At 46.2% G+C, this 106,827-nt stretch overlaps 2 protein-coding genes across 2 annotated transcripts; both read right to left on the bottom strand.

The window, feature by feature from the left end:
• Positions 1–3,489: 3,489 nt before the first annotated feature.
• On the bottom strand, positions 3,490–31,834 carry MX2 (MX dynamin like GTPase 2). Its single transcript, XM_052649849.1, has 13 exons — positions 31,586–31,834; positions 30,579–30,771; positions 28,668–28,799; positions 25,084–25,238; positions 23,596–23,734; positions 21,175–21,373; positions 14,187–14,265; positions 10,013–10,135; positions 9,653–9,794; positions 8,350–8,508; positions 6,677–6,753; positions 5,361–5,615; positions 3,490–3,729 (listed from the first exon to the last, which is right to left on the bottom strand). Exons 1-13 carry the CDS (start codon positions 31,832–31,834, stop codon positions 3,490–3,492), a joined length of 2,142 nt encoding a protein of 713 aa, XP_052505809.1.
• Positions 31,835–43,007: 11,173 nt separating this feature from the next.
• On the bottom strand, positions 43,008–101,612 carry FAM3B (FAM3 metabolism regulating signaling molecule B). Its single transcript, XM_052649851.1, has 8 exons — positions 101,594–101,612; positions 93,676–93,819; positions 71,630–71,753; positions 49,068–49,126; positions 47,502–47,552; positions 46,347–46,434; positions 44,491–44,623; positions 43,008–43,097 (listed from the first exon to the last, which is right to left on the bottom strand). The coding sequence occupies exons 1-8, from the start codon at positions 101,610–101,612 to the stop codon at positions 43,008–43,010; spliced, it is 708 nt and encodes a 235-aa protein (XP_052505811.1).
• Between the last annotated feature and the right edge of the window lie 5,215 nt (positions 101,613–106,827).

The raw sequence follows: 106,827 nt of genomic DNA, 5'->3' as shown, positions 1-106,827 counted from the left end.
TATATATATATATATATATATATATATATTAGTGGGTGCAGAGGATGGTATCCTAGGAATCATTAACTTACTGAGCTCACCGGGGAGGATGTGAGTCTCGTATTTTTGTTAGGGGCATGTTTCATGTTTTTGTTGCTAAGCGAGCCTGCTTGGTTTTGAGGTTTAGAAAACCACTTGAGTGCTATCTTGAGTGATCATTCACTTACAAGGGTCTCCCATACTTTTTCTTTACTTACAATCCCTTAGTGGGATTAACTATTTAATCACCTACTTCTTCCCTTTACCCTGTCCCTACCAAATAAAGTCTCCCTTTTTGTCCCCACTTTTAACTTAAGACTGTAAAGAAAAAGAATTGTTGCCTGACATTCCAGTTCTACAAGGATCAAACCATTGAGCACCACCATTGCCCACCCACAGTGTACCTGAGGGGAATGCAGGAGGGGGAAAACGAGGAGGACTCTGTGCTTGGATACACCAGCCCTTAGACACCAGTCGTGAAGATGGACACTAAGGAAAAGTTTCAACAGCCCCAGATTCTTGCATCTTCTCCTATTTAGAAAAGCACTGAAATCATTAACTTGAGATATCTGTTCTTTGTGACCAGCAGTAATCGTTTTATGCTTGACCACAAGTTTTTCTTGGGCTTCTCTGGTGTCTCAGACACTAAAGAATCTGTCTGCCAATGCAGGAGAGCCAGGTTTGATCCCTGGGTCAGGAAGATCCCCTGGAGGAGGAAATGGCTACCCACTCCAGTACTCTTGCCTGGGAAATCCCGTGGACAGAGAAGCCTGATGGGCTCCAGTCCAGGGAGTTGCGAAGAGTTGGACATGATGGAGCATGCACGCACACACATGATTTTCCTAGCAAAAAATATTCACAAATATCCTGGCTTCTCTGTTTTCTCTTTGGAGCAGCTTCTCAGTGCAAGCTGAGCCTTCTTTTTCTTTTTTTCATCCCACTATGAAGCTTCCCCACTCCTCTGCCTATCCTTGAGTTTCTGCCAAAATGTAAGCAATGGTGGCGACCCACTTGCTACAGGCAGCTGTAAATGAGTAACTATGCTTGTCCTTGTGGACTAAGAATGCCTCCAGAAGGACCCAACCTTGCCCACACCTGGATTTCAGACTTCTGGCATCCAGAACTGTGAGGGAACAAACTTCTGTTGTTTTAAGCCACCCAGTGTTTGGTGCCTTGTGTTGCAGTCCCCAGAAACTCATACACTTGATACTAAGCATCTTCCCTAGATGTCTCACACCTAAGTTTTGGGGTCAGTTCTGAGGTGGTAAGTGAGAAAGCTTGGTTGAGGCTGTGTGCATGTGCACACAGGTGTGAATGCATGTGTACACATGTGTGAAATGTACAAAGTATTTAGGGGCAGATTTGACTATACAAGGTATGACACAAATGATAACATCAGATTTCATTTTTCTCAGATTCCATTGTTCACAACTGCATTCATACTGTGAAGGGATTTGATTCTTCTATTTTCTTTAGTTCTGCTACTATTTGTACCTGTGACCCAATTCATAAAATGAGGGGGAAAAGCCAAAAATAAGAAAAGTATGATACCTAAAGTGAGACCAATGTTTGTCTCGTAAAGTTTCTCATAATCTTCAATTTTGATATTACTCTTCTTTAAAATCAGAGTAAATTTGTAAGACATGGATTCCCACTTGTGCTACTTTTATTTAACATAGTATTGGAAGTTCTAGACAGAGTAGTTAGGCCAGATTTGGAAATAAAAGGCATCCAAGTCAGAAATGGAGAATCAAAATAATTTTGCTTCACAGATGATATGACCTTGTGTGTATTAGAAAAACCATAAATATACCACAACACTATTATAACTAAGAATGAATTCAACAAAGTAGCAAGATATAAAACCAACACATAAAAATGATATATGTAAATTTACATATATGTAAATTTTCAGTGAATGATTTGAAAAAGAAATTAACAATTCCATTTACAAAAAGAACAAAATACTTGGTAACTAAGGAACTGAAAAACTTGTACACAGAAAACTATAAAATATTGCTTAAAGAAATTAAAGAAGACACAAATAAATTTCAATCCTATGTTCATGGATTGAAAGACTTAATATTGTTAAGATGCAAGTACTACCCAAAGCAACCTATGGATTCATTACACTTTCTATCAAAATCCCAATGATCTTTTTTTTTTTTTTTGCAAAGATAGGACAACTTATCCTAAAATTCATAGGGAATTTCAAGGAAACCTGAACAGCCAAAACTCATGGGAAAAAGGAACAAAGCTGGAGGACTCAGAGTTCCTGATTTCAAAACTTACAAGGAGTCTGCAATTATCAAAACAGTATGATAATGTCATAAAGACAGTCATCTAGACCAATGGAATAGAACAGAAAGCCCAGAAACAAGTCCTTGCATATATGGTCAAATGGTTTCTGACAAGGGAACCAAGATCAGTAGGGAAAGAACAGTCATTTCAAAAATGGTGCTAGGAAAACTGAATATCCATATGCAAAAGGATGCTTATCTAACATCATATACAAAATTGTCAAAAAAATAGCAAAGAACTAAATGTATGAATTGACTGGAAGAGTCTTAGAGCTGAGGGCTTCTCTACAGACCTAGAGGCAAAGAAAAATTAGAGGGGAAAATTGCTGGCAGTTTTGAACACCTGCTTTGGGACACATAGTTTGTAAAAATGGTTTCACTTAACCCTCCTAAAATTGCTGTGAAGTCATTAGCTTAGTTTGAGGAAGAAAATAAAATTATCCATAATCCCCCAATCTAGAGATGACCACTGTCGTGAAGCTCTATATTAAAAAAAAAAAAGTTTTTCATTATTAAATTTCTCTTTAAGACTTAATACAGCAATGGAGCTCACTGCATTCAGAAAAACTAAATTAAAAATGGTATCACTCAGCCAGTTTCCTCTAGGGGGGCTGGGAAACACCATCACAGCAAATGATGGGAAGCAGGTGGTACGACTGAATTTATAAGAAAAGGACCAGCTAAGGGACACCATTCCGAACAACCAAACTGGATTTAAGCCACAGCCTCAAGTGTTCCCCATTATTCATTTGTTCAATGAGATATTTATTAAGTGAACTACTATGCTCCAGAGGCCACGCGAGATTCTGGAAATACAAAAGAATAAGAAGTGACCTTTCGTCTCTGAGGTCTCCTAATCTAATGGGGAGGGGTGACAAGTGAACAAATAATGACAGTAGTATTTAAGAATATTGTAACTGGGGGCTACGGGGCCCAAGGACTGGAAAGACCCCTCTTCACAGAGGACAGGGAAGACCTCCCGGAGGAAGTGACAGCTCTGAGCAGCTCAGGACTTCAGGTATAAACTCTTGTTCTGAGTGCAGTACAGCAGAGATGGATGCAGACAGCAGCAGAAAGGTCTGGCCCCAAACAAGAGGCCAATTTCTGGACCACCTCCCTTAATGATCACGCACGTAAGCAAAACCCAGAAGTATTGCTGTTCCTTTGGCATTTACCCTTTGAAATGGGGGAATTCGTAGAGAGCTTGCTGTGCCTGAGTCAGCCGAAAAATCTTCTCCTTCAGGAATTTCCTCTTGGTAGCTGTATCGCTCTGCTCCTGAAGCAGCCAGGAATAGTGCTGTGTCTCCTGTAGAAGCTGCATCATGGCTTTCTGCACCTTATCACCATTCTCTTGGAGCATAAAATACTGAATGATGAATGGGATCTGATTGGCGAGCCGTTTGCTGGTTTCCTGGAAGAGGGGGTAAGAGGGGTCAGCTGGAGGGGTCTATGGTTGCAGAGGCAAGTTCCTTGGATCCATGCTAAGTCCTGGGGTCCTGTCCACTTCCACTCAGTGGTCACTACCAACCAAGGGAAGGATCTATTTGGGTCGCCCCATTTTCACTACCCAGGTATTCCCTCTGACACTAAGATCCACCCGAAGGCTAGCAGAACCAGCCACCTTCAGGACATACCAGCCTTCCTGGAAGGGATCTCTTCCTCATTTCCTCTCTCCTCCCTGGAGGGACCTCCTGGCAGTGAACCCCGAGTCCCTTCTGGCAGATGATCGGGACATATTTCAATGCTTATTTCATTTACTCCTTTCATCAGCATCTCCAGTTTGCCTGACAGCTGGACCCCACATCTGGGTCACTCTACTTTCTATCCTAATCAAGAAAGGGCTTCAGGAGTTGGGTAGTTTAAAAGCTACCTTCTGGGACTTCCTTAGTAGTCCAGCGGCTAAGACTCTGCATTCCCAATGCAGGGAACCTGGGTTCAATCCCTGGTCAGGGAACTAGATCCCATATGTCACAACTAAGATTCCATGCAACCAAATAAATAAATAAAAACTCAACTAAATAAAAAGCTACCTTCTTTTCCATGTACCCTAATACTTTAATCCATGGATGAAGCCTTAGAAACCATGAAGTCAGCTGGGCCACAAAATTTAGGGACAGGCTTTTCCACTTCCACTTTGTGGGACTTAGTTTGAGTTTGAGGCACTCTGGGTGCCCTCTTAGAACATGCAGGAAAGCTAAAACATAGCCAGTAAAGTTAGTGCTTATGTTTTGCTGTATTCTGATCATAGTAATTTTGGAATTTATGCAAAGAATAAAATATAATGAACTTTGGAGTTGGAATTAATTTTGAGTACTGCTGCTGCTGCTGCTGCTAAGTCGCTTCAGTCATGTCCGACTCTGTGCGACCCCATAGACGGCAGCCCACCAGGCTCCCCCGTCCCTGGGATTCTCCAGGCAAGAACACTGGAGCGGGCTGCCATTTCCTTCTCCAACGCATGAAAGTGAAAAGTGAAAGTGAAGTCGCTCAGTCATGTCTGACTCTTAGCAACCCCATGGACTGTAGCCTACCAGGCTCCTCCATCCATGGGACTTTCCAGGGAAGAGTACTGGAGTGGGGTGCCATTGCCTTCTCCAATTTTGAGTACATATTCTGCTAAGATGAAAAATCTGATTTGGGGCAAATTAATTAAAAGTGTCTTGATAGGGTTACTATCCCTGGTGGCTCAGATGGTAAAGAATCTGCCTGTGATGCGGAATCCCTGGGTGGGGAAGATCCCCTGGAGATGGGAATGGCTACACACTCTAGTGTTCTTGCCTGGAGAATTCCATGGACAGAGGAGCTTGGCAGGCTATAGTCCATGGGGTCTAAAAGAGTCGGACCTGACTGAGCAACTAACTCTTTCCCTTTCAGTGTTACTGTAAAACTATGATGAGATGATAAATGAGTAGGTTTTCACAGCCTAAAGGGCTTTGTACACAGCAGTGCCCTGTTCTTTGCTCAGCTAAGCAGCTGTCAACCAGGACACCGGCTTTCTGCTCAGTAGGGACCAGAGCATACTGACTTGTATCCCTACATGCTCACCGTGAAATATGCATTCAGGTGGACCCCAATCTCAACGATGGAGGAAACTGAAGACTGATTATTTAAAAAGGGATGCTTCGACTGAGGATTCTCTGAAGCCTTTCCCACGGAATTAAAAATCTCTTCTCGGACTTTGTTCAGAACCACGCCGTAAATCTGGTCTTGACAAAAAACCAGCTTCTCCATCCTGAACTGAAGTTGGATCAGATTTGCTGCTTCTGCCATTTGTTTTGTTTTTATGTCTTCGATCTTGTTCTGGTTGAATAAGGAAGAGAAATACATTACTTTTCCTTTTCTTCCCCTGCTGTTTAAACAGCTTAGGAAGTATTATTACTATTACTATAGTACTGTATTACGATGTTGAACACTGAATTAAAAATAATCCGAGGTCAACGAAGGTCTGAGACTTTTCGAGTAATTTTCAGAAGCTCCCACTTTGCCCTCCGCTATGTCCTCACCTGTTGCATCTTGTGGCTCCCCGCCTTGCACATGCCATGCTCACCCTCTCTCCTGCCTGTTGTGTGTTTGTTAGTATATACGCTGCCAAAGCAAGCACCTGTCTTTCTCTTGGCCCCAACCTGCTTCCTCACACATTACTGCCTTTCTGCTTCCTCAGTTATGGTTTAATCTACATGTTCAAGCCCATTACTCTTGTCTCTGTTGCTGGCTTGAATCCAAGCATTCAAGAATGCATCCGGTGCTAATGAGCACCATGGGATAACAGCTCCATCTCTGTGCTTCCCAGAAATCCTGTGACTCCCGAGTCGTGCACATGGTCAAAGGCATCCCAGGAAAGGGAGAGGTGACTCAGTGAAACTGGGTTACAGGTTGACTTTTGAGTTTCACAGGGATTTTTGTGCACTGAAGGCAGAGAAGAGAGAAAGTAAGAGCTTCACAATGGCAGGTTCTTCATTGGAGTGTATGTGGCCACAAACACGTATGTGACAACCCACTCCCCTTGCAGACTGGGGCCCTGAGAGCAGAAATGGGCTGTGCATCACTTCCTAAGAGGAGGTTTATGGGAGGACACAGATCCTGGCTTCTGATGCGGCTAGGAGAAGAGGGTACAGATGGTGGAGGGAAGTGGCTGGCTGGGAGCCAGGTAGCTGCACCCAGACCTCTGTTCATACCAGGATGCTACAGGGGACAGAGGCCCTTGAACTTTCCTGGCCCCAGAATAGCCAATGCTTGCAGCAGGTAAGAATACTGGAGTGGGTTGCCATCTCCTTCTCCAGAGGATCTTCCCAGACAGGGATCAAACCCACGTCTTCTGCACTGGCAGGCAGACTATACGCAAGCAAACTGCGGGCGCTTACCTGGACTGTTTGATGCAGATTGCAAAATTCAGCAAAATGCTTTTTGGCTGTGTCCTTGAAAGTTTGCCAGATAATTTCTGATCAAGGAAAGAAGGAAACATCAGCAAAATGCAAGCAGGAATGAAATGGGTTAAAGACACAGGAGGCTAAATCATGATACACTGGCCCCATTCTGGTGCTGACTCTTCAGATCACAGACCAAGAGAGAAGGAGGGACGGCACATAATACGTGGAGACACCAAATCCACCCCCATCCTAAGCAGACCCTGTCAACTTCTGGTTCTTTCCTGGGTGTGCATTCTCGGCAGGATTGCTGTTGCTGTTTAGTCACTCGGTCGTGTCCAATTCTTTTGCGACCCCATGGATGGTAGCCTTCCAGGCTCTTCTGTCCATGGGATTCTCCAGGGAAGAATACTGGAGTGCATTGTCATTTCCTCCTCCAGGGGATCTTCCTGACCCAGGGGGGGTCAAACCCATGATATCTGTGGCTCCTGCATTGGCAAGCTTATTCTTTACCACTAGTGCCACCTGCGAGGCCCTCTCTGCAGGGTTAGCAGCTAATTATTCCACACACCGCGTCATCCAGGCTTAGGTAAGAGGTACATAAAGCTGATACACACTCTCAGTTCAGTTCAGTTCAGTCACTCAGTCATGTCCGACTCTTTATGACCTCATGGACTGCAGCACACCAGGCCTCCCTGTCCATCACCAACTCCCAGAGTCTGCTCAAACTCATGTCCATCAAGTCAGTGATGCCATCCAACCATCTCATCCTCTGTCATCCCCTTCTCTTCTTGCCTTCAATCTTTCCCAGCATCAGGGTCTTTTCCAAAGAGTCCATTCTTTGGATCAGGTGGCCAAAGGATTGGAGTTTCAGCTATAGTATCAGTCCTTCCAATGGATATGCAGGACTGATTTCCTTTAGGATTGACTGGTTGAATCTCCTTGCAGTCCAAGGGACTCTCAAGAGTCTTCTCCAACACCACAGTTCAAAAGCTTCAATTGTTCAGCACTCAGCTTTCTTTATAGTCCAACTCTCACATCCATACATGACCACAGGAAAAACCATAGCTTTGACTAGATGGACCTTTGTTAGTAAAGTAATGTCTCTGCTTTTTATACTCTGTCTAGGTTGGTTATAACTTATCTTCCAAGGAGCAAGCATCTTTTAATTTCATGGCTGAAGTCACCATCTGCAGTGATTTTGGAGCCCCTCAAAATAAAGTCTGTCACTGTTTCCGTCGTTTCCTCATCTATTTGCCATAAAATGATGGGACCAGATGTCATGATATTAGTTTTCTGAATATTGAGTTTTAGGCCAAGTTTTTCACTCTCCTCTTTCACTTTCATCAAGAGGCTCTTTAGTTCTTTTTTGCCTTCTACCATAAGGGTGGTGTCATCTGTGTATGTGAGGTTATTGATATTTCTCCCAGCAATCTTGACTCCAGCTTATGCTTCATCCAGCCTGGCATTTCACATGATATACTCTGCATATAAGTTAAATAAGCAGGGTGACAATATACAGCCTTGACAACACTCTTCCCCTCCCCCTAAGTGGACAAACATCTGCAGGCTGTGTTTGATACTTCCATTCCAATCTCTCCCTCCAAGCACTGAGACCTATGGGAGGTACAAGGGTAACAATCTGAAAGTTTTTTTTGAGAGTTCCTCACCCATGGCCTTCTGGAGCATCTTGAGTGCTGGGTCTATCAGTTGTCCCAGGTAGTGCTTCACAACAGTCTCAAACGTCTTGTAATTAACAAATCCGAGAAGTTCTTTGCCTCGATACTTCTTTTCATATTTTGAGACTTCTTCGTTAAGGATACTTTTAACTGCAACAAAAACAAACCACCAGGATAAATTCTAATAATTTCACAGACAGTTTAAAGATAGGGATTTTTTTTTAAAGTCTTGCTTACCTAACGAATCCTACGACAATGTTTCTAAATAGAATTTCTTTTAACCATGAAAATAATTATTTGTGGCCTGATAATGCACAGAAATATTGACTGTTAAGACACAGAAATCTTTTTCTACTTCAGTGTGTTTCAGTTGAGAGTCATCATGCCAGGAGAGAAGCTGAGTGTTTATAATTGGTAGGAAAAAAAAAATCTGATTAATTAAATGAAAATAGAAACAAAAAATTCTTGTGGCCCTTACAGCTCTTCTTCTAAGACTACATATAGTTGGAAGGCTCTTAACATGGAAGGAATAGTGCTGCTTTTATTCAGTGTTAAAACAGAGCTTCCTTGGTGGGTCGGTGGTTAAGAATCCACCTTGCAATGCAGGGGACACTAGTTCGATCCCTGGTCCAGGTAGATCCCACATGCTGCAAGGCAACTAAGCCCAGGCACCACAACCACTGAGCCCATGCCCTAGGGCCCACGAGTCACAACTGCTGAGCCCACATGCAGCAATTACTGAAGCCCGAGTGTCCTAGCGTCTGTACTCCACAACAAAAGAAGCCCCAGCTCTGCAACTAGAGAAAGCTTGTGTGCAGCAATGAAGGCCCAGTGCTGCCAAAAATAAGTAAATAAATACATATTTTAAAGTGTCAAAGCAAAGATACACACACATACACACGCTGCAACACCACACAGGCACACACCCTATTGGCCTTTGGGCTGGAGCAGATAGAAGTTGGAACTCTGCCAGAAGAAGGAAGGAGTTTGTTGTCAAAGCATAGACCTTTCTGATTTGGATTGGGGGTAAGGAGGAGGAAAGAGACAGGATAAGTGGAACTGCCGAGCCTCAAAACACATAAGCAAGGAGGTAGTTGGAAGTAGGTGGTGGAATGGTCTAATTGAATTGGCAAAGGCCGTGCTCCACAAGAATGGCCGGGAAGCTGTTATAGATACTAAGAGGTCCCTAGTGTGGGCACAGTTGGCTCTTCGCACAATTTTTATGTGCCAGAAGTAGCTTCTGGTCTTGGTAAACGTGATGCTGCTTTGGGAGAAGCCCTGTCCCAGGACTTACCTTTTTCGATATTGGTGGTAAGTATGAGTACCCATCTTGTAAACTCCTCTCTGATTCTGTTACATAAGCGAGACTCTGTCTCTATTACAATTTCTTCTCCTTGTATTAACTTTTCAATGTCCTCATTAAATACCTTAATTTTCTGAAAAGATGAGATAAAATCATCAATCTGTGCTGTAATTATATTAAAGAGCAGGGATCTGGATCAGCTGTGCATGGTGGTGTGGGGGCTGGGGCTCCAAGGGGGTGAGATGACCCACCAGCCACCTCATACACCCCCCACCCCCAACCCTCCCCACACCGGCCACCGCATGAGAAACGAAGAGGGCAGGGCAACGGGGAGTCCTGGGTAATCCTCACCTCGATGAGGAAGAACATTTTATCCCCTTCATTGCTGGGAATGTCGTCCCCGTACTGCTGCAGCTCCTCTGTCGCCCTCTGGTGTTTCTCCTTTATTTGGTTTTCTAACAAGGGGAGCGATTTCTGAACAAAATAAGAGCAAGCAATGAAAGGCTACAGCTTGATGAACTTTTTTTGTTTTTAAGTCGCTAAGTCCTATCTGACTCTTTTGTGACCCCAGGGACTATAGCCCGCCAGGTGTCTCTGGGATTTCCCAGGCAAGAATACTGGACAATATTGCCATTTCCTTCTCCAGGGGATCTTCCCTGAACTAAATAAGAGCAAACAATGAAATGCTGCCGCCTGCTGAAATTAGCTGACAGGTATCTTAGGTGTATGGGCAGAGTCCCACTTGAAAGCATTCAGTTTCGATTATCCTGTGACTCTTGTTGAGCGCAATTCCTGCTAAGAACTCAAGGAGGACTTGGGATGCAATGTTTGAATGATCTGGTGTTGAGAATTCTGCAGTTCCGTCATGTGACCAGAGTTGGGATGGAATCTGGTGGTGACCAGTTTGGGTTTTTTTGTTTGTTTGACTCAGAGCTTTCATTGAGATAACAAGTACCTTTGAATATAATGGAAGGTTTCTTTAATGAAATGTTCCCTATAACATTTGAGTGTTATAAACTGATAAATGGTGCTTTGGAAGAGGTTATGCCTATGTGTCGGTGTCGGCTGGCAAAGGTCCAAAGCAGTCAATGTTGCTGATGATAATTTAACAAAATGGAGGAGCAGGAACGATGGAGACAGGCACCGAGGAGGGTTTTCTTTGGGTTGAACATCATTCCAAGTCTTAGTGAAGCCCGGCGCTGTGGTACAAAGCACGTGACTTCGTTGCCTGTTTTTCACAAGAGAGGAAAAGGCTCAGAGAGACAAACTGTTTGATATCATCACTGAAGTGGTAAGCAGCAGACTTCACTTCACAGTTGCTCACACCTTTACAGCCCGAGCAGGTAAAAACTGCAGGTAAAGATATCTGAGTGAAGGATGTTAGCATAGTCAGCCAGGCAGAATGAACTACTGGGATTTAGAGGAAGTTTGTGGAGTAGCGTACCAAGAAGTTGATAAGGTCTCATCCTCTCTCTCTTTGGACAGTTTGTATCTGTAGGCAGAAATGTACTAATCTTTTTCCTGATATTTCAAATGATCATGATTGTGTCTTGATATAAATTTTAAAGATTAATTGAAAATAGTACAAAACTGAAATTCAAAATTTAAACTGCAATATTTAAATGTTAAGAACTGTTATGAAAAAAATTATCAAAATATAACATCTTTTTTTTAACAAAGATGCTTTTCTCAATTAGATAGGAGATATAGCTTTTAAACGGGCTTCCCCAGTGGTGCTAGTGGTAAAGAAACTGCTTGCCAATGCAGGAGACAGACGTAAGAAATGTGAGTTAGATCCCTGGGTTGGGAAGATCCCCTGGAGGAGGGCACAGCAACCCACTCCAGTATTCTTACCTGGAGAATCCCATGGAGAAAAGAACCTGCTGGGCTACAAGGTCATAGGGTCGCCAAGAGTCGGACATGACTGATGATTTAGTACTAGCAGCATAGTTTTTAGACAGGGTTATATCTTTTAGAATTCTCTGCTGCAAACTGAAGGGATTTCACCAGAATCAGTACTTCTCCAAGTATGTTTCCAAAGATCACCTGAGAAAAACAAATTCATGGGCCCCACCCCAGACCTACTGACTCAGAAGCTCAGCCAGGGCCCAGGAATATGAATTTTAAAAAATTTTCCAGGTAACATTTTTCCCTAACTGTGTGTTAGGCAAAAATTCTCCAGGCAAGAATACTGGAGTGGGTTGCTGTGCCCTCCTCCAGGCAATCTTCCCAACCTGGGGATCTAACCCACATTTCTTACATCTGTCTCCTGCATTGGCAAGCACGTTCTTTACCACAAGCACCAAACACAGTTTGAGAAATGCTGCCCCTCTACAAACAAATATTTTGAGTATGCATTTTTTGGTTCAAAAGAATGCATTGTTTCCATGCAACATGCAATTTAGCACGGACTGGGATCCAGCCCCTAGGTTCCACCTCTGTTCTCAAGGTTCCTCTTCTCATGTACAATGGTTCAGGCAAGCATGACAAATATTCCATTTATGATTTGGCTTTCTCTCTATTGTTCTGACTGAGTGATTTCCATTATCGTATCTTCCAGATCACTTGTTTATTCTTCTTCATTTTTCATTCTGCTATTTATTGTCTTGGCAAATGAATTTTATTTTTTGCTCCTCTTTATGGTTTTTAGTTCCTTTTTTACAGTAACCTGCATTTCTACCCATAGCCTTTCTTAATTCCTCCAGTATTTTCATTATCTCCCTTTTGAACTCAGCATTTATCAGACTAAACAAGTCTGTTTGATTGTTCTTTCAGGGGCATTCTCTTGGCCTTTTAATTGAGAGTTGCTCTTCTGCATCTTCATTTTACTTGTATTTCTCTTACTCAGAGAGTTTAGGAGAAATGATTATCTACTGTGGTCTCAGAGGGCTATTTTGATGTGAAAGGTCCTTGAGTAGCTTGCGTGGGTTTAATATTTGTAATAGGAGGACTATTTTCAGTATGGACACCTGCCACTTCTTTCCATTATTTCTGGCCATTATCCTCTTGATTTGTTGTTCTTCACTCTATAAGTTGTGTCCGACTCTTTGCAACTGTCCAGACTGCAGCATGCCAGGCCTCCCTGTTCTCCACGATCTCCCGGAGTTTGCTCAGACTCATGTCCATTGAGTCAGTGATGCTATCCAACCATCTCATCCTCTGTCTCCCCCTTCTCTTCTTGCCTTCAATCTTTTCCAGCATCAGGGTCTTTTCCAATGAGTCGGGCCGTCACATCAGATGGCCAAAGTATTGGAGCTTCAGCTTCAGCCTCAGTCCTTCCAATGAATATTCAGGTTTGATTTCCTTTAGGATTGACTGATTTGCTCTCCTTGCTGTCCAATGGACTCTCAAGAGTCTTCTCCAGCACCACAATTTGAAAGCATCAATTCTTTGGTGCTCAGCCTTCTTTATGGTCCAATTCTCAAGTCATCCTCTTGATGGGGGTGTGCAGATGCAGTGGCTGGTGCCCAGTCCTGGAGCCCACAGTGGTGATGGCGATGGCTATAAATATTCTATTTCTCAATAAGCACTAAGCCAGAGTCCCCCTTCAATGACATCACGAGAACTTTGTCTGCGGTTTTCTTATTTTGAGAATCACTGAAAACTGAACATTTATTTCCTAAAAGTTTGAAGCTAGGAAAATGTTTTATATTTATATCTTTAATTTATTGTTTAAAGACTTGTTGAGGTGAACCACTTTTAAAGTCTTTATTGAATTTGTTACAAGATTGCTTCTGTATTATGCTTTGGATTTTTGGCCTCGAAGCACTTGGGACCTCAGTTCCCTGACCAGGGATCCAATCTGCACCCCTGCATTGGAAGGTGAAGTCTTAACCAGTGTTCCATCAGGAAGTCTCAAAGGAAAGTGATTTTTATACTGTGAATTGTTAGATGTGAAGTCTCTCAGTCGTATCCGACTCTTTGCGACCCCATGGACTGTAGCCTACTGGGCTCCTCCGTCCATGGGATTTTCCAGGCAAGAATACTGGAGTGGGTTGCCATTTCAAACTATTAAAAATTTGCTAACTCGATATTCACTCTTTTTTACATTGCTAACCTGGTGTTAGCATTTTCCTTCTCTTTTTGCTTGCCCCAAATTGACAGATTCAACTCTTTATTTCAACACTATGCAGTTATTGCTTTTCTGTTTCAGAAGCTCTTTTGTGAGCCTCTGACCAGGAGTGATTTGGTTTTCAAAACGTTCTTATTTATCTACTGGTTTGGACATTTCACTGGAGTGTCCTAGTCAACCCATGACTAAGAAAGTGACCTGGACAGGCTGTCATGTCTTTTTTAAGATTTGTTTTTTGATGTGGATAATTTTTAAAGTCTTTATTGAATTTGTTACAATACTGCTTCTCTTTTATGTTTTGGATTATTGGCCATAAGGCATGTGGGATCTTAGCTAGAGATTGAACCTGTATCGCCTGCATTGGAAAGTTAACTCTTAACCACTGGACCACCAGGGAAGTACCCAAGGCTGTCATTTTTTTTTTATAGCTTGCAACTTAAACTACTGACTCACATTGATGTGCCAGATGAGCTCGGTGGTAAGTCTTTCTGCCAGAAGAGGCACCGTGGCCTTTCCTTCATCCAGAAGAACTCTGAAACAAGACGGAGCACACATGAATTTAAGAAGGGCCCATAGGCTTACTTTCCAGTACTGCACCTTATAATTGGGTAGATGAGCTCAGTTCCTTGGAGTGACACACACCATCAGAAAAGCCAGGTGGTACATGAGGACAGTTGATAATTAAGGAGCAAGATCACACCTGGGCAAGTATAGTACTAGAGAGGTTACTTTTTTTTTCTTTTTGTTTCCCAATAAACTCAGGTGGTAAGTCATTTTTTCAGGAAAAGCAAAACAATACAATTTCATAGAGGTTAAGTGACTTGCCCAAAGTAGTATTTTATTTCTTATAGCAAATATTTATCCCTGATTAGATGTATCAGTCTTGATAAAGAAGAAGAAAGCTAGAGACATCATATTTCTGATTTAAACTATATTGCAAAGCTACTATAATTAAAGGAGTATGGTGCTAGAATAAAGACAGATATAGTCCAGCATTCTTGTCTGGAAAATTCCATGGACAGAGGAGCCTGGCAGACTATAGTCCATGAGGTTGCAAAAGTTGGACATGACTTAGTGACTAAACAGCAACAGCATAGACCTAAGGGACAGAATCACAAGCCCAGAAATAAATCCATGCATATACAGTTAACTGATTTTTGCAAAAGTGCCAAGAATACACAATAGGAAAAGGATAACCTCTTCAACAAATGGTGTTGGGAAAATTAGATATCCATAGCAAAATGGAGCCTCTTCTTACGCTAGACACAAAAGTCAACTGAAAATTGATTAAAGGCTTTAATGTAAAACCCCAAACTGTAAAACTCCTAGAAGAAAACATGGGGGAACATCTTCATCATATTGATCTTGGAAATGATTTCATGAATATGACACTAAAAGCACGGGCAACAAAAGCAAAAATAGACTAGCAGGACGATGCCAAACCAAAACCTTCAGCACTGCAAGCAATCCATCAACGAAGGAAAAGGCGACCTGCAAAATGGGAGAGAACATTTGAAAACCATGCACCTGCAAAGGGGTTAATTTTCAAAATATGCATGGAACTCCACAATTCAATAGCAAATAAACCCTAATAACCCAATGTAAACATGGGCTAAAAGACTCGAATAGAGATTTCCTCAAAGAAAACATAAAAATGGCCAAAAGGCGCATGGAAAGATGATCAGCATCACTAATTATCTGGGACATGCAAATCAAAACCACAATTAAATATCACATCATATCAGTTAGGATGATATTTAAAAAAAAAAGAAAGACAAGTGTTGGCAAGGATGTGGAGAAACTGAAACACTAGTATACTATTGATGGGAACTCAAAATGATGCAGCCTCTATGGAAAGCAGTAATGAAGTACTGTAAAAAATCAAAAATGGCTCTAGCAATCCCACTTCTGGGCATTTACTCCAAAGAATTGAAATCAAGATCTCACAGATTTATTAGGGCCCCTCTGTTCACTGTAGCACAGTTCACAAGAGCCAAGATGTGGAAACAACCTCAATGTTCATGGAAAGATACATGGATTAAAAATTGTAGATACATGCAAAAGGATATAATTCAGCATTTCACAAGAAGGAAATTTTGCAGTATGTGACAACATGAATTAACCTTGAAAATGTTATGCTAAGAGAAATTTGTCACAGAAAGACAAATACTACATGATTCCATTTATGTGCTCTATCTAAAACAGTCAGACTCAGGCAATCAGAGAGTGGAATGGTGGTTGCCAGGTGTTGTGGGGAGGAAATGAAGAGTGCTAATCAAAGGGCAAAAAGTTTCTGTTACGAAAGATAAACACATTCTAGAGAGCTGCCGAACAATATCGTGCCTGTAGTTAACAATACCACATTGTGCACTTAAATATTTGTTACGAGGGTGAACCTCATGTTAAATGTTCTTTCCATAATGAAATTAAATTAAAAAAAATGTTTACATGGTCCATACTAAGTGCCTACTCCATTCTAAGGGCTTTACAAATATTTAATCATCGAACAACCAGTTTTAGAGAGCAAAAGGCAAAGGCACAGGAATGTTAAACAGCTTGCCCAGAGTCACAGACCAGGTGGTCTGGCTGCAAGGTGTTCACCTTTAACATAAATTCACGAAGCACCCAGTAGGATCATTTTTTCCAGTGCTACTGCGAGCATCTTTGCTGCAAAAGAGCTGAGTCCCAGCACTTGGGCACACACGGATTGAAGCACAGATGTTCAGTGACAAAGCACTTCAGCACACTTTTTCATCCAAGCCTTAACTTTCCCAAAGACCTTGAACAGTGGCTTTCAAAGTGTGGTCCCAGGACCAGCAACATTGACCTCAACTGGGAAATTGTTGTGCTTGCGCTTAGTCGCTGCCATGTGACTCTTTGAGACACTTTGGATTGTAGCTTGCCAGGCTCCCGGGTCCATGGGATTACTGGAGTAGGTTGCCATTTTTTCTCCTCCAGGGGACCTCCCTGACCCAGCGATCAAACTCAAGTCTCTCAAGTCTTCGGCATTGCAGGTGGATCCTGTACCTGCTGAGCCACCAGGAAAGTCTGGGAACTTGTTAGAAAGTCTGGGGGCCTACCTTAGAACTCAGAAACTCTGGGATGGCACAGCTAGCTGAATTTTAACAAACTCTCCCACAAACTGGTCCTTGAAAGAAAAACTATGACAAATCTAGACAGCATATTAAAAAGCAGAGACATCACTTTGCCAACAAAATCTGTAAAGTCAAAGCTGTGGTTTTTCCAGTTGTCATGTAAGGATGTGAGAGTTGGACCATAAGGAAGACTGAGCACTGAAGAATTGGTGCTTTCAAATGGTGATGCTGGAGAAGACTCTTGAGAGTCCCTTGGGCAGCAAGGAGATCAAACTAGTCAATCCTAAAGGAAACCAAACTTGAATACTAATTGGAAGGACTGATGTTGATGCTGAAGCTCCAAGACTTTGGCCACCTGATATGAACAGCTGACTCACTGGAAAAGACTCCGATGGTGGGAAAGATTGAAGGCAGAAGGAGAAGGGGATGACAGAGGATGAGATTGTTGGATGGCATCACCGACTCAATGGACATGAGTTTAAGCAAACTCTGGGAGATAGTGAAGGACAGGGAAGACTGGCATGCTATAATCCACAGGCCTACATTGAGTTGGACCCAACTGAGTGACTGAACAACAATAACCCACAAATTCTGTTGCTCGCTCAAGGTTGAAAACGACATGTGTGATTGTTACGGAATCTTCTCTTTGCTTGGAGGCAGTCTTCTCTGCTGTAACCCTCAATACTTCTGAAACCCTTCTGTTTCTTTCATTCAGGGCCGGAGCAGAGAAAAAGAAGGAACCAAGGTGATGTTTATGGTGTGCTGGCCAGAACATCTGCATGTTATTTAATCCTAAACCTAATCCCATGAAGCAGTAGCAGGACTCTCTGAGCAGATGAAAAAGCAGAAGCTCAGAGGGGTTGAGCCATCTCCTAAAGGCACAGAATAACTAGTAAACCAGGTCTGCAAAAATTCACCATTTTCCCACAGTCTCTCCTTAAAGTAGGAGTGACCACTATATCTTATTACCCTCTCCCCCATGGTTCAGGAACAGCAAGTTCCTAAATAAAAGGAAAGGAAAAAAGTATCCAGTTCAATGGAAAAAAATCCCAATGTCTTTCAAGATACTGTGGGACTCAAAAGAGAGAGCAAGGGAAAACATTTTGGGAAACCAAAGTGTGCTATGCCCTAGGACAGTGGTCCCCAACCATTTTGGCACAAGGGACTGGTTTCCTGAAAGGCAATTTTTCCACAGAGGGGAATGGTTTTGGGATGATTCTCATAAGGATCTTGAAACTGAGATCCTTCACATCTGCAGTTGACAGTAGAGTTTGTGCATCTATGAAAACCTAATGCTGCTGTTGATCTGACAGGAGATGGAGTTTAGGTGGTAATGTAAGCAATGGGGAGCAGTTGTAAATACAGATAAAGCTTCACTCGCTTGCCCATCAGTCACCTTCTGCTGTGTGGCCCAGTTCCTAAGAGGCCACAGACCTGCAATGGTCCATGGCCTGGGGGTTGGGGACCCTTGCCCTATGAAATACTCGACTTCAATTTTTAATCAATGTCATCATCAGAATTCAAGAAAAAATGATTTAAGTAAGCCAATGCATTTAATACCAAACTAATGAAAACAGTTGGTTATGCTAATTGTGAATGTCGACATTTTAGGAATCAGTGAATTGAAATGGACTGGAATGGGTGAATTTAACTCAGATGACCATTATATCTATTATCGTGGGAAAGAATCCCTTAGAAGAAATGGAGTAAACAAAAGTAAACAAAAGAGTCCCAAGTGCAGTACTTGGATGTGATCTCAAGAACGACAGAATGATCTCTGTTCATTTCCAAGGCCAACCATTCAGTATCACAGTAATCCAACCAGTAATGTTGAAGAAGCTGAAATTGAATGGTTCTATGAAGATCAACAAGACCCTCTAGAACTAACACCCAAAAGAGATGTCCTTTTCATTATAAGGGACTGGAATGCAAAAGTAGGAAGTCAAGAAACATCTGGAGTAACAGGCAAATTTGGTCTTGGAGTACAGAATGAAGCAGGACAAACGGTAATAGAGTTTTGCCAAGAGAATACACACAAGGGCAAACACCTCTTTCAACAACACAAGAGAAGACTCTACACATGGACCTCACCAGATGGTAAACACTGAAGTCAGATTGATTATATTCTTTGGAACCAAAGGTGGAGAAGCTCTATACAATCAGCAAAAACAAGACCAGGAGATGACTGTGGCTCAGATCATGAACCCCTTATTGCCAAATTCAGACTTAAATTGAAGAAAGTAGGGAAAACCACTAGACCATTCAGGTATGACCTAAATCAAATCCCTTACAATTATACAGTGGAAGTGAGAAATAGACTCAAGGGACTAGATCTGACAGAGTGCCTGAAGAACTATGGATGGAGGTTCGTGACAGCAAACAGGGATCAAGGCCATCCCCAAGAAAAAGAAATGCAAAAAAGCAAAATGGCTGTCTGAGGAGGCCTTACAAATAGCTGTGAAAAAGAAGAGAAGCCAAAAGCAAAGGAGAAAAGGAAAGTTATACCCATTTGAATGCTGAGTTCCAGAGAATAGCAAGGAGAGAAAAGAAAGCCTTCCTCAGTGATCTGTGCAAAGAAATAGAGGAAAACAATAGAATGGGAAAGACTAGAGATCTCTTCAAGAAAATTAGAGATACCAAGGGAACATTTCATGCAAAGATGGGCTCGATAAAGGACAGAAACGGTATCGACCTAACAGAAGCAGAAGATATTAAGAGGAGGTGGCAAGAATACACAGAATAACTGTACAAAAAAGATCTTCATGACCCAGATAATCATGATGGTGTGATCACTAACCTAGAGCCAGACATCTTAGAATGTAAAGTCAAGTGGGCCTTAGGAAACATCAGTACAAACAAAGTTAGTGGAGGTGATGGAATTCCAGTTGAGCTATTTCAAATTCTAAAAGATGATGCTGTGAAAGTGCTGCACTCAATATGCCAGCAAATTTGGAAGACTCAGCAGTGGCCACAGGACTGGAAATATCAGTTTTCATTCCAACTGCAAAGAAAGGCAATGCCAAAGAAAGTCTCAAACTACCGCACAATTGCACTCATCTCACATGCTAGTAAAGTAATGCTCAAAATTCACCAAGCCAGGCTTCAACAGTATGTGAACCGTGAACTTGCAGATGTTCAAGCTGGTTTTAGAAAAGGCAGAGGAACAGGAGATCAAATTGCCAAGAACAAGAGATCATTGAAAAAGCAAGAGAGTTCCAGAAAAACATCTATTTCTGCTTTTTTGGCTATGCCAAAGCCTTTGACTGTGTGGATCACAATAAACTGTGGAAAATTCTGAAGGAGATGGGAATACCAGACCACCTGACCTGCCTCTTGAGAAATCTGTATGCAGGTCAGGAAGCAACAGTTAGAACTGAACATGGAACAACAGACTGGTTCCAAATAGGAAAAGGAGTATGTCAAGGCTGTATATTGTCACCCTACTTATTTAACTTATATGCAGAGTACATCATGAGAAATGCTGGGCTGTATGAAGCACAGGCTGGAATCAAGATTGCAGGGAGAAATATCAATAACCTTAGATATGCAGATGACACCACCCTTATGGCAGAAAGCAAAGAAGAACTAAAGAGTCTCTTGATGAAAGTGAAAGAGGAGAGTGAAAAAGTTGGCTTAATGTTCAACATTCAGAAAACTAAAATCATGGCATCCAGTCTCATCACTCCATGGCAAATAGATGGGGAAACAGTGGAAACAGTGACAGACTTTAATTTTTTGGGCTCCAAAAGCATAATAAAAAGCAGAGACAATACTGTGCTGACAAAGATCCATCTAGTCAAAGCTATGGTTTTTCCAGTAGGTCATGTATGGTTGTGAGAGTTGGACCATAAAGAAAGCTGAGTGCCAAAGAACTGATACTTTTGAACTATGGTGTTGGAGAAGACTCTTGAGAGTCCCTTGGACATCAAGGAGATCCAACCAGTCCATCCTAAAGGAGATCAGTCCTGAATGTTCATTGGAGGGACTGATGTTGAAGCTGAAACTCCAATACTTTGGCCACCTGATGTGAAGAGCTAACTCATTTGAAAAGACCCTGATGCTGGGAAAGATTGAAGGCAGAAGGAGAAGGGGTTGACAGAAGATGAGATGGTTGGATGGCATCACTGACTCAATGGACATGAGTTTGAGTAAACTCCAGGAGTTATTGATGGACAGGGAGGCCTGGCGTGCTGCAGTCCATGGGATCACAAAGAGTCAGCCATGACTGAGAGACTGAACTGAACTGATGTTAATTGTATAATTTTTAAACATGGTGATCATCTTGGCCAATTCTGGTAGGCAGGGCTGGTTTCCATGGAGTCCAAGGCTGTCATAAAGAATCTTACCTGAAATACGGATGTGTCTGAAAGAACATTACTTCTTTCCTGGTTGCCTCTGCCAAGCTCAGCTTGTTGGTGATATCCTGCTGGCCCCGGCACTTCACGATCATATACCCCTTCTTGAGATGATAGGTGAGGTTCTGCATGACCTTCAGGACACCTTTCTCGGTGCCCTTGTCCACCAGGTCTGGTTTGGTCAGGATCCCTGTGAGATAATTAGAGGAGGGCAATGGAAAGGTCAATTTTATCTTCAAATATATTGAACACTGCTAGGCTACGGTGTCTTTTTTGGCCAAGACCAGCAGAGTATCATTTTCTCATTGTATATTCTTACCACTTCGGTCCCAAATCAGCTAACTCTACAGACACGAATTTATTTCTGGGCTTGCTATTCTGTCACACAGATCTATATGTCTGTCTTTTTGCTAGCACCATACTGTTTTAATCACAGTCGCTTTGTAATATACTTGACACCAGGAATTATGATGTCTCCAACTTTCTTCTTCTTTATCAAGACTGTTATGACCAAGAGCCTTTTCTGCCCAGTGCCTCTCAGCTCATTCTTTCATTCCATTGTCATTCCTCTTATTTGTATTTTTATTTGCTCATCCAGTCACTCAACTCATTGAATGCCTTGTGTAATTTATTTAACAAATGTCTCTCGGGTACCCGCTGAGTCCCCGACACTAAGGCAGCGTGCATCATCAGAACCAACTCACTCCGTCACCATGTATCCAAAAGCACATCATTCCCTACTGTACGGAGGGTCTGTGACTCTCTAGGGTCTCCTGTCACAGACTCACTCTGCCCCTCTAGTGGTACCTGCTTTGAGACCCTCCCTGCCTTCCTCTCCCACTCTCCTGCCCTTACTCCTGTCGCTCACACTGGACTGAAGGCTTTGAATTCCAAGTGACTGTGTTCTTGATGGATGCTTGTTTGGCTTCCACCTTTTGGCTGCTGTGTACTTGAGTGTATATTCCATTTCTTTTTTAAGCTTAGCATACTTTTCTCTATTTCTATACTTAACCTTGAATGCATGGGAAATTTGCACAATGTTATAAGGCTGTTTGGAATATACTAAGACCTTTTTGTGTATACTCTATGTGTAGAGTACTTAACTGAATTTACCACAATAATACTTAATATTTAGTGAAAGCTTACAGATTATCAGAGTTTGTGGCTAATGAATGCTGGAGTGGGTAGCCATTCCTTTCTTCAGGGAATCTTCCCCACCCAGGGATCAAACCCATGTCTCTTGTGTCTTCTGCATTGGCAGGCAGATTTTTTTTTTTTTTTACCACTGAGCCACCTGGGAAGCCCCATGAGAAGAACAGAAAACTACTAGTAAGAAGTATTACTCAATTTCTATAAAGATATTGATATCCAAATAGATCTATCTACTTAAAAGATGAAACTATCTTCTGTGGTCATTAATGAGACATCCCTAATGACTTATGATTGCATAATAGTGGATGACCCCAAACTTGAGTTTTCTCTCTGGTTCAATGTGTTCTAGACACCTGTAGAAGTCAGCAGGTAACAGGGTACAAGTCTAGTCTGGAATATAATAATACATTAAACTCGAGTTGTATTCCCCTACTGTTATTTTTATCCTTACTGGAAACCTGGGTATTTGTTGGGAAAAAAAAAGTGGAAAAGGCAGTAATATACTGGGTGTCCATTTAGTCAAAGAAAATGACTGGCACACTTTCAGGAAGGTAAATTCGATGGGTAAGTGAAGTGATTGGAGAGAAGTGATATTAAGTAATAAAATTAGAATTTTTAAAATAGCAGCTCTCATTTGCCCCAGGATATGTGGCCAGTAAGTTGTAAAGCAAGGATTGAAACCCAGGCAATCTGTGCTCTTAAACCAAATCCCCTATAATGCCTTCTGTGGGGGACATTTTTAATAAAGGAATTTAAGAGAACCCATCTCCCCAAGGAAGAGTTCTACTTGAATATAAACTCTGTAGACACCTGTGCTCCAGTGTAAACCTGGAAGTGTATTCCCTGAGTATGTTCATACATGCCCTGGTGAGATCTTTTCCATGAACCAAAGGCTCACAAGAATTTTTCCTCTGGACTTGCACAGTTGATGGGCCAGTCTTTTCCTTCTTTCTGGACCACTGTGGGAGACAAAATAAGGCATCTCTCTCCCCCTATCCAGAATGGGTTGAGAATGCAAATAAGGGACAATAGGAAGGAGGGCAAAGAACCTCCAGATATTGGCCATACATCTAGCCCTGACCATGAGTGAGGGTGGCCCGTCTGCTGTGTGCAACTGCACCCTGAGCCCCCGGAGTTTCCCTGGGAACAGAGTTCGTATTTGATGCAGGATGTGGGCGCCTCTAACAGGGCTATTACATCCAGGACCTTCTAAATATCTGAGGGGTCTCCCCCGGCTTCCTGTTGGTGCTTCCTTCTTACCTATGGTCCTGTCTCCATCGGGGTCCACCTCCTGGGCCATGCTCAGCGCCTCCGTGGTGGCGATGTCCACGTTGCAGGGGACTACCACCAAGTTGATGGTCTCCTGCCTCTGGATGTACGTTTTGATGAGTGCCTTGATCTGATGCCAGGGAGTCACAAAGGAAGAGCACATCTCTGGTCACCCAAGAGCACAGCTGGTCATCCCAGAGCACCACCCAGTTTTCACACTTCTGAGCTTTGGATTAGCCTACCCCCTTCCTCTAGAATGTCTGACCAGCTGCCCTCACTGAGCTCTCTGTTGACGTCCTGCTTATCCTCCAGAGCTCATCACTGGTATTTCTTCTTTCCCAAAGGCTCCCTGATTCCCATGGTCAGATAAGACCCCTCTTTCCTAGACAGATCTTCCCTGGGATGCTTCTGAGCTGACGGCAGGAGGACGAGGCATACTCTAACCCCAGGCAAGCATTTTTGTCATGCCCTGGGAAATCCCACACTTTCGTTGAGTGAAGCAGGGTAAGAAGTGTGGAACGAGTCCTTTAACTCAGGAAGGGGAAAGACCTAATTACAAGGCTCCCAGAGACAGAGAATGGTGATCTGGATGTTGAGGGAAAAAGAGTAATCAAGTGCCTAAGACAGTGGGGCCAGCAGAGACCCATCCAAGAGGGACTGCCATGGTCTTAGTTGGGCTGTAATTGGGTTCCCAACACTGGCAGTGCCCCGCCCCCTCCTCGGAAAAGGCAAGAGGGCAGCTGTGACCTCAGTCTCAGAGGAAGAGGGTTTCATCTTCTCCCTCTCCTCTGCCCTGTCCCTTTACACTTTGGACAACAACCCTGATTCTGAGACCATCCTTGCCTCCTTGGCCTCCATGTGAGCTGTCTCAGCAAGGCTTGACAAGGCTGGTCTCAGGGTGGACCCAGCCAGAGATCAGGTGTGATTCCGGCATCCCTGTGATAACTGTTCTTAGGCAACCTTAAGCGGGAAGGTCGTTGGTAAAGAAGCCCCAGGCTCAGCAGCTGTTGGTTTGTATCAGTCAGAGCCGCTCTGCGGTTCTCATGCCTCCACTGTACCAGCCTTCTTGTCCCCAGCCAGAGATCACAATCTGTGTCCTGATTGACTTACGTGGTATTATTTTAAAAACTTGTGGCTAAAATCGGCAGATCCCATGTAAAACTCCAATGTCTGGCTTCTTTTAAATATTAGGATAGTGGTAACACTGGGTCCATATTCCCACAGGACAGCATTGGGCAGGGTGTGCGTTATACACCTCCAGGCCTACGGAGTCAGCTTTGCCTGTTTCCATGACTGCCAGGCCCTTGTCAGAACCTGAGTGTGAGGCCCCAGCCCTAGAATTTCCTCTGCAGTCTCCTCCCCAACTACTCAGAGTACAGGCTGGGAAGGTGCACCAGAGTCCTGGGGGCTGCCGGCAGAGACCTCAGAAGTGCCCCCTGCTGAGCGTGGGGCCCACTCCCAAGTTGCAGAGAGGCTCACCTGCAGTCCGATGTCTTGTGGCTGGTTTTCCACAGCCACCCTGGTGATGCCGGGAAGGTCAATGAGGGTCAGATCTGGGACCTCAGGGGAGGTGACCTCTAGATTAATGAGCTCATGGCTGATGCCAACTCCATTCCCAGCTATGATGTTCTGGGCTGTGGAGACCAAGAGAGGAGAAAACCTGAGTCCAGATGAAGAACCCAACCAGGCAAAAGCAGTGGAATCTGTGGGCAGATTTATGTCCCTCATCTATTTATGTGTCTCACCTGTATCAGCGGACAGTCCTAGGGTGAGAAACAGGGAGGCAATTTAAGCACAGCCCTGATGAAGCGCCTAGTTCTTTAGAAATTAGGAAGTGGGAGAATGATGGCAACCAGGCTACTTTGTAAACGTTTCCTGCTTCAGCTATCAGTCCCAGTCACTACTTGAGCTATGATTTTGTAACTGTGTATTGAAGTGAAACATACATACAGGAAAGCACCCCTTGTCTGAAGCCTGTGGCTTGGTGAGTTTCAAAGGTGGGACCCATTGGTGTCACAGAAACACATATCTAGAAACAGAACATGGTCAGCCCCACTACCCTGCTAAAGCCCCTCTCTCCCTGTGGATCACTAGCCCTCGCATAAAGTAGCGCTTATCTTAAGCTCTACCAGCATCTACTCTTTTGCCCATTTTTGTACTTATACTTGGCTGAGCTAAGTGAATTTGCTGATAGATAACCACTTTTGACCTACAAGAAGAGCATGTTCCTGTGGTCCCACCTAATTAAAAAAGGAATCATAAACTATGTCTTCTCTAGGTGTCACGCATGTGCGCCTGTGTGCTAAGTCACTCAGTCATGTCCGACTCTTTGCGACCCCATAGACTGTACGTTGCAAGGCTCCTCTATCTGTGAGATTCTCAAGGCAAGACTACTGGAGTGGGTTGCCATGCCCTCCTCCAGGGGATCTTACCGACCCAGGGATCAAACCAGAGTCTCCTGTGGCTCCTGCATTGCAGGTGGATTCTTCATCGCTGAGCCCCTTGGGGAAGCCCTCTCTTGGTTCCGCTTCCTCAGCTCAACGTTTCGTTTGTGTGATTACATTATACTGGTGCTTGTGGCTGAGGGCTGTTCCTTTTCATTGTCATTCTGTGTCTTGATCCAGTCTGTGGGGTGTTGGAGGTTGGGGCTGGGGGGTGGGGGATGGGTAATCATAGTTGCTTGCTTGCTAAGTCACTCAGTCATGTCTGACTCTTTGTGATTCTATGGACTGGAGCCTGCCAGGCTCCTCTGTCCATGGGATTTTCCAGGCAAGAGTGCTGGAGCGGGTTGCTGTGCTCTCCTCCGGAGGATCATCCCGACCCAGGAACTGAATCTATTATGTCTCCTGCATTGGCAGGCAGATTCTTTTACCACCAGCACCATCTGGGAATCACAATAGTGCTGCTATAGAGATTCTAGAAGCTGACTTTGGGTGCACATTTTGGCTGGGGTATACTTGGGATAAAGAAGGCTGAGTGCCGAAGAATTGATGCTTTTAAACTGTGGTGTTGGAGAAGACTCTCAAGAGTCACTTGGAGACTGCAAGGAGATCCAACCAGTCCATCCTAAAAGAGATCAGTTCTGGGTGGTCATTGGAAGGACTGATGTTGAAGCTGAAACTGAAATCCTTTGGCCACCTGATGCGAAGAGCCGACTCATTTGAAAAGACCCTGATGCTGGGAAAGATTGAGGGCAGGAGGAGAAGGGGACGACAGAGGATGAGATGGTTGGATGGCATCACCGACTCAATGGACATGAGTTTGGGTAAACTCTGGGAGTTGGTGATGGACAAGGAGGTCTGGCGTGCTGCAGTGCATGGGGTCACAAAGAGTCGGAAATGACTGAGGGACTGAACTGAAGTGATACTCAGGATTAGAGTTTTGAGGTGTCATGGGGTGTGCACACAGCCTTAGTGGATATAGTGTCAATTTTCCAAAGTAGTTGTACCAACTTATACTCCTACCTGCAGTGGACCAGAGTGCCAAGATGCCATAGATGCTTTAGAGATGCTGTTGTAAAGATGCTCATTACTCATCCTTACACAGAACATTCACCTAAGTTCACAGAACATGCCCTCCCAGACCTGCCCACAGAGCTCCCAGCTAGAGAGAGACTGGGCAGATCTCGGCCACAATGAAGGATGTGCTGGGCACATGTGGACAGGATGGGCGTAGCAGGCATGGCAGTGCAGAGCTTTTATCATTTGAAGCTAGGAAACTTGCCAGGTGAAGATCTCAGGAAGTTCCTGTTTTGGGGGTGGATCTAGAATTGAGGCAGCACCTTGCAATTTGGGGAGCGATCCCTCTGGTGAGCTAGCTGGAGACACGGGGTTCTCAGGGAGCTGAGCCCAAGAAGTCACGTGAAAACCCCAGCCTCAGATGCAAAGTTTGTTGCTCAGTGAGGCATAAGTCAATGACAATCCACTCCAGTACTCTTGCCTGGAATATCCCATGGGCAGAGGAGTCTGGTAAGCTGCAGTCCATGGGGTCGCTAAGAGTCGTACACGACTGAGCGACTTCACTTCCACTTTTCACTTTGATGCATTGGAGAAGGAAATGGCAACCCACTCCAGTGTCCTTGCCTGGAGAATCCCAGGGACGGGGGAGCCTGGTGGGCTGCCCTCTATGGGGTCGCACAGAGTTGGACACGACTGAAGCGACTTAGCAGCAGCAGCAGCAGAGACATAAGTCCATCTCCCTAGAATGGAAGCTATGGCCACAGAGTTTCCTGTTATGATCAGAGTGAATTTTTGCCTGTCTGGCTGAGCCCAGCTTGAGTGCAGGAAGGGGAAGATGCCTTGGGGAGGCGTGGGCAGGCTCAGGGACCTTGGAGGCAGGGCTGCTAGGGGATGACCTCCAGGGTCCCCTCTGAGTGGGTATGGAAGTGGATTCCAGGAGCATGTGTGCGTGCTACTTCAGTCATGTCTGACTCTTTGTGACCTTATGGACTGTAGCCCACCAGGCTCCTCTGTTCGTGGGATTCTCCAGGCAAGAATACTAGAGTGGGTTACCATGCCCTCTTCCAGGGGATCTTCCCCCACCCAGGGATCAAACCCGTGTCTCTTATGTCTCCTGCATTGGCAGGCAGGTTCTTTACCACTAGCGCCACCTGGGAAGATATTCCAGGAGCAACTGAGCCTTCTTCTCATTCAGTGGTTACCTCAGGCTGATCTCAAGAGTTGGATGTGCTTCTAGGAGTGATGGGTGGGTGGGGTTGGCCTTGGGGGAAACCTCACGGCTTGGGGACAGGAATGCGGCCACAGGCAACCAGACACTTCAGGTTAGAGCAGCCCCTTGGGACACACGTCCCCAGCGCTGACCAGGGTAGCTGGAGCAGGGGTGCTGCCCGGGACACTTCCCAGAGGAGAGGCAGGTAAACTGACCGTCATGAAAGGGTAGGGTTATGTAGCAAGGAGGAGGGACATGTGCGAGGCAGAGGGCCGGCACGTGGGAAAGCCTGGAAAGAAGAGATGGTGCTTGCTGTGGAGCTGGAGAGGCCTGGGTGACTGCTGATGACCCCAGCAGGGGAAGGAGCCGACTTGCAGATGCCCGCAGGGCCCTACCTCTGCGAATCTCCCGCTCCACCTCGGAGGGGTTGTGCAGCTGCTGCGTCACGTTGCGGTAGGTGATTTTCCCCGTCCATTCACACTCCCGCTTTGTCAGTTTCAGCACCAGCGGACACCGGGTGATGATTCCTGAGAGAGAGTTTCCCAAACAGCCTCTAAGTTTCCCTTAAAAAGAAGCATTCACAGGTGCCCTTTTCTTTTCCCTTCTGACTGCACCACAAGGCATGTAGAATCTTGGTTCCCTAACCAGGGATCGAATCCTCATCTCTTCAATTGGGAGCATGGAGTTCTAACCACTGGACCACCAGGGAAGCCCCACCCTTTGCTCTTATCCTCCCCAGTGTCCCCAGAGGCCTTGTCTGAAATCTGTATCCCTCTCTAGGGAGGACTCAGCCCAGCCCCACTAATTACCCCTGGCCCTAGAAAGGCCTAGGGCACAGTCCAGGTGGCAGTCAAGAGTCAGGACGGGGGTAGGAGAGGGAGGGAAGCAGTGAGATCTACCCGACCCCATCCAGCCCTCCCAGCCCCTCACACTCAGGCATGGCAGGAGCCCGAAGCACTGTCCTGTAAGGGGCTCCTGCCTGTCCCTCAAGACTGCCACGGCCACACTGGCCTCCAGACGCTTTGCTCTGTTACTTTTCTCCTGGAAATGCTGAACCCATGGTGGAGAGGAGGAGCCACTGGTCCCTACTCTGACTCCATCACACACCAGAGTTGGGCTGATGGGGATCTCACAGGAGACCCTGGAGTAAAGGACCGGCTGCCCATGCCAGGGCGCCTGGTCTGGGTGGTTGTTGAGGGTTGTGCAGGGTCCATGAAGCCCCCATACCCTCCTCTGTGCCCAGGAGGCAGCCCTGGCTCCCCGGGTTCCTGTTGTTTTTGACGGATGGGCAGTGCTGGAAGAAGATGAGTATGAGAGAGAGAATCAGGACAGGGGAAACTACCCAATTTAGGGTGCCAGGTCCGTCCTTTTTTCCCCTTTATAATTATTTTCATTGTCAGAATGTATGACAGCTTTTTAATTCTGTGCTTGAATGCGTGCGTGCTAAGTCACTTCAGTTGTGTCTGGCTCTTTGTGACTCCATGGACTGTAGCTGGCCAGGCTCCTCTGTCCGTGGGATTCTCTAGGCAAGAGTACTGGGGTGGGTTGCCATGCCCTCCTCCTGGGGATCTTCCCAACTCAGCGAGTGGACCCAGGTCTTCTGCACTGCAGGCAGATTCTTTACCAGCTGAGCCACCAGGGAGGCCCAGACGATCATAGCAGTAGTAGTATTAGTTAGTTCTGTCCGACTCTGAGACCCCACGGACTGTAGCCTGCCAGTTTCCTCTGTCCATGGGATTCTCCAGGCAAGAATACTGGAGTGGGTTGCCATGCTTAATTCTACACACGCTTAAATTTTCTTCTTTTTTTTTTTTTTGAGAGGAAACAGGAACTTCCTTGGTGGTCCAGTGGTTAAGACTCTGCACTCCCAATGCAGGGGGTGCAGGTTCGACCCCTTGTTGAGAAGCTGAAAGCCCACGTGCCTTGAGACATGACCAAAAAACATTTCTCTTTTAAAATGAAACATTGTGTCTTATCACACCATGATCCTGGCTAGTAGCTTCTCAAATTTGAGAAAATTCTTCAAAAAGACTTTACATGTTACCAGAAACTGAAAAATTAACATAGAAATGTTTCTAGAGTCTTAGAAGACTAGAAAGAAACCAACTGATACAAAGCCCAGCAATGACTGTTGACACGTGAAAGAGGACTCAGAACCTAGGGGCAGCAGGAACATCCAGGCCCACACCCACTACCACCCCCTGCCCACATCACTGGTCCAGGGGGGCGCTTCTCATGACCTCTCCTGAGCCTACTGGTCCTGGGATGCTCTGTGGCTTGCAGGAGGCTGCTCCAGCCATACTTACCGCTGCCCCTGGGGAGGGCGACCCCCGACAGAGCCTCCAGCACGGAGCTCTTGCCTGAGCTCTGGTCCCCAATGACGGCAATGGCGGGCAAGGCCAGGTCCTGCTCCACGCCCAGGGCCCGCAGGGAGTCGATGAGGTCAATGCAGGGCCGCACCTTCTCCTCGTACTTTCTGTACAGGTTGTTTTCGGGCCCCTGGAGGAGACAGACAGACTCACAGTCTTGGTCTCTGATGGACTCCCACCGCTTTCTGGAATTTGCCGCTGAATTGATGGATCTGCTCATGCTGGGTTAGAGACAGGAGGGGCGAGAGGTGGACCCGGGTGTGCCAGAGGCAAGGCCCCCGCGCTTGTTCCTGCAGAGGCTTGGCTTCCACTGCTGTGGGCTGGAGGTGGAGGTGCCCGTGTGAGTTGGGAGATGGCCCTGCGAGGGCAGGCGCTTCCAGTTGGAGGGAGGGGAGAAGCCCACCCCGGGCCTGCAGGGCTGGGGTGGGGGGTGGCTGGCAGTGATGACTGTGGCAGTCATAGCTGGAGGGAAAGCTCCTAGGCAGGAGACTCCAGCAGGGAGAACGGAGGCCCCAGATCCATGTCCAGGAAGGTCATTGCTGCCCCAGAGACTGTCTGCCCCTGAGGCTTGTTGGAAGTGACCAGAAGGTTGGGGGCGGGGGAGGGCACCAGCTGTGCTATGGGGACTGGACTAGACTGGCAGGTTTTATTCCCCACTCCCCGCCACCCCTCCACCTTCTTTCAGATGGTAAGGAATCTACCTGCACTCACTGCAGGAGACCCAGGTTCCATCCCTGGGTCATAAAGATCCTCTAGGGGAAGAAACGGCAACCCACCCCAGTACTCTTGCCTGGAGAATCCCATGGGCAGAGGAGCCTTGCGGGCTGCGGTCCATGGGGTCACTAGGAGTCGGACAAAACTGAGTGACTAACACACACACTTCTCTCCACACACACACCAACCCACCCATGCACCCTTCCTGACCCACCCTCTTCTCACCTTACCTTTGACCTCTGTTGGCCCCCGTCTGCTTCTGGCTGCTGAGGGTCCAAATTCAGCTGATTGAAGTTGTTGGGGAGGAAGTCCGGGTTGCTCTCTCCCACCTGCCAGTGTGGGGGACTCATTGTCTGCCCCAGTGCTGCGCCCGGTAGCCCTGGTGGCTGCTGATGGAAGTTCATGTCTTCCTTTGGGTGGTGCTGAGTGGAGGTTGGAGCATGCCTCCTGAACTTCAAAGCCCTGTAGGACGTCGCCATGACTGTCTGCTCAGAGAGCTGGGGTGTGCGGTCTCTGGGGCTCAGCGCCTCCGCTCTTCTTGGCTAGCTCTGCGAAGACACAAGACGGGAATGTGCCCAGAGGTCCCCCAGCAGACCTTCCTGGGGGCTGTATTTCTTCCAGCTCTGCCTCGCCCAGTCCCTTACAACCCACCTGCCGCTCACCGATGCAGGGGAGACCAGCAGCCCAGCTCAGGCCTGTCTGCAGGAGGGGCTGATGGCAGCAAACAGGCACAGAAAACAAAAGGGGTGTTGGTAGGCCCCTGGGGCCTGGGGACAAGTGAACTCCACGCTTCCACGGGAGCGTCTCAAGGGTCTGCTGTCACTTCTGCTGGCGTCCGCGTCATCACCTACAGCTCAGGATGAAGAGGAAGCAGTAAGGCGTGGAGAGATGACAGGGAGCCCCTCCAGGGTTCCTTGGTTGCCAATCTCTGCCCCGCTGTCACTGTTTCTCACCCAGGCTGGGTCAGGCTGCTGGAGATTCTGGGAGAAAAGGTTGCTGGGGTCTCTTACATCTCCGTGGGACCTATAACCAGGTGGTCTTCCTCCTAGAGACAGCTGGCCTCACTCAGCACCGCTCTGAGATGCTCGTTTCACAGCAACCTGTGATGCTGTTTCCACAGCAACCCTGCATGTCAGTGCCTAGTATGCACTTTTTCAGGTCAAGAAGGTGAAGCACAGAGGTCTAGATACTGGCCTGAGTCAGGGCCCAGAGGCCGGCCAGGGACTCTGGGTCATGAACACTTTCCTGCTATGACCGCCCCCCACCCGCTAGGGGGGCCAGAGTGGAGACAGCGAGTTGAATGGCTTCGCTCTCCTCCCATGCAAGTCCATGTGGATATGTGACTGTGACCTTATTTGGAAAAGCCTACTTGCAGTGGAATTGAGGCAGATCTGGCGATGACGGTGGGCCCGAAATGCAAGAAGAGACAGGCGGAGAGGATTTGAGACTCAGAGCCCCTTGGCTGGAGGGCGACAGAGGCAGACTCTGGAGGGTCGCTGGCCCGCGTCAGGGACCTCCGAGGGGATCAGGGGCCCCAGAAGCTGGGACAGGAGCCTGAAAGGGGTCTCCCTCAGAGCCTCTGGGAAGAACTAGCTCTACCGACACCTCGCCCTGGAACTTCTGGCCTGAGAACCAGGAAAGAATAGATGTCCTATGTGTCTGAGTTGGGGGCATTTGTCAGGCCAGCTCCAGGGCACTAACCAGTGGGGAGGATTGGAGTCTCGAGGTGGTGCCTACCCCATAGCTGACCCTTGGGGCATCCGTGTGTGCCCCATTTCAAGCCCTCTGTCCATCCCCTCCTCACAACAGTGGTCCCATCCTTGCACACACTGTGGCCCTTTCCCTTCTAAGCCCTCGGTCTCATCCTGTCACTACCCTTTCTAAAAACTTCGGGAGTCTTTTTTCAGAACAAAGTTCCTAAAGAATTTGGTCCTCACCTACCTTTTCCTATTTGATACCACCTCTGAATGCTGGGCCAAGTTTTTTTACCTTCCCTCAAACTGGAGCTGCACATTCATAACTTTGTGTGTGCCATTGGCCTAGCTTTAAAAGTGGGGGTGGCTCATTCACTTATTCATTCATTCAACAGATGTGTTTTGAGGACTGATGCAGGCTGAATTGTGTCCCCAAGTTCATAGATCAGAGTCCTAACCCCTAGGACCTTGGTGTATGTCTATACTGGAGAGATGGCCTTTAAGAGGTGATTGAGGTAAACGAGGGCACTAATCCAATCTCACTGGTGTCTTAGGAAAAACAGATTAGGACAAATACACACAGAGGCAAGACCAGATGAGGACACAGGGAGAAGACCGCCGCGTCTCCATGCCCAGGAGGCCTTGGGAGAAAGTAACCCTGCTAACACCTTAGTCTTGGACATCTGGCCTCCAGATTGGGAGAAAGTAAATTTCTGTTGTCTAAGCCATCCACCCTGTGGCACTTTGTTACAAACTAACAAATACAAATTAATACAAGGACCTACTATGTGCGAGGTGGTTCCTGCCATGAGGGTTCAGTGGTGAGCAAGCCAGATGAAGTCCCTGTCTCCGGTACACACATTCTGTCAGGGGGACCCCCCAAACAAGAAAGCCGACCAATGAAGAAGGCTGCAGGAATGCAACCCCAGGTGACGACGGGGTGTCTGGAAGAAAGGGAGTGGGTGACAGATCCTGGGGTCAGTGTCAGAGGTGGAGGCAGGCGCTGTTTGAGGGCATGTCTGTGTGTACAGGAAACAGGAAATTAATGAAGAGAGGAACTATTATTTGAGGACCTGGGGAGAAACCTTCTTGGCAGAGCAAGTCCAAGTGCAAAGGTCCTGAGGTCAGAATGAGCTCAGGGAACTGGGAGAAGCACACTTATCTCCTGCGGGCTCAGAAAGCCCAGCCCAGGGGCGGCTCCCTTCTTTGGGACTGGGGGCTGGCCCCTCTGGTCCTCTCTGCCTTGCTCTTTCCGGGCTGTGTCCTGGCCTTTCCTGGCATGGCTGGAGCTAGACCTGACATTTGGGTTTGGGCTGGAAGGAGGTGGGGAAGTCTTCTACCTGCACTTTTCTGAGCAGCCAGCCTCACTGACCTGGAGACCCTAAGAAAAGGGAGGCACCCCCCAGGCTCGGTCCCACGCCTGGGGGAGCCCTGCAAAGGCTGTCCAGTGGAGGAAGCACCCTTATCTCTGTGCTGAAATCCTAAGACAGCACCTCTGTTCCCTCCTGTGGATGAGGGGCAGTAAGACTGCTCAGCTGAGCATTGGGTGGAAGGCCAGTCTTACAGGCAACCCCAATCTTATAGTCAGCCGATTCCCAGATGTGCGGGGCTGCGGGAAGATGAGGCAGACACTTCCTGGCCAGGAATTGCTGGCACACAGCCCTCAAATGCCCTGTGGCTAGCTTTAGAGGAAGAAGACTCTCAGCCAGCCCCTCCCACTGGTCGGGGACTAAAACTAAATCTGGGTTTTACAGCTGTTTTGCATCTTCCTGTTCTTCATTTCTCTGAGTCCCTGAGGTTTAGCCTTTTCTCTGTTTCACATCTGATTGTTTCCCATGGGGCCAGTCTGTCCCACGAAATTCCTCATCTTACAAAATACCTGACCCTTCAGCAAGTGTCTAGAGAAAGTATGATCCCATGAAAAGGCCTCTGCTTTTTCTTTTTCATCCTGCTGGCAGCATCCTCAGATATTTTCCTCCAGTAGTGCCAAGGAGTGCTGGCAATGAGCAGAAGCTGGAAGGGACGGGGATGGGCTCTATGCAGAATCTCAGGAGGAAACAGCGCTGCTAATGCCTCCATCGCAGACTCCCAGCCTCCAGGGCTGGGAGAGACTAAATTTTCATTTTTTAAGACCTCTAGTCTGGGATACTGTGCCATGACAACCCTAGGACACTCACACACCATTGCTGTTCAGTCACTCAGTCGTGTCTGACTCTCTGCAACCCCATGGACTGCAGCATGCCAGGCTACCTCTTTCACAGTCTCCTGGAGCTTGCTCAAATTCATGTCCATTGAGTTGGTGATGCCATCCAATCATCTCACCCTGTCTTCCCTTTCTCCTCCTGCCCTCAACCTTTCCCAGCATCAGGGTCTTTTCTAATGAGTCGGCTCTTCGCATCGGGTGGCCAAATTTTTGGAACTTCAGCTTCAGTATCAGTCCCTCCAGTGAATATTCAGGCTTGATTTCCTTTAGGATTGACTGGTTTAATCACCTTGCTGTTCATGGGACTCTCAAGAGTCTTCTCCAGCCCCACAGTTCAAAAGCACCATGGTTTATACCTAATCTGTTCCCCCCAAGTGCCTTTCTTTGCTGGGTGGACTTGGCATCATATCCGTCTCTAAGTAAAATTCTGAAGGCGTAATAATCCACCAGTTCATGCTATAATGGGAATCAGCAAATGCTAGAAAGCAGGTGTTGGAGAAGGCAATGGCACTCCACTCCAGTACTCTTGCCTGGAAAATCCCGTGGACAGAGGAGCCTGGTAGGCTGCAGTCCATGGGGTCGCTAGGAGTCAGACACAACTGAGCGACTTCACTTTCACTTTTCACTTGCATGCATTGGAGAAGGAAATGGCAACCCACTCCAGTGTTCTTGCCTGCAGAATCCCAGGGACGCGGGAGCCTGGTGGGCTGCTGTCTCTGGGATCGCACAGAGTCGGACATGACTGAAGCGACTTAGCAGCAGCAGCACCAGAAAGCAGATGTCCTTGCCCCTTGAGAAACAGTGTCAGGAGCCCTCTTGGCCACCGCTGCCTCAAGTAAGAGGGATCCTGAAGCTCTGAGATCAGGCTTTGGGGCTTTAATTCTGATACGAGTTCCAAAGTGTGTGTCATTCTATATCATCACAGTTGACTCAATTCAGATACTATCTACTGGGAGATGACAGCGGATGCCACAGGACTATTATCAGATGGGGCTCACCCTACTCACCTGCCCCCACCCCATCCTGCTGCCAATTGCAAATTGGCCCTTGTCATCTGTCTCTAGGCTTCCCAGGTGGCACAGTGGCAAAGAATATGCCTACCAATGCAGGAGAGGCAAGAGACTTGGGTTTGACCCCTGGGTCAGGAAGATCCCTGGAGAAGGAAATGGCATCCCACTCCAGTATCCTTGCCTGGGAAATCCCATGAACAGAGGCGCCTGTCGGGCTATAGTCCATGGGGTCACAATTGGACACAACTGAGTGACTGAGCACACACACAGACACACACAGACACACACACACACACACACACACACACATACACACATCTAACTCTACAAGGATTGAATTCTGAGCCACTGCAGTTGCTCCCCTGAAAGTAATTCAGGATGGAGATCAGGAACAAGGCCCTCTGTGCTCTGGGAAAAACTGGCAGAACAGGTCTTCAGATAGTTAGATATTTTCCGGAGAAGATTTTATGAACACAATTCTTGCATCTCCTCATGTCTAGAAAAGCACTAAAATCACTAATAGTGGCATCTGCTCCTCATGACTAGCAGTGAGCTTCTGCAGAAATGTGTGCTTGATTGCATGTACGCCCTTCACTAAAATCATATATTACTGACTTCCCCACTAGCTGTTTGTTGCAGCTCCTCGGAGCTATCCAAAATGCTATCTCCCAGGCTATCATCCTCATTTTGGCCCCAATAGAACTTAACTCACAACTCTCATGTGCATTTTTCGCCCAGTCAACACTGCCCACTTCAGATGCAAACTGCTAGCAAAGAGTCCCCCCCGCCCCCCCCCCCCCACGTCTTCCCCATCCCCGCCCGCCCCCCGCCCCGCCCCGCCCCGCCCCGCCCGCCTGCCTGCCTCATCTCACCGCCCCTCTTGGGTTCGAATAATCTGCTAGAGCAGAAACCTTTCACTGACTGGATCACAGGTTTATTATAAAAGGATTTCCCAGATGGCGCTAGTTCTTTACAGAACCTGCCTGCAATGCAGGAGACATAAGAGACACAGGTGCGAACCCTGGGTGGGGAAGATCCCCTGGAGGAGGGCATGGCAACCCACTCTAGTATTCTTGCCCAGAGAATCTCCATGGACAGAGGAGCCTGGTGAGCTACAGTCCGTGGGATCACAAAGATTCGGACATGACTGAGTGAAATCGCATGCACACACACACAACTCAGGAAAAATGAAAGTGGAAGCCGCTCAGTCTTGTCCGACTCTTTGAGACTCCATGGACTATACAGTCTATGGAATTCTCCAGGCCAGAATACTGGAGTGGGTGGCCTTTTCCTTCGTCAGGGGATCTTCTCAGCCCAGGGATGGAACCCAGGTCTCTCTCTACCAGCTGAGCTACCAGGGAAGCCCAACTCAGAACAAGCCAGATGGAAGAGACGCAGAGGGCAGGCGCGGGCCGAGGGTGGAGCTTCCGCTTCGTCTGCGAGCGCCGCTGCCCCGCATCTCCAGTGCGCTCCAGAGCCCTCCAAACACTCTCGGGTTTTCAGGCGGCTTCATTACAGAGACCTGAGTGATTCCATCACTGACTATCAGAGATTGAACTCAGCCTCCTGCCCTGCTTCTCTTCCGGGAGGTGGGGCGTGGCTGGAAGTGCCCGGCCTCTGTCAAGTGATCGCTCACCTAGGCAACCGGCTCCCACCTCATTAACATAACACGAGGACCTGACACCACCTGATTAGCATAACAGAAGCCGATGCTCTCCTCGCTTCTAAGGGTTTTAGGAACACCTGTTAGGCTGGAACTGACACAGACCAAATAATCTCTCCTTTTCCCCTACAATTGTGAATATTATGAAATAGTCACCTGGATGAGTTAATATCTATCCTCATACTTACTTTTTTTTCTTGCGATGAGGACTTTTAAGATCTACTCTTTTCGTTGTTATTGTTAAGTCTCTAAGTGGTGTCTGACTATTTTGCAGCCCCATAGACTGTAGCCTCCCAGGCTTCTCTGTCCATGGGATTCTCCGGGAAAGAACACTGGAGTGAGTTGCCAAGCCCTTCTCCAGGGGATCTTCCTAACCTGAGGATCGAACCTGCATCTCCTGAGTCTCCTGCATTGGCAGGCGGGTTCTTTACCACTATTGCCACCTGGGAAGCCTTCTACTCTCTTAGCAACTTTCTAAAATGTTACACAGTATTATCAGCTGTGGAGATGCATCCTACAGCAAGGCGACTATGGTTAATATATTTCTTATTATAAATCACAGCTTCACAGAGCATGAAACTCTTTCCCCTCCTCAGGATGTGCAACTTCCATGGAAGTTCCAGAAGCCACTTCTGAGTAGTCACAAGGTCTTTGGCCAGACTCGGGGAGATGGGCACCCCCTGTGCTTCCAGTCCCGCCGCTTCCTTTCTAGAGCGTGCCTGCAGGGATGGCTAGGGGCCAGCACTCCCGCACAACGCAGGCAGCTTCAGAAACATCATCTTTCTGCCTCCAGCCTTCTGGCACAAGCCACGTTTACCAGGAACCGCTCTTAATAGAAAAGCAGATCTGCTGCCGGAAGACGCATTTCGGCAGCCCTCCCCGCACTGACCCAGCTCTTACCTGTGCGCCTGTAGGAGGGAGGCCGGCAAGTCATCTCTGCACATTCCTCCCGTTCCTTTTATAGGATCCCTTCTCCCCTCGTGGCTTGCTTCCCCAGAAGCAAGGGAAATGAAACTAATGGCTTGCCATAGAAACGAAACCATCAGCCTGCCACAGAAACGAAACCTGAAGTATCCGTCCATTTCCCGGTGCTTCACACAGTGGTCCTGACTCTAGCTGCATCAGTCTCGTGGTGGGCATTTGAACTCACAGGGAGGGGCGGGGTGGGGGCGGGTAACGGGGCTAACAGGTTCTCCAGCAGGCTGGGGCCAACCACACTTGGAGAACGGGTCACTTATCATAGCACTGTCTAGAACGACTTTCTGAGATGCTGTGCGCTGCCACTCTCTGCCCTGTTTAAGCTCTGAACATGCTAGGAAGGGACATCCACAGCTCCTCCACAGCATCCCTCACGTAGGCACGCGCTGCGTACCCTCACACATGAGCTAGTTCCCAGGGGTGAGCCTGACTTCCTGGTCCTGTGTGGGTTACTTCGCCTGCAAAACTATGGGCATGCACCCCCCGGGGTCCCAAAGCCCTCCCTTCGCTGTGACTGAAGCGAGGGTGAGCTGGGCATTCCCACCACCAGAGTATGGGGGGCCCCAAGGAGCCCTGGGGGTTCGGGGCTGGCACAGGACGGGGGGATTCTGCCTCCATCTCAGCGTCACACCCATGAAGCTTTCCAAAACAAAACAAAAAATCTAAGAAAATTAACAAAATTAATCCGGAGCACTTTTTTGCTCATTCACCTGACTTGTGGGCAAAATTTCCTCTAAAGAAGACATTTTTAGGCTTAAAAGATGGTTATTAAAGCCTGGCATTAAGAGGTCCTGGGGGGGAGTTTCCAGGGTCTGCGTCCTGCAAGACCTGATGCCCAGGTCATCCATCCAGAGGTCCCTGGGCAGAGGGGTAAGATGGAGGGAAGAACTGGACAGCTGACTTTGCAGTGAGTTTTCTGATTCATCAACTGTGTTACAGGGTGGATGCCTTTGCAGCTCCAGGAAAGGCACAGGGAAGACACCGCAGAGGCCAGACAGAGTGGGACCACTTCCACGGAGGCAGCAAGGGAAGTTCGCGCTAAGGAGGTGACTGAGGACCCACCCTCCCCAGCAGCACAGCACTCCCCCTCGGCACGCCCCTCAGGAAGTCTCTCCAGGAAAGATCAGGGCCTCAGCAGCATCAAGGCTCTGGGCTAGTTCGCAAGCTGCTGTCCGGGGTTTCGGGCGGGAGCTTGGTGATGACCCCTAGCCGGGCTCCCTCAGCCCACCTGGCCCACTGACCCTCCAAGGAAGGGCTGGTCTGGGTGCTCATACACCCTCAGCAGGACCGCTCCTTCTGAGTTTGCTTTCTCGGTTGTGCAGAGACCATAAAGTGTCTGCCCCACTAATGGGTTAAGGAGGTGAGGAACTGGGAGCCTGTGCACAGGTGAGAGTTCTAAGTGTGTGTCTGTGCAGGGTGGTGGAGTGGCAGAGGCCACTGTGGGTGGAAATCCCCCAACTCTTCACTGTCTGGACCCCCCTTGCTCCAGCGGTGCAGGGGCAGGGCTGGGGGATGATGGTGACCCATCTCAGGGCAAGTGCTAGGAGGCTGTCAGCCCTCATGCACGCATGGTGCTCGTGGACGGAGGACAGGCCTGGGTGGGCAGTGTCTGTCTGGGCTAGAGGGTGACAAAGGGCCGCTGGGCAGTAGAGGGGCTCAGCTCCTTAGGAACAAGCTCCATTTCTGAATCTGCGATGTCTAATGTCCAGTGTGTGTGTGTGTGTGTGTGTGTGTGTGTGTTCAGTCACTCTTTTAAGACCCCTTGGACTGCAGACCACCAGGCTCCTCCATCCATGGGATTCTCCAGGCAAGAATACTGGAGTGGGTTGCCATTTCCTTCTCCAGGGGATCTTCCCGACTCAGGGATTGAACCCACATCTCCTGCATTGACAGGCGGGTTCTTTACCGCTGAGCCACCAGGGAAGTCTGTCAAAAATCCAGGCATATTGAGAGCTCAGAAGTGCCTGCCTTTCACAGGGTGGGGGTTAGAGGCCCTGCCCTCTCGTGGGAGGGGCATTCCTTTCAGGTCCACGGCTCTCCAGCAGCAGAGAGAGGCGGGGTGGCCCTGCAGGGAGAGTCCTCAGGGTGGGGCTGGGGGTAGGGGAGGCTCAGGCTCACTTCCACATGGGGGCAGGGTGGGGGCGTCTGGGGAGAGAGGACAGATGCTCAGGACAGGTGGCTGCCCATCTGAGTCTGTTTCCTTGACAGCTTTGTTTTGTAATAGACTTTATTTGTTTAAGGTTCACAGTAAAAAGAGGAAGATACAGAGATTTTGAAATTTCCCCTAGACTCCCTGCCTCACCCCCCATCACAGGCACAGCCTCCCCTCTGTCGACCGCCCCCTCCAGAGGGGTGACCCCTGGACTGACACATTGTCATCACGCATAGCCCACGGTTTACAGTAGGGTCACTCTTGGGGTTGGACGCCTGGTGGGTCTGGACAAGTGTGTAGTGACAGGCACCCACCGTGAGTCCCGAGAGGAGTCCGCTGCCCTTCAAGTCCTGATCACCCCTCCCTCCTCCAGCCCCCTTCCTCCCAGGGTCTCCATTCTGCTGCCTTTCAGTGACCCTCAAGTTCCCTTCCAGGCTCCTCTGAGGTGGTCCAGAGCCCAGAAGGGGGTTCTCTCTGATGGCCTGTTTGTGTCCAAATTTCTCCTTTTTGTTAGGACACCAGTCACACTGGATAGGGGCCACCCGACTTGAACTTATTACACCAACAGTGACCCTATTTCCACACAAGGTCACATTCTGTGGTACTGACAGTTATTTATGACTCAACTCATGAGTTAGGGAGGAACAGAGTCTAGCCTGTAACAGGGCCCCAGCCAAGATCCCACTGAGTGGTTTGCAGACTCCTCTGCAGAGAGAGACGCAGGCTCCCTGAGGGGCCGACAGTCACCCCCCTCACCACCAGGAGGCTGATGTTCTCCCTGGTTGGCAGCGGGATGCAATGATGAGGGCTCACACCTGTCCCGGCAGGAGCTCTGGCAAACATCTGCACTTGCATGTTCTCCGGCTTCCGTGCCCAATAGACCCTCCTTCAGCCTGGCCCCCATGCTCAGAGTTGAGCCCCCACTGCCCTGCAGCCCACCTACAACCACGGAGGACTCAGCGCTGCTGTCAGCCACTGAGACTTGGGGAGTTGGGTCCTGCAAGAATGCTGAAATTCAGGGTGACACGTACTGCCATGTTTTTAAAAGGAGGCCTGCTGATAAAAATACTTGAAAACCGTTCATCTGTTCCAATCCCTCTATGGATAGATGAGAAACTGGAGGCTAGATAACCACTCTCAAGCTGGTATCAAAGTCTCCTGTCGTTTCTGGGAGCCAGATTTGGGAGGGAGGTCAGAAAGAGCACTTGGCAATGACTTGGCTTTCTTAACCCCAAGGCGCTGGGCATCTTGGTATGTGGATCTACAGTGTGTCTCCTAGGAAGTCTGGGTTGCACAGTGGTCCTCCTGAGAGCAGCCTCTGCCTGCCTGGCCCATCAGAGATCCCTCCTCCTCATCCTGTTAAACAAGGTGCAACTGGAGCAACACCCCTGCAAGGAGGCAGACACTGAATCTCTTCACCATCGTGTTGCTTGTGCCCGAGTTAGGCGCACCCACATTTGTGGGATGAATGAATAAATTCAGGGACCCGCAGGGAGAGCTCAAGAAGGTTGACCCAAGAAGGTGGCTAAGCCCTATGGCTGCTGCTCATTGTCCCTATGAGATGACCGTCCATAACAAGGATGTGCTCCATGGTTGGAGAATAAAGGTTTTCTCTCTGCAGAGCTATCTGGACCACATGGGTCAAACTTGGATCTGATGATAAAATAGCTCCACACCTGGACAGGCAGGGGCTGCTTCCCCTAATCTTCTGCTTCCCAGGTGATGTCACTGAATCCTCTTGAACACTCCCGTGCGTTTCAGCTCAACATCTTCACTCTATAAATACTGGCATAAAAAGTCTGTGGGACAAGATTTTATACAACTGGCAAATATTTTGATTGGTTGGTTGACAAACCTGAAATATTCATCAAATATTGACCATTGGAGAAGGGCCGTAGTCCATTCAGGATGCATTTGTCTATAAAAAGCCCATTTATCGAGGCAGGGCAATGTTAGCTGGGCCCTTTTGGTATGCAGCCTTCTACCTGGATCTCGGCTGGCCAGCCAGAATACCTGTTCTTCGCATCATTTGAGTGGTTGATCTGTGCAAAGGAAAGAAAAGGATTTAATCTATCCATTCATCTAATCAACAATGTTTAATGTGCCAGCTGTGAGCAAAATCAGAAAAGAGGATCACCTCCTAGAATGAGATTTGCTCCAGCTTACTCAGTAGTCACGTACAGATGTGAGAGTTGGACCATAAAGAAGGCTGAGTGCTGAAGGATTGATGCTTTTGAACTGTGGTGTTGGAGAAGACTCTTGAGAGTCCCTTGGACTGCAAGGAGATTAAACCAGTCCATCCTAAAGGAAATCAAGCCTGAATATTCATTGGAAGGTCTGAGGCTGAAGCTGAAGCTCCAATACTTTGGCCACTTGATGTGACGAACGACTCATTGGAAAAGACATTGGTGCTGGGAAAGATTAAAGACATAAGGGGATGACAGAGGATGAGATGGTTGGATGGCATCACTGACTCAGTGGACATGAGTTTAAGCAGGCTCCAGGAGTTGGTGATGGACAGGGAAGCCTGGCGTGCTGCAGTCCATGGGTTGCACAGAGTCAGACCAACTGAGCTACTGAACTGATAACTGACTTATGTTTCAGGTACATTGCAAGGTGATTCAGTTATACATGTACACATATATTATTTTTCAGATTATTTTCTGTTATAGATTATTACAAAATATTGACTATAGTTCCCTGTACTGTATAGTAAACTTGTGTTGCTTGGTGCATATCTATAAAATTCTTCTATTAAAGTGGGTTTTAATGGTTTTAATGATAAAGTGGTTACTCAGTGGTTTTCAGTATATTCACAGAGTCATACAACCATCATCACATTCAATTTTAAAACATATTCTGGGAATTCCCTGGGAGTCTAGTGGTAAGGAATTGGTGCTTTCACTGCTAGAGCCTGGATTCAAACTCTGGTCAGGGAACTAAGAACCTGCAAGCCACACCCTGGCAAAGCACAAACAAAAACATTTTCACCCCTGAAACAAGAAAGCACATACCCACTCACCATGCCCCATAGCCCAGTCAGCTCCTAATCTGTTTTCTCTCTCTGGGTTTTGACTATTATAGAAATCTCATACACATGGAATCATACGGTATATGGCCTTTTGTTTTTGGGTTTCTTCACTTAGTGTGTTTTCAAGGCTCACTCATGTCATAGCATATATCAATACTTCATTTCTTTATGTGCCTGAATAATATTCCAGTGGGCACTTATATCTATTTTACTCATACATTTTTAAGTCCATTCACCCAATCTTTGGGTTGTTTCTCCTTTTTGCTGTTAGGAATAATAGCACATTCCAGTGCAAGTTTTTGTGTGAATATGTGTTTTTGTTCTCTTGGCTGTGCATCTGTGAGTGGAATTGCTAGGACATACGATAACTGTTTGAGAAGAAGGGATGTTTAACAACCACTCACCTTTTCTCTCTGAATTCCTGCAGGAAGTTCAAAGCCTTTTGCCGCCACAAACACCCAGCTTGACCTGAATCGCATGTTCCTGATCTCGGTACTTCCCAGGGCTTCTATAACCTTCTTGGCATCCTCCTTCAGCCTGGAGGGATGCAAAGTGGGGAAGCCTGTGAATGTCTCACCTGCAGACTTGGGGGTGTACTCTAGAACACAGTCTGGCCTAGGACTAGGTTTCTAAAGCAGCACCTGCTAGCCTGGGGCACAGGGCAGGAGAGAGACGTGAACACTGGCTGAGTGTGTCACATCTTTAAGTGCGTGTGGGCTCACTTATATCCGACTCTTTGCAACCCCATGGGCTGTAGACTGCCAGGCTCCTCTGTCCATGGGGTTTCCCAGGCAAGAAGACTTGAGTGGGTGGCCACCTCTTTCTCCAGGGGATCTTCCTGACCCAGGGATTGAACCTGTGTCTCCTGCACTGGCAGGCAGGTTCATTACTTCTTGAGCCATCCAGGAAGCCTCTAGTTACACATAAAGCCACATCCAGGACTCTTTGGAAAAGACCCTAATGCTGGAAAAGATGGAGGGCAGGAGGAGAACGGGGAGACAGAGGATGAGATGGTTAGATGATGAGTGAAAAGCTCAATGGACGTGAGTTTGAGAAAACTCTGGGAGACAGAGGGCAGGGAAGGCTGGAGTGCTGTAGTCCACGGGATCACAGAGAGTCAGACATGACTGAGTGACTGAGCAACAACAAAGGACCCTTTTAGATTCAATCTGCGGCACAGTTTTAATTCTCAATTCTGAAAAGCCCTGGGTCTTATGGTCCAGTTATCCTCACCCCAAAACAACAAAATTTCTGGTCCTTGCTGCTGCCTGTTTACTGACCACAGAATAAAACAGACAGAAAATGCTGAAAGATGAAAACAAATGTCGAAACTGTATCTTTCATATTAACAAAAGTCAGTATTAGAAAAAAAAACCCCTAAGTATCTTGAAAGTGAAAGTCGCTCAGTTGCATTAAGACTCTTTGTGACCCCATGGACTATACAGTCTATGAACTTCTCCAGGCCAGACTACTGGAGTGGGTAGCCATTCCCTTCTCCAGGGGATCTTCAACCCAGGGATCGAACCTAGGTCTCCCGCATTGCAGGCGGATTCTTTACCAGCTGAGCCACCAGGGAAGCCCTGTAAACAATTTTACTTTGTAGAAAGCTGCCATTTAGAGCTCACAAAGGAAAGAGGGTAGAAAGGAAAACAAAAAACTAAGCTCAGATTTTCCCAAGTGGGCTAAATCCAAGTTTTTCAAAGCATATGCTGAAGAATTTCCACCCGGGAAGATACTCTATTAAAGAAGAGGATCTGGATTCAAACACATCTGGGAAATGTCTTGTTCAGTAGTCCCATCTTGGGAAGTGACAGTGCAAATCAGCACCTTGAGGTTCTCGGAAGTTATGCAGTGAAGATGCACACCCAGAGAAACACTGAGCCAGGTCACTTTCTCTCTCATAAAAGCACTGTATCTGTGTGTGTGTGTGTGTGTGTGTGTGTGTGTGTGTAAGTCCCACTCTGTGTTTAGCTCTCTGGCCGAGGGTTAGCTTTGCTATCTTATTTACTGTCAGTGATGAGTTTGTCTTGCTACCTGGAAATAGTCCTTATTTCTAGGATTCACGTGCTCCACCAGCTCATCATTTCTCTGGAAATGCAATCTGTTCATTGTGGCCTCCCATTCCTTCTCCTTGAAGAAGCCTCCTGTTCCTTGGAGCTCTGTTCTCTCCCAAAGGGGGTCGTGAGGGACCCTGACAGGGCTGGCACTCTGCCCTCAGCTGGCATCTCTGGCCCCTGCCGTGATACAATTGTACACTCACCTGCTGCTGCCATCGTCGTGGGTTACCATGAAGAGCAAGGACTTCGAGGGAGCGCTCTGAATAAACTTTGTCATCGGTCCAGAGTTATCTGCCGGGTCAATGTACATCAGATTTAGGACCTTCTCCGTCAGCTGAGGCTGTGACCCTAGGGGTTGTTCTGCTCTCAGCTCTGTGCTCTGAATCCTCTGATTCTAGAGCTGCCTGTCCACCATGCACCTGACCCCCTAGTGCTCTCATGGTAAGTGACCTGGGTTCCACGGCAGGGCCACGTGAGGGGGGCAGCACGATCAGATCATAAAGACTCTTGTGGTTGACTCTCAAGCCAACCAGCAATGACGTCACAGACCAGGTGCGCTTTTCTCTACAATCACCGAGAAAGCACCTGACCTGGTGTGACCATCTTAGAGCTGAGTGGCCCCAGGACACTGAAGAGCACTAGGAGGCATACACGCCCGACCCAGACAGGTACGTCTTTGCTAAGAGACCCCTCTGTTTCTTACAGGGAGAAAACAAAGGCTCAGCTCAAACCCCGTTATTTACCACTGGAGCTTGTTATTTATAGTTACGATCAAGTTTAACGACAGAGTGAAAACACAGCATTCCCAAGGGCACTGGGATACTTCTTCATTGTTCCTCTCCATTATCTTTACAAAGACTTGTTTCTGTTAATTCTCAGGGTTAACTTAAAATAACTGCAGTGGAGATTCAGAGCCCAGAATGGAGGGATCACTGGTGGAGGGTGGGCACATGGTCTCCAAAATCTTGCAGACCAACAAGCCCATCACAGGGAAGACAACGATATATATGGTGACATTCAGGACTGGGTACTGAGCACGGTTATTCTACATGTCTGGTTTAAAACAAAAAAAGATGTTTTCTGTTTCCCTTTATCTGATGAAGGAGCAGAAGCAAAGTTCCCGGACAAGTGTGAGCAGAGAAGAGACACTCTCTAGATCATGCCTTCCAGCTTAAACATACAAACTCACTTAGAGACCACAAGGATTGTGTCAGACCATTCTAGAGTACTCATGTGCACTTCTGGCAGCTTTCTTGGTAGACAAAATAAGAACGTTTGACATTTTTGATTGTGGGTTTTTAATCTTAATTCATTTTAATTGGATATAATTCATTTTAAGAGGAAAAGAGTTTTCTTACCACCTTCGTACATATCGAAATACTGTGTTGCTATCACTTTCCCAGTCACATCTGGAAATGAAAGAAACAGCTTTTGAAAGACGGTTCATGGAGACTAAGGGTGCATGTGTGGTACTGCGCTTCTGAAAATGGGCTTCCCTGGTGGCTCAGGGGTAAAGAACTTGCCTGCCAATGAAGGTGACGCAGGTTCAATGCCTGGGTCTGGAAGATCCCACAGGGGAGGAAATGGCAACCTGTTCCAGGAGTTTTGCCTGGAGAGTCCCATGGACAGAGGAGCCTGGAGGGCTATAGTCCATGAGGTCAAAAAGAGTTGGACACAACTGAGCAGCTGAACAATAATACCAAATTCTGAAAACGGTGTGTTCCTTCTCCCTGTCTTCCAGGAAGCATGATGCCTGGTCCCATGTGAAGGAAAGGCCCGCCTTCCCTGGAGGGGCCCCCGATGATGTGGGTCAGGAAGGCAGGGCTCCTCATCTGCCCAGAGCCTCCCTCCCGCCTGCTTCCAGTTAGATTCTCATCCATGCTCTTGCCCAGGGTGCCTGCCTCTTCCTGAGAACACTGCGGCCTGCCCTCAGCCCTTTCTGCTCCCTCTGTATATCTTCCTGCCTGATTATCAGACCAGGCACACATTCCTCAGGTTCCTACAGCCTGGGGCCACAGGCGTCTGCTCACTTCGCTCACAGGGACAGACACCACTGGAAGCCCCTTCCCAAAACCTGCTACCGTCCTTACTGTCAGGGGTCCCAGTGACAAGAGGGACAGGTGTTCTTTTCCAGGCCTAAGAGGAGGTCAGGCTGTGCTTCTCTGAGGTCCTTTCATCAGACAAGGTAGGAACTGGTATCACCCTCGGCTAGGCAGCAGAGCAAACACGAGGCCCACCCCCAGGGCGTCTGTGTTCTCAGGTCTGCTGATCCTGTTTTAGCTCTGACTTTTGCAGGTCCTTCTTTGTCTTCTTAAAGTCGTTTCAGATTCCACAGATATGCATGAATACAGGATATGTGTTTTTCTCTTTCTGACTGACTTCACTCTGTATGAAAAACTCTAGGTCCACATGTCTGTACAAATGACCCTATTTTGTTCCTTTCAGTGGCTGTACCACACCTTCTTTATCCATTCATCTGTTGCTGAAAATTTAGGACATATATACAATATGATATGTAAAATAAATAGCTAGTGGGACCCTGCTATAAAGCGCAGGAAGCTCAGCTTGGTGCTGTGTGACCTAGAAGGGTGGGATGGAGGGAGCAAAGACCAAGAGGGAGAGGATACGTGTACACACATAGCTGATTCACTGTATCGTACAGCAGAAACTAACACAACACTGCAAAGCAATTATACACCAATAAAACTTAGTAAGTTTATATCTGATTTCATTTTTGGGGGGGAAGAATCACAAATTTATAAAGTGAGGCATTGTAAAAATAGTTAAACATATACTCTTAAATGCATTAAAATATAAACCTAGACTAGACCGTGTGCAAAAATCGCAAAGAAACCCAAGGTACCAAGGAGTACCCAATCACAAAGCTTTTAGAGGTGTTTTAAAGAAAACGTTTAATCACTTACAGTTGACAATGGCAATGTTTATTCCTCTTGCAACATTCCCAGTCTTTTCTCCTATGAGCCTGAAATGCAAATAAGCATCAATCACAGAACTCCTTTCTCGCTGAGCAGTGAGCAGCCCTCCCTGCTCTATAAGATTTTCTCTTGGCAGAATTACTGTTTATCCTCTGTCACTTATCATTTCCTTGTAGATACACACTGACTTTAGCCCAGCTCCCTTGAAAGTCATCCCTACACTTGCTGTATGCATATCCATCCCCCTACACATGTCTGTAGATGGAATCCCTCAGGGAACCTGGGAATTGCATAGTCTCATAATCTACACAAACAGCCAGGGAGAGAAACACCAGTGTTTGCTTAGCACAGCCTTTCTGCAAACACTCTCTCACTAAAGCTTTAACCTCCTCATGGGAAGGCATTCATTTTCCAACTATATTAATATGGAGAACAACCACCAATAGGATGCATTAAGAGCCAGAAAGTCTGTAGACAAACACACACACACACATACTTTACCTGGTTACTTGCACAGTCTAATGAAAGTTTACTAGACCATGAACAAGGAGATGAGAAACAGAAAGAGAAAGGAGATGGCAAAGTAGAGAGATACTGAAGATGTATACTTGCTGGGCTTCGACAATGGATGGGATGTGAGACAAACAAGAGAAGGGCATGGCAAATGTGACTGACGCATTCAGCCTGGCTGGCTGGAAAAAATGAGGCACAAGAGGTGAATGAAAAGAGCTGGGTCTGATCCAGCTCTGGTGTCAGCTTCTGTTCATCCTGTTCCCCTCACTGCTCCTTCAGAGCTTTTGCTGATGCCTGGGAAGCTTGGCGTGTTACAGTCCATGGGGTCACAAAGAGTCGAACATGACTGAACGACTGAAAACAAAGAATCCTTTTATCCAACCACAGAAAGTAACCCTGTTTATCCCTTAAACAAATTCCTTTCACTACCTCACTTAATTTTTACTTTTAAATTGAAGAATATGAAAGGCCCAGCTTCAAGGGGATTATGCCTAAAACCAAGGAGAAAACTGACTTTCTTGGAAACGGGAAACATTACTGAAGACCTTGGGAATTGTGTGTGTGTGTCCATCTCTATGTGTGCATGCATCCTTTGTCAAGTTTTAGAATCAATGATATGATAGCTTCATAAAAACAATTTGAAAGCTGTCCTCCTCTTTCCAGGCTTTAGAACAGTAAATATGGCTCTGGAATATTCTGTTCTTGACATGCTTACCTAAAGTCCCCGTGGATCTTCCAAACTAAGTCTTTTTGCAGAGAGTAGCTTTTAGGGGGCAATTTTAGAGAATACCCTATAACAATCTGAAGAAAGAAAAAATGGGTATTATGAACCTATTCTCTCATAGGGAATTTTTTTTTAAATGTAAATTAAAAAAAAAAAAAAAAGATCTGCTAAAGTATGCTAGATTACCTAATAAGTGATTCTTAGGCCAAGATTTTTGAGGAGGCTAAATTTCAAGGTGGTGAGACCAGCATTTAAAGTCACTTTAATACTAGGAGCATTTGCTGATTTCAGAGAAAGTACAAAAGATGAGTAGCATTTCTGACAACCATCTGAGGCAAGGAGGACAAAGGTTGGAAGCCAGGGCCAACCAAAGGGAGGGCCCTGATAAACCCTCCCCTTTTGTTTGGGTTGGGGTCAAAAAGAATTGAATCCTAAAAGTGAAAGTGAATCAGAAAAAAAATAAGAACTTGCATGGCTGTGGTGCAGGTTTAAGTCCAATGGGTGGCTCAGAAAAATAAATCTCAATCCTTAACATATATTCCGATCATTCTGTCTTGCTAAAGATTCTGCATCCCTATCAGAAGCAAAACAAACAAACAAACAAAAAATACTCAGGAGAAGAAGATAATATTATCTAATGCCTCAACTGGGCTTCCCTGGTGGCTCAGACGATAAAGTGTCTGCCTGCAATGCGGGAGACCCAGGTTCGATTCCTGGGTCGGGAAGATCCCCTGGAGAAGGAAATGGCAACCCACTCCAGCACTCTTGCCTGGAAAATCCCATGGATGGAAGAGCCTGATAGACTACAGTCCATGGGGTCGCAAAGAGTCGGACACAACTGAGCAACTTCACTTCACTAGTGCCTCAATAAAAAATAAACCAAACAACAACAACAAAACCCAAAGCAAAGCAATTTATCAAATGCGCTGTCTGGCACACTGCACACTGCACACTGCACACTGCATGTAAGGAGAGAAGCCAACATAAAGAAGGACCAACACAACCAAAAAAAACCTGATGCTAAGGACAGACTCATGGACCCCAAATAGTAGAATTATCAAACAGACTTTCAAACAACCATACTTAATATGTTCAAGAAGATGATAGATAAGACTGAAGATTTCAGAACTGGAAACTACACAAGAAAGATAGATTAGAAAAATAAAGTTCTGGAAATAGAATATTTAAAATTAATAATTTAACGGCAGATTATATTCAGTAGAAAAGAGAATTAGGGAGCTGAAAACAGCCCTGTCCACAATGAAGGGCAGAGATGGCAAAGACGGGAAACAATATATGGAGTGTATTCTGCAGAGAACATAGCAATCACGTCTGGCATACGTTTCATCAAAAGTCTTAGAAGTATGGGAGCCAGGAAATGGGGCAGAAGATTCAATAAGGAAGAATTTGTTAAACGTGATGATGGACTTCAACAGGCACATATTTAAGAAGCCAAATAAATTCCAAACAAAATAAAGCAACAAAACAATGGACAAAGAAGGTGCAAGTACTGAAAACCACAGACAAGGAAAAAAATCTTTAAGGCGATCAGGGAGGGGGAAAAAAAGACAGTTACTTTCACAGTGTCAGCTTTTAAATTGTTGGTTGACCTCTCAAGAGAAACAATAGAAGCCAGAAGGCAATGGAATGGTATCTTGAATGAGTTGAAATAAAAATAATAGCCAACTCACCATAGAAAAACAATCTTTTAGCAATGAAGAGGAAATAAAGATATTTGAAAGAGAGATTCAAATAAAGATATTTGAAACTTGGAATTCTCCTCGAGAAAACCATTCAGCAGCTTTTGCTCTGTGTCTTTTGCTATAACAGATTTTATCTGTAGTATTAACTCTTATTTAGACTTATGAGTCCTAGTCATTGAAACTAAGGGTGTTTATGCCCCACCCCCCAATACTCAACCAAAATATATGCACATATGCAGCAAAAGTATGAACAGAACTATTTATAGCACCAGAATTCATCACAACTCCAGAGTAGAAATGACCCAAATGTCATTCAACGGGAGGATGAATAAATAAATTGTACTATATTTATGCAATTCAATATTATACAGCAACACAAATCAACTGCATTTAAAATTTTAAATTTATTTTGTAGGCTTTAATTAAGAAATATGCACAATAGCATAAAAGTGTGAGATGTTTAGAGATTAAAAATGGCAAAAGGTCTGTAAGATGCATACACTGAATACTACAAACCATTCCTGAGATGAATTAGATTTAAATAAATGGAGCTGAGTAAAAGACTCAATACTACCAAGATGTCAATTTCCCCCGAATTATCTAGAGATCCAAGGCAATCTCAATTAAAAAAAAAAGCCAGTTGGGTTTTTGTATAGACATTTGTAAGTTTATTCAAAAACTCATATGGAAATAGAGTTTCCATAGAGGATTCAGTAGAGAACGACAGTGTGATGAACACATGGTTGTAGAACAATTAGTTAGCCATGTTTTTAAATGATTACCATTCATATTTCACACCATTTGCAAAAAAAAAATTCAAAATGGATATATCATCTTATATAAAGTGAAAACCTAAAACTATCAAAATTCCAGAAGTTTAAAAGAAACTTTGGAGGACTTTGGAGAAAAAAACTTGTGAGTTTGGGTTAGACGGAACGTTTTTAGATATGCCATGAAAAACATGTTCTGTAGAAGGAAAAAAACTGGTAAATTAGATTTCATTAGAGTTAAGATTCTCTGGGCTTTGATAAACACAGCTAGGAGAAGAACACAAGACACAAAAATGGGAAAATCTGTATGCAAATCTTATACTTAATAAAGAGCCTGAATACAAAATATATAAAGAAACCTCAAAATTGATAATAAGAAAACAACCCAATTAAAAATGAGCTGATTTGAATAGGTATTTCACAAAATAAAATACACTTACAACAAATAAACACACGAAAAGAGGCTCAACATTATTAGTAATCAGAGAAATGCAAATTTAAACCACAGTCTGCACACCTATTAGAATGTCTAAAGTAGAAAGACTGACCACACCAAGCATTGGTGAATATAGTGGCTAAACTGTAGCTCTTATACATTGATAGGGAATTAAAATGGTATGCTCACTTTGCTTTAAATATTTCACTCCAATTTCTTCTTGCTTGCATGGGTTCTGCTTACTTGCATGATTTCTGAAGAAAAGTCTGATGTAATTCTTATCTTCTTCTTTTACAGGTAAGGTGTTTTTTGTTTTGTGGCTATTCCCACCTCCCCCAGCTAGTTTCAAGATTTTCTTTTTGTCTTCAATCTTCCCTAGTTTGAATACAATTTACTTAGGTATACATTTTGGGGTATTTATCCTACTTGGAATTCTCTGAGCTTCCTGAATCTGTGGTTTGGTGTCTGTGTCTAATTTTGAAAAGTTCTCAGCAGTATTACTTCAAATATTGCTGTTTCTTTCTCTTTTCCTTTTTCTGGTATTCTTATCACATATATTATACTTTTTGAAGCTGTCCCACAGGTGTTGGATGTTCTCTTTTTTGTTTTTCCAAGTTTTTCTTCCTTTTTTTTCTTCTCCTTTTCTCAGTTTGGGAGGTATTACTGACGTATTCTTAAGCTCACTGATTCTTTCCTTGGATATGTCTAGTCCACTAATGAGCCCATCAAAGGTGTTCTCCATTTCTGCCTTTTCCTTTTGATTCTTCCTTGGGACTTCCATGTCTCTGCTTACATTACTCATTCGTTCTTGCATTCTGTCCACTTTTTCCATTACAGCTCTTAGTATATTAACCATAGTTGTTTTAATATTCCTTTTGTATTAATTCTAAAATCTCTGCTATATTTGGGTAAGCTACTGATGCTTTTTATGTCTCTTTAAATTGTTGTTGTTGTTGTTTTTACTTTTAATAAGCATTGTTATTTTTTTGCTGAAAGCCAGACATAGATAACTTGGTGTTTAACATGAACTTTATGTTCATCCGGCAAGGAGATGGGTTGTATTTACTATCTGCTACAGCTGTAAGTGTCAGAGGCTAACATTTCTCCCTGCCTTCTTGAGTATCCCTATAGGCTTTTTAGACCCTGATGCTGGGAAAGATTGAGGGCAGGAACAGAAGGGAGCAACAGAAGATGAGACAGTCAGATGGCATCACTGACTCAATGGACATGAATCTGAGCAAGCTCCAGGAGATTGTGAAAGACAGGAAAGCCTGTCGTGTTGCAGTCCATGGGGTCACAAAGTGTCAGACTTGACTTAGGGGCTGAACAGCAACAGACTCTTTGACACTGGGTTTGAGACTTTCGGTTCTTCTCAGCTTTAATCCTTTGTTATTTTACGGGAGCCCTATTATGCGGTAATGAGACGTCGGATGAGGACGTGTTCTCTAGTCATGTGACTAGGTCTTAGTCTCTCAGTGAGCCTGTGCCCCTGGGTTGTGGCCTTCACAAGTGACTTTATTTTTTCTTTCACTCCTTAGGTGAGACAGAAAGGCCAGAGGGGCCTGGAGTTGGGTATTTTCCTCCCCAACACAGGTTAGCCTTTGTTAATATCTACATTGGTTAGACTCTGGTAAAACCACTTCCCTTGAAGGCAGGCTATTGTTAAGGAGAACAGAACACTGTGAACATATTTCAAAGGGGCTATTTTTCTACTGGCTTCCCTGGAAGTTCAGCTGGTAAAGAATACGCCTGCAATGCAGGAGACCTGGGTTCAATTCCTGGGTTGGGGAAGATCTCCTGGAGAAGGGATTCCCTCCAGTATTCTTGGACTTCCCTGGTGGCCCAGTTGGTAAAGAAGTGAAAGTGGCTCAGTCATGTCTGACTCTTTGTGACCCCATGAACTACACAATCCATGGAATTCTCCAGGCCAGAATACTGGAGTGGGTAGCCTTTCCCCTTCTCCAGGGGATCTTCCCAACCCAGGGATGGAATCCAAATCGCCTGCATAGCAGGTGGATTCTTTACCAGCTGAGCCACAAGGGGAGCCCAAGAATACTGGAGTGGGCAGCCTATCCCTTCTCCAGCAGACCTCTGGACCCAGGAATTGAACCAGAGTCTCCTGTACTGCAGGCCGATTCTTTACCAACTGAGCTATCAGGGAAGCCCTAGTTGGTAAAGAATCGGTCTGCAATGTGGGAGACCTGAGTTTGATTCCTGGGATGGGAAGATCCCCTGGAGTGGGAGATGGGAACCCACTTCAGTATCCTTGCCTGGGAAATCCCCATGGACAGAGGAGCCTGGCAGGCTACAGCCCATGGGGCTGCAGAGTCAGACACTGCTGCGTGACTTACTTAGCAAAGCACAGCACAGCACTTTCCCACTCCTGCTGCCAGAAGCTCAACGGGATTTTTTTTTCTTTGATCTTCACTCCAAAAGCCTGGTAGGGCTCTTGGAGGAAAAATTCAGGAAGGCCTAGGAGCTCCTCCAAGGCTTGGCTTCTAGGAGTTAGTTAATTTCTCAAGCTTGTCCAAGCTCAATCTCCAGCAGTTAGTCATTTCACCTTTAAGGGTTCCTACCTAATGCGGGCTCCAGCTGAGCTCTCTGCTCCAGGTAAGCTGTGATTCTATGAATCTGCCTGTCTCTCCAGTTTTCAGGGTAGTGGCTTGCCCTGTGATCTCAATTATTTTGTATGTACATGTTTTTAACATACAGCATAATTTGGGATTTTTGTGCTGTGATTCAATCTAAGAATCACCTTCTTGGCAGTTTATAGGCCACTTATTAACATGTAAGATATATTTGGGTTTTGTGTGTGTGTGTGTGTGTGTGTGTGTGTGTGATGCTTTTATACTTGGGTTGTTTTCATTGCTTTTCAAATATTTAAACTTTTGCTTTCACTATACGGGGTGTATTTGCTTTGTTAAAGGTCCTATATTAACTACAGCATGGACATGCTTAGTCATTTGGTCATGTCCAATTCTTTGTGGCCCCATGGACTCCTCTGTCCATGGATTTCCCAGGCAAGAATGCTGGAGTGGGTTGCCATTTCCTACTCTAGAGGATCTTCCTGACCCAGGGATTGAACCCGTGTCTCTCGTGGCTCCTGCATCGGCGGGAGGATTCTTTACCACTGGGCTACCTGGGAAGCCAAAACTAAACCATGTGCTGTGCTTAGTCACTCAGCTATGCCTGACTCTTTGTGACCCCATGGACTGTAGCCCACAAGGCTCCTCTGTCCATAGGAATTCTCCAGGCAAGAATACTGGAGGGGCTTGCCATTCCCTCCTCCAGGGGATCTTGCCAACCCAGGGATCAGACCGAGCTCTCCTGCATTGCAGGTGGATTCTTTACCATCTGAGCCACCAAAGAATTCATGGATAAGCATGTTTAAAAAAGGTGTCTAAAAAATAAGAAGCAAAGTATGGGGAACAGTTTTACAACACAAAAGGGCTAACCACCTTAATACAGAAAGAAATCAATTTTAGAAGCCCAATGATAGGAATAAAATGGGCAAGAGATATGAACAGTTCACAGGACATATCATCCTCCTTCAGTATCTGCAAAGAGTTGGTTCCAGGATTTGCCATGGATACCCAAATCCAAGTGCTCACGTTGCATAGCTGACTCTCGTATCTGCCAGATTCACATCAGTGGATTCAACCAAGCACAGATCATAGACATAGAGGGGGAGAGCTGACATACAGCTAGCTGTTTTTAGCATGAAAAGACCCTGGATTCACTTGGGTTCACTCACAGCAAGAATGATGAGGGTAAAACACTGATCTGAGATGAACGTTCTTCTCTTGGAATGGAAAAAAATCAAAATATTGGTCAACGTGCTTTGTTGGACAGACTATGAGGAAGCAGTCATTCTCATTGTGTTAATCTGAGTCCTCTGAGAAGCAGATAGCAAAACAGAGCTAAATGCCAAGAATTTTTATTGGGAAAATAGAGAGGATAACAGGGATGGTGGGCAGACCCCAGCTCAAGCCTGACTCTAAGGGGAGGAAAAGCTGGGGTGGACATGTCCCAGGCTGCTAGGCAGTCTCAGGAGGTTACAGCAAGGTCACTGGACATCTGAGACCTCAATCTGGCCTTCAGCTGAGCTTGTGTTTCCCAGGAATGGAGCTTCCTGCTTCTAGGTTCTGACAAGGGTTATTATCTTTTTGGCCAAAATCTGCTCAAGTCCTCCAAGCTCTTTTTCAGATTTTTAAAATAATTTTATTCATTTATTTAATTTTTGGCTGTGCTGGGTCTTGGTTGCCGTGCAGGCTTTTCTCTAGCTGTGGCAAGTGGGAGCTCCTCACTAGTTTCGGTGTGTGGGCGTTTCCCTGCAGTGGCTTCTCTTGCTCTGGAGTATGGGTTCTAGGAAGCTCAGGCTTCAGTTGTTGTGGCTTCCAGGCTCTACAGCACAGGGTCAATTCGGACTTAGTTGCTCCTCAGCATGTGGGATCCTCCCAGATCAGGGATTTGAACCTGTGTCTCCTGCAATTCTGAAGTTCATGGGGTCGCAAAGAGTTGGACACTGAGTGACTGAACAACTCCTGCATTGCCAGGTGGATTCTTAACCACTACTGAGCCACCAAGGAAACCCTGCCCTGAAGTCTTTTTAAACTAGGCTTGACTTTTGGATAAACTTCGGTGTTTATCTTCACACTGTCCAATTTTAGTAGGAATTCTGCTAAGTCAGTTTAAAGGTGTGGTTAAATGTCCCACCTTTGATATCTGATCATCACCCATATAAAATCAGTTTCCTTATCCTCCTAGCCTCCAGGTGATATCTGATCACCCTGGCCTGCCTTTAGCAAGAATCTTGTTAGCCTGTTTAGCCAGAATGCCCTAATCCCCAGTGCTTCCTCTTGGCAGGCTTCCATCCATGGTCTCCACACTGCTTCTTGGCGCTCACTTCTTGCCCACGATGTATCTGGAGTTGAGTCCTATTTCTCAGCTTCACTCCAGGACCTCACGGCAGTCGTCCCCACATCTACTGCCAACACCCCCTTGAATAAAGTCTGCCTGGCCATTTTCACAAAGTGTCATGAACTTTTTTTTTTCCTGTAACAGTCCTCAGTCACTGGCTGGAAGCAGCCAGGGAAAGCCTGGTCTCTAGCAAACCTGCTAGGGATTTCAGAATGCAGCAGCTGGAACTCTTCCTCAGTGAGCTTCCTGCCACTGGAAATCTGAGAAGTGCAATCTCACAGTCATCTCACTCAAACGTTGCTGGAGGGACAGTTGCTTAAATTCCAGGCAATGACTTACAGTTCAAAGTGGATGCTATTTACACAGTGCTGTGCTGTGTTTAGTCATGTCTGACTCTGCGATCCCACAGACTGTAGCCCGCAAGGCTGGAGTGGGTTGCCACGCCCTCCTCCAGGGGCTCTTCCCAACCCAGGGATCGAACCCAGGTCTCCTGCACTGGGGGGCAGATTCTTTACTGTCTGAGCCACCAGGGAAGCCTATGAATACTAGAGTGGGTAGCCCATCCCTTCTCCAGGGGATCGTCTCGACCTCGGAATCAAACAGGGGTCTCCTGCATTGCAGGTGGATTCTTTACCAGCTGAGCTACCAGGGAAGCCCATTTATATAGCAACACTATAGTAAGTATGCAGTAATCAATGTCTATACTCAGCCTAACTATCAGTTGATTGTGAGTGGGAATGAATGCACTTTAAACATGAAGAATCTTTAAAAAACATAACCTCCCCTGTACCCTTTTCTCAAGATGTTACTGGAAGGTGTGCTCCAGCAAAACAAGGGTGAAAATTAAGAAAGCGGAAGGTACTGTATCCAGGAAACAGGTGCTCCAACTGCAGAGAAGGAGACAGAGGTCATCCAGAGTGGTGTTAGAGGGGGGTCCTGGGATGACAGACACACAGTGGCTTCAGGACAACCTGGCTGATTGAAGCGGAACAGAAGCTTCACAAGGTGAAGTTGGCAAATACCTAATGTGAGAGATTTATTTTAACTGGAGGAAATTTAAGGATTAAATTGACATTAAGTTCATGGAAAACCAAGAGAGCCAACCACAAACAAAATGTAATTATTGTATACAACATGCTTCAGTCATGAAGTACATTTACTTCATCCTATTAGTAAAAACCAGAGGCTAGAGTTTGAATATATCCTGAGACGGACCCTCACAGCCACATAACCAAAACTTAAAACCTTCCTGACATCCCCCCAGTGCTCACTCTGACCTTAAACAAAACCTACACTTTCTTCATGTCATCATGACCTTGCAGTTATGAACAAGTCAGCTCATGCAATACAAAGACATGTAAGTTTCTAGTAACACATCACAATAGAAGACAAGGCACTTACCCATTCAAGATTTATAAACCCAGTTATAAATCACCTCCTAACCACCTTCCAGCTGGAAGTATCCTTGTTCACCAGAAGTTGGGTTCTCACTTGGTAAAATATTCCAATCAAGTAAAGGTCTCTGAATTTTATGCTCACAGTTATAATCATGTAGAGGCTGAATTTTGCTCAAACCACGATGACAGTATAGTGACTTAATCAGAATAATGGTAGGGAAAGAGGACAGGAATTGTGTGATACAATAGAAGACAGCTAAGCTCCCAAAGGGCAAGTTCCCTTTTCCAGGGGATCTTCCCAACTCAGGGGTCAGACTCAGGTGTCCTGTATTGCAGGTAGATTCTTTACCATCTGAGTCAGAAGGGAAGCCCAAGGAAAGAGAACAGAAATTGCGTGGTACAGTAGAAAGAGAGCTGACCTACTGGGGCAAGGCAGCAGATAAAACAGGAAAATGAGGGTGTGGTATAATCTTGCTGATCAGAGGCAGGGATGTGAGTGAGCAGGGAGCTCTGCTGACAGCTGGAGGGGCTGTTCCCGGGGCAGGAGTGCCTGCAGGTGCCCAGATCATGACATTTATGGGGATGAAGGAAATGCAAAAAAAAAAAAAGAAAAAAACCCAAAAAACCAACAAAATACTTGTCATTCTACACAAATCCGTATCTTTTCTATATAAGACAACGAGGTCTCTACAACCTGAACTGTCTGTTCCAGGAGTCAGTAACGAGAAAATACAATGCTAAAGCCACAAACAAGTGTCTCGGCATCTGGCCGCGTTTATTCCTGTTCCTTTTAATTTGCTTTTATTTGTGCTTATCCTGCTTTATTTTGCATTGAATTCTGAAAAACATCTAGAATATTCTTGGAAGCAGGCAAGCTACCTTTGGGTGCTATACACTCATAGAAAGATTTAGCAGTTCTTTTAGACTACTGGATTCAAGGTGGTCCACTCAGCAGATCCTACATTCACCAGGGTGGAATCCTGGCTCTGTCACTGACAGCTGTGTGATGGGGGGCAGGTGACTGAACCTCTCACCTCTCTGTGACTTGTTTCCTTGTCAGTATCATGGGAATCATAATGATAACTACCTCAGAGGAAGTCATATGAAGTTAATGTTTAAGTGAGGTGGTGTGTACCAGGTAGGGTGATAGACTCCTATGTCATGGTCTGGAGAAGGCATCCGGCACTGTGGAGCAGGGTGACTCCCAGGCTCTGGGGCCTGAGCTTGACTAACCCCCTTCTGATGATGTGATTCTAGATAAGCGACCTGACCCCTGTCTCCAGTCCTCCCAGGTCTTCCTACATCTTCCTTTCCTAGGGATCCTGCTAAGTTTTCAACCTATCTCACTGACAACTCTGTTCATTAGGCCATCACCTCTGAAATTATATCAATTAGGTTCAGTTCAGTCGCTCAGTTGTGTCCACTCAGACTCTTTGCAGCCCCATAGACTGCAGCACGCCAGGCTTCCCTGTCCATCACCAACACCCGGAGCTTGCTCAAACTCATGTCCATCGAGTCAGCGATGCCATCCAACCATCTCATCCTCTGTTGTCCCCTTCTCCTCCTGCCTTTGATCTTTCCCAGCATCAGTCTTTTCCAGTAAGTTAGTTCTTCCCATCAGGTGGCAAAATTATTGGAGCTTTAGCTTCAGCATCAGCATCAGTCCTTCCAATGAATATCCAGGATTGATTTCCTTTAGGATTGACTGGTTTGATCTCCTTGCAGTCCAAGGGACTCACACAATTACCATACAGCATTACCATCAGTTCAGTTCAGTTCAGTTGCTCAGTCATGTCCGACTCTTTGCGATCCCATGGACTGCAGCACTCCAAGCCTCCCTGTCCATCACCAAATCCTGGAGTTTACCCAAACTCATGTCCATTGAGTTGGTGATGCCATCCAACCATCTTTCATCCCCTTCTCCTCCCACCTTCAATTTTTCCCAGCATAAAAGTCTTTTCCAAGAAGTTAGTTATTTGCATCAGGTGGCCAAAGTATTGGAGTTTCAGCCTCAACATCAGTCCTGCTGATGTATATTCAGGACTGATTTCCTTTAGGATTGACTGGTTGGATCTCCTTGCTGACAAGGGACTCTCAAGAGTTTTCTCCAACACCACAGTTCAAAAGCATCAATTCTTCAGTGCTCAGCTTTGTTTATGGTCCAACTCTCACATCTATACATGACTACTGGATAAACCATAGCCTTGACTAGACGGACCTTTGCTGGCAAAGTAATGTCTCTGCTTTTTAATATGCTGTCTAGGTTGGTCATAGCTTTTCTTCCAAGGAGTAAGTGTTTTTTAATTTCATGACTGCAGTCACCATCTGCAGCGATTTTGGATCCCAAAAAATAAAGTCTGTCTCTGTTTCCACTGTTTCCCCATCTATTTGCCATGAAGTGATGGGACCAGATGCCATGATCTTAGTCTTCTGAATGTTGAGCTTTAAGCCAACTTTTTCACTTTCTTCTTTCACTTTCATCAAGAGGTTCTTCAGTTCTTTGCTTTCTGCCATAAGGGTGGTATCATCTGCATATCTGAGATTATTGATATTTTTCAAGGCAATCTTTATTCCAGCTTGTGCTTCATCCAGCCCAGCATTTCTTATGATGTACTCTGCATATAAGTTAAATAAGCAGGATGACAATATACAGCCGTGATGTACTCCTTTTCCTATTTGGAACCAGTCTGTTGTTCCATGTCCACTTCTAACTGTTGCTTCCTGACCTGTACACAGATTTCTCAAGAGGCAGGTCAGGTGGTCTGGTATTCCCATTTCAGAATTTTCCACAGTTGTGATCCACACAGTCAAAAGCTTTGGCATAGTCAATAAGGCAGAAATAGATGTTTTTCTGGAACTCACTTGCTTTTTTGATAATCCAATGAATGTTGGCAATTTGATCTCTGGTTCCTCTGCTTTTTCTAAAACCAGCTTGAACATCTGGAAAGTTCACGGTTCACGTACTGTTGAAAGCATTACCATAGACATTGGCAAACTCTGTTCTCTCCATCTATACCAACAGTTCTCCTTTTTTTTAATTGAAAGATAATTGCTTTACAGAATTTTGTTGTTTTCTGTCAAACCTCACCATGAATCAGCCATAGGGATACATATATCCCCTATCTTTAAACCTCCCTCCCATCTCCCTCCCCAACCCACCCCCCTAGGTTGAGACAGAGCACCTGTTTGAGTTTCTTGAGCCATATGGCCAATTCCCATCCACTGTCTATTTTATATATGGTATTGTAAATTTCCATGTTACTATTTCCATACATCTCACCCTCTCCTCCCCTCCCCCCATGTCCATAAGTCTATTCTCTATGTCTGGTTCTCTGTTGCTGCTGCTACTGCTGCTAAGTCGCTTCGGTCGTGTCCGACTCTGTGCGACCCCATAGACGGCAGCCCACCAGGCTCCGCTGTCCCTGGGATTCTCCAGGCAAGAACACTGGAGTGGGTTGCCATTTCCTTCTCCAGTGCATTAAAGTGAAAAGTGAAAGTGAAGTCGCTCAGTCGTGCCCAACTCTTAGCGACCCCATGGACTGCAGCCTACCAGGCTCCTTTGTCCATGGGATTTTCCAGGCAAGACTACTGGAATGGGTTGCCACTGCCTTCTCCGATGCTGCCCTGTAAATAGGTTCTTCAGAATCATTCTTCTCGACTTCATATGTATGTGTCAGAATATGATATTTATCTTTCTATTTCTGACTCACTTCACTCTGTATAAGAGGTTCTAGGTTTATCCACCTCATCAGAACTGGCTCAAATGTGTTCCTTTTTATGGCTGAATAATATCCATTCTGAGTAATACACAAGATGGTCAACACTGAAATCAGATTGATTATATTCTTTGCAGCCAAAGATGGAGAAGCTCTATACAGTCAGCAACAACAAGACCAGGAGATGACTGTGGCTCAGATCATGTACTCCTTATTGCCAAATTCAGACTTAAATTGAAGAAAGTAGGGAAAAACCACTAGACCATTCAGGTATGACCCAAATCAAATCCCTTACAATTATACAGTGGAAGTGAGAAATAGATTTAAGGGACTAGATCTGATAGATAGAGTGCCTGATGAACTATGGACTGAGGTTCGTGACATTGTACAGGAGACAGGGATCAAGACCATCCCCAAGAAAAAGAAATGCAAAAAAGCAAAATGGCTGTCTGAGGAGGCCTTACAAATAGCTGTGAAAAGAAGAGAAGTGAAAAGCAAAGGAGAAAAGGAAAGATATAAACATCTGAATGCAGAGTTCCAAAGAATACCAAAGAGAGATAAGGAAGCCTTCCTCAGTGATTAATACAAACAAATAGAGGAAAACAATAGAATGGCAAATAAAAGAGATCTCCAAGAAAATTAGAGATACCAAGGAAATATTTCATGCAAAGATGGGCTCAATTAACAACAGAAATGGTATGAACCTAACAGAAGCAGAAGATATTAAGAGGAGGTGGCAAGAATACACGGAAGAACTGTACAAAAAAGATCTTCACAACCGAGATAATCACAATGATGTGATCACTCACCTAGAACCAGACATCCTGGAATGTGAAGTCAAGTGGGCCTTAGAAAGCATCACTACGAACAAAGCTAGTGGAGGTGATGGAATTCCAGTTGAGCTATTTCAAATCTTGGAAGATGATGCTGTGAAATTGCTGCACTCAATATGTCAGCAAATTTGGAAAACTCAGCAGTGGCCACAGGACTGGAAAAAGTTTTAATTCCAATCCCAAAGAAAGGCAATGTCAAAGAATGCTCAAACTACTGCACAATTGCACTCATCTCACATGCTAGTAAAGTAATGCTCAAAATTCTCCAAGCCAGGCTTCAGCAATACATGAACTGTGAACTTCCAGTTGTTCAAGCTGGTTTTAGAAAAGGCAGAGGAACCAGAGATCAAATTGCCAACATCTGCTGGATCATGGAAAAAGCAAGAGAGTTCCAGAAAAACATCTATTTCTGCTTTATTGACTATGTGAAAGCCTTTGACTGTGTGGATCACAATAAACTGTGGAAAATTCTGAAAGGGATGGGAATACCAGTCCACCTGACCTGCCTCTTGAGAAACCTGTATGCAGGTCAGGAAGCAATAGTTAGAACTGGACATGGAACAACCCATCGGTTCCAAATAGGAAAAGGCTGTATATTTCATCATGCTTAATTTATATGCAGAGTACATCATGAGAAACACTGGGCTGGATGAAGCACAAGCTGGAATCAAGATTGCCGGGAGAAATATCAATAACCTCAGATATGCAGATGACACCACCCTTATGGCAGAAAGTAAAGAGGAACTAAAGAGCCTCTTGAAGAAAGTGAAAGAGGAGAGTGAAAAAGTTGGCTTAAAGCTCAACATTCAGAAAACTAAGATCATGGCATCTGGTCCCATCACTTCATGGGAAATAGATAGGAAAACAGTGGAAACAGAGACAGACTTTATTTCTGGACTCTAAAATCATTGCAGATGGTGACTGCAGCCATGAAATTAAAAGATGCTTACTCCTTGGAAGGAAAGTTATGACCAACCTAGACAGCATATTAAAAAGCAGAGACATTACTTTGCCAGCAAAGGTCCGTCTAGTCTAGGCTATGGTTTTTCCAGTAGTCATGTATGGATGTTAGAGTTGGACCATAAAGAAAGCTGAGCACTGAAGAATTGATGCTTTTGAACTGTGGTGTTGGAGAAGACTCTTGAGAGTCCCTTGGACTGCAAGGAGATCCAACCAGTCCATCCTAAATGAGATCAGTCCTGGGTGTTCATTGGAAGGACTGATGTTGAGGCTGAAACTCCAATACTTTGGCCACCTGATGCGAAGAGCTGACTCATTTGAAAAGACCCTGATGCTGGGAAAGATTGAGGGTGAGAGAAGGGGAAGACAGAGGATGAGATTGTTGGATGGCATCACCGACTCAATGGACATGAGTTTGGTGAACTCTGGGAGTTGGTGTTGGATAGGGAGGCCTGGCGTGTTGCGGTTCATGGGTCTCAAAGAGTCGGACATGACTGAACTGAAACTGAATATTCCATTGTGTATATTGAAAAGCAGAGACATTACTTTGCCAACAGAGGTCCGTCTAGTCAAGGCTATGGTTTTTCCAGTGGTCATGTATGGATGTGAGAGTTGGACTGTGAAGAAAGCTGAGCACCCAAGAATTGATGCTTTTGAACTGTGGTGTTGGAGAAGACTCTTGAGAGTCCCTTGGACTGCAAGGAGATCCAACCAGTCCATCCTAAGGGAGACCAGTCCTGGGTGTTCATTGGAAGGAATGATGTTGAAGCTGAATCTCCAGTACTTTGGCCACCTCAGGCGAAGAGCTGACTCACTGGAAAAGATCCTGATGCTGGGAGGGATTGGGGGCAGGAGGAGAAGGGGATGACAGAGGATGAGATGGCTGGATGGCGTCACTGACTTGATGGACGTGAGTTTGAGTGAACTCTGGGAGTTGGTGATGGACAGGGAGGCCTGGCGTGCTGCAATTCGTGGGGTCGCAAAGATTTGGACATGAGTGAGTGACTGAACTGAACTTTCCCAGGCTTCAGGGTTGAAGTCTTTCTTCCTTTTCGTTTCTGCCCTCCTAAGGTTGGTCCAGTGGTTTGTGTAAGATTCTTTTAGGGTGACATTTGTGTTGAGTTTTTGTTTGTTTTCCCTCTGATGGTCAAGGTTGAGTTAGGTGGTGATCCCATCTGTTGAGGATTGGGTTGTATTTTTGTTTTGTTTTATTTAGATGAGGCATCCTGCACAGGGTGCTACTGGTGGTTGGGTGATGCCAGGTCTTGTATTCAACTGGTTTCCTTTATGTGAGTTCTCAGTATTTGATACTCCGTAGAGTTAGTTCTCTGGTAGTCTAGGGTCTTGGAGTCACTGCTCCCACTCCAAAGGCTCAGCGCTTGATCTCTTTTCAGGAACGAAGATTCCACAAGTGGTTTGTTATGGCATTAAGTGAGAATAAAACAAATATCCAAAAATGAGAAACCAAAGATGAACCACCGACAAATGGCAGTTAGAAAACCGGCAAATAATAATTAAAATAATGAAATATACACATATACATATACACCCATGAGCAAAGAGAAAACAACAAAAATAACAGTAGATTGACCCAGTGAACAAAGAAATAAAAAATTATATTTACCAGTTATAAGAACAAAGCTAACTAAAGCACAAACCAGAAAACAAAACTAAAGCAAGGTGCCAAGTGGGAAATAAAGCTATGAAAAGAAAAGCAACAAATATGTTGAGAGGAAAGGAAAGAAATAAAAGATAGAATAGATATGCAAAGTTAAATCGAGGTAGATGAAGAAGATTTATATACATTAAAGATTAACTTAAAGGGGAAAAGAACAGTAAGAAAGCCAAACAAAGGAATAAATGTAGAAAAAATAATAACAGGTTTAATTATTTTAAATTAAAAAAAGAGAAAAGAAAAAAGGAAAACTCCACAGAACTGCAAAAGCCCAACATAGAGGCAGAGGTTTATAACAACAATAAAAAATGTGACTGAGGAAAAAAAAGAAAGCTCAAAAGCTTAATTAGATTTCATAGTGCCGATAAAATCGGCAACTCCAACAGAGGGGGGATAAAAGGGAAAAAAATCCAAAAAATCTACAGAACAAGTGAGAACATAATAATAGACTTTTTTTTTTTTTTTTTTTTTGAGTCACTTCTGTCAAGAATCCTTTCCTTCTCTTGGAGTTATAGTCCACCTCTCCTCCCTAGAATGCCCTTCAACACTGTGCTGATCTCTGGACCTGCTGTGGGGGCAGCTCAGATTCTAATCTGGTCCTACTCCTGTGTGCTCTTGCCTCAGAACTAGTGTGTTTTCTTGTGTGGGAGCTCTCAGTGCCCTTTTATATATTTCATAGACATAATCTGCCTAGTTGATTGCGTGGATTTTATCTGCAGCTTGTACAGCTGGTGGGAAGGTTTTGGGTCTTCCTTAGCCACACTGCCCCTGGGTTTCAACTGTGGATTTATTTCCACCTCTGCATGTGGGTTGTCCACTGGGGTTTGCTCCTGAGGCTGCCCTGGAGGACTTGGGTTTGCCCCTGTGAGGGCCAGGTGTGGAGGTCGTGAAGCTGCTTGGGTTGCAGGGGTTCTGGCAGCACCAGGTAGCTCAGGGGAGTTGGCGGCTAGGGCAGCAGGAAATACAGTGCTCTAGAAGGGTATGGCAACCAGTGTTGGCCAATACGCTCCAGTATTCTTGCCTGGAGAACACCACTGACAGAGAAGCCTGGTCGCCCACAGTCCATAGGGTCACAAAGAGTCGGACACTACCAAAGTGACCCTGTGCACATGGATGAAAGACTTTTTTTTGCCTGTGGCAGCTCTGCCCCAGTGAGAGTTGAGCATGAAGGTGGTGCAGCTGCTTGGCTTGAGGCGACCCTGGCAGCGCCAAGTGTTCAGGGACACAGACTCTCTCCATTGCAGGAGTTATGGCCCTATCAGAGTCTTTTTTCGAGCCTCTTGTAGCTGGCGATCAGAAGGCCTCTTTGGCCAGTGTTTCTCCATAACTCTGCCCATTCAGATACTTAGAGGGCTCCCTTGCCTGGGGTCCTTCTCTGTTGTTAGGTGTATCAGGCACACAGAGGGGGCCCCTCTGACTGGGGTCCTACTCTGTAAATCGGCGCATCAGGCACTTACAGGAGCACCCTGGGTGGGGTCCTGCTCTGTAGTTCAGTGCATCAGGCGTTTGACAGGCCAGCCTCTCCATTGTTCACCTGCCAGTGCTGGCGTGTGGGGAGAGAGAGGCTATGGTGATGGCTCCACCCACTGCGTGTGACTCAGCAGTATCGCCTTGCTCCCATGGCTGCCCGGCTTTTCCCCACAAGCATTTCCCACCACAATCTCTCCCCTCACATCCCCTCAATTGATCTCTCCGTAGTCATCAGCAGCCCCCACCCTGGGATTGCTCCACAATCCCTAAACTCCAGCTCCTAGCCGCTGTGTCTTACAGAGGACCTGCATCCCAGTCTGGGGTATGTATGGCTGTGGCAAGGACTGTCTGAGTCTCATTCCATTTAGGCTGCCGCAGATCAGCTGTTTCACTCTCAGCCCTAAATGTCTCTCCTCTGATGTGGGGATCGGACCCCTGCTTCAGTCCCCCACCCGCCGAGGTCCAGTCCTACTAATACTCCTGTTTTCCCCCATAGTTCCTTCATGCTACTGAGTTTCGCGTGGTTCTATATATTCTTTTCCACTGGTCAGGTACTCCGTCTGCTCTCAGCTGGTGTTCCACATGCACTTCTGTGACTGAAGGTGTGTTCCTGATGTATCTGTGGAGAGAGATGTACTCCACATCCACCTACTCCTCTGACAGTTTGTTCTCTCCTACACCAGTGGTTCTTAACGGGGTGGGGAGTAGGATTATGCCACCCTGGGGACATGTGACAATATCTGGGATGAGTGCTGTTGTCATGGCCAGAGGGAGGGGGGAAGGCTCTATGGCTCCAGTGGGTGGAGGCCTGGGGAACTGCCAAGCCTGCAATGCCCTGTGTGGCCCCCACCGCACAGAACCAGCAGGCCCTTGTGTCCATGGGGTTGAGGTGGAGAACCCTGAACTGTGATGTCAGCTTCTTGGGCAGGAGCCACATGTTCCATGTCAGGGTCCCTCCACTGAGTGCCTCACCCCGGGGGGTTCATCGGTGGATGAAAGTTTGTCAATAAACTGTCTGGCAGAGTGAATGGGGCTTGGAGAAGGGATGGACCTGTAGAGGGGCAATTTCTACCCAACTCACAAATACTGAACAAAGGATACACCAGGACTGAGTAAGGCGTGTGGAACTGAATCTGACCCCCTCTCTGAGCATGCTGCCCGCTCCCTGGTGGATAAGGTGCGTGCAGAGACAAGTGACTGAGATGGAGGGAGGAAAATGCGGACAAGTCAAGTGCTCTGGGCAACAAGCAACCAACAAAGAAGGGAGGGTGGGCCTGGCTTTCGGGGAATTGGTGGGATGACTCCAAATGACCTGCTGCTCAGGGTTAGGAGCACTCAGTTTCTTTTATCTGCAGTAATCACTTACTCACCCAAATCATCCTTAAGTTGGGTGTTGTGGGTTACCCTGTGTTCCCTCAAAGTTCAAATGTTATACTAATCCTAAGAACCTCAGAATGTGACTTCATTTTGATACAGGACCTTTCAGGAGATGACTCGTTTAAAACAAGTTCTTTAGAGTGACCCTAATCCAATATGAAACAGCCTCTTGATGAGGGTGAAAGAGGAGAGTGAAAAAGCTGGCTTAAAACTCAACATTCAAAAATCTAAGATCATGGAACCTGGTCCTATCACTTCATGGCAAATAGAAGGGGACAATGTGGAAACAGTGACAGATTTTATTATCTTGAGCTCCAAAATCACTGTGGATGGTGACTGCAGCCATGAAATTAAAAGACACTTGACCCTTGGAAGAAAAGTTATGACAAACCTAGACAGTGTATTAAAAAGTAAAGACATCATTTTGCTGACAAAGGTCCGTGTAGTCCAAGCTATAGTTTTTCCAGCAATCATCATTTATGGATGTGAGATTTGGACCATAAAGAAGGAGCGTTGAAGAATTAATGCTTTCAAATTATAGTGTTGGAGAAGATGCTTGAGAGTCCCTTGGACAGCAAGGAAATCAAACCAGTCAATCCTAAAGGAAATCAACCCTGAATATTCTTTGGAAAAACTGATGCTGAAGCTGAAGATCTAATACTTTGGCCACCTCATGCGAAGAATCAGCTCATTGGAAAAGACCCTGATGCCTGGAAAGATTGAAGGCAGGAGGAGAAGGGGGTGACAGAGGATGAGATGGTTGGATGGCATCACCGACTTAAGGAACAGGAGTTTGAGAAAACTCCAGGAGATAGTGAAGAACAGGGGTCCTGGTGTGCTGCAGTCCATGGGGTCACAACAAATCGAACATGACTTAGCAACTGAACAACAACAGCAATCCGATATGAACGGTGTCCTTTCAAACAGGAGAAGTTGGGACCAAGACACAAGCAGGGAAGGCAATGTGAAGACCCAGGGTGAAAATGGCATCTGCAAATCAAGGGAAGAGCCTGAGACAGACATTCCCTAGCAGCCCCAGAAGGAACCAGCCCTGGCCACACCTTGATCTTGACGTTTGGCTTCCAGAGTGTGAGAGAATGAATGTCTGTTGCTTAAGCTGCACTGTCTGTGTACTTTGTTATGCAGCTCTAGCCAGGGAACACGCTGGGCTAGGACAGTTCCAAGTGCCAGGGATTAGTGGGCTATTAAGGGTAAGGCAGTTGCAGGGAACCTGGACTGAGTTGAGCAAGCGGTGTGGGCTGCAGGGAGAGATGACACTGACTTTATTCCAGGAGGGTGAGACTCAAAACCCAAATGCAAGGACAGCTATGTCCTGAGTTTTGGTGTTTCCCTGATTTTGAAGGGCTAGAGTACAAAATATATACTGAAGTTTGTGCTGTGTGTGTGCAAGTGTGCTAAGTCGGTTGTGTCTGACTCTGATCCTATGGACTGGAGCCTGCCAGGCTCCTCTGTCCATGGGATTTTCCAGGCAAGAATACTGGAGTGGGTTGCCATTTCCTTCTCCAGGGGATCTTCCTGATCCAGGGACTGAACTCCCATGTCTCTTACATCTTTTGCATTGACAGGTGGGTTCTTTACCACTAGTGCCACCTGGGAAGCCCTGAGTTTTGTGCTGACTGTTATCAAATGGAAGCTCAACATGTGGCACATAAAACCACGAGAGACAATCCACGTGTCCCCACCCCACTGTGGGCACAGCGGGCTGTCTCAGCTCCCCTCGGACACCCCTAGCCTCTGCCTGAAGTCCAGGACATGCCCTTCTCTCCTGGGACAGGCTTGCTGCCTAGTCAGTTTCAGATTCTGCCTGCAATGCGGGAGACCTGGGTTCGATCCCTGGGTTGAGAAGATCCCCTGGAGAAGGAAATGGCAACTCACTCCAGTTATCCTTCCCTGGAGAATCCAATGGACAGAGGAGTCCATAGGGTCAGGAAGAGTCAGACACAACTGAGCGACTTTCATTTTCACTTTTCAGCCTCAGAGAAGGCAAACAACCACGCGGGGGAGCTAGGCTTTCTTTTCTCGCACTGATACTTACATCTCATCCTCAAAGCAGATCTTGGCGTATTTGTCCCTGCCACCCCCGCTGAGCAACCGGTAAGCGTAGGTGTCTGCAGGACACGGGGACCAGTGGTCACATTTTTGCCTTTTTGGGGTTGGGGCTGCAACAAACAGGAATATAACAGTTAGCACCACACAGTATTGATCAGGAGAAGCCACTGCTTGGCCATGAATGGCAGTTTGTCTGTCCCAGGACTTCATACTGGCAAATCTCAGGAGTGGTAGAGGGCTTCTCAGGTGGCTCAGATGGTGAAGAATCCACCTACAACACAGGAGACCTCGGTTTAATCCCTGGGTTGGGAAGATCTCCCAGAGGAGGGAATGGCCTCCCATGCTAGTAGTGGTAGAGGAAAACTGGGAAGATGTGAAGCTAATTGAACATGCTTTTGTCTTCAAATAGCAAATATGCAAAAGGAGGGGATGCTGAGCAGGCGGAACCATTTAAAAGGAGTTGGGAATCACTCTTAGTTGTTAAGCGTGCTGGTAAACCAACCAGTAGCCTATGGAACATCTATCCAGCTTCTGAATTTACATACCTGAAACACACACACACACACATTCCTGACCACTGTTAGTCTTGCCCCCAGGCCACAGGTGCAAGACCTTGTACCAAGGCCAGAAGTAGAGCCCAGAAACAAGGTCACCCCATCGTTGCCAAAAGCCACCCCTTCCTTAATCCTCATGAACAGGCTTCCTGACCCCATATTAGGCAAAAATGCCCTTCCCAGTGCTCACCCTAACCAATCAACTAATGCCACCCTTCCAGCAGGAATTTTCTTTGTCTTGAGGCTACAAAAATTGGCTACTAACCCACAAAAGGGGTCGGCTCTCCCTGGTCTGTCAGGAGGGATCGGCCTGCTAGCTCGCAGCACCCACATTATTTCTGCTCTTTGGTCTGTATAAACTCACTCCCTTCTGAGATGCTCTGCGTCTGGAAACTCTTTTCCAACCCACGTTCAGACTGCCTCCACAACACCACTCTGGCCCTGGCTGACCCCTCTCCTTTCCCTTAAGCCTGAGACACTGCGGTTTTCTGCCTGGGCTGCTATGTCAGTGGTGGCAGGCCCTGGAGATGTCTTGCCCAGCAATAGAGGGCAGCAGTCGGGGAGGGTGGGGTCAGCCAGCCCTGGGCACTACCTGCATCTCCCACTACTGGGTGCCTGTTGCCATCACTTGTGTCTCCCGCCTTTCACAGGTGTGGCTATCTGTCATCACCCACAGAACCCAGAGTCTTGTGTTGGGCTCAAATTGTAATCCTGAGTCTCCAGAAAAAAAAAAAAAAATCAGAAAATGCTCCCACTCCTCCTGTTTGAGTGAGGACTGCCTTATGGATCCCTCCAGTGCTCTTCTGTTTCATCCACCTGGATGAAAGCTCGGCCGGCAGAGTGGCTGGGAGGCTCTGCTGGGGGAGTCAGGACTACCCATGAGTGCCGTGATGGCTGAGTGCCATGGGGCTGAGCTGGACCAGGGCTGAGCTGCTTGGGGATCACGGGGATGCTGGTGCATGCCTATTCCTGGTGCCCAGGAGGCCGCAGAGTTCTTGGGGGTAGTGCACCCCAACATCGCACTTAGCTCTTCACATCTTTCTTCCCCTCACTTGCGCTACCCCCGTCACCCAAGCTCCAGCCCACCTTGCACTGTCCAGCTTGCCCTGTTTTATTTTCTTTTGCGTAGCCCTCATCACTGTTTAACATCCCGTAGCTTCTTTTTCAAAAGCTTCTCTGTGAGGACAAGGACGTCATCTGCTTATTGTCACTGCACCCCCAGCACCTAGTGGGTGGGCAGCACAAGCAGCTGCCCCATCAACATGATGAACAAATATGTGATGGAGCAGGACCCTATGGGGCCTTCCTGGGCCACATCCCCACTCTCCCCCTGGCCCCAGAGTCCTCTGCCTGCCTCTTGTCTGTAGAAAAGCTTAGTCTCCCAGGACTCCCCAGAGCCACAAAAGCCTGACTCAAGAACGAATGATTGAAGGTATGTGATTGTATAGTGACAAAAGTAGCAGTTGGGCCAGGAGAACTGGTGACAGTTCAAACAGTAAATCAGCCATATGGCAGTGACAGAATCTTTAGTTCCTCCCTGCAGTCCACAACAGGGGTAACAGTGTCTCATGCACGTCACTGAGTTGTTTTACAGCTTCTAAAACCACCACCAAAAGGAAGAGGTTAACTACCCAATGGCTACTGTGTGTGTTTTAAGTTGCTTCAGTCATGTCCAACTCTTTGTGACCCATGGACTCTATCCCACCAGGCTTCTCTGTCCATGGGATTCTCCAGGCAAGAATACTGGAGTGGGTTGCCGTGCCCTCCTCCAGGGCATCTTCCCTGCCCAGGAATTGAACCCACATCTCTTACATCTACCTGCACTGGCAAGCAGGTTCTTTACCACTAGTGCCACCTGGGAAGCCACCCGACGACCATTAGGAGCATGTATATTCCAGACCTACTGGAGCCTCAGGAGTGATTACATTAACCCCTGGTACCTTGCCCTGTTACCTCACTATCAGCCAATCAGAGAACTGTGCAGAAGTTGAGCATGTACTCTAAGGCTCTCTCCCTCATGTTGCCTTTAAAAATGCTTCCCTGAAACCCACCAGGAAGTTCTAGTCTTTTGAGCACTAGCTGCCTGGACTCCTTGCTTTGCACCTGGAATAAATGCTGTACTTTCCGGCAGTACAACCCAGTGTCAGCAGATTGGCTTTACTGCTAGAAGGTGAGCATATCAAGGTTTGGTTCGGTAACAAATGAATGGACATCTGGCCCTTTGATGAGGCAGAAACCTGTACTTACTTTGGCAGAAAACTCAAGAGCCACTGAACCTGTTCCCCCACTACAAAAGGGATGAGCAATCTGGAGTTAGGGCTTTCTGTACATGTGCTACAGCAGCTCTGCTTTGCTTTTAGAAATAACAAAAGACCTTGGGATTTTATCTTTTTTAATCTAATTTCTGAAGAAAAAAATTGAAAGTAATAGAAAGGCAAAAAGAAGGGAAAAAGTCTTATGTATTATTCTAAGTAATCATCACTGTTTTCTCTTTTGGTGTATTTTCTTCTGGACTTTTCTATGCCTGCAGAGGACATCTGCAAAGTTGGAAAACATGGATTAACAATATATAAACAGTTTATCTATAATATATATGAACATATATGTTACCTTACTTACATTTTCATAGATTATAATATACTAAATACATTTTTTCTTAATCTCCAGTTACCTAAATTTCAAGCAAGTTGTCCAACTATTAACATGTGAAAGTGCTATAAATACAGATCTTCTCAATGTTTCTCAGTTTTGAACATGAAAATGTATTTATTTTAATTTTTTAAAAAATTAATGATAATGCTCATTACTTTGAATTCAGGGGTAGCTTATCTAAAAACACACTGAGCATAATATTTAAAATTGTAACTAACACACTGCCTAAAGTCTGTTTCCAGACTTTGCTGATATCCGGAGTATGTACAGTTGGTTCCTGACTTATGATGGTTCATCTTTATGACAATGTGAAAGAAATATGAATTCAGAGAAAACTATACTTTGAATTGTGAATTTCTATCCTTTCCCAGGGCTTCCCTGGTGGCTCAGTGGTAAAGAATCCGAATATTCATTGGAAGGACTCTTGCTAAAGCTCTAATACTTTGGCCACATGATGTGAAGAGCTGCCTTACTGGAAAAGACCCTGATGCTGGGAAAGGTTGAGGGCAGGAGGAGAAGGGGACGATAGAGGATGAGATGGTTAGGTAGCATTGCCGACTCAATGGACATGCATTTGAGCAAACTCTGGGAGATAGTAAAGGACATAGGAACCTGGCATGCTGCAGTCCATGGGGTCACAGAAAGTGGACACGACTTAGTGACTGAACAGCAACAACCATCCTCTCCCACCTAGTGCTGTGCGGTCCAGCACCTCTGTAATGCTGGACAGTGGCAGTCACAGCTCCTCCCAGTCAACCACATGATCGCATGGGTGAATAACTGGTATGTGGACAGCCATTCTTTTTTTTTGTTTTCAGCAAATTAAAGGAGATAATCAACACAATTATAAATAGACTTTGTGATAGATGAGTTTGCCCACCTGTCGGCTAATGTACATGTTCTGTGCCCAGTTAAGGTAAACTTGGCTAAGCTAGGATGTTCAGGTGTATTAAATACATTTTTGACCTGTGATATTTTCAACTTATGACAGGTTTATTGAGATGCAACTCTGTTATAAATCAAGGAAGCAGGACATCCCTGGTAGTCCAGTGGTTAAGAATCAGTCTGCCAATGTAGGGGACTCAGATTTGATCCCTCCTCCGGGAAGATCCTACATTCACGGAGTAGCCACAACTACTGAACCCACAAGCCACAGTTACTGAAGCTTGCATGCCTAGAGCCTGTGCTCCGCAAGGAGAGCAGTCACTGCAATACGAGGCCCCGACTTGCTGCAACTAGAGAAAGCTCACGAGCAGCAACGAAGACCCAGCACAGGCCTCAGAAAGATAAGTCAAGGAAGCTCTGTACTCAGTCTAGAGAGAACACTCCTAAAGTGGGATCCACACGCATCCTGCCTGCATTTCTCTTCCTGAGGACACAGACTTGCTCAGTGGACCCTGCTGTTCTTGACAGGACTTCTTTGAGATTCACCGTACCAGCCCCCTGCTCGTGGAGAAAGGCAACATTTCCAGGCCCTCTGCCATCATCACATGCTGTCGGGTGCCCTGGCGACATAACCCTCTTGTCCTCACCGAGTGCTGGGCATGCAGACAGCTCTGGTGTGACCAGCAAGATGGAAGGTCTAATACGGCCCAACCCCGGTGTTGCTTAAAATGTCTCAAGGTCATGGGGACACTGTACCTCCTGACCCCCAGTGGAAGTGGCAGTTTGGAGACAGAATGAGAGCAGATTAGTATGGGAGGCAGAGCATGGAACCAGAAATGATATTTTACTCTATTTTTAAGCCAGCTGGAAAAACAGAAGCAAACAGGGCCTGGTAACATCACAAATAAGTGGGACAAATATTCCCACAGGGTGAAAGAGGCAGCCTGTCTTCCAGAACCTGGGCAAAGCATCATCCACACTGCTTCTGAGGGTCCATGGTTACCAACAACGTCCTGGGTGTAACCAACCATGTTCTCAGCCGTTAACCCTGTGCCCACTCCAGTGTTCTTGCCTGGAGAATCCCAGGGACGGAGGAGCCTTGTAGACAGCCATCCATGGGGTCGCACAGAGTCGGACATGACTGAAGCGACTTAGCAGCAGCAGCAGCAGCTGTCTCCTGAGCAGGCCTGCTCCGTAAGAGATTCCATGACGCAACCCAGAAAGCAGAGAGAAGTTAAACTCAGGTGAGGAATGCAACTTCTGAGTAACAGGGAAGGAGAAGGCCATAAGGCAAGAGAGCCCGTTTTGCAAAAATGTTGGGAAGATTTAAAAAATAACCTGTGTTTTTATGATTCAGCTAAGGGCTGTGCCTGCAAACATATCAAATGCAGTTTTATGTATTTAATATGATTTCAATAAGATTCAAATACATTTTTATGTTGAGAAAATAGCAGTGAGTGGTTTCCTTTTTATGGAAGAATAGCTCAATGGCACCTCACTCCAGTACTCTTGCCTGGGAAATCCCATGGACAGAGGAGCCTCGTAGGCTACAGTTCATGGGTTCACTAAAAGTCGGACACGATTGAGTGACTTCACTTTCGCTTTTCACTTTCATGCATTGGAGAAGGAAATGGCAACCCACTCCAGTGTTCTTGCCTGGAGAATCCCAGGGACGGGGGAGCCTGGTGGGCTGCTGTCTATGGGGTCGCACAGAGTCGGACACGACTGAAGCGACTTAGCAGCAGCAGCAGCAGCAGCTCATAGTTGATTTACAATGTTGTGTTAGTTTCAGGTGCATGGCAAAGTGCTTCAGTCATATACATATATATTATATTATATATATAGTATATATATTATATATATATATATGGGACTTCCCTGATAGCTCAGTTGGTAAAGAATCTGCCTGCAATGCAGGAGACACTGGTTCGATCCCTGGGTTGGGAAGATCCCCTGGAGAAGGAATAGGCTACCCACTCCAGTATTCTGGCCTGGAGAATCCCATGGACTGTACAGTCTGTGGGGTTGCAAAGAATCGGACACGACTGAGCGACTTTCACTTCACACACACACACACATATATATATATATGCATATTTGTTGTTCAGTTGCTAAGTCATATTGGACTCTTTGTGACCCCATGAACTACAGTATACCTGTATACATATACATTATAATAATTAATATGTATTATATATACCATACATTAATATATAACATATTAATGCATATTAATATATAGTATCTATTAATATATACTTCTACCAGTGGAGTCGTATATATAGTAATATTAATATACTTTATCATTATAGTTTATTAAAGTATAATACTATATTAAAGTATATTATATTATATTAGTATAGTATATTAAATTATATAGTATATTAAGTATATTATATTATATATATTAAATATGTTAAATACATAAAATATATTATATATACTATATATAGTATATTAAATGATAGTATATTAAAGTATGGTATATAAATATATTAAAGTATTAATATACTTTATTAATATATTAATATAATATAGTGTGTCTATATTATATAATATTTTATATAATATATACACTATATATTATATTTAATATGTATTATATATACACATTTATGGGCTTCCTTGGTGGCCCAGATGGTAAAGAATCTGCCTGTAGTATGGGAGGCCCGAGTTTGATCCCTGGGTTGGGAAGATCACCTGAAGAAGGAAATGGCAACCCACTTCAGAATTTTTACCTGGAGAATCCCTTGAACAGAGGAGCCTGGCGGGCTACAGTCCATGGGGTCACAAACAGTACCTAACACTTTCACGTTCATACATATATATTAAATAAATATATATATATATAAAGTTTATTTCTCCTAGAAATAAGCTGTGTCACTGAGCCAGCAGCAGTCACTCCACGCCCTTCTTTTCTCGGCTCTGGCAGCAACAGGCTCTTGAGCCCCAGGTCTGGCCTCTGCGTGCCCCTGCATGACAGGCGCCCGAGTCAGGAGCAGCAGGCTGCCAGCTGAGAGCAGGTGGAAGGCAAGCGGGAGCTGGCAGTTCTCTGAGAAGCACAACTGCACAACGGCCTAGCGTGCTTGGGCACCAGGGAGTTGGAGTTCCTCCCCTCAACTGGCCCTTGTTCCTCCTCTTGCCCGTCAGAAAGAAAAATAAGGACAGCCCTCCTTCCTCTCTCCGTGGATTCCACATCTTGGACTCGACCAACCAGGAACTGAAAAGATTTTAAAAAATTCCTGAAAGACCCGAAAAGCAAAACTTGAATTTGCGTCTGGCAGGCAATGCTTTACATAGCATTTACATTGTATTTACAACTACTGACATGTCATTTACATTGTACTAGGCATTGTATGTAACCTAGCTATAATTTAAAGTATGTAGGAGGGTTATTAAGACAGCAAATCCTCAGAGTTCTCATCACAATTTTTTTTCTATTCATCACAATTTTTTTTCTATATTTTTAACTTTGTGTTTAAATGAGATGAATATTTACTAACTTGTGCAAACCATCACATGATGTATGTAAGTCATGCTGCACACCTTAAACTTAAACTTGGTTGTTTAGTCGCTCAGTCATGTCCGACTCTTTGCGACCCCATGGACTGTAGCCTGCCAGGCTCCTCTGTCCATGGGATTATCCAGGCAAGGATATTGGAGTGGGTTGCCATGCCCTTCTCCAGGGGATATTCCTGACTGAACCCATGTCTCTTGCATTGCTGGGTGGATTTTTTACTACTGACCACCGGAGAAGCCTCCAAACATATCCAGTGCTGTATATCAATTATGGGATTCCCTGCTAGCTCAGCTGGTAAAGAATCTGCCTGTATATCAATTATATTGCAATAAAATTGAAAGAAAAAGAGATGAAGTATAAAGGAGGATGTGGGTGGGTAACATGCAGAAATTGCGCCATTTTATATAGGGCACCTGAGCATCTGTGCATTTTGGCATCTGCAGAGATCCTGGAATCAATCTCCCACAGATAGGGGGGATGACTGTAGTTGTCTCAATCGGGCTTGATGTTCCAAAGGTCACTGGAAGCCTGAGAAATGCTAGTTACAGTGGCAACTTGCCACTTTGTGCCTGCCCCACTGGGAAACTTGGAAAGCTGGGAACTGCGTGTGTTGCTGAGGATGGCGGGAGACAGGAGCCAGTTCTGGAAAGCTGTCAGGCTCGACTGAGTCACCTGAACTGACAGTTGCGCTGTGGTTCCACTCCTGGGTATGTAAATACCAAAAAAAGTTTTAGCCATATCCACGAGGAGACCTGTGGGGATGTCTGCTACACAGCATCTGTGTGGTGACAAGCTGAAGGCAACGGGGAGCTGTCCCCCACTCCCAAAAGAGAAAGAGGAAAATGCGAGGACTCAAGCCCCAGGCACCATGCAGCCTGAGCAGCCTCAGAGGGGAGGCACCCACAGCCAGACAGGGCCTCCGGCATGGCGCTGAGTGACATCAAGAACCAGGTTCTTGCAGCACCGAAATGCACGCCTGCAAGACTGGTGTTCAACAGAAGGGTGTCATTAGATGCATCAGAGGGCTGGGGGACGGTGGGTGATGTCGGAGAGGGAAGTGGGGATAAAGGGAGAAATAAATAAAATGAGAGAGCAAGGAGGAAAGTGGGGGATAGGACGGATTAGGAGATTAGGATTGACATATATACACTACTGTGTATAAGATACACGTTAATAATGTATGTATCAAATAGCTGAGAAAAGAAGAGAAGCTAAAGCCAAAGGAGAAAAAGAAAGATATACCCACCTGAATGCAAAGTTCCAAAGAAAGGCAAGGAGAGATAAGAAAGCCTCCTTCAGTGATTGATGCAAAGAAATAGGAGAAAATAATAGAATGGGCAAGACTAGAGATCTCTTGAAGAAAGTTAGAGATACCAAGGGAACATTTCACGCAAAGATGGGCTCAATAAAGGACAGAAATGGTACGGACCTGACAGAAGCAGAAGATATTAAGAAGAGGTGCCAAGAATACACAGAAGAACTGTACAAAAAAGATCTTCATGACCCAGATAACCATGTTAGTGTGATCACACACCTGGAGCCAGACATCCTAGAATGTAAAGTCAAGTGGGCCTTAGGAACCATCACTACAAACAAAGCTAATGGAGGTGACGGAATTCCAGCTGAGCTATTTCAGGTCCTAAAAGATGATGCTGTTAAAGTGCTGCACTCAATGTGCCAGCAAATTTGGAAAACTCAGCTGTGGCCACAGGACTGGAAAAGGTCAGTTTTCACTCCGATCCCAAAGAATGTTCAAACTACTGCACAACTGTACTCATCTCACACACTAGCAAAGTATACTCAAAGTTCTCCAAGCCAGGTATCAACAGTATGTGAACTGTGAACTTCCAGATGTTCAAGATGGATTTAGAAAAGGCAGAGGAACCAGAGATCAAATTGCCAACATTCACTGGATCATTGAAAAAGCAAGAGAGTTCCAGAAAAACATCTACTTCTGTTTTATTGACTACACCAAAGCCTCTGACTGTGTGGATCACAACAAACTGTGGAAAATCTAAAAGAGATGGGAATACCAGACCACCTGACCTGCCTCCTGAGAAATCTGTATGCAGGTCAGGAAGCAACAGTTAGAACTGGACATGGAACAACAGACTGATTCCAATTTGGGAAAGGAGTACCTCAAGGCTGTATATTGTCACCCTGCTTATTTAACTTATATGCAGAGTATATCATGAGAAACGCTGGGCTGGATGAAGCACAAGCTGGAATCAAGATTGCTGGGAGAAATAGCAATAACCTCAGATATGCAGATGACACCACCTTTATGGCAGAAAGTGAAGAAGAACTAAAGAGCCTCTTGATGAAAGTGAAAGAGGAGAGTGAAAAAGCCGGCTTAAAACTCTACATTCAAAAAACAAAGATCATGACAGCCGGTCCCATCACTTCATGGGAAATAGATGGGGAAACAATGGAAGCAGTGAAAGACTTTATTTTGGGGGGCTCCAAAATCACTGCAGATGGTGACTGCAGGCATGAAATTGAAAGACGCTTGCTCCTTTGAAGAAAAGCTATGACCAACCTAGGCAGCTTATTAAAAAGCAGAGGCATTACTTTGCTGATAAAGGCCCATCTAGTCAAAGTTATAGTCTTTCCAGTAGTCATGTATGGATATGAGAGTTTGACTATAAAGAAAGCTGAGTGCTGAAGTATTGATGCTTTTGAATTGTGGTGTTGGAAAAGACTCTTGAGAGTCCCTTGGACTTCAAGGGAATAAACTAGTCAATCCTCAAGGAAATCAGTCCTGAATATTCATTGGAAGGCTCATGCTGAAGCTGAAACTCCAGTTCTTTGGCCACCTGATGTGAAGAACCGACTCATTGGAAAAGATCCTGATGCTGGGAAAGATTGAAGGCAGGAGGAGAAGGGGATGACAGAGGATGAGTTGGTTGGATGGCATCACCGACTCAATGGACATGGGTTTGAGCAATCTCCAGGAGTTAGTGATGGACAGGGAAGCCTGGCATGCTGCAGTCCACGGGATCACAAAGAGTCAGACAGGACTGAGCAACTGAACTGAACTGAACTGAACTGAACTGAATATATACAATGGGCTTCCCTGGTGTTGCAGTGTAAAGAATCCACCTGCCAATGTAGGAGACTCAGGTTTGGTTTCTGGGTCAGGAAGATCCCCTGGAGAAGGAAATGGCAACTGGCTCCAGTATCCTTGCCTGGAAAATTTTATGGATAGAGGAGCCTGGTGGGCTACGTCCATAGGGTCGCAAAGAGTTAGACACGACTGAGGGACGGAGCACAAACACGTGCATGAGATAGATAATTAATGAGAACCAAGTGTAGAGTACAGGGAACTCTACTCAGTATAATTCAAGGACGGGATATATGTATATACGTGACTGATTCACTTTGCTGTACAGCAGAAACGAAGGCAACACTGTATTTTTTCCCAATACTTAAAAAAAAAATTAATTAGTTGATTAAATGAGCGTGGCCTGGTCTATGGCAGGTCACCTCTACTCCTAGTCCAGAGGTTCTGACCACTGAAGATGGTTGTCCTCCTGCTCTCTGTCCCTCCCTGGCTCCACCTGTGCTTGCCTCACATCCATCCACTCACCTGCCTGACCTTCCTTCCTACGACACTTGTCCCAGGCCCACCTAGTGATAGTTCTTATTAAAGGGGCAGTGAGGGGCCTGCCCCTCTGCTGGTTTCCCTGGTAACCGATGAGCCCACCTGGTTCAGTGTCCCCTGTAACTGATAACCTCCCCCTGCCACCAGGACCTGCTCCCTTGGCAGCACAGGGAGTGTAGGTGTTGCCCCAGGACCCTGCCTCCAATGTGTGAGCCGCCCATCCATTAAACCAATGATGTCTGTGTTGCTGACTCTGGGTGCTTTCTTGGGTCTTGAAACTGGGCGAGTGCAGGGCTTGTAGGCCTGCTGGGGGACAGCCCGACAGGGAGGAAATGGAGGAGTGGGTCAAGGAGGAGAGATGTGGGAAGCCTTACCCCGCAGCGGGAGGGTGACTGTGTGTCTGTCTTGTCCTGGAGGCGAGCACAGAACCTTCCACGAAGTCCTAATATCCCCGTGAAATATGAGAACGGGGATGCAAGGGTTAATAGTCAGTTACCTGTCGATCTGGCTATGCCACGTGAAGAACAGCACCGGTAAAGAATAAAAGCCAGATATAGCAACTAAGTATAATCTAAACAAAAAGTACATCAGGCTGATTAGCTGGGGTTGTCATGCTTTGCTAAGCTAAGGAGGAGCATGGTGTGGACCTTGGAACTCTGGGTCAGCGCAAGTTCAGAAAGCTTGTGTACACACTGATGGTTCTTCCGATGTTCCTGCGAAGATTGCTGACCCCCAGCTGTGTGATGCCCTTGGTACTAGAAGGTAACATAAACGTACAGAGAAGAGCATTAACTCTGGGATGTGACTGGGGGCATAGGAACATTATGTTATCTAAAAACCAGATACTTTCTGCATGCCAAGAGCTCAATAAAAGCAACGTGAAATCAGTCAGCAGGGCTCTTGATTCTAGAGGTCATCAGTCCCCTGGTCTCATCTTTAAAACACCAATACAGTATACTAACACATATATATGGAATTTAAAAAGATGGTAACGATGACCCTATACACGAGACAGCGAAAGAGACACAGATGTGTAGAACAGTCTTCTGGACTCTGGGAGAAGGCAAGGGTAGGATGATTTGAGAGAATAGCATTGAAACATGTAAATTATCATATGTGAAACAGATCACCAGTCCAGCTTTGATGCATGAGACAGGGCGCTCAGGGCTGGTGCACTGGGATGACCTTGAGGGGAGGGATGGGATGGGGAGAGAGGCGGGAGGGGGGTTCAGGATGGGGAACACATCTACACCCATGGCTGATTCGTGTCAATGTATGGCAGAAACCACTACAATATTGTAAAGTAATTAGCCTCCAATTAAAATGAATAAATTAATTTAAAAACTTTAATTCTGTCTCTAGTTTCCTTTTTCCAAACTGTGCGTTAACCACTTTCAATCCCTACCTGCTGCTCTGGCTGCAGCAAGTGGTGCCCAACGTGGGGCTCAAAAGCTAAAGTTGAACAATCGTAGCAGGGTCTCGAGGAAGAGTGGGGTGAGGCATCTGGAAATACCCCTTTGCAGTAACACTCTCTCAGGCATTGAAACGGGGGTTAAGCACGGGAAATTCAAAAAGGTCGGACCAATACCCACCGTATTACCTTGTAAGGCAGCTTTTGAAAGAGGTGGGGCGGCGGGGTGGAGGAGGGGACAAAAATCAGTGAGGGCCGGCTATTGAAGCTTTTACAAACCTTTGAGAAATGTTGCTGGTGGTTCCCTTCTTTAGATTAAGGAACATGGGAGAAGGTAGGTAGTGAATTAGAGAAACTTCTTTGCAAGGGAGTGCCCTTGCCTGCATCTATCTGGTCGACTTGGACACTGATAAAATCCGCTTTGGAACCTCTTCCAACCCCTAAAAGCTCAGAAGGGAGTGAGGATGAATGTGAAACCCCATCAGAGGGAGGACCTGAGTATACAGAGCCCGAGGGGGTAGAACCAGCTGCAGTTTCTTCTGTGCCTTTGTTTAAGAAAGGAATTTGCTCTGCCTCCTCTTCTTCCCCCTCTTGTCTTAACTGCTGGAGCGGCTCAAGCTTTTGCTTCTTTAGGACAGACAGCAGTTCTGTCACCCCTCCAGAAAGGTTTTGTGGCAGCCTCGACAGGAGGGGTGATTTGGAGGTTATGGCTATGGCATTTCCATTGACAATAGATGAACGGATAGCTCCTGGGACAGATCCTAATAATCCTAGTGGGGTGAGGCTATACACAAGCAGATTCAAAATATTAAAGGAACGTAAGCAAGCTGTTCAGAATTATGGAGTAAATTCTCCTTTCACCATGGGAATCGCGCAGGGACTAGCTGAGGGTTACTGTTTGATAAAGGCAGCTCATGACCAAGTCAGGTAGATCCCCATCTCTTCAGATCAACTGATAGGCAGTGGAAATTGGGGGAGAACTCAAGATCAAGTGCTTAGGGAAGATCTGGTTATAGAACAGGTGAGGCGACTCTACATTAAGAGCCTGGGAGAAAATAGAGGTTAAAGGACAGGCTTTCTTTAAGAGAAGACCTCACTGCTCCAGAGAGACAATCCCTGCTGGAACAACATCTTATCAGTCAGGCCACCTCTGTCATTAGAGCCCATTTGAACACGCTTTGGTTTCTTTTTTAGCTATGAAACTATGACTACAAAAAAGAGAGATGACATTTTTGACACTGAATGGCCAGGATATGCTTTAGACTCCAGAGAAAACTGGTTAAAATCTTTTTTGAAATTGCAAAACCGGTTCTTCTTGCATGTACAGTTAAGAAAAAGTTGACTTGTTAAAATACTTTTTTGGAGCTCCAATTCTGCCTGAGAAACAAAAACAGGCCTGGGAAGAAACCTGGTTAACTCTTATCATGTCCTTGGGATACACAGCCCACTCTATCTGGGACTCCAGCCATGAACAAATTGGTAGCACTCAAACCAAGAAAAAAAAAGAAGAGGTAAAGAGACATTTTAAATTTCAAGAGGAAAACTGTGAAATCTCTGTCTGTCTGTCTAAATTTATCTGTATCTCAGTGTGTGTCTTTGTTTTAGGATAATATGAGGTTAATTTATAAATGAGCTCTATTTAATTTCAGGTTCACATGAACTGAGGAATATTCAGTATTAACTATCCAACATTAATGGTTTGTTTGTTAAGCTAATTATGTCTTGAGTCATCAACATTGTGTAATACTTTGATTGTGCCTAGGCTTAATGTAAACTAAATTTGTTGACAAGTAAAGTAACTTGAGTGAAGAAACTTCAAAAATAACACACACATACAAATATATATGAGATGAAAACTTTTAGATAAACTCTACTAAAAATAATTATATTTTAGAAATGTCTATCTAAAATAATCTGAGGACTGGGGTAACTTAAATTTCTAGGGTTGTGCTAACTAAATGATAACAGTTTATTAAATAGCTAGGTCATTTCCAAACAAATTAAGATTTTGAAACATTAATTACTGAACACTAACAGAGAAACTAGAGATTTTGGATTATTAATAAATATGTTTAGTGCCATCCTGAGATGTTCTCTGTTAAAAAAAAATTTAAAACTGGTATTTATGTTCACCAATCTACAAAATGCTAAGATAAAAGACAGTTCATGGTTTAAGGAAAATGAGATTTATATTTTTAATAAAAAAGGTATGAAAAATAAAAGTACAGTCTATTAAAAAAGAAGTGAGCCTAAACTTACAGGTGGTTATTTGCTAAATAGATAAATGAAGTGATAAATACAAAAAGATGTAAAAAAGGTTTGTAGCAAGTGAAAAAAGAGTTTTGAGCATGGTACATTTTCTTAAGACATTAAACTGCCTTTGAAGTCTTATTGTTACTTTGACTAAGTAAAAAAACTATTATTTCACAGTGAATATAAGCTGGTACCAAGCTGGAATTTGGTTTTCTCTCCCTGTTAAAAGAACAGAGTTTGGAATGCGGCTTTTGATAACAGATTATATAAATTTCTTTGTCTTTAAGTGATTCATCAGTTCAGTTCAGTCGCTCAGTCGTGTCCGACTCTTTGCGACCCCATGAATTGCAGCACGCCAGGCCTCCCTGTCCATCACCAACTCCTGGAGTTCACACAAACTCACATCCATCGAGTTGGTGATGCCATCCAGCCATCTCATCCTCTGTCATCCCCTTTTCCTCCTGCCCCCAATCCCTCCCAGCATCAGAGTCTTTTCCAATGAGTCAACTCATCGCATGAGGTGGCCAAAGTACATACTTGCTTATAAAATCTTTTGTTACTTTGATAAAATGAATGAGTGTTATTCCACAGTGATCTATGGAGACTATCGCACACATGGACAAAGATCATTCTGCTTCTACAAAATTAACCCCTCATCAGGAAATTTTAAAAGGATAAACAATGGTTATAAACCAAACAGGGCTATGGGAAGTCCAAAACGGCCACTTGGCTTTTCCTGGGTCCCTTTCAAACCTTACTTTTATTTCATAAGCTAAAGCCTTTCCTGGCTTCAGGGCTGATATCTCACAATAGAAAAAAAAAAAAATGTTAAAATGTGTTTTCTAAAATCTCCAGTGATTGGGTCATCCACTTTGCAGGACAGGTCATACAGACATTGGCAAAAAACTTCACAAGCTTCTTGCAGACTATCGTTTTTACTGATGTCCTTGGTCGTCAGGCAAGGGCCACAGAACGAAGGGATTAGTTACGTGAGACTGAACAGACTGCTACATATGCCTACCATTCTCATGACTTTTTGTCTGACATATTACTGGCTTCTAATTTTTGTTTTCAGATATAAAAAAGCTCTTCTCAAGTCACTGATGGTTTAAAACAATTTAGTGATTTACACCTGTGGGTAAAATTAAAACATTTTCTCTTTTCTCTTTACCTTGTCCCTCCAGAAACTGGAGACATTTGGGTTGTGAACAGCCTCATCGAGGTAAAAAGGAATGTCTCCAGACATTTACAAAAATCTCAGAGTATACTTAGGATTTCTAAAAGAAATATCCACCCAACTGATGGCAGGCCTATGACGTCTGTTTCACTGAATCTTCAGTTCTCGTTTTGTTAATTAAGATCTGTATTTACTAAGGGTGCTTCCCTGGTGGCTCAGATGATAGAGGTCTGCCTGCAATGCGGGAGACCTGGGTTCAATCCCTAGGCTGGGAAGATCGCCTGGAGAAGGAAATGGCAACCCACTCTAGTATTCTTGCCTGGAGAATTCATGGACAGATGAGCCTGGTAGGCTAGTTCCTTGCGGTTATGTTATACTGCTAAGAGGTTTAATTAAGTTATTTAAAATGACACTCCAAGTTTGTTTCAAAAGATTATCTCAGTAACCAGTCTTTGAATGAGGGTCAGATGCTCCAGGATCTACAACCAGCAAATTAACAACAGGCCATAGTCATTTAACAAACTAAGTCAGATGACCTAGAGATGTTACTGAGCTATACCTAATGAAAGTTCTTGACTTAAGTTCTTACTTATGATTTTACTATTGCTGCTAACTATATTGCTTGTTTCAAAACGTGTCCCTTACATTATCAAATGTGTGACTGAGCCACTGATCAAATGATGGTCTATAGTTCATACGAAACCCATAGTTATAACAGATGTAACTCATATATCTTCCTTCGGTAAGCTCTCTTACATACATGTAACTATTGATACATTCTCTCAATTTATATGGACCACTTACTCAATCTGGTGAGCCTACAAAACATGTACAAAGACATTTATATGCTTGTTTTGCTGTTATAAAACTACCCAAAACTATAAAAACTAATAACGGCCCTGCTTATACCAGTAGAGCATTCCAACAATTTCTTAAAATTTGGTCTATAAAACATTCTACAGGCATTCCCTATAATCCACAAGGACAGGCCATAGTGGAGAGGGCTAATCAATCACTTAAACATATGATAAAAAAACAAAAAAGGGGGAGATGCCACAGGACAATAAACAATACTGAATAACGCTTTGTTTACTCTCAATTTTTGAATATTTCAGCACAAACTATGGAAACTGCAGCTGAGCGACATTTTCAGGCTACATCCACAAATACAACCAAGGCTGTGATTTGGTGGCAGATCCACTAACAATGCTGTCACCGGGGAAGTTAATTACATGCGGAAGAGCGTTTGCTTGTATCTCCCCAGGAGAAGGTCTAGAACCTGTGTGGATTCCAGCTGGTAGAGTAAAACCGAGCAGAAACAATCGGTGACTCCAGGCAACCTGATCATGGCTATGTTTGCCCTGATAACCATCGCAGTGAGTATACCCCTGACTTTGGCAGAAGCAAAGAATTATACCTATTGAGCCTATGTACCTAATTCCCCGATTGCTAAGGCCTGTTAATTGGGGTGAAGGATCTATCCCTGTTTATGTTAATGAATCCTCCTGGATCCCTGGTCCAGAAGAGAAGCGTTTGCCCTTCATAAAAAGGAAAAGGGGACCCCCTACAATAGTACTTTGGGTTTTGATCCTTGGCCTCTTTGCCTGGGTGCTGACCAGGGCTGTCTTAATCTATCAATGCAGGCGTGGCTTTCTGTAAATTCTTTGAACAGAAATCACACTAAGGCTCAACTGTATTTGCTTTCTGGATTGAGCTTTGGATATCAAGAAACTAATCAAAATAATCTACCACATCAGATAGACCCATGTGAGAACAGATGCATATGGGCCAATCGATAAGACCGAATAGATTGAGAGAACTGTTGCGGGACTGAGGGGGTGATCTTACTTAATGGTTCCTATGGAATTGTCTGGGACTGGTCCCCGAAGGGGTATACAGTCTCTAATTGCTTACACCATAACTCATCCTGCAGCCCTTATAAGAAGTTGCATTGGCATGTATGTGAGTACAATCACACTACTATTACTACACACTGAGAATATCCCATCATCTGGCAGGGCAGTGGCATGTCTTCACCACAGCCACAGCTCGAATCAGATAGGGCTCAATCATAACTATGGAAGTTGGCCATAAGCCTGAAGAAATATCGAACTTGGGATGCAAATTATTCTCATTCCACAATTTAGACTCTGTCATTCAATACATCAACAAACTGGACGTTTTATACTCAAACTTGTGTTTGGATCCAGATGTGATTATGATTGGCACTATAACTATTAACAAGACAGAAAGGAACCTAACCTGCCAGGATTGCAAACTATATACCTGCTTGATTCAACTCTAACCATTCCTATGTGATGCTGCACAGATGTGTAGGAGTCTGGCTGCCAGTAACTCAAAACAGGCCTTGGGAACTCTCCCCTGACATGCACACTTTGCTCACAGTACTAAATACCATTTTGAAAAGATCCAAGTGTTTCACTGGGCTCCTTATTGCCGCCATAATGGGCATAATTGCCATCACCACCACAGCGGCAGTGGCGGAAATAGCCCTCCATCAGATGGTACAAACCACCACCTTTGTGCAGGAGTGGCATAAAAATGCCACTTCCGCTTGGGGAGCACAAACTCATATAGATGAGGAGATTAACAGCAGGTTGGTGGATGTAGAAAGGAACCTACATCCTGCAGTGCTACTCTTAGGGGAAAAAGTGCAAAATCTTAAATTACAAATGCATTTAAAGTGTGACTGGAACATTACTACTCTCTGTGTGACCCCCCCCCCCCCCCCCAAGGAATATAATCAATCTGAACATACCTGGGAAAATATTAGACGACACTTGCAGGGCTATATGGCTGACAAAATTACTCTAGATATTAAACAAGCAAAAATCATTGGCATGCAGCATGCTTCTCTTAGACTACTACCAGGAACAGATACACTTCAAGGAATAGCAGAGGGCCTTAAATCATTGAGTCCTCTTGAGTGGATCAAAGGTATTAGACGTGGTCTCGTTAAAACATTACACATGCTTTGTTGTTTCACTATAATTCTCTGTTTAGTCTTCAGAGGTGAAAACTAATGAAGAAAGAAGTCATGAGATAGGCATATCTTTTGCTACAAAAACAAAAAGGGGGAAGTGCAGGGGTTAATAGTCAGCCACCTGTCACTCTGGCTAAGTCATGAGAAGAACACCATGGGAAAAGAATAAGAGTGAGATATAGCAACTAAGTATAATCTAAAGAAAAAGTACATCGGGCCGATTAGTTGGGCTCGTCATGCCTGCTGAGCTAAGGAGGAACATGGTGTGGACCTTGGAACTCTGGGTCAGCGTAAGTTTAGAACGCTGCTTGCAGAAACACTGATGGGTCTTCCGATGTTCCTGTGAAGACTGCTGCCCCTGGCTGTGTGATGCCCTTGGTACTAGGAGGTAACATAAAAGTACAGAGAAGAGCACTAACTCTGGGACCTGACTGGGGGCATGGGAACCTTATGTTATCTAAAAACCAGATACTTCTGCATACTAAGAGCTCAAAAAAAGTGATGTGGAATCAGTCAGCAGGGCCCTTGATCCTAGAGGTCATGAGTCCCCTGGTCCCATCTTTAAAACTTTAATTCTGTCTCTAGTTTCCTTTTTCTAAACTGTGTGTTGACCACTTTTGATCCCTACATGCTGTGCTGGCTGCAGCAGGGCGGGGCAGGGAGGCCAGAGGATGAAGACCTGCTCTCCAGGCAGATTCCAACCACTGCCCAGGTTCCTGAGCAGGAGGAGACTGGCTCTAGAAAATGAGCTGGGTCAGCAGGACTTGCCCATGCGTGCAAAATCGCACAGAAGTGGTGGAGAGGCTACACCCAATCTACTGACAGATGGTGTGAACCCAGGGAGAGCTGGATTTACAAAGGGAAGGCTCAACTTTGTGGACTTCCAAAGCCATGATCAAGGGCCTCCACAGCTATGTCAAGAAATGGGCCATTTTAAGAGAATAGGTAATGAAGTGCGAAAAGCCAAGCCAGGAGGAAGGGGTGGCAGCCCACGGTGGTGGATGTAGATGGTCTCACTCCGGGGCTGTGGCCATAGGGTTTCAGTGCTCAGAGCCTCAGTTTCCAGGGCTCGTTTTGCTCAGCGCCCAACGCTGACCTCACACCTCAATGTGACCTTCCTTTGCTGCTGATTCTGAGTGGGTGTGTCACTCATGCTGGCCCATAGCCTCAGGGACTGAAGAATGTAGGTCAAACTCTGTGCAGAGCCCAAAGTAACAGAAGATTCCAGGGCCCTGAGGCCTGCAGGAGTTGTGTTCTGTCCTTGAAACTGGTCCTGAGGCCAGGAAAGCATCCTCTACCTGCCTGTCTGCCAGGCACAGAGGGGCTCGGAAGGGGGCACCTGTCCCTGGGGAGCATCCATTCCCCGGGCCACACTGTGGATAACAGCACAGACTAAGTGTGGCCGCAAAGCCAGCCTGATGCCATGGATGATGCTGTCCCCTTTTAATCTTTTATTCATGTAGGAAATGGAATATTTCCTGCCATATCAGTAAGCAAGGATGTCACAGTCATCAGTGACTGCAGCCCTCCTACGAAAGCCAGTGAGCCCTGAGGGAACTCAGGAAGGAAAGAACACCTGCCATCTAGCAGCTGTCAGAATGCAGCCACTTCCCACGGTGAGCTCTGAGGAACTCTGGACACAAAACAGGATACTGGTCCCAGAGAACTGAGATGCATATGAAAGGAAATGATTTCAGTGCACCTAGATTTTTGCATCTTCCCATACATAGAAAAGTGCTAAATTCCTTAACTTGGGATATCTGGTTCTCTTTACTTAACGATCATCTTTTGATGTTCAGACTACCTGCTTTTTGTTGCAAAACTTCTATATAACCTGACTCCTCCCCTTGCCTCCTCAGAGTTTCTCTCTCAGAGCTACTTGAGATGCTGTCTCCTGGACCTGAAGTCCTAAAATTTCCCACCGAATAAAACATAACTCTCAACTTTTAGGTTGTGAATATTTTTTAAGTCAACACATGTGAGCATTAAACTACGAATCATAAGGTACCACCTCCACACTCTGGGTCCACCAGACTCCTGAGCAGTCCTGAGTTCCCCCAGAGCTGAGGCTCCAAGCCAGTAGGATCCAGGACACAGCTGCTGGCTTTCAGCACCACCTTTGGTTCCCAATAACTCGACGTGCTTCGTCACGAGGGAGGGTGACAGGGCCTCCCCGCTCCCCTGGTGGGAATCAGAAACCACATGAACGAGCCCGTATAAAAAGATCAGCTTAGAGGCAGCTCCTGGAGGCAAGCCCTCACCTAGAACAGACTTCCCATTTTGTGTAAAATTGGAGAAAATGAGAAAGTCAGCCCTTTGAGAGCAGATCCATTCCTTGAACACACAGGGTCTCCTCCAGGGTACTGGCCTCATCCATAATCCACATGCAATAAAATCCATCTGATTACAAGCAAATTCACTGTGAAAAATCCTACTTAAAATAAAAACACTTCAGTCATAGTCAATATCTAAAAAGTTCTTGGTTTTTTTTTTTCTTTTGGCCACAAAAGGTAATCAAGTTTGAAAAGGAATGGTTTTTTATAACATTTAAAAATCATTACCTCACTCTTCATATGTGTGAAAATTAATTTTGTATCATTTATTGTTGTTAAAAATATATCAGCTACCTATTTACAATGAGACTGTGGAAAAAGGTACAGATGATGACTTCAGGGTCCCACACATTTTCCAATGTAATTTTTAGCGGATATTTTGTGATTTCACTTCATCCCCAGTTCCAGTGTGAATTTTTAATGCATCCCGCATATAAAGCTTGCTTTCCTAACATCATGGCTTGCTTGGGGTCTCATGGGGTGTGAGCAGGGCAATGGAGTGGGAACTATGGGAGAGGATTCTTCCTCTTCCTCCTCCTCCTCTTTCTCATCAACATAAATGGCAGTGGAGACCTCAGCCCAGTCTCACCGCTGCAGCAGGGCTGCAAGTCCTTGCCTTGACCCCACCGTGGTACCCACCTTTGAGGATGGGCTTCTTGCCAATGCTCTGGATGCTGTAGACAGTGCTGGACAGGTGCACATCTGGGATGAGTTCTGCCAGCAGGTACCCGGAGTACCAGGCACACAGGGAGGCGAAGATGAAGAACACTACCTTCAGGGTGCCTGTGGACAGACAGATGGCAAGATGCATGTGGTGCCCCCACCTGCTCTTCTGACCCCATCCAGGCCATCCTGATGGCACCCGAGTCTTAGCAGAACGCCCCATGGGGAATTCCTCAGGATGGTGGGCTGGCGAGGGCCTGGGGCCACTCAGCGGAGCCCATCGGCTTCTGAGCACAGCTGCTGAGGGGAACAGGATCGGGTGACATGAGTGGGTGACAGGATTGGGATGTGAAGGTGGTTGGGCTGAGGTTCCCATCTGCTGCTGTGCAGAGCTTCCGCACGGGCTCGCATCAAGGGCTCATCCAGCGGCCCTGACACCTGGCCTAAGGACAGACGAGGCCCTTCCCTCCAGAGCCCATGGGACTTAGGAAGCTCCTGGAAGCAGACAGAAACCCAGAGGGTGGTGGAGGCACCCTGGTTTGTTTACTGTGTCACCAGTGCTGAGGGTGGTACCTGGTCCCCGTGAGCACACAGCCACCCCTGTGACACTGGAAATGGTCCCCAAACTGTCATTATCCTCAGACAAGGCTGGAGGGACACCCATGGTTCCTGGCGAAGGATGTTGTTGAGCTCTGCTGCAGGCCGCAGGTGCGAGGCTTTGCACAGATCACACGGAAGTGGAAGCAGAACCCAGAATCAAGGTCACCTCTGAAGCTGACTGAGCCACTTTGTAACCAACCATTGCCAAAAGCCCCCTGATCATTACTAACCAGCTTCCTGACGCCCAGGTAGACAAAACGCCCGCTCCAGTAAACACACTCTGCTGTGCTTAGTTGCTCAGTCATGTCTTACTCTTTTCGACCACACTGACTGGAGCCCGCCAGGTTCCTCCGTCCATGGGGATTCTCTAGGCAAGAATACTGGAGTGCGTTGCCATGCCCTCCTCCAGGGGATCTTCCCAACCCAGGGATGGAATTCAGGTCTCCTGCATTGCAGGGAGATTCTTTACCATCTGAGCCACCAGGGAAGTCCAAGAGTACTGGAGTGGCTAGCCTATCCCTTCTCCAGAAGGATCTTCCCAACCCAGGAATCAAATTGGGGTCTCCTGTGTTACTGGTGGATTCTTTACCAGCTGAGCTACCAGGGAAGCCCAAACACCCTATAGCACCCCAACCATCACCTAATGCTTACCTTTCAGCAGTAACTTTGTCTTGAGGCTATAAAAATTGGCTATTGACCTATGAGAACTGTTGACTCTCCGTGGTCTTTCAGGAGTTGTCAGCCCGCTGAGCTCCCAACGCCCACATTATCTCTGCTGTTTGCTCTTAATAAATTCACTCCCTTCTGAAATGCTGTGTGTCTGGAAATTCTTTTCCAAACTGCGCTCAGACTGCCTCCACAGACATCCCTGGAGAGAATCTGTGTGGTTGACAGACTCCAGGATTCTCCTCTCAACTCCTGGGGACAAGGCACTGACCCACCCTTAGGTTCCCAGAGGCCTGGCGGACAGCTCTGTCCCTACACAGACAATTTTTTTAGATTTTACTCCGTAAAGAGTCCACAGATCAGGACTATGCAGCATTCCCCAAACTGCCAAGATCCAGGGATGGCCCAAGACCCTGCACAAGGGGACTCAGGGATGTCCCCCATCGGTGTTTAGGTCTAGTCCTGAGAACAAGAGGACAAATGGATGGATGGATGGAAGGAATGAGGGAAGGGAGAGAGGGAGGAAAGAGAGGGAGAAAGGAATGGAGGAAGAGGGTAAAACAAGAGGAGGGGAGGGGAGGGCAGGGGAAGACCCCACCCACCGGACCCCACACCTCCTCACCGCCTTGCTCTGTTCCCTCTCAGGCAAAGCACTGGAAATAACTGCACCCTGGAGTGGCCTTCAGGCCTCACCATCCCCCTGTGGCTCCAGGCAGCTGTGCTGGTCGAGGCCTCCTGAGCCTCTAGGCTGCCAGCCCCAGGCCCCTTGGATGGTCCTGCCCCGTCCACACCCTCCCTGGACAGCACACACCCTCCTGGAGGCGGGAGGTTCCCCCGTCCTGGGCAGACCCAGCCTCCTCTGCTGGCTTTCCCTGTCTGTGTCTCTCCACAGGATCTCAGATGACCTCACCAGACCATCGTCCGAGCTCTGGACAAGACTGCCCCCTTGCTGAACTGTCAGCACCCAGGATGCCTCACAGGGCCTCACAGGTCCCAGATGAAACCCTTGATCCTCCCCAGCTCCCCAGTCTGCTCCTGCCCCATGTCTTGCCCAGGACAGGCTCTGATGTCTGGGCCTCTCCCCGATTCCTCACGTTCCCTGCCAGGCCTTGGTGGGATCCACTGGCCAGGCTGCTGGGGCCCCGCCACAGACCTCTCTTCATCTCTATGGCCTCTTTCTTCCCAGGTCCCCCATCCTGGCTCTTCTCTCTCCCTGGTCGTGAACCTAGGTGCTGACTTATCACTGGAGTGTAATAAGGAATGGGCTTCCCAGGTGGTGCTATTGGTAAAGAATCCACATGCCAGTGCAGGAGATCTAAGAGACAGGGGCTCGGTCCCTGGGTTGGGAAGACCCCCTGGAGGAGGAAATGGCAGCCCACTCCAGTATTCTTGTCTGGAGAATTGCATGGACAGAGGAGTCTGGTGGGATACAGTCCATGGGGTCACAAAGAGTTGGACACAACTAAAGTGATTTAGCCTGCACCCATGCACATGATAAAGGACACATCTCATCTTTATCCCAGTTCCTGGCACAGAATTCCTCAAACCCTGATAACTTCCTGATTGGAGTGTCTGCTGTGGTTCATATGGGGTCCCTTTTATCCACACCAGAATTTATGCTAATGAGGTGGGTCCTGGGATAGTTTCCAGGGAGGGTGGCCGGCCATGCGAGAAAGACCCAGCCCATACCTCAGACCCACTCCCAACCCCCAGGAGAGGGGACAGAAAGGAGGCCAGCTCAGTCATGTACTGGTGATGTAATAAGAGCCCAGTGAAACTTGGAACTCAGAAACTTGGGGGGTTTCCAGGCGGGGAACACACAGATGTGCCAGGAGGGGACGTTCCCAATCCCCAGGGGCGTGGGCACAGGACTCTCGCCCTGGGCCCTCCAGGTCTTTGCTCGTGGCCATGCCTGCTGCTCAGTTGTGTCCCACTCTTTGTGACCCCAAGGGCTGTAACCCACCAGGCTCTTCTGTCCATGGGATTCTCTAGGCACGAATACTGGAGTGGGTTGCCACTTCCTCCTCCAGGGGATCTTCCCAACCCAAGGATTGAACCTGTGTCTCCTGCATTGACAGGCAGATTCTTTACCACTGAACTACTGGGGAAGCCCTGCATGTGGCTGGTCCTCCTGATTTGTATCCCAAAGGATAAAACTGTAATCGCAAATAGAGTGGTGCTTGCAATGTTTCTGTGAGTCGTTTCAGCAAATTACAGAACCCGGGCCCCACCCAGGAGTTGCGGGAACCCTCAGTTTTGTAGCCATCTGCTCAGAAGTGTGGGTGGCCCCTGAAGCCTGTGGCTGGCATCTGAAGACAGGGCAGCTTGCAGGGGGCACTGCCCTTAACCCCTGGGCTCTGGCGCCTCCTGTGGGTGGTGGGTGTCAGAAGTGAACTGAATGGGTGGACACCTAGTCTGTGTCAGAGGGCTGGTGACTCCCCACCCAGATCCCTGAGCAGAGACCAGTGGGTATTCCCCAGCCCCCTTTCCACCTCTCCAGAACCCAGCCCTGGGTATCCTCTTTCTCTGGCCATGATGAAATGCAAACCTCTGTCAGTCTGGCCGTGTTGAGCCCTGGATCTCAGCTCCCTCTTCATTCCTCTTACCTAGAGATTCCTTTCTCCGCCCAGCCCCCTCCCCCGCCAACCTGTACTAACATGGGGTAGGTTATATCCGTCAGTGTTGCAGATGCTTGGGCGGGGGGGGGGGGGGGGGGGGCGGCGCTGTCTGGTTAGCTTAGGTAGTCACCTGGTGAAACAGGACCCCTCTGTCTCACCTGGATCATTTAGCCTTTTTTCAAGTGCATAATCTCAACATCAATTCCCTCTTTTTTCCAACCTTGCAGTTTCTGAGAAGGTTAGAACATGATGTGGAGAAGGCCTTCTGCTGGGAAACGACTGAGACAGTGTGGTCATTGCAGTCCCTGGCATAGGGACATCTCCATGCTGGAAAAACCAGCCACAGAAAACACAGTGAGAGGCCAGGGTAAACCGGCATGCTGTCCCAGAAACTGTCCCTGTCTGTTTTCAGCTCCAGCCGCCCTGACCCACTGCCCTCTCCATGTGCACCCTGGGGATGAGCTTGTCCCTCTGCCCCCACAGCGCCCACCTCCAGACCCCTGGCCATCTGTTCCTTCAGTGGCCCGCTGTGCGGATCTTTGGCCTCCTGGGTGTGGCCTGCGCGGCCACCCTCAGGTCAGCCCGTTGGCGCTGCCCACCACATCTCCCCTGCAGGTCTGTGCCACACACCTGGGATGGCTGCTGGATGCGCCCTGAGTGAACCGTGTGATGCAACTGCTGGGAACATGGATTCGGCATCAACAGAGTCCCAGGTTCAAAAACAATAGTTCACTGTGTCCCATGTGTCAATTCACAAACAAGTGTTGTACTTGAAGAAAACTGGCAAAGCGGAGGTTATTCAGATCTTCTCAATGTTACACGTGAGATCTTTGAGCGAAGAGTTGCTGTTTGGTTTGGAGAAGACTGAAAGGGAGCGGGGTGCCACTTCTCTGATGCCTTTTCGCTCTGAAGGGAGGCATGGTTTTGTCCCCAGGTGAACAAGGACAAACTGGTGGCAGTGAAGGGGAAGATAATGAAGAGAGAATAAAAGCCCAGACATTCTCACGTGGAGAATCATGAACTTCTCACGTGGAGAATCATGAACTTGGAATTTGAACGTTTTCAAGTTCAAGGGGCTCCTAGGAAGGCTATAAAGAGTCTATGCTCCAGGGGACGGGTGCAGCTGCTGACCCCCAGGCCAGGCTTCCCACAATGGCTGGGAGGAGCCAAGATCTGCAGCCAGATCCCTCCTGGGGAGGGAGGGCAAACCCGCAGCACGCACTGGGACCAGTTTACGGTAAGATGAGGCACGGGCAGGTGGTGGAGCCAGCACCTGGGGCCTCGGTGGGGAGCATGGCTGAGGATTCCTCTTGGGAAAGGTGGGGGCTCAAGGACTTGGCTGAGACCAGCACCGGTGCAGGGGGCAGGGAGGGGGAGGTCTACCCCAGCAGGAGAGGTCCAGCACCTTCAGATGTGGAAGAGGAGACAGGAAGCACACGGAGTCCAGGAACTTCTGTGATTCTGCGACTCTGGCCTTTCCTCATAAGGCAATAAGGTTGTCATCGGCCCACAGACATGTCCTGAGCACTTCCGTCAGCAGTTACCCTTGCGCATTAGAGCAAAGCCCATCCTGGGCACAGGTAGGAAGTTGCAACTTCCTCCTCAGAGACCCTCTGTTAGGGCACATGTGTATATGCCCTGCCCTGCCCCCCCGCCTCAGATTCTTGGATGTTTCAGGTTGGCACTGACCACTTAGGCTGGAGGACAAAGCCGGTGCACAGAAAGGCAGGATACTGGTAAGGAGGGTCTCAGGATCCCCCCGCCCGTCCAATCCTGAACCCACAAGAGCACACTCGAGAGGGATTCCTTCCACATCAAGTGGACGAGGATGCTGTTTGTCACTGGCAGCCTCCCCACAGGGACCTACATCCCCTGGACCCCCGGGGCAGCCACACCTGCACGTCTTGTCCTCGAGAGGCTGGGGGCACTGAGGGGTGGGTGAACCAGACTTGGGTTTCAGCAGCTTTGAGGCTTCAGGCCCTGCTAGCCCCAGTGGCCACAACTGTCATAGTCCTGTCGATGAGGCTTTTCGGCAGTAGGGCTGGGAAGTGTCACACCTGAGCATCTCAGCAGGTTTGCAAGGTTCAAAGTTCACATGCCATCGCCCTTACTTTTAAGGAATTAGGATGACTGCTCCAGGTAGCTGCCCTTCTTCAGTCTGAGTGTCCTTCCTAGAGCCATGTGTCCTTCCTAGATCCTTCCTAGAGCCCCACCCGGGGCAGACCTGGGCCTTGACCGAGTATCTAGGGAAAAGCTACTTTCACGTATTGCCAGATCCTTAGCTCACAAGATCAAAAGTGGCATAGCTTTGACCTTTTGTGAGTATTCTCTCTGGCAGCCACACCCAGATAAATGCAAACTCGGTGTGATCTCAAAGCTTGATGTGAAAGGACCACATAGCTCACAAATGAATCACAAGGACTGCGTGTGAAAAAGTAGTAGGTGGGGGGAAAAGCAATCTAATAATATTCAATTATTTCCCACCAAGTCAGCAGCACGATAAGGATATACTAAATAATGTGTTGTGCTCAGATGCTCAGTCATGTCCCACTTTTTGTGACCCCATGGACTGTAGCCCACCAGGCTCCTCTGTCCATGGAATTCTTCTGGCAAGAATGCTAGACTGGGGTGCCATTTCCTCCTCCCGGGGATCTGCCTGACCTAGGGATTGAACCTGCGCGTCTTTTGTACCTGGCATTGACAGGCAGATTCTTTACCACTAGCGCCACCTGGGAAGCCCAAGTATATAATGTGGAAATAATGAAAAAAAAATCTTCCAAAAAGGCTATGATAAAAGTCAGTGCCCCAAGAGATATATTTTCCCCCAAGAAAAGAGGTGCATCTCCTTGCATTTATCCTACAAGCCATGCAAGTTACCCAAAGCAGTACTATTCATAGGAAAATGGTTTTGTAGAAAGCATGGATATTTTACACAAATACAACAAAAGTCTTAAAACTGGGCTTTCCTTCATGTTGGGCATGGAGCAGAAAGGCAGTGAGTGGGACTTTCTGCAGTGTGGTCACACAACCATAAGCTTCTCAGGGAGGAAGGAGATCGCCTGCCACCCAGGGATGGAGGGCTGACCTCTACAGAGTCCAGGAGAACGCTTGTGATCTTTTCATTTCTTCCCACTATGCTGCCATGCTCTGGGAGGAATCCAGATTCCTCAGATTTCGGAAGAAACAGCAAATCAATTAGAAAGGGAATGTGTGGCAGGGACCAGAGATTCACATGGACCCCATAGTGCCTGAATTCACAGGCAGGCGGGAGGGCAAGGCACACAGAGGCCACTGTTGGGAAAACGAGTGCTAGGAGATGAAATAGTGTCTTTCCTACTTTTTTCCCCAAACCTCCTGCAGGCTCAAGTAGTTTGGAGGTGAGGAGTGGGGAGTAGGGAGTCTTATAAAATGATGCTACCGGAACTGTCATAAAAGGGACAATGGGGCCTTCCTTGTTAATGAGCCCCCACTTCCCAGCCACCCGCAGACAGGTGACTTAAAACACTGTCTGTTTCTGCACTTTTCATAATTTCCCGGGTTCGTCGGGTGGACCTGTGGCTCAGGATCCCTAGCTTCAGCCCGAGGGACCCCAAGTGCAGTTCACAAGGGCCTCTGACCAGCTAGGGCAGCCCCCTCCCAGCCCAGGAGCGGGGTTGGGGGGTGGGGGGGCACGTGAGCACCTCCCGCCTAAGGGCTCACTGGGTTCCGCACTAGCTGCGCTCAGCTACCGCCTGCCTTCCAGGCAAAGCGTCACAGTCACTGGTTCCACCCTTTTCTTCGCCCTGCACGAGGAAGGGACAAGCGGGGACAGGCGGGAGGGCGGACGAAACTTCAGCCCACTCGCGCCGCGGCTGGATTCGCTTCGCGCATCCTTGATCCCCAAACAGAAGACCTTCCCCGTGCCGCCCCCACCTCTGGCTCCGCGTGGCGGGTCCCAGGAAGGGCGAGGGGGCGACTCTCCCGTGCCGGGCCCCCCTTCCCGCCTCCCTCCGGTGGGGGATTGCACTCACCAGCAGCCGCGGGGCGCATTTTCCAGGTGCGGCTCGGGCCCTCCTGACCCTTGGCCGCAGCTCCGGGCGACAGAGGAAGCCTCTCGAGGGCTGGACTGACCACTGGGCGACACGCCCTGGAGGGCAGGCCGTTGGCGAGGAGGGCGGGCAGATGCGTGTGCTGGTGTGGCAGGCGGGTGCGGGCGGGGCAGGTGAGTGCGGCAGGTGCCCTGGCGGCGCCCTGGAGCTTTGGGTCAGCAGCCCAGGCTGACTAGGGGATCAGAGAGAAGTAGAGGGTTTTGCTCTGAAGGGAGGACGCCCTCCCTTAATGGTTGGCGGCTCCAGACCCCAATTAACGTCTCTCAAGGTCAAGAGACTGCCAAGATAGCCATATTCTGAGTCTTTAGGCCGTTCCACCCGAATCCAGGTTCAAAGTCCAGGTCACCACGGCCACTGTTCTAAGGCTCTTCGCTTCCTCCAGAAGTTTCTGCCCACTGCTGTTTGCACAGCCCAGCCTCCTGCCTCTTGCTTCCTCCTTGACTCCGGGAGTTGATCGTGGAAAACAGAACAATGTCCCAGCCCCCGTGGTCAGGGTGGCAGGGCTGCAGGTCCTTGAGTTTCCAGGAGGCCAGGCATGCTTGAGAGAGAGGCCAGCAGATGTTGGAAGTGAGCTTCCCAGAAGATGCGCCATCTCCAAAGAGAAAGAGCTGCTTCTCACCCACAGATGGCTTGCACTCCGGATATCCATCAGGTTGTAGGGGCTTTTGAAAGTCACGGTGGACTCAGACTCCCAAGGGCAAGTTAAAGCTCCAAGAGCAGTAGGTCACTTTTGTGGAAAAAAGAGTTCCAGAGAGGCAGGGAGTGCCAACCTCTGGATCTATTGGCTCCTGAAGTTCCGTTTCCCTAAGAAAGCCCAGAAGATTCCAAAGTACCCTGGGTGGTGGCGAGGGGGCCAAGGAAGCTTGGCTGTGACCCACCCAGAAGACAGGGGTCTCTATTACAACTCCCTTCTCCGGGACTCCAGCTTCCCTGGTAGTTCAGCTGGAAAAGAATCCATTTGCAATGCAGGAGATCCCAGATCAATTCCTGGGTCTGGAAGAGCCACTGGAGAAGGAATAGGCTACCCACTCCAGTATTCTGGCCTGGAGAAGTCCATGGACAGAGGAGCCTGGTGGGCTACAGAGGCAAACAGTCCGACGCGACTGAGTGACTTTCACTCACTTCACTCCAGGACTCCAGAAGGGTAACCGGCTTGAGCATGGCACATTTCAGTCTGGATGCTCTTTTGAGCTGCTTTATAGTGCTACTCTGGAGAAGGCAATGGCAACCCACTCCAGTACTCTTGCCTGGAAAATCCCATGGATGGAGGAGCCTGGTAGGCTGCAGTCCATGGGGTTGCTGAGTCGGACATGACTGAGTGACTTCACTTTCACTTTTCACTGTCATGCATTGGAGAAGGTAATGGCAACCCACTCCAGTGTTCTTGCCTGAAGAATCCCAGGGACGGGGGAGCCTGGTGGGCTGCCGTCTGTGCGGTCGCACAGAGTCAGACACGACTGACGTGACTTAGCCGCACAGTGCTACTCAGAAGTCATTTCCCAACTATTCCTAACAATTACACTAAACACTGTGAATCAGCTCATTAAAGGGAGTGTGGGTTTCATCTCATCTTTGTCTTGAGCTCATCTCATTTCAGAGATGCAGCTTTTATCTCTGAGTTTGCTTTCATTTAAAAAAAATGTGGTCAAAAGTGCTCTTAACATAAAATTTATCACTTTTTACCAAATTAAAATAAAAGTACACTTTTAAGCGAACAGTTCAGTGATGTTAAGACTACTCACATTTTTGCACAATGGAACTCTAGAATGTTTTTATCTTGCAAAACTACAACTCTGTTCCTGTAAATCAACTTCCCATCCCCTCCCCACTAGCACCTGATAACCACCATTCTATTTTCTGTTTTCAGACTTTGAATAGTTCGGATATCTCAGATAACTGGAATCATACACTGTTTGTCTTATTATGACCAGCTTATTTCCCTTAGTATAATGAACCTGAGGTTTATCTGTGTTGTAGTATGAGACAGGATTTCAGTCCTTTTTAAGACCAGATACTATTATCATATGTGAAACAGATCATCAGTCCAGGTTCGATGCATGAGACAGGGTGCTCAGGGCTGGTGCACTGGGATGACCCAGAGGGATGGGATGTGGAGGGAGGTGGGAGGGGGGTTCAGGATGGGGAACACATGTACACCCATAGCTGATTCCTGTCAATGTATAGCTTTGCCAATATTCATGTCAATATTACTTTACAATATTGTAATTAGCCTCCAATTAAAATGAATAAATTTTAAAAAAAGACCAAATACTATTCCATTATATGTATAGGCCACGTTGTCTTTATCTATTCGTCCCTTGATGAACACTTGGGTTGTTTCCACCTCTAGGCTAGTGTGAATGATGCTGCTATGAACATAGGTGTGCAAATATCTTTTCAGTTCTCTTGGGTATATACCAGAAGTGGGATTGCTGGATCATATGGTAATTCTATTTTAATTCTTTTGAGGAACTACCATACTGTTTTCCACAGTGGCTGCACCATTGTACATGCCTAATAAGTCCATTTCACAAGTGTTCCAATTTCTCTGCATGCTCACCAACATATTATTTTTATTTTATAGTAGTCATCCTGAAGGATGTGAGGTGATAGCTCATCGTAGTTGGATTTCTATGTTTCTAATATATCAGTATTGTTGATCATCTTTTCATGTGCTTTTTCGTTATCTGTGTATTATCTCTGGAGAAATGTCTATTCAGGTCATTTGCCTATTAATAAATCTGGTTGGTTTTGTTGTCGTTGAGTTGTAGGAGTTCTTTAAATATTCTGGACATTAACTCATGATCAGATATATGGTTGACAAATATTTCCTGCAATCCATAGTTTTAACTGTGAGGATTGTGCCCTTTAATGTGCAGAAGTCTTGTTTGATGTAGTTTTTATTTGGCTCATCTACTGTTCTTTTTGTTGCCTGTGTTTTTGGTGTCATACCCAATATATTATTATCAAATCCAATATCAGGAAACTTTCTTCCTGTGTTTTCTTTTAAGAGTTTTACAGTTTTAGGTCTTGAATCCACTTCAAGTTAATTTTCTTGTACATGGTTTAGGTAAGGGTCTGATTTAATTCTTTTGCATGTGGATATTCAGTTTTTCCCAACTCTGTTTGTTGAAAAGACTTCCTAGTCTGTCTTTATGCCAGTACCACACATTTTGGATGACTGCTGCTTTATAATGGAGAAGGCAATGGCACCCTACTCCAGTACTCTTGACTGGAAAATCTCATGGATGGAGGAGCCTGGGGTCACGAAGAGTTGGACACGACTGAGCGACTTCACTTTCACTTTTCACTTGCATGCATTGGAGAAGGAAATGGCAACCCACTCCAGTGTTCTTGCCTGGAGAATCCCAGGGACGGCAGAGCCTGGTGGGCTGCCGTCTGTGTGTTCGCACAGAGTCAGACCGACTGAAGCGACTTAGCAGCAGCAGCAGTAGCTGCTTTATAATAAGTTTTGAAATCAGGAAGTGTGAGCCCTCCAACTTTATTCTTCTTTTTCAAGGTTATTTTAATTGTTCAGAATCCCCTCAAATTCCGTATGATCCCAAGAATGGATTTTTCTATTTCTGCAAAAAGCAGAAATATTTTGATAGAAATTGCACTGAATCTGTAGATTGCTTTTTGTAGTATAGGTGACTTGTGTGTGTGTGTGTTAATTCCTAAGTTGTGTCTGACTCTTTGAGACCCTGTTGTAGCCTGCCAGACTCCCCTGTCCGTGGAATTCTCCAGGCAAGAATTCTGGAGTGGGTTGCTATTTCCTTCTCAAAGGGATCTTCCCAACTCAGGCATCAAACCTGGGTCTCCTCGACTGCAGGAAGATTCTTTACTGTCTGAGCCATCAGCGAAGCCCATGGGTAGCTTAACAATATTAAATTTTCAGATCTATGAACACGGGATGTCTTTTCACTTCTTTGTGTCTTCTATAATTTCTTTCAGCAGTCTTGTACTTTTCAGTGTCCTTTCTTAGTTAGGTTAGGGTTTGCTTTCAGTTTGCTGTAATCACCGTACATCCAGACCCCACGCCTGATTCTCTCTCTGTCTATGAGAAACTTCCTTAAGTCCTCCTTAGCAACACAACATAGGATCCATGTCTGGGGAGCTGTATTAAGGAATTTTCTTTAAAGAAGAAATGTTGTGTACACACACTCCCATAATGAAATCTATGGGAGTGACAAATGACTGAGTGATTGTTCGAATAAATTACTGTGTCACCGCTTTTAACTCTATAAAGGAATTTAAAATGATTGGTGTCAGGAGCATTCATTACTTGTAATACACATGAAACATGTATGTGAAATACGTGTTAAGTGGCAAAGCAGGAACAAACAGTGGACACTGGTACATATAAAAAGACTGGAAACACATCAAAGTGAAAAACTGTTTCATTTCCTGGAGCAGACTGGAGTGGGTAGCCATCCCCTTCTCCAGGGGATCTTCTGGACCCAGGGATGGAATCCAGGTCTCCTACATTTTAGGCAGATTCTTTACTAACTGAGCCACCTGGGAAGCTGGTATAAAGCCACATTACTTTTAAAATTTTGAAAATAAATGTGCACTGAAAACTCCTATAACCTCTGCTTCATCCTCCCCTCTATAGCTCATGCTTCCCTGGGCCACCAGCTCATTCTCAAAACTCTCCTCTCTCAGCCCCTCCCCACCCAGCAAGTCTGTTTCATAGGAGTCCCCTCTCCTCCACAGCTACTTCCCCGCCAAGTCCAGAGTTCCCTTCTCAGAGACCACCACTGTCCCAAGCATTTCCTGTAGCCTTCAGAGCTATCTCACCCAAGCCCACATATGATTCCCTCATCCTTTCTATACACATGCTATAATTTTGTACCTGGTATTTCACGACCTACCTTTTATGTTATAATATCCCAGAAAGCATCATATACACGAGCGCACACAGACTTGGTCTGTTATAGTGGATTCCTGTATTCTTTTCTACCGTTGGATTCTTTTGTTGTTTCATTTTTTCTATTCTTTTTATTGTTTGATGAACCGTCTCTTACTGTTGGATTGTAGATCTTTTAACCATATTTTTTACTGTTGGGTGATCCTTTTCTTTTTAAAAAAATTTTTTGGCTGCCCTGGATCTCCACTTGGGCTTTCTCTAGTTGCGGCAATCAGGGGCTACTCTT

This window comes from Budorcas taxicolor, chromosome 1 (assembly GCF_023091745.1).
Source record: "Budorcas taxicolor isolate Tak-1 chromosome 1, Takin1.1, whole genome shotgun sequence".
NCBI lineage: Eukaryota > Metazoa > Chordata > Mammalia > Artiodactyla > Bovidae > Budorcas > Budorcas taxicolor.
Note: the sequence above shows the minus strand (reverse complement) of the source record. Positions and strands in the feature narration are given on the sequence as shown.

Excerpts from the sequence above, each read along its gene's own strand:
- FAM3B (XM_052649851.1), bottom strand. Across the intron at positions 71,754-93,675 it reads CAAGAAGCCCATCCTCAAAG|CCCCAACCCCAAAAAGGCAA; the intron begins GTGGGTACCACG and ends TGTTTGTTGCAG. Across the intron at positions 49,127-71,629 it reads ATCTGCTTTGAGGATGAGAT|GCTCATAGGAGAAAAGACTG; the intron begins GTAAGTATCAGT and ends TTTGCATTTCAG.
- MX2 (XM_052649849.1), bottom strand. The coding sequence starts at position 31,834 with ATGGCGACGTCCTACAGGGCTTTGAAGTTCAGGAGGCATGCTCCAACC. Across the intron at positions 10,136-14,186 it reads AGCTCATCTGGCACATCAAT|AAATCGCTCCCCTTGTTAGA; the intron begins GTGAGTCAGTAG and ends TATTTTGTTCAG. Across the intron at positions 9,795-10,012 it reads AAATGTTCTTCCTCATCGAG|AAAATTAAGGTATTTAATGA; the intron begins GTGAGGATTACC and ends TCATCTTTTCAG.